Source organism: Malus sylvestris, chromosome 12 (genome assembly GCF_916048215.2).
Source record: "Malus sylvestris chromosome 12, drMalSylv7.2, whole genome shotgun sequence".
In the NCBI taxonomy this organism is placed as follows: Eukaryota; Viridiplantae; Streptophyta; class Magnoliopsida; order Rosales; family Rosaceae; genus Malus; species Malus sylvestris.
Window position 1 is genome coordinate 3,914,365 of NC_062271.1, and position 144,179 is coordinate 4,058,543.

Sequence of the window (144,179 nt, forward strand, 5' to 3'; positions counted from 1 at the left end):
TTTGAGGGACCAAATGATTTTCCAAACTTGAGAATCAATTTGATGAGATGTCTGTGCCGCAGTGGAGGGGATCAGACTACATTGATGAAAAGCCCATCGATAACCACTCTTTACATAGTACATTCCATCACGATTCCATGGCCAGACTAACCTGTCCTCCTCTTCCAAATTATAGAGCGAAATCGATGCAATAGTGTGAAGGTCACGTTAAGTCGTGATGTGGGATATTTCATCAAGTTTCCAATGTCCCATATTGATGTCAATAAGAGAACTGACCATAGTCGGCAAAGGCCCTGGTATGATTCTTTTCGGTTTGATACAAGACGACGTCAATGGTGGCAGCCAATTATCCTTCCATATCCGAATTCGAGAACCGTCCCCAACTTGCCATTTGCATCATTCAGACAAAATCCTTCTGCCTTCTAAAAGGCTAGTCCATGCCTATAAAGGACGGGCACCACGAGTAGCTTCCAATATGTTTCCTCTAGGAAAGTAGCGAGATTTCATAACACGAACCCAAAAAGAATCAGGATTGATCCACAACCTCCAACACTATTTTGGAAGAAGAGCAAGGTTGAAGTTTTCCAAATCTCTGAAACCCATCCCTCATTTGTCTTTAGATTCACATAAGTCACTACATGCATTCCACTGAATTTTATTGCCCGTTTCAGTATTACCCCACCAAAAATTGCTCAAAACGGTGTTCAATTCAGTGCAAGTCGACTTGGGAAATTTGAAACATGACATGGGATAAGCTGGAATAGCCAGCGCTACCGATTTCAATAAGCTTTCTCTCCCAGCCATAGTTAATTCCTTGGCTTTCCACCCTTGGATGCGATTTTAGATACGTTATTTGGCATAGCTAAGAGCGTCACGCTTTGACCTGCCCCAAATGGAAGGGAGACCAAGGTATTTTCCGGGGTTATTGGTGTTCGGAATCTTCAAAATTGAGCATAGAATATATCGACAAGAGGTGGGAGTGTTGAGGCTGAAGTATATAGCTGACTTGGAATAGTTAATACGATGCTGGGATGCATGACAATATTCCTCAAGGATCTCCATCAAATACTTGCAATTTCCTTCACTTGCCCGAATGAAAAAGAGAGAATCATCGGCGAAAATGAGACGTGAAATTAACGGACCACAACTGCAAATTTTTATACCCCGCAAAGACAAATTGTTAGTGGCAAAAGCAACACTTCTAGATAAAACCTCACTCACTAGTAGGAAAAGATAAGGGGATAAATGGTCTCCTTGTCTTAACCCTCTAGTAGGATGAAAGTATTTTCCCCGCTTCTCATTGATTACCACCAAAAAGAAATGGTGGTAACACACCCCATGACCAAACCAATCCAACCCTCATTAAAACCCATCATCCGCATTGTCTCCTCCAAGAAATCCCACTCCACCCTATCATATGCTTTGTTCATATCTAATTTAAGCGCTAGCTCATGTCGCCCTCCACTACTCTTCAACTTTAGGTAATGAAAGACTTCGTGGGCTACCAAAAGATTATCTTGTATTTGTCTACGAGGGACAAAAGCATTTTGGTGGCATGATATGATATTTGGAAGGATGGTATTCAACCTATTGGCGAGGATTTTGGAAAAGATTTTATAGGACTTGCAGCAGAGGCTTATTGGATGGTATTGGCTAGCGTTTTCCGAGTTAGGTACTTTTGGAATCAAGGCAATATGGGTTTTGTTGATTTGTGACAAGAGGATATTTTCTTTCGAGAAATCATTGGCAGTGCAAACAATGGTCTCATTCAAGATATGCCAGAACCTATTGTAGAAAAATCCTGGAAATCCATCAGGACCATGGGCCTTTAGGGATCCCAAGTGAAAGGCTGCATCTTTCACTTCATCATTGGTAAAAGGAGAGCATAACAAAGCATTCATCTCCAGGGTAATGGACGCTTGCAACCCAGTTAAAGCTTTCCCCCAATCTCTTGCCATCTGACTTGTATAAATTCATAAAGAACGTTTCAAAGGTATCTCTTATATCACCATTTTCTTCAGCCCATACTCCATCCTCATTTGCAACTCTCGTGATTTTGTTTTTACAACGCCTCTGCATCGTTGTAAGGTGGAAGAAGCGAGTATTGGAGAGCCAGCTAATCCTGGAACGTTGTTGCCAAAATTTCTCTTCTCTAGCCCAAATACTAGATAGTTGAGCACTGATCTCTAATTCTCTAGCATTATTCAAGATAAAACTGCTTTGAATCTGCTCAAGCTCCCCTAATAACTGGCCAGCAAGTTCGTGATCTTTTGAAAATTTCTCCTTACTCCAGGCAATGAGTCTTCGCCTGCAACAGCTAGCCCAAAGAAGAAGACCATTTGTGTAACTCACTCCTTCCAAGACCTTCATTCCACCCTGTCTCGACAATTTCCCTGCAGTCAGGGTCATCAGCCCAGAAAGCTTCCAACTTAAAAAGCTTGCGGGATTTAGGAACATCGGAGATAGTCTGGGACAGAATAAAACAATGGTCTGATCCAATCCGCTATCCATGAGTTACAGAAGAACTAGGCCATTTGTCAATCCATGCTTCATTCACTAAAAACCGATCCAACCTTTCTTGTAGGATAACAACTTCATCTTCTTTCCTAACCCAAGTGAACAGCGGGCCACAAAATCCAATATCCAGGAGATAGTTATTATCTATAAAATCTCTTAGAAATCTGGCTCTGATAGGATTCCATTGACTCCCACCAAGCTTTTCATGTTGCCATAGAAGCTCAATAAGATCCCCCACCACCATCCATCGCTTATTAATATCACTCCCCGAGTGTATAATTGATGCCCAAAGCTCTGTTTTTCCACATGATATGGGGGGCCATAAATGAAGGAGCAACGAATATCCAAATTACCGAAGAAGAGTACACACGAATATCATGTAGGACATATTCTGAAATCACAACAATAAGACATTAGGATCACGAATAAATCAAATCAATACGAAATAGAGATCGATTAATTATATTGAACTTATCTGTAGAATTCGGAAGACATGGTTATGAAGGTGAAGTCATTGATGAACATTAAGTTGTCTTCTACTTCCAATACTTCAAAATATCTCTCTACCATGAATAGGGTTTGGCGTGAATGAGAGAACAAGCGTATGGAAGCAAAGACTTAACCGTGGTATTTATATCATTAGGGTTTTCATCACATTCGACCTATCATTGGCTGTTAAGATCTACCCTATCTCTCTAGTATTTAAGTCCCACCATGATACGATATCTTTATAATAAATCTATCAGATTTCCTCTAGGTTAATTGCAAGGGATAAGACTCCATAATCCTTATTAGGTTGGGACTATCGAATCACTTGGTTGCTAACCACTCGATAGACAATTGGCTTACAACAAAATGATCCAATACAACATTCATTGTCATTCACAATCTTACATTCTCCCACTTGAATGTCAATTATTCATCCTAACAAAATAAGAACTCATGGTGATCACTGAGTCTTCATAAGTATGCAATAACCTTTCCTAGTAACCTGTCACTTTGAATCGAATGCAGAACCAAAGAAAACAAAGAACAACTTGGTCTGTTCTTTGCACTCCAGGATTACATACACATTCAACTCAAAGTACTTTGTTACTAACGAAGTCATGGTGTCAAGAGCTAATAGTCAAAACATTAGCTCACAATAGTCGAACTAAAAATATGAAAATATATTTTAGTACAAAAGTAGTTCACAAAAGAACTCAATAACGTTGGTAACAACATCCAACTTTGCTGTCAATTTAGAATATAATAAGAGAACAAGTAAAATACGATATACTGTTTACAAAATTAGGACCTCTTATTAAAACTTATGAACAAAATTTAAACCAAATTTACTCTTAAAGTATCAGCCACTAACACTTCAAATTTTAAACACAAAAGGTAATCTCTTACTCCCACTGATTAACAGAGGCAAAATTATATATAGATAAATTATTATTACTCCCACTGATTAAGAGAGTAAAACAAAACTTAGTAAATGTCTACAAAATGAAACAGATACCTTACAAATGTTGGAAATGTGCCCTAAAACCAATCATATGATGATACTTTACGGACATTTCACATGTTAAACTAATCTAGTTTAATATCAAGGGCAAACATTATTGTTTGAGCCGTCTCATATAAATGTTATATGCTTAAACGATAAGTCCAAGGAATATGTGATTCGGAGAATGCGATCTAAAGAAGTTAGATTCATGAGACCATTCTTTCGTAGACACATCCTAAACGTTCCTGATCATAGGATTGCCAATTGGGCATTGACAGTCCGTTAAGATCAGTACGTCCTGTGTCTTCTCTCATGGAGAGAGACTAGTCTCGAGTCATTGGTGTGTGTGACATCAAGACAAGTACGTAGGTGCTCAGTAGAGAATGAGTTCACTGAACACGATCAACGAAGAGTTCTCATATTCATGTCACATGAGAACTCATGGTTGGGATAATGCAAAGTAGTCCTTTGACCTGAGGCATCACGTTTGTCTTGTGGTTAAGTCCTTGATCTTTGATTATATCAAAGTCACCCCATCCGCGGGTGTCCATGGCATCGTTGGGGTTAAGCCACTTAGCTATGGAGGCAAGTGAATGCGCAACAAGGGATCTCTAACCTTCAAACCGTTTGAGAGAGAATACTCTATGATATGATTTAGAACCTCTTGCCAGAGTATGAATGAGATTGAGGAAGTCGTTCCAAATCACATTCAAGGTAATCATATAAGCACACGAATCACATTGGATAGTATACATGAATAAATAAACTATCAAACCAAACAATGTGATCAAGAGTATTGTATTAGAGAAAGACCTTATTGCATTTGTAATCCTAAACTGAATAGGTTCTCTACCTCTTCTGATTAGCTTGGGTAACCATGATATGCTGCTAGGTGTCACTCATGGTTTGTGGAAGCCCTAAACGTGTGTAATCACTAAAGGGAGAATTGAAAGTAAGTTTCAATTCACAATCTATTTGAAAGAGTTCTAATCGCCCACTGCCTCGCTAAAATGAACCTAATGGATCGTACACCGTGTAAGGTGGAGATTGAAGAAACAATGGAAATGAGTAAGAATAATTAAATGGTTTAATTATTTATGGCAAGGATTAATTAATATGTTAATTAATCAAACGAATAAGTTCGTTAAAGACCTCGGGATAGTTTTGGACCTTAAGGCCCAATGGGCTTCGAACGTCAAGCCCATTGACTTAAGTTGTATGACAATTTAATGAATAAAGATTCACAAAGGCCCAAAAGCCCAAATCCCTTATGCGGCCGGCCATGTGTGTTGAATTAGGGTTTTTGGTTCTTAAGTCATTTAAAGAAGTGACTATATAAAGAACTTTATAGCCTAAAATTCATTATGGGTTTCTTTTAGAGAAAATTGGTGAGAACTTGTCTCTCCTTTTCTCTCTAGGAGGCCGGCCCCCTTGGAGGGTGTATCTAGCAATCCCACTACTCCAAGGTCACTCATTCCTTTTCCAATCTCTCCTTGGTGTGGAGACTTAGAGGTTCTCAATTTTGGGAACTTGGAGAAACCTATTCTTCCATCCAAATCCATAGATTTTAGATGCAAGGAATGAAAGCCCTCTCTTTGGGTGATTAGCCTTTGCTTATGCAAAGAGGAATCTACAAAGGTATATATTTCTCAACTCACTTTGATTTGAGTTGAGTCTTGGTTCACCAATCTACTAGGCTTTGAATTTCATGGGTAATGTTTTGTTTTTGAATGCATGCAAGCATGATTCCGCCTTTTAATTGTTAAATGCATGCTATAGATGTTATTCAAATGAACATGTTTTCACAAAATAATCATTCAACAAATACTCCCATTAGCAAACCATTAGTCATGGGATCTAAAACATAAAATTTGTGAGCTCAACATCTTTATTCTAGATATCTGTAAGGAAGTGACTCTTGTGACTACAAAACTATACAAAATCATTTGGTCAGTTTTGTTCATCTAACATTTGACAGAAATAGAAAACTTTAACTAAATGTTTTCTTATTGCATCAAAAGCATATAATTCTAGAATCATCTTTGGACAGAAACTAATTATATTGGGTTTGCATAGCTAAAACATGAAATACAAGGGTAAACGTATATAGCTTCAACACTTTTGAGCAGATGAAGTATATGCAATCTTATCAATTTCACGTTTCACTATACATTGATTTATAGTTGTACTGAATAAGAAAACACTTTTAAGTAGATTAATTATTCATCAATAACATATAAATCACAAGTCCAATTTCTTGAACATACAAGAATTAATAAGCAAAACACTTTTGAGCAGAATATACTCATTAACCCTTCTTAAATTTCCTACAAGATTAGTTGCATATATAACAAATAAAATATAAACAAGTATGATAATGTACGTTTTATCTACCAAAACTATGACCATTAAAAGCATGCAAAATTGATGAGTGTGAAGCCCATATTACATTATTTCTCCCACTTGGGCAAACACTCAAAATTGCAAGGTTAAACACCAGAGAAAGTGGTTTTCATATAACAAAATATAGGGTAGTTGAATCAATAAAGATACTGTAATCTCTACCAAAATGTCAAATTTAATCATAATTTAAATAAAACCAATTTACAATCTTTAATATGCTCAAAACACGAAAATTTCTTAAATAAATTAAAGGTTCATTTCATTAGATAAATAACTTTTAATATGCCCAAAACGTTAAAATTTCTTAAACAAATTTGTTGTGTCACAAAATAGTTGGTTTGGACATAATAAACCATCTATATGTATCAAAATTAGGCTTATATAAGGAACAATATCTAAACATTATTAATCAATCTAAAAGGGACAAGTGATTAGATAAACCAATGGTTACAAAATTTATTTTAGTGTATGAGAGAAGACTCACATATGTTTTAAAGATTAGGTCATAAATTAAAATGAAACCTAATAAGAGAATCCAAACTCAAAATTTATGTTTTAATTCTAAAACAAAGTCAATTAAAGTAAACACATAGATATCTCAACAACATCAATTTTTCAACAATAATTTTAATCCAATTTAGAATTCACAGAAAATTAAGGCAAAAGATTGGCAAATTTACCTACTCATTCTCGATTCTAGAAGATTCATCATAGAAGTAGTCGAGTTGTGGAGGATCGAACAAACTCCAAATTGCATGATTGTTACATCTTTGGGCAAAAACTAATCATGCAAAGAAAATACCTGTATAGCTAGCCAAAACACAAAATACATATAGCTTCAACAGCTTTGGCCAGATGAACATATGTTAAAAGTATTTTATGATTTGCTATAATACTAATTTATAATTGGTGAATGATTTCCTGAATTTCCCAGTGGGACAAAAGTATTCACCATATAAATTAGAATTCTGATTTTTCAAAATAATCTTTTAGAATAGTATTAAATAACCGTTTTGTTGGATATTCAATGATTCTCAAAAGATTCAATCAGACACAAAAAGTATGTCATTGTTGACATTGAACAATAGAGTTTTCGAAAGAGGAAACTTGGTTATTCAGTTATTCGATAGCGACCAAAATGATCAATTAGTAAACTGATGCCACTTTCCAATTTCTCTCAAAAGAAAATTATCATCATAATTAGAATTGATGACCAAACAAAACATTGGTTTAAGCAAAACAAACCAATACATCTTTAAATCAAAATTTAATCAGCGTTGTCTATAAAATTCATTAGTATTGAGAATTTGCATAAAATAAAGACATATCAAAACCATAACCTTGTATAATAATTGGTACCAATAGATGTGCACATATCAGTGAAACAATATCACATAACAAAACTAGTTTTGAAGTACCAAAAATAAAATTCAGCAGTACTACTTTAGTTTGCAAATTCACTAAAAACTCAATTCTCTTTAGATTGTCATGAAAATTTTTTTAGGTATGCACCAAACATATATGGCTACTATTTCGCAAAATTTCATGATTTTTAAAATTTTATAAGCGAGCCAAAAAATGAATTCGAAAAGAGAGGTGCTGCAGAAACAACAGAATTTCTGCAAAACATATCCGAGACTAAATAATTCACCAAAACTTCAATCTTCCTCCAATGTGCATGAAATGTTTTAGAAATGAAGTAAACATATAAATCTGTTAATTCCCAAAATTTCATAATTTTTAAGACTTTACAATTGTACAAAAAAAATTAGAATTGGGATGTGCTGCAGAAACGACAAAAAATTCTGCAGTACATACTGGAGACTTAATAATTCACCAAAATTTCAATTTTTCTCCAATATGCATGAAGATTTTCAGAAATGAATTAGACATGTAAATATATTGTCACCCAAAATTCCATGATTATTGAGATTTTAAAAGTGGGCTAAAAAATAAAATCGAAATGGAATTTGCTGCAGAAACTGCATAAATTCTGCAGGACAGTCCCGAGATTAAAAATTCACCAATAATTCATTTTCAAACCAATGCTCATAAAAATTTCCAAATTTGAAATAAATATCTCAATGTATGTCATACTAAAAGTTCATGAATTTATGAGTTACATAGATATATCAAAATAATATCACAAACAGACTATTCTGCAGAAGTCTGCAGAATTCCAACAACATGGCATCACGCTTAAAAATTTACCATAAATCCATTTATGGTCCAAAAAACTTGAAAAAATACCAACGTCTAAAATCCATTTAATATTACGACATGAAAAAATTTCATAAAATTTGAAGTTAGGGAAGTCTATCAAAAACTAGAGTGTCTATCATGCCCAGGTTATAGTGACGACATGAATGGTTTTCCTTTTTATCTGAGTTTCTTACCCTTTTCTACATATCACATTTTTAAATGTAAAGTCCTTTAATTGATTCCTCACTCCAAAACATATTAACACAGAGAATACTTATGTGGAGCAACAATATTAAGCCTAAATTGAATCATAAGTTGTCCAGACTTATAGGTAATCAACCATATGAAATATGCACTTATACCAAACAAGAGTCTGCAGAAGATTTACGACACCATTGAAGAAACTCCCGAAAATTTCATTTAAGAATTGATAGTTCAGAACTACTCATATAAATAAGGTACATGAATTTCAAATTTGTCAAAATAACTAAAGTCCATTAGAATTGCAAGATTTATGGTTCGAAAATAATCTAATTCATTGAAAGCCCCAATAAAAGTTTCCTTCTAACAGATTTAATTAATCATGAAATCAATGCAGCAATATAATTAACAAATACAATAAACCTAAAGCCGTGTTGTAATCCTTCTCTACAGCACAACAATAATTATTCTGGAAAAAGAAGACAACCCTATATACTCAAGAAAACTCCAGATTCTACCAAAAGGAAGGAAAAAGGCAATTAGCCGGCGACAAATTATGAACTCCAAATTCACCGTGTAATTAAATTATTTCCCTTTTAATTTTCTATGCCCAATTTCAACCAAAATTGCAATTTTCAGGGATCATGAAGTCAGTAAAAAAAAATTATAAAAAATACTCTAAAAATTAAGCGGAAGCCTCAAAACAAATTTTCATGAGATGGAACCGTAGAAGGCATCCATCCAAAACAATAAGCAAATTTTCTTTAGTATGTGAATCATCTTCAATAAACAAATTTGCTTATACCTTTAAAACGGACCCTAAGCTTGTTGTGCGGCTCTGATACCACATGTAAGACATATTCTGAAATCACAACAACAAGACATTAGGATCACGAATAAATCAAATCAATATGAAATAGAGATCGATTAATTATATTAAACTTATCTGTAGAATTCGGAAGACATGGTTATGAAAGTGAAGTCATTGATGAACACTAGGTTGTCTTCTACTTCCAATACTTCAAAATATCTCTCTACCGTGAATAGAGTTTGGCGTGAATGAGAGAACAAGCGTATGGAAGCAGGGACTTAACCGTGGTATTTATATCATTAGGGTTTTCATCACATCCGACCTATCATTGGCTGTTAAGATCTACCCTATCTCTCTAGTATTTAAGTCCCACCATGATACGATATCTTTATAATAAATCTATCAGATTTCCTCTAGATTAATTGCAAGGGATAAGACTTCATAATCCTTATTAGGTTAGGACTATCGGATCACTTTGGTTGCTAACCACTCGATAGACAATTGGCTTACAACAAAATGATCCAATACAACATTCATTGTCATTCACAATCTTACATATCAATGATAAACTTGGAAGAAAAAAGCAGATCCACTCTAAAATCATGTTTCCACCAGAGGCTTAAACCTCCTGCCAAACCAAGAGGATCCACATTGAAACCTCTTTGGTAACCACACTGTATTCGTAATTGGTTACAAAAAGAATAATTATATATATACTTCTTGTCTACGAAAAGTTACCAACGACCTTCTCCAACGTACAAGTCCTTCAGAAGGAATTCAAGGAACGTTCGAATTTATTCATACCAAAAACATCCCTATTATTAAGGAGGCGTCCATATTACAGTAGAAAAGAAACTAATTAGGGAAAATAAAAGCAAAGAAATACATGCATGTATATGACATACATATTTTACAGGGCAGACAAAATATATTTAGTAGAGCTATGAACCCTAATCAGTTCTTCATCCGCATTCAACATGGCATCTAGTTCCTTGATAAATTTCTCCATCGCCACGGCCGGTAAACAAACGGGAACCACAATCCCATCTTCCTCTATTGTCTCTAAACGGTATGTAATAGCTAGCGACGACCCTGCCCTTCGCTGGCCCACCATAAGCCGCTTTCCCCCACCCAAAATCCACCTCTCGGAACCCAGCACGGGTTAAATCCGACATAACGTAAGAATTCACCACCGTGAAGTGGGGCCTACCCTTAATAACCATGAGGGCAGCCAACGACCGCATGTGCTCCTCCGTCACGTCCGCCTTGGCCTTCCTCACCAGCTCCAACGCGTACCCCAATGGATTGTTGCATAGCCTCCCTGCCGTCGTCACCGCCACCGGGTACGCAAGCGCGTTGCCGTAGTAACCCACCGGCAACGGAGGGTTGAACTTGGACCGCGCGTTCACAACGCACAACACGCGCACCTCCTCATTTGGGTCTTTCTGGAGCGCGATGGTACGGCAGCGCCAGAGGCAGGCCGTGAGGACCTCGAACGTGGAGCTTTTGCTAAGGTACTGCGGGACAAATCTTCGGATGGCGGACACCTCGGTGGGGCGGAAGAAAAAGGACCGGAGGACCATGTCATCAGGTGGGATTATGGTGCCTTTGGTGTTTTCCACTTCTTCGTACTCGCGGTGCGGGCATGTCACGCGGAGTGGGTCACGCGCATTGAGCAGCTCCCGCTGCCACACGGGCTGGACGGTAGGGAAAGTTGCGCCGCGCGCTATCTCTCCTACGGCAGTCATGAATTGGACGAGCCCCGCCGCGTCGCTCATGGTGTGGTTAAGACGGAGGGCGAAGATGAAACCACCGCACTGGAGGCGCGTCACCTGTTTATGAATTACGACAAATATTGTTTAGTTGGAGAAATTTTTCTTTTGACTAGTGATACACCACATGTTTTTATGTAAATGATAAAAAATTTTATTTTTAAGTTATTAACTTTTTAATACAAAAATTCCACTATTTATATAATGACACATGATGTATCACCTCATATGACGGTTACATTGAAAAATCTCTCGTTTAGATTAAGGCTACACTGCAAACAGGACAATAATTGTCCTGAGTTGCCTAACTTTATGTACTATCATGAAAAAAAAAGACAAGGACAAGGATTGTCTGCCCTCCCACTTCCGGTGCCCTTCTGTGCTCTTCTGTTTTGTCCGGTTAAGCCACGTCAACATTTTATATTATTTTTTATAGAGATAATAAGACAAAATGAATAGTAATATAAAATGTTGACGTGACTTAACCGTGACCACATAAACATAAGAGCACGGGAGGGCACCGAAAATAGGAGGGCAGACAATCATTGTCCAAAAGACAATAATGTCTCTTGATAGCTGATATAAACATGTGATAAACATTAATGTCACTTGTTATTCTAAGCACCTGTTGTTTGTTTAGACAGTCAAGATACTCTTTTGGAGCTTACATTAAAAATGCCATGTACTCTTTTGGATCATCTAGTTTACTGTAAGTACTTAAACCATTGCCGAAAGAATCATGCATGTGATGAACATTGACACTCAAAATTTCTCCATAGATTTTCATCGTGAATGATAGATTGCAACTTTGAAACTTTCTCAAAAAACCATCAAGAATTTAATCATGGATGCATCATGCATGATAGATGACAACGTTGAAAACAAAGAGGGATGGATACTTAAATATTATTCCACTTAGCTATACAATGAAGAGCAATATAGATATTAAGATCATCTTTAAAGGAAATATCAAATTATAAGAGTCATATTATAATTGGTGACTGACGTGACAATCTAAAGTCTTATGTCAAATTTTCTTCTTCTGCAACCGAATTGTCAAATATTATTTTTCTTATTAAAATAGATCTTTAAATGGTTGTAATTATTAAGAAAATGTTAAGACAAAATTTTTATTAGTTGAACTATTACTAGAATAAGGGACCCACCATTAAAATTAATTAAAAATAAATTTGACATTGATGTCAAATTTGACTCCTAATCACAAAGCTTTCAAATCCAGTCAACAAATAACACTTTGGTTGGAAAAACTTTTGATGTCAAATATGCATTGTCGCATCCCGCTTAGAATTTTGATATCTCATTTGGAGATGCTCTAAAGTAAAAATTTATTAGCCTAGCACATCAATCGAACCCACAGAAGAAATTAACATATCTAAGGCAATGTGAAGCGAATTTTGAATTTTATAGAGATGACCTTCAAGTTTCAGGAGGTAAAATGGGATTAAAGTCGAGTTTCAGGGGGCAAAGTGGAGCGACTTTGAGTCTTAGGGAGTAAAGTGACAATTTTGAGTTACAATGAATAAAGTGAGATTAAAATCGAGTTCCAAGACGTGTATTAAAAATAAGCCTAAATATTTTTTTTTTTAAGTCATACTTAAGTTGTCATAAAATAGTCAACTTGTTACGTATAAGTCAATATCTAATTTGTATGAATCCATTTGTACCTTTTATTGTTTTTGGATAAGAAATACTAGCCTTCATTGCTCACACACGTGCAGAAGGCATTTTTTGAATCACGGTGTGCTACGTGCGACTTACACATTTTAAATGTATTTATATGCATAAATTGACAAAATGAAAGTCAAATATTTGAAGTAAATGAATAATCTTAGATCATGCTAGAAGAAACCCCTTATAAACCAATTAAAGCAACTTAATTCATATAATAAAATCGGTCTCTATAGAATTTACATTAAGAATAGATAAAATAATATTTAATAAACAATTGATTGAATCACATTATTGCTAGCCCATTGTGAGGCTCCCCCTCTTTCTTAGTGTAGATAATATCGTTTGTTAAAAAAAATATCATTTGACAACTAATTTAATGACATTAGTATCCGCGTGCGAAACACTTTTTTATAACAGACATTACATGCCTCTTAAAATGTTTTGAACGTATTTAAAAATAGAGAAAATAATATTTAATAAATAACTGATTGAATTACATTATTGCTAGCTTATTATGAGGTACTAATTAAAAAAACACAAAAAAACATTAATTCGAAAGGAAAGTTAAATATTGGAAGTAAATGAATAATTTTATTTCATGCTAAAAGAAACCCCTTATAAACCAGTTAAAGCAGCTGAATTCAAATAATAAAATCGATTTCTATATAATTTACATTAAGAATAGAGAAAATAATATTTAATAAACAATTGATTGAATCACATTATTTCTAGCTAATTGTTAGGCTAAGCCCACCCCCTCCCCCTTAATGTAGGTAATATCATTTGTTAAAAAAATCATTTTGAAAATTAATTTAGTACCCCTTATAAACCATTTAAAGTAGCTGAATTCACATAATAAAATCAGTCTCTATATAATTTACATTAAGAATAAAGAAAATAATATTTAATAAACAGTTGATTGAATAACATTATTGTTAGCCCATTGTGAGGCTAAGCCTGCCCCCTTCCCCTTAGTGTAAATAACATCATTTGTTAAAAAAAAAAAAATTGACAACTAATTTAATCACATTATTATCTGCCTGTGAAAGACCTATGTTATAACTGATATTACACGCCTCTTAAGATGTTTTGAACGCGTTTAAAATAGAGAAAATAATATTGAATGAACAACTTATTGAATCACATTATTGATAGCCCATTGTAAGGCTAACCCAACCCCCTCCTCCTTAGTGTAGATAATATCATTTGTTTAAAAAAAAATCATTTGGCAACTAATTTAATGTAATTTAATCACATTATGATCAACATGTGAAAGTTTTTTTTATAACAGACATTACAAACCTCTTAAGATGTTTTGAACGGCTTGGTGACACCAAAATCACTATTCACAACATCTGATTGAATCACATTATTACTAGCCTATTGTAAGGTACTAATTTTTTTTTTTTTAAAAAAAACTTTACTGATTTATCACCAACACTACGTGTCTCTTAAAATATTTTGAACACAATATTCATGATTTTTCTTATTTTTTATTATATTTTTCTTTCTCCTTCACGTGAGCACCATTAACTTTTACTTGTCCTTTCATTTTATTTTTTTTATTCTTTTCTCTCTTCCCACTTATATTTATATTATATTTTATGATGACCAAATTACCAAATTACCCCTGTATTATTTGATATATTATATTGGGTTGCTTTTGGATTTTTTTGGTTGAGGGGCAATTTTGTCCTAATATTTTTGTTGAATGGGGTCACCCCAAAATTTTGTCCCCATCCGTGACATGCACTATTCATACACTGTTCATCTCACCATTGGCTTTATATATAATAGACTTACAAACTAACCAACTTGCAGTTAAAAACTGAAAGTGTCAAAATAAGGTAATAAAGACATTAGCTTTTTTGCTGAAATAATAGGAAGGAGAGTAAATTATTGATTTGGTCCCTTAATTAATATAGAGTGAAGATTAAGTCTTAAATTTTGAGTCCTAACTTTTTATAAAGTATATACGTAAATGTACCTGAATTAGTAAGAGTGGGCAATTAAGGACCCCATCGGAACCAGGAACATTATAAAGAAGCTCTTCCAAGCAGGGAAACGGCGGCTGAAGGTTGTCACCAAACTGCTTTAGGGTAATGTCAGCGTCAGCCTCAATGAACATGATACCCTCAGCCGTGCATTCCACTGCAAGCTTCCGGTTAGGCCCTTCCCTGAGCCTACCTGCAAAAGGGTAGTAAAACACTAGAGTTTGTGCAATTGCCTCTCTAATGACATGTACGGGGTCCCTCCCTTGCATAGAAGGATCGTACCGATAAAACTGTAGCCCGGGCATCTGAAACCGAAGACCTTCTTGGTCATCGATATCAGAAAGTTGCCGAAACTCATACGGCGTGGCCTTCGCCGGCGCTACCAGTTCTGGTTGGCACCTCCGCACTGTGAACACCAAAGAACTAGGAAGGGATGCCATGGCCTGAGTGAGAGAGAATTTTGGTGGTTATCACACTAGAATCTTGACAGGGTTGTAGTCGGGGGTTATGTATTATCGTAGTTCGTAGTTCTACTTGGAGAGTTTATTTATAATGCAACAGAGGGCTTTGGGAAATGTGAAAGCATGGCCTACACGTTCACCAAAAATTAAAAAAAAAACATGGCCTACACCTTTTTTTGTGCGACCCGACTTCTCTGCCCTCCCAGTTCGCATACACTCTCATCCCCTCCTATTTTGTGCAGTCACGGTTAAGCTACATCAAGATTTTATATTGATTTTTTTTAAGATAATAAGACAAAAAGAATAGTAATATAAAATGTTAACGTGGCTTAATCGTAATCGCACAAATAGGAGAGGATGGAAGTTTATGGGAACTGGGAGGGCAGCGAAGCCAGGTCCTTTTTGTGAGTGTAATATTTGGGGATTAGAATTCTCTCCCCTTCTCTTTCTATCCTCTTCTATCCCCTTCTCTCACATTTTTTATTTTGTCTTTCTCTTTCTATAAAAAAAATTAATATAAGATGTTGACGTGGTTTAACCGTGACCGTTTAAATAGGAGGAGAGGAAAAAAAAGAGGGGAGAAAATCCTACTCCTAATTTGGGTGGGTGTGCGAAAGCATGGCCTACACCTTTTTTTGTGAGTGTATTATTTGAGGGACATGGATCCTCTTCTGATCCATTGGTTCTAATCCATCAAATCCAGTAATTCGGGCTATTGAAATTTAATCCAACGGCTGAAGTTATTATAACTTTTAAAGTGGGCTCCTGTTTGTAACCGTTAAATCAAATTTCAATTGCCCGGATTACGGGATTTGGTGGATTAGGACCAATGGATCCAGAGGGGATCCATGTCCTTATTTGAGTGGGTGGGTGTGAAGTTGCATTGTTAACTGTATGGATGTTTTTCTTAGTTTTCAAAAAAAAAAAAAAAGACTGCATTGTGAATTGCATGGGTGTTTTTTTTTATAGTTTTTTATTTGCATTAAGAAAAAGACTGTAATGTGTATTTCATGGCAATGACAATCTAGAATTTTAACATAGGATGGTCCAAATATAAAAGAACAAAAAAAAGACGAAAATACCATTGAACAAATAAATGGTAAACTATTAAATTTGCATTCCTCATGTAGAGTAGTTGTTCTTTACATTACATAGATAATGAAAAGAACTATTGTTATACTTAGATTTCTCAAAAGTAAGAAGGAAATTAAGATCAAATCTCATCATTGAATTGAGAAGTAGCTACAAACAACAACAAAAAATATGCATGAAAAAGGATTTTTTTTATAAAAACAAAAAAAAAATTATGTACAGCAGCCATGGGTGCTGCACGTTGTGCAAAACAAGAGCAGGAAGAAGAAAGCCTTTTTTTTTAAATTGACTTGATTAAAACGACATCATTTTGAACCAAGTCATTAAAAATTTTGGAAACAAAAGTCACCATCTCTTTTTTTTTTTTTGGATCAAAAGTCAAAATCCTAACAAATTAACCATAAATCTGTATCAACTAACATTAAAATAAGTAAGAAATAACACTAAAACTTACAAAAATTCTAAAGTTAATGTTGATGGGCTTCGGCAGTTCGGCTAGCTTGGGTAGGAAGAGGAACGGAGCAGCAGACAATTAGGTGGGTAAAGTGAATTTGAATCTGACTATTCTAGAAAAGATGATGACTTTTGACCCCCCACAAAAAAAAAAAAACAAAACAAAACAAAAAAGGGTGACCAAGTGAATTTGAATCACGTGAAGGTGAGTTTTTAAATTTTTTTAATGATTTTATTCAAAACGACGTTGTTTTGATCAAGTCATAAAAAGTTAAAAAAAAGGGCTTTCTTCTTCCTCCTCCTGTTTGTTTTGCACAGCATGCAACAGTCATGCATGCTGTTCTTCTCCACTAAGGATGGGCAACAGTTATGACGGGCGAGTAACCGTGGTTATTTATCCATAACCATTTATTCTCATACCCACATAACCGTTTATAAATGGTTAACCATACCCATAACTGTGTACCCATTTAACCGTAACCGTTTAATACACGTTTACCCATTTATCATTTTTTAACCTGTTTATCCTTTCTTTTTTACCATTTATTCATTTTTCACCCGTCTACGTGTTTTTTTAACAACTTGAAAATTAAAAAAGAAATATTTGTCATAATTTTCTTTTTCCAACAATTAAACACCGTTATAGGTATATTCATCATACATTTCCTCATTTTAATTTTTTAAATCCTTATACCATTCTAATAATTGAAATAATAGTTTACAGACGATATTTTAACTGTTAACAATGAAGGTAATATAAAATTTGCTAAGTATTCTTGCGTTACGAAAACTGTTAAAAAACAGTATTCTTGTGTTATTATAACAATTGGTGTACTAGCTTGGAAAATATCTCTTTAGGAATGTAAACATCCATTTCCTACTCAATTTCAAGGGAGTTTTGATCGGACTGACATGAACCTTTATAATGGACTTGGACTAAAAGAAATAGAAAAAAAGAAAGTGTTTGGACTGAAAACATGTGTCCGGCCTGTTCAAGGCCCAACTCACTGGATTTTAACTAATATCTTGATGGGTATTTCATTTTGTTGCAAATGAGTGTTTTTGTTGCAAATGAACAATGTGCAACCCAAGTTTACAAAAGTGCTTTATGACGTGGCATAAGGAGTGTGTAAGCGACTGCTGCAAGTGGACTGAGAAGTAGTGCATTCATTCCCTCCCTTAGAGTCGGGGAGCATCAGGTTAGTCATAAGCCTGGACAATGAGAAGCACATGCCTTAGCTTATCGGTAAAATAAAGAAGTGTGCTTCTTCCCCTTTTGGCCACTAATGTGTGTGGTGCCCCTCTATTCACGTAATAGACTGGTGGCAAAGAAACCCTCTTTCACATTAAAGAAGGTAATTCAATCCATTTTTTACAGAAGACAATTGCTTGCTAATGGCAATTTAGTAGTTACAGAGGAATAAAAGCTCAAGTTGCAAGATGAAAACTCATCCTCTGGCAGCAATCAAATCAACAACCTTGATCAGAAAGGGAATGAACTAAGAGAAAAAGGCTTACATTGGGCGTGAGGGCTTAACCAACCAACTTCGACTGGGTTCCAACAGTTTTTAAATATTCATTTTAATATCTTTTCGTGTATTGAAAAGAGGCATATTTGTAGTCGTTAATCATGTACATACTGACTGATGAGTCAATATTATATTATATATTTTATCCTATTCTTAGTATAATTTGGTAATTATTTTGGTAGAATTTTGATATTTTGCTTTATATTTTAAATGTATGACATTCGACTTCCTCTGAGGCAAAATGTGACCAAATAGATGAATTTTTGAGTGATTCAAATTGGAGGACGTTCATGTGTCCCTTGGCTTACTCATATCAAAATTTGGGATTTTTCTACCAAGCGGTTATTTTTCTAGCGATTAAATAAACGAGCAATGTGCGTTGTTGGAAAATGACGTTTTTTTTGCTGAAACTGCATTTTTGGAGCCCAAGATAACTTCAGATGGGTTCGTGGCCTTCTTGAAAAGTGTTCAGAATAGTTCAAGCTTTAAATCTAGCTATTTTGGGCCAGTTTTGGAGTTGATTTAGGTCCAAAACGTGGCTGTGAGGTATTTTGGGCGAATTTACCAAGTTAATTTAGGATGTATGTTTCCTATTTTATTTCAATTTATTAGGTTTCCTAGTTTTATTCTAAGATCTTTTACCAGGAGGATTTTAATTAGAGTAGTATAAATAAGCCTTTGTGGCATTCGTTTTCTCTTACGCAACATTGGAGAGAAGAATTTGGCTAAAGCTTAGAGATTTTCATATGTTGATTTTAATTATGAATATGCGTAGCTAATTTTCTTTTGTTAGTGCGATACTTTGAGTCTTAGTATGAATATATAGTTTTTATTTAATTGCTTATGATATTATGTGTGCATGCTTTGAATTATTAATCACTGTGTTTTAAACTGTCTTTGTGTCTTAATGATTCGCGACCATTAGGATGTTTAGATAAGTAATTAGATGCAATTCGGTTGGAATGCCACCCGGGAATTGATTGTTGCTTCTTGTGATTGATAGTTGTAATTTCACCTATGGCGAATGTCACGTCGTAGGGGTTGCAAGGTTGTTCAAAGGTTTTTCACAAAGCGTAATGAGTCATGCATGTTTATATTTGATTTGAATGCCACAGACAAATTGCATGTTTGATATATGTTCTAGCTTGAATGCCACAAATAGAATATGCATAAGGAAAACCTAACCTTCAAAGTTGCATGGATAATTCATAAGTAATTAGTAAATATACATAGGATTTGTTAAGGAATGATGGAACCCTAGTGCTTTTCCAAATTTATTTCTCAAAACTTTTTCTCTTTGATTTGTTTTCTTCTTAATTGGTTAGTAGTTGTCTTTCCTACTTTATGTTTTTATTAAATTTCGTTTTTATTATTTTTAAATTCAAAATCAACCTTTTCCAATCTTTATTTTCATATAATTAACTAGGATTAGGGTTTCTCATAAATTGTTTTAAATAATCCCTTTAGAAAATGACTTTGTTTGAGCCGTTTATACTACAACAACATTGTTCTCTTACAAGTATTTTTAATGTTTTTATCCCTACTTTTATAAGTGGTAAAATCCTTATCAAGAAATTTTATCACTGACCATTCCACGAAATGAAGATTTTTCTCTACAAACATTAATTGTGCATATTGCATATTTCCTCTTCATACATAACACATGTGGTGTAGATGCATCATACACATGTATGTACATACATTAATTAAGAAAAAATACTGGTAAAGACAAATTTTATACTCGAACAATAACCACACTATTCTCATTTTAAAAAGTACGAGATAATTATTTAAAAGTGCTAATAGCAATTATCTCTTATTATGTTTTCTTTCAACATTTGCACAGAAACGAATATTTCCTACATATTTCTCATTTGGAAGCTGAAAATCAAAACGTAAAAAGAACTTGAATGATTAATTGAAAGCTTTACATGGGGCATATAACATCGCTTATTATTTAACCTCATCTTAAGTTGTACAAAGACCACCACTGGAAGCTAAGTCCCTACTTCTCATTTCTCAAAACAGGCATGTCAACTACCTATCGCTTCTGTTCTCCCCACGTCTTACTCTCAAAAAATTCATTCAGCATTGATTCAATATTCTCCGGACGTAGCTTTATATACTTCCCCGGGTTTTTTCCGTTCTCGACCATAGGCCTGCAACACGATGCGCGTCAACGTTGATGCCAGAAATGCAGAAATTATGGATCTTTTTCAAAGGAAATGTTCAAAAATAGGAGAAAACTTACCCGAAACGTTTGATGAATGATCTGTAAGCAGGCAAGAGGATTTCAGCAACAGCTAGCCTTAAAGACTCTCGCAATTCGCTGTCAGGAACTGTCCACTGAGATTGCCTTTGATGAAGCTCCTCAAACTGCGTGTTGAAGGTCTTGAACCGATCTTTCACCATTGCTCTTGAAAGTGAACTGCTATCACCACCTGATGGATTTCCACCCTGAACGGTAAGACACTGCAGAATCTGCATCACAAAAATCAAATAAAGACACCAGAGCATGTGAGAACGATTTTCAAATAACAGGTATTCGAGCATTGTAACTTTTAGAGTAAAATTTTGACAATAGTTGAGCCCATTTACTACTGTTATAGCGGATAAAGATGTTGCCATACTTCAACACCTTCTAATGGTTTATTCGAAACATATGAATACCATAATCATCTATAATGTATTAAGAATACACAGATTAAAAAATAGTCAAGACCAGGAGGCCAGGGGAGTGGATCAAGGCCACATGATCAAGTGTCCCACGGAAAATATCGAAATGAATGGATATACTGTGAAATTTTCGAATAAAGGGTAAATTCAGGCTATTGATAAAAGGAAAACATGACCAACACAAACAAATCCCTTATACTCAATATCTAACAAGAATTCAAAACCAAGGAACAAGGCAGCATCAAAAGAAAACAGAAAGAATATGGTGGAGGACTAGTACAAGCAAAGAATCAAAACCTTTGCCCAAGAAACCCTCTTATACTGATTTGCATGCTGCTGCACGATCCTTCGGTGTATCTGCACCCAGTCATCCCCCAACAAATCCTTTGCTTCTGACCTGTATATAATTACTTATCAGTTAATACAGTAGTAGCATGCAGATAGGATCAGTATCTTTTAAAGAGCAGAATAACTATAGAACAAACCTCCGCACGGATCTCACTATATAGTGAATGTTGTTCATGAGAAATAACTGAGTGAGTGCAGGATCTTTATACTGCTTAGATTTTCCATCCAGGTTGTTCTGAAGAGCCTGCATAATCCTTGTAGTAACCTTTGATAACTGAGACTCTGGCTCACCTTCATCAAACTCTTGAAAAAGTTGCTTCAGTGTAGACTGATAACTGTGAACATTTTAAACAGTCATGCGGTGATGTTTGCACAGTTACTGTGAAAAAGTACCAGAAAACTAGAAAGAGAACCGAACTTGGGATTGGGAGAAAAGGAAGATACAAAAAAGGCAAATGGCGTAGCTGATAGATATTTTAATTGATGTGGAAATTATTGCAATGATCTTGATAAATTAAGGGCATTCACATATAAGCCCTAGATAACATCACACTTTAGACAACACACACTTCAAACTCAACACTTTAGAGAAAAACCCAACTTAGTTTGTAATACCAAAATAACTTCGCAACTAAAAATCAATTACGCATGACAAGGGGATGGATGAAGGGCTTTTGTCTCCAATTGAGCTCTTAAAAAGTGTTTTTCTCTAAAACTTATAGTTGTAGGGGCGTTTTTTCCAGTTTACTAATAAATTAAACATTACCATCATAACCAGCCAACGTGGAGACAAACAATCCAAGTAACTAACAATTCAACAAAGCAGAGAATTTACCAAAAGCAAGGTCAAACAAATTATACAGAGCAGATCGCCTTCAAAGACATTAGCAATCATGAATGCTTCAAAGTTACTATATTTGCAATCTCCTCAGAGAAGGAACAAAATAGCAAGAATTAGAAAGCACAGGAATAACTACTTACTCGAAGAGAAACTTTACATAGTTTATCACGTAGCTTGTCAAAGGATGGACGGTTCCATCAAGAACAGCAGTTTTCGTGGCATCCTTTTCAACAGCTTCTTCAAAATCACCAAAAGTTTCCTGGGCTGTTTGAGCTAGACGCTTTGTCAAACTTAATGCAGATTCCCGCATTTCCATGCAAGCTTTACTTCCAAAAAGTAACTCAATCTGAAAAATAAGATCTAAGAATTATATTTTAAGCCATCGATCGTTTCCTTAGAAGTATTAAACCAACATTTGATGTAACATATATAGATAAAGACGAGAACGAAACTAATATTTTGACCTTCTACTTTCGTTAAGAGTTATAGTTTCCTTGCAATATAAATTTCTGTAAGAACTCAGCTTGACATTATTACACTTACCCCCATGTTAATACTTTTCAACCTTTTGGCCTTCAATATACTCCAGCGATCATCTTATATAAGTAAACATATGATTTTGTGAATTCAAATGCTGTTTATTGATGAGTTCTAAGGTGTTGTCAGGCCTCATTCAAACTTACACAAGCTCTGCCATGATTTAAGAAACCAATACTAAGGTCTTAACAAGGATTTATATCAGCAACATAGCATCATTTTCATCATTTTCACATTCACATCGAAGCCAGCACTACAGTGAAGAGTGAGAAACTGCATGTTCTATCCCAAATTAGCAGCAATGGATGGACTTCAGAAACATCTTATGCATGTTGGTAAAGTGCTTTAACCAAAACGATCTTGTACATAAACTAATGACTGAGTGTGTGAGTATGTGTTTGTTATCCATCCAAAAAATTAATTGCCATGTCCATATCTAACAGGATTTAAGTTTCTGCCATGAATCCCTACACAATATGTAGCAAGAAACCCTCAAACTGTTTAATCAATCAAGCGACTAACAATTTCAGAAATTTGTAATCATGGTCTAATTTTTATGCAATTACTAAAATTTCATTACCTCTGACTGAAGGTCCCTCATTATCTCATACATGTCTAAAAGAACAAATAACTTTTCAGGTGACCTCTTGCTTCTGGCAATAGCCTCCCCAAAACTGAGGAGCATAGCCACACTGTTTGCAGTAACTTCAGCAAAACATGGATCCTTAAGTGTCTCAGCACCTTCAAATATTTGATCACAGATTTTCTTTTCCCCGGAAAACAGCAGCTTCACCTGTTTTGAACAGTACAGCGGTACTGAAATAAATAAGGATAACAGCCGTAGATAAAAAGCAACAGCAACCAACAAACAAGCCATTTACAACCAATTGAGCTAAAACTCATGAATCCTTACAGCAATTCGCATGTAATGTATCCAATTCCCAATCTTAGCCTCTAAAACCTCCCACTGCATTTTCTGGACATCATCTTTAGTAAGTCTCTCCACGCCTAGTTTTCTCAAGCTCTGCTCCAAAACAGAAGCACGAGTGTCCCTATAAGAACATCTTTGTCAGTCTATGAATAATATGTAAAACGAAGATCAGAAAGATTCGAATTGATTCACTTACTCAACCAAGCCTTAAGTTCAAATAAGTGGGGTTGGCTACTGGAATCCTTTCTCTCCAGTTTTCCCTATCTATAGTCATATCCTTCGTTCCCTCTTTGGTATCTTATGTAGAAAGGAAAATGACCAAACAAAAATATATCTCAAACCTATTTAGAGAATAAATGTAAAAAGTGCAAAATCTCCACCATCATTTTTTTCTTTTTCTAGTATTCTTTTCTCAAAGAAAAATGATTTAAATCATAATATCTGAAAACCAATAATCTGTATGCTGCTAGGAAGTACAATGGACTATTTCCATCTCATCAAGGTCAAAGCATGACCAGGCAAATGAATTCATGGCTTAGATGTAATTTAGGCCTGCATTATTTGGAAATTATAAGTACATCATTTTGTTACCTATTCATTTTAATTCGTAAAAAATAACTCAACATCGGTCAGGAATTTGGTCAGCATCAAGCGGTCAGAAACCAATCTATAAAAATGCAACTATTTTGTAACTCTTTTAGATGAAAAGGGAGAAAAGGTGAGAGCAAGAGGAGCATTATGAAGAAACCTTTTGAGTATATTCCTCTTCCTAATGAATACACCTATTATTTAAAGATCTACTTTAACTAAGAACAGAAATGATCACACATGACTGACAATGCAAGCAATGGTGCAACATAACATTAAACCACGCAAAGGAAATAAAGAATTCACCTGTAGGTCCTAAATAGCTGTTGTTGATGGCCAGCTAGAACCATTTGTTGGGCTAAATCATGCAGTAATGGCAGAACCCTTGGGGGAATAAGCGTTAGTGGTGTGTAAATGACAGGTTTTAAACTTTTGTTTGGGTGTTCAGAACCCTTTCCACCAGCATCATTTTTCTGTCCAGCTGGATCTGGTCGTAGAGAGTCAGGGAGACAATCAAATAGACGATCAGGCTCCACAGGCTTGCTGAAATACGAAAGAAAAAAACTTACTTGAGGGGCTATGACCTAGAGTTCATCAATTGTCAGTCCTGATATTGTATTGTAGGATTGGCATGGTACAACAGGAAATATGGCATAACAAGAGAAACAGGAAACGACAAAAAAAAAGAAACATTGAGGTTTATTAACTAAAAGGTTGAATTTAACCAAACCAAATCTGTAACACTTGAACTCTAGGACAAGTAAAACGTCAAGATTTATCAACAAAAATAGAGCACCAAGAATCTTACATAATCATAGTTCTTATCATGTCTGTTGGCTTGACAAAGCTGTAGTAAAGTTAAAATCTTCTTAGTGATTTCAACTTCCTAACTACCATCATCATTTTTTCTTAATTACTTTCTATTTTTTCATGTATTTGAGACAATGTTTCTGTACAAAATTCAAACTTCCAGATCAAAAATTACAGAGTGTCTTCCTCAACCGAGATGGAAAAAGAAAAATAAAAGAACAAAAATATAAAAGGCTTAATTAAATAAAGTGGAAATAGTAAACAAAAGTTCAATGCTTGCATGTCATGTTTAAAAGTTGACTGATAATAAGTTGAAAGCAGGAAATGGTAACTGAAATTCCAAAAAGATGTTTTCTTGTAATTAAAGTGAACCTGTAATTTGTGAGCAGCTGTCTAAACTCATCTTCGAGCTTCGAGATGGCTTTCGAAAGCAAGTTATTGGCATGGTGAAGCACCCCATCACTGCTCTTAACATTTTTATGGCTACTAAAGAAATGAATGATGCTTCTCAGCTGATCAATTGCTTCCAAATAGCTTTCCAAATCCTCATGTGGCCCTCTCAGTATTTTAGCCTCTGCCTAAACCAACACCGCCACATTTTCCAATCAAATTATCCGCAGACGTCAACAAACAAGAACAAATTACAAAGTACATTGCATCAACAAATCGAAAAAGAGCTAATTAACCTTTCGTGTGAGGTCGAATTGCCCCAATATAACCTCTACAGCCTTCAATGTCTTATCAATGTTCTCATGCGCCCTCCGAATCGAATGAGTCCTAATCTACCATCCACAATTTTCACCAATTCGCAAAGAAACCCAAATCAAAATCCTGAATTTATGTCAATTAAATCTAAACATCTCATCAGCTCCATCTACATATACTTACATTATATGGAAAACAAAAATATCAAACCAAAAGAGACATAAATTACACCAGACGAACGAAAGGCAGCGTTTGTAAACAAGTACATTTCCGAACCACGATGAAGAAGGTGACATTTTCCTCAGGTTTCTCGGGAAACAAGCGGAGAAATAAACAGAGAGAGAGAAAGCGAGGTGACTGACCTGAGTGGGACGCATGGCGGTTTCGAGGGCGGAGAGGCGGTGGTCGAAGGAGCCGAGAATGGCGACCATGTTGTCGGTGATGGTCTGGCTCTTGTGCAGCGCGTCTCTTATAGACGAAGCTCTCGCTTCGAGGGCCTCCATTGCCTGCGGAACCCCCATCTTTCCAAATTTTCTCGCCGGATTTTCCCTCACTTTCTCAGTGACTGTTTGGCAAGCGAGAAAATGCGAAAAGTGCGATTAAATTTCAGAGCACGGGTTTGTTGTGACGGAGACATCCGATGAGAAAGACGTTGCGTAATAAGTTGTTCATTTTCTTTTCGTCCGTCGTCGAAATGCGGAGGGAAACGAACGAACGCGGTTATATGAGAACGAAACAGGATCGTCGTGTCAGTGGAGGGCTCTATATATGTGGGACCCAATTCGTTCGGCCGTGGCTTTCTGGATAATAGGAAAGGATCCCCTCCATCGAATCTATCAATCTGGATCCTTGAAATTTAATCCAACGGTTAAATTTATTATAACTTTAAAGGAACCCATATTTTTAGTCATTGATTTAAATTTTAAAAGCCCAGAATGGTGGATTTGGTAAATTTGATGGAAGAGATCCGAAGAGGATTCCTTTCCTTTCTAATAAATTGTGCGGGTACTTTGGCAGCTAGTTTAGTAGTATATATCTTTACTTGTAGGTGTGAAAAGATATGTTTGAATTTCGTTGGTACCAAATTAATATGACAAAATCTTTGTGTGGTTTATCCTAATCTCTTCACGACTTAGTGTAAATACTTGTTGTATTAAAACAAAGGGGTGTGATATCCACACACCCCTTTTTACTTCTCTCATATCTTTTTAATTTTCAACCGTCGGATCAGAATAACTAAAGAAAATCAAATGACAGAAATTAACAAGGGATGTAGGAGAAATAAAAAAATGTGTGGATAGCACACCCCTAAAACAAATAGTGTGGCTTTCTTTTCTTTTAATAAATATATTTGTGTACCAACCAGCTATATGTTTTGAATTCTCACAACTTAGATGCACATGTTGATGTTGGATGGTGCTGAAGTGGTGATTGGCATAAATTTGGCGTTTTTGTTGAAGAATGTAAAGTCCAACAACGAAAACTTGTTACAGTTCATTTTGCATAATTTCACCACTAATTGTATGGAGACATTTCTGTATAAAACTCCAATACTCTGAGCATCTTCAGCTGGCTCGTAGCTGAAATTTTAAGAGGATTTAAAAATAAAAAAAAACCTTAACGAAAAGTCTAAAAAAAATTTTAGTTTTAATGAAAAATAACGTGCAGTGAATAGTACCAAAGAAAGATAAAAATGTAATTTTTTATTAAAAATAAACAGTACCGAAAATATTTTGTTAAAACTTCCTATTAAATTTATTTTCGATCACACTCCCCATTTCACGCCTAGGATAACAAATCCTCTGGTAACGGATAACATCGATATGATATGATTTAGCAACTTTCGATACCAAGTGAATAAAGTCAATAGACCAACAAAAAGCCTTAGCATCGTGCTTTCAAAAGTCACTTTTTCTAGCCTCTCACATGGGTTGGGTTTATTGATGCCACTTATCAATTTTAAGAATAAAAGGGTTGTATTAGGGAAAATCGAACTCTTAACCTTTCTTGTTGAGTTACTCTTAACCCATTACAGAACACACAATTTACGATTAGAATAAATTTTTGTGCACAATCTTATGTGTGCTCCTACCTATGCATGTGTTTGGGTGTTGAGCGATTAAATCTTCTGAACTCATTTTATATGTCCATTTTTGTGAGCTTTATCATTGATTAATATTATGTGAGGTCTATCATTGATTAACATATGTTAAGTTATGTCGCAAAGTCAAAGAAAAGTAACTAAGTTTTTATTTAGGTTTTTTATATTAGTACCCCACAAAATGTTGAATGCACCCCATATTAAAATTTAATATTAAATAACTTATTTATTCTATTATGCAATGGCAATTTTGACCTTATTAGGTTAAAAAACATTAAAAAGTTCTATATACACCCCAAATCATTTTTAACGTATTATTTATCTTCTTCAACTATCAAAACCCCTCCAACCCTCTATTGTTGAACAAAATCCTAACCAATAAAACTACAAATATGTTGATTGAGAAAAATTATTTTTGACGAATGAAACACAAAATCGATATTTCGAAAGCTTCACATGAGGTAAAGCTTCATATTATTTATTGTTTTAGTGACTTTGACGATATCGATAATTATTTAATCTTGTTTTTGATGCATTATTCAAGCTTCTATGTTCGTATTCATCTTTTAGGGATCACAGAGATTACATGAAGAATTAAACATCTAAAATTACCACCAAATATTAAAAACAGACAACATGGGTTTTAATGATGGAATTGAAAACAACCCACTTATGCTTTAAATCTCAGGCGGCATCTTTTGTCAAAATTTTAGTCAGCGTTATTTGTCCAAATTAAAAGCTTTACAAGATTTGAGAAACGTTGGTGTCTAGAAAATATGGGGTGCATATAGAAAATGTAAGGTGTATATTAAGAATATGGGGTATAAAGGTATTATGGGGAAGAATGTGGGGTGTATTAAGATAATTTTTAATTGAAAAAATAAATGTGAGGTGTATTAAATTTGTGGGATTTATTGAACAATTTGTGGGGAGTTAATATAATAAGCCTTTATTTATTCAGCAAAATCAAACCTTACAAAGTGAAGGGAAAAAAAAAACACACAAGTTATTGGTATCTTACATTTCTTCTGCACAAAACTCAAGTTAATTAAACTTCCATTCTTCTTCGATGAACAAGACAAAATACCACAGTTTGAGAAAGGTCACAAAAGCTCAATAAGTCCAGTCTCGAGGCAAACCAGCATTGGAACAAACGCTTTTGATGGCTTTAATCTCCTCCCTATTTCTTAAACCTACAACAAAACATATAATCAATAACTGAATCATGATATTTGGATGAAGAGAAATGCTAAGGGGGCCTCTAAAAAGTAGAACACTTTATGAACTTTCTTTAACGTCAGTTTTTACGTTAGCAATATAAAATATTGAGCTAAAAACATAAGATGACAGAGAATTCATGAAGACTCGGACTTTTGAGAGAATCCCTTAGCATTTCGCTTGAAAGGATAAAATTCTTGTTTGCAAACATGACAACGTGCATGCTACCATTAACTGCCTTGAATGTATAGACGACTGATAGTCGTATTCTATGGTAAGTGATTTTCACACCGTCTCTTTTTAAACATGTTTCTTCTTCCTTCTTATTATTTTAATTTTCTTTGATTTATTCAATATATTTAACGTCAATCTTTCTCAACTAAAAACAAATTGCTAAAAAACTTAATTGAAAACACGTAGCTCAAAGAAGGCATATGTCTTCTTCTTACAATTTGTGTAAAATGCACGCACTGTTTCATATATCGACACAAAACACTTTGCAGACAGCAATGAAGTAACATATTTAGACGTGATACCAGAAGTTAAACAAAAGTTACACGAAACAGAAACTAACAAATGGATCAACACACAAACAAATATCATGTCTTCAAACACAGAAAAGATGCAGGCCAGAACATGAAACGGGAACGCTAAGATGGTTGTGCACAAACCTATTAGACATTGTAAAGTGTTTTAATTTTTTAACATAACATTGCGTACTTGGTTTAATACCACTAATCACTAGACGCCCCGTTTCATCTAACATATAAAACAAAACAAAACAAAACCATACTTTGCCTAGGACAAAAAAAGACTTGGAAGGAATTAATTACTGACCCTGCTTCCCTTTGACCTCCGGATTACTGGCGGTGGCGGTGGCGGTGGCGGTGGCAGTGGTTGTGGTTGTGGAATGCAAAACCCTGGGATGAAACACGCCTGTGCCTCCACAAATCCTCCCAAAACGACCCATTGATCCATTCCCTCTACCCTGGAATGGCAAAACACGGTTTTGCTGTCTCTTCTGAATCCCATTTCTGGTTTCCAAAAAGCTACCAACCTGCCCAAATATTACAAGTATATTTACACTAATGTGGAAATAAATTTAGGGAACTTTAACGAAATGCTCTCGGTATTATTTATTTTATTGAAAAATCACATTTTTACAATAAAAAGTCAATCCTGGTACTATTCACTTTACCTTTTATTTTGTCTTCATCGTTAAAACTCAAAGTTTTCAAATCATTTTCATTAGTTTTACTATAAATTTAATTGCAATCTCACCATTTTCGATGTTCAAACTTAGAGATCGCTCTAAATCGTAGTATTAAATAACAATACTTTTATTTATTAAAGTAAGCAAAACATTTGAATACAGACTTAAGGGCAAAAAAATCCGGTTCAGTTTTATGGTCCTGTATTTACCTGAAGTTGAGCCGGGTTCATAAACTGATAGTGGTAATGGAGGTGTTGAGTCCCGTACCCATGAAAAATAGGACCTTTTTGTACAAAACCATGGCTGTCTGTCGCTGAGATTAAAGTACCTCTGGGTCAAATAATCAAGCTGGGTGGACCGGACCGCCGGTCTGACCCGGTGCAAACTCTGTAAAAATACAAAACACCCCATGTTAGACATTCATGCAAAGCAAAGGGTGTAATGGAAATCAAGCTGTGTGTGTGAGTCAGGAGAGAGAGAGAGAGAGAGAGAGACCTGAAGATTTGAAAGGCTTGGACTTTGGTATTGTTTGAGGAGAGAGAGAGAAGCCAACTGCCGAGCGAGGTTGTCCGTGGTATTAGAGAAATGGTGACGGCTAAGTGTGGAGGTTGAAGAAGCTGCTTCGTTGAAAAAAATATCAGATGGAAGCCACAGTTCACCGTCGTCGGGATTTGGTGGAAACCCAGCCATTTTTAGCATAAACCCAGCAAACTTCACACACCCAACAAACAAAAAATGAAAATTTCTCCTTGCAAATATGCAAACACTGAAGAAAAAATCCAACAAAAACAGAGAGAAAAAAACATAGAAATATCAAGAGGGTGGATTTTAAAGGTCTAAAAGCGGCACTGCGATATGGACAAAAGTTAATTTTAAAACGACGTTACATCTCTCTCTCTCTCTCTCTCTCTCTCTCTCTCTAAAGAAGAAAGAAAATGAGTCTGTGTGTTAAGGCCTGTATGGTTCCCAAGAAAAACGAGTTTTTGGAAACTAATTAATGAGGCACTGAGCAATTTTCAGTTCCAACTTCCAAGGCTTCAATGGAACTAAGAAAATTTTGAAAACACCCCAGCCCAGAATTTATTTACAATGTCGTGAAAACACGCGAGTTTCCAAAATTTCCTTACAAAATTAATTTAAAACCTTACATAGGAAATTAAAGTGGTACCAAACAAGCCCTAGTTGTATCACCTTGAAAATGAATGACATGGAACGGGTTTACCATCACTATTCACCACTACTCATTGATATTCTGTAGTATTTTCTTACGTATTAATACATTATTACGGTTGCAATAAAGATTGCATATGGATTTGCAACGGTAGAAATCCAACATCTGTCTTATGGACACGTGGCGGTTAAATGAGGATCAGGGTGATGAAAGATGTACGCGGGTGGTGTGGGAGAGGTAACGCGGGAACGTCTGATACGTTTTGCAGGCACCAAATCAACGGAACGGATTTTATCGGCCACCACTTTGATGAGACTCGTCCTTTTTGCACACAAAGGATGGGCTACGGTGTGGGTGTATTCAAATAAGTAAACATGCACCTCTTCTTTTTGTTTTGGGTTATTGGTCGGGCTCAAAACTCACTCGTTTGGGCCCATTGTTAAGGAGCGGGTACTCCCTCGTCAGAAGGCTAGGTTCGAGGGACAACAAGCTGGATGGGTCCGTGGTCCGTGGCCGCACGCCAAGGTGCACCTATGTAGGTCTTGGCTCTAAGAACTTGTTTGGCAGCTCGTATAAAGATTGCATATGATTAATTATGCTGACTTGGTTGTTTGGTGCAGTTATGTATTAATCATGCCTAACCATTTGTGTGCGATTCACATCCGCTTAGTTATACTTCTCAAATTAAATGTATAATTCAATACAGTTTGATGTACCAAGTTCTTGTCCGTTATTTTGATGGTCCCCTTGCTCAAGGTGGCCAATTCTATATCAGTTTCAAGTTTGACATCATTCAATTATAATGAAAGTTTGAAGTAACACCTCTTTGTTTGAAAGCCAAGAATGAATTTTTACCTTTATCATGTTAATTGAGAATTCGAGGTTATGCGATGAAAGTGCATGTCACGAAGAATTTGCAACGAGTTTTGGTGAACTTTTGGGTATTAAGATGAATTTTGGGCATCAAAGTCCCCATGATCGCCTTAGTGTCTCAACATCTCGACTGCGTTTGCTGTCAAATGCAAGAGTCGAGCGTTCAGTTCAAGTATGAATGTCCTAAATGTTGAATTTTAAGACTAAAATGTTATGTATATTTTACGAAGTAAATTTAATGAATGAGAAAGGAAAAAATAAAAATGTAAATAAATTGAGATTTGATAATAACACTCTGTTGATAACACACATATTTGGATAACTCTCCATTCAAGTGCTAATAATTATTTTTAATTGCGTTGATGGATAGTTTTTTGAGTTCAAATTGCGATATTCATCATTATTTTTAATTGCATTGAAAATAACACTCACACTTTACATCATAATTTTCAAAAACTCGTAACAAGCTCCAAGCTCCAAATAACAATCTTTTAACTTGAAGATCCAAAATTTTCTTTTATTTACTTTTGAGACAATTTTTTTAATTGGACTTTTGAATTTATTTTATTTTTATATTAAATTTTATTAAATGCTTTTTTTTTATTTTTTTTACTAAACGCTTTCAAAGTATTTTTCATACTCATAACGCTTTTAAAATACAGTTTATTAATGCGCTTTATTTTATTGTCAACAATTCTCGGATCACATAATCCGTTTTTTAATAAAGCACATCTCAAACAACGAAGCAAATGATAAAAACCCATAATTATACAAGCCCTAGAAAGTTTCTAGTAGAAACTGAGGAGCCCCTCCATTACTACTAATAACCTAATTCTAATTGGGATGGGAAACTAATCCAATCCATGGAATTACAAAAAACCCAAACCCAGTTCCTCTTCCCAAACACCAAATAGGAAACATCTTTCCTATCCAGGCAGCTACATATCAGTTTCAATTCCACCTTCCAAAACCCTAAATTGCACATTCACCCCCAAAATCTCACCTCCAATTTCCTAAAACGACATCGTTCTCAAACACTTTCGTAACCCCATACGACCATATCCACAAAATATTCACACCTTAAATTATGTCATAGTCAGGTATACCTTCCTTATCGTATACCAAACCGCATACTATCAATCTCGCTATCACCAACCAATTAAAAACCCCAGAAGGAAGTGACCTTTCTAGTCGGACCCTTTAACGGGTCGGGAAATCGGACCTGCCGGCGACCTGAACCCGAAAGTCACAGGGTCGTAAGCGCACCAGTGGAACCCGACTTCGCTCCCCATCTCGTTCGCCCTCGAACACTCCTCGCATACCGTCGCTCCACTCCGGCGGCCCAGCCCGAGTCCGAGCCCATCGGCTCTTCCCAGGCCCATCTTCATCAAGTACCTCTCATTCTCAATCTGCAGCTCTCTGACCCGATTCTCGTACTCGACCCGACCCGCAAAAGGCATGGCCAATCCGGCGACGTTTTCGATCTCCATGCCGCGCTTTAATAGCATAACATTCTCGAGATGGAGATTCTTGTTGATTGGATTTTGAGCTCCAAGCGACGCCGTGTTACGGTACTCATCTTCTCGGAAGTCCTGGTGGTGGTGGGGGACCTGGTAGTTGTGATTCTTCCGCCGCCGCTCGCGCCTCGACCGCTTGAGCTCCACGAGGAAGAAGCAGTTCTTCTCGCGAGAAATCGCGCTGAAGTTGACCTTGCCGGTGATGGGGATTCGCTGGCGGGTCTCCGGCGAGGAGAGGAAGACGGTGAACTGCCCCGGCAGGATTCCGATCTTTTGACTCAGAGCCGACAGGAACCGCGAGAAATCAAGCTTCGGATAGACGACGAGGTCGCCGATATCGGTCTCGGTCTCGCCGTCGGAGAAGACGACCGGGAACGAGACGCCTCTTTCGGCCTCCATCATCTTTACTATATCCCGTCTCCGGCGAGGTGACGTCAGATTTCCGGTGATAAATTCGTCGGAGTTTTGAAATCGGATGGTAAATAAGGGGATTTTTGGTGGAGGGGGAGAAATGAACAGAGGAAAGGGGGGTTTATATAGAGAGGTGTGGGGGTTTAGGACTGACGTTGTAAATATGGTAAGGCGGTAGTGGTATTTAGGGAATTATGTTTTTGATGTTTTCGTGAGGAGCCAGGTTAGGGGAAGCTCGATCGTATCTGCCAGATCACACATTCTTTTTATGTGATATTTGGATGCTTGGGGCCCAAGCAACCGAAAACGGCGGCGTTCCGGTTTGTTTGGCCAGTCTCGGAAATTCATTGTTTTTTTTTACGTTGTATTTATTATTTTTTGTTGAGGCAATATATTTGTTTTGTTCTGGTTATTAGGAAATATGGGGATTTAAAAATTTTTTTTTTCTTGAAAAAACATTACTTTCTCTTACAATATTGTTCTAAATTAGAATCGAAAACAGATATATAAAAATAAAATGAGTCTAAATCGTTATTTTTTAGTTTTATTAAATAAAGTCATTGGTTTTTAAGGTAGGAACTTAAATTAAACGCAAAAGCCCCTTGGGCAACTAATACAACAATTATCAAAGTGTAAGGAAAGCCTTACACTACTAGGGATAAAATCAAGCCAGTACAATGACAATCTGATGAAATAGAGTGTTCTAAAGCGGTTAATTTATCATTTACGAAGTTGATCTCCCGACAAACATGAACAAAACTAATACCCTCAAAATCATGGAAAAGTTTATGGATGTCCCCAAGCAGCAAACAAATTTTCCAAGGAATTGAGCAAGCACCATTCACATAACCAATCAAAACCTTCAAGTCCCCTTCTTACAATTTTCTTGTGACCAACCCTAATTGCTTGAGAAAATCCTAGACAGAGCGCTGAAGCTTCGATTAAAAACACGTTTGTATAATGAAACTTTCATTTAAAACAGATCCATCAAAGTTTAATTTAACAAACTCTCGGGGGAGGAGGAAACCAACTAATGATCTCTACAAAGGTATGAGAGGTTTGACAATGTATGTGGCGGAGAAATGAGCTTGAAATCATCCAGAACTTCATATCTAGAGAGGAAACCAAGGGGTTTAGCTCCAACAATTAAAGGAGAACCTACTTGAGAATGAATAACGAAACTTTCATTTAAAATAGATCCATCAAAGTTTAATTTAACAAACTCTCGGGGGAGGAGGAAACCAACTAATAATCTCTAGAAAGGTATGAGAGGTTTGACAAATTTATGTGGCGGAGAAATGAGCTTGAAATCATTCCTGAATTTTGTATCCACTATAATTACTTTAGGATAATGCTATTCACATATCTATTTTTACCTTATATACATCTTTATTAATTTTTTACGTTAATCTTCAATTTATTCGATCTAAGGACCGAAAATTGAAAAATGTACGTGATAAGTTTCTGAAAAATAAGGTGATTTCTTTTCTTGATTCCCAAATTTGCCAACAGACAATAAGCAAATAAAAATAGATTAAAGAGAAGAAAGTAAGGAAAAGAAAATAAAATAAAATGTTTTGAGTCTCTTCTCTCAGTTCAACACGTCACGTCAACCTCTTTCTTCTTTGCTGCCAACCATGATACACGTCATCATCCTACTGGCCATTGGTCTGTCTGATCAGAGTAGCTTTCTTCTCTCGACCAAATAGCCAAACATATTTTATAAGTTTTAAAAAATTACAACAATTATAAATGCATTGGAAATAAAATCGCCACATATTCCGTTTGCACCCTCTGGAGTGTGTTTCACAGTAAATACATTTGGGTGCCGCAGCGGTTAGTACTATGATTTAGAAGTATTCTTATTTATTTTATTTATAAGTTATTTGCTTCTAGTCACGCTCCCGTAGGCCTCATGGTCTAAAAAAAATTATGATTATCCCATCGTCAGATCTTAAATTTAACTATGTCGAAGATAGTAAAACAACAAAAGTTAAACGACCATAATTTTCTTGAATCATAGACTAGAGTTTGAGAGAAGGGTACTCTTATTTTAGAGAGGATCCTCACTAGATCCTCTAATCACATCCGTTCATTATATATCGTGCGGTCAGTTTTTGTTAGTGTTGACCCTAAAAACTACCAAGCCTACGTGGTGCGCATGCCGAGTAATCTATAAGCTAACTACGTCATTTGGTGAATGTGGGGCGTGCCAACTCGTCGGCCGAGTTTGGCCGAGGAGTAAATTTGTTGATGTTGCGTTGAGTGCGCGGCTGACTTCTGCGTCTCGCGATGGCGGTTGAGAAAGGAACACGTCTCGGCCTCTTGGGTTCTTGAACCTGAAGACAAGGTTACTATTCTTACGAAGTTCACAAATCGCCGTCGTCGGATTCGGTTACAGTGATGTTATTCGTCAGAGTAAACTCACGCCGAATCGACACCAAAGTGTAAGAGCACAAATACTCAAAGCGAATATAAGTCTTAATAGTGAACGTGGTTCGGGCGTCTGAATGCCGAACTCTAAATCCCACTTGAGAGTATCCAATCATAAAATAACTCGGCGTGCAATGCGCCGAGCTTAATAAACTGTAACACCTCATTTCGCCGAGAAGGCTAATGAGATGACCTCAACCAATAAGGATTCGGAAATCCTTCTCGACTGAGACTCGGATAGGTAACCAACCGTCCTCGCCGCAATGTTGTCGATGCCAACGGAAGATGCTGCGAGATCGGCTGATTCTACAGTAACAGAGCTATATATGCCGACTTAAGATATCACCGGTTGCTTTCACAGTGTTGTTGATGCCAACAGAAGATGTGTCAGTGAAAAGAGAAAATAAAAATCTCAAAAGTTGTTTGAGAGAATTTGCGCAGGGCAGTTGTGTGTTGAATTGGAGGGGCCTGTATGATGGACAGCCTCCTTTATTTATAGCACTGGATACCTTTAAGGTCGAGTTAAAACCCTATTCGGACTAGGTCTTCTTCTCCTGATCAAACACCAACTCGACCAATCCTATTTTCACTATAATTGTGAACCTAGTCCTTTATTAAGCCGGATTCACTTCTGGGTTATTAATCCTGCCGAGACTCCTTATTGCGCCAGGACTCGACTTGTCTTGCAGCATGACCTAGCCGACCTAGGTTTGGAGGCCCACGCACTAAATGATCCATGGTACCCTTGTCGTAAGGCCTTCTGGGTCGAGAATGATTCTATACTCGGCCCAAACTAATATTTTGGGCCCAAACAGTTAGGTACTGTTTATATTCAATTTTAAATAAAAAATTTACAATAATTAATGAAAACATAATATACGATGAACGGATATAATTTGAGAAAGATCTGGCAAGGATCCTCTGGCTCTTATTTGCCCTCCTAGTGCAAAAAAAAAGTACAGATCTGTCATTCATGTACTTCTTTTCTAGATAATATTGTATTTTAAATTATTTTAATATACATAATGGTTTGGGAGGACGTTGTAGTTATGGGAAAGGAATCATCTCCGGATCCCTTCCACTTGAGCCAACTGAGCAAAAAATCTGGAACCTTAAAATTTAATCCAACGGCTAAAACCAAGAGGGTTCCATTAAAATTATAATAATTTTAACCGTTTTATTAAATTTCAAAGATCCAAATTTTATGCTCAGTTGGCTCAGGTGGAAGGAATCCGGAGATGATCCATTTCCGTAGTTATGAAGGTTTAAAGCGTTCAACCTATACCTATAATCTACCTTCCTATCCGTAACATTGTATCAATGAAAAATACAATAAAGAGTTATTTAAACTTAAGTGCAGAGAAACAAACACGCACATTTTGGCAACAAAGTTGTTTGAAGTTTTAACATCTCTTTCTGTAGACGTCATCCTAATAGATAATGAAAAGGTCCAATTAGTTGATTTTTGGGTTTCTATATATGTCTGGCTGTGTTTGATTAAAAGGCTGAAGGTTTGAAGCCTCCAGGCATGGGGTCTCTAAAACATACATTATTAAACAAATTCCTCAAATATAATTAATTACTCTAGTGTTTTACTAAAAAATATTATTTAACATTATTAAACATCTATTCTTTGTGTTTTGAACTGTTCAATAAGGAAGAATAAGATCTCATATACTACACCAAATTTCAAATAATTTTTTTTTTTACTGAATTACTGATACACATGTTTTTTTATAATTAAGACACAAACTCACTTTGCACCGGAGTTTGAATCCCTTCCTCGTAAACAAGAGTACGTGATTTACAATATCGTCTAGTAAATAGACGATACTGTAAACTACATACATGGAGACGAGACGGATACCAAAAGGAGAGCGTAATTGGAGACAAGTGCATGAGAATCACTTCAAAAAATCAGATTGAAGAACTGAAAATAAGTTTTGTTTCTAGCTTTTAGAATTTAGCAAACATGTCAAAATTGTTTCTAAAGAAATTAAACTCAAGGCACAGATGGACACAAATATCTGTGTTTTATGGGACAATATGGTTGGTTTTGTACACCAGAAAATATCCACCACCACCAGTATAATTGGATGCCAATGCCTTTCCGGCTGATGTTGGTTGAGAGAATGCCAGTTGAGAGCGTTGGAGGACAAATCCCATGCAGAAACTTTTCCTGTGATGGAGAAATAATAAGTATATAGCCAAATGCTAATCGGAGCAGACATCGAAAAGAAGCAAGCGATTCAGTCTTCTGCGATAAAGTTAGCTGAAGTAATTTGGCTAGCAGTTTGTGATCCAAATCGCGGAGTTACAATATCATACATTTGATTGCAATTTGATGAAAATATAACAAAATCTACACGAAAAGAAAATCCATAGGAGATGATAGCAAGGGCTTGGACATGAAAATACCTCAGGGCATCTAATAACTGGGTGGCTATGTGTTTTCTTCTGTTAGATGGAGTGACCCAAATGGCTCTAACGCCGCAAACAGAAGCCACTGCTTCCCTGTCGCAGAAGATAGCACCGTTGAGATTCTCATTCAATGCTTCGGGAACAGAAGGGGCTTTTCTCATGACTTCCCTCTGAAACCTGATATCCCCAAATTGGAGAGTAGATAATTTTGCTTCATGTGTATTTGTACCACCGGAACTTCCATCAACTGCAAATGAAGAAACTTTGTGTGCTTCTTTTATTGGTTCTGCAACTAGACAGCCTGCAACCCTTTGGGACAAAATGAACAGATATACCTGAAAACACAACAGTCAGGTACTGGAAATGGAGGTCATAGTTGAATTACAGTATCCACACAATAAAATTAAAAAATTAAAAAAAACAAGAAAAACGCTTTGTTGTACTTGTAAAACTGTCAAAAGATTGGAGTTACATGGCGCCGAAGTATTCATAAAGGTCTAAGAGAAAGTGTATCCAGAAGTTAATGGTAGTTGAATAAAAGACATTTGATGCACCAAAAGTTCTGGTGGCATTTTTCTAAATGACCAAGTTAATTGTCATTCACCTTACACAACTTGTGCAAAATCCATCCATTTCCAAGCTCACTCTCCATTCTCTTCACAACTTCCCCAACCTGCCATACAACATAGTAGCCCAATTAAGCGCATCTTCGAGTTTTGAAACAGTGCCACTTATATAGGGCTCGTTTGGTGCTTGATTATATAAAGGTCGTACCCAGTGCACAAGGCTCCCGCTTTACGCAGGGTCTGGGAGAGGTGAATGTCGGCTAGCCTTACCCCCATTTATGGAGAGGCTGCTCCCAAGTCTCGAACCCGAGACCTACCGCTCATGGGCGAAGGCACTTGCCATCGCACCAAGTGCGACCTCTATGGTGCTTGATTATATAACCCATTTAATTTAAGGCATGTTCGAAGCAAGAAATGAAAATTGTGTTTAACTTGAGCTAGAAACCAGAAGGGGTAAGTTTCCTCCACTCTAATCATTCACCTCTACCTTTATAATACCTTGAATTTTATGAGTTATCCTATCCAATCCAATTCAATCCTATGATAAAGTATCAAATTCAAGAAAACATATTTTGTGTTCGAACCTTGTTTCTCTGCGCCGGAGGATCAGAATCTAACACCAAAACAATCCGACCTCCTTCCACAGAAGGCAAATGAACAACCCTCTCATTGCACCATCCCTGCAAAGTTTGGTCAGCAATTTGAGTAAACAAGCACCCATTTCTAACAATCTCATTGTTTTATCAATGGACCTAACAAAGGAGACACAAAACCTATAACGAAATTGCACCTTGAATGGAATTCCATTGGTATAGTCCTTGTGAAATGCCCTGTGAGCCTTCTCATCGTCTTCGTCTCCGGCGGTATACTTGACCCCGCACGTGGAGCACGTGTGCAGATTGAAATCAGACTGTCCAAAGTCCAGATAGAACTGAGCATAGCTTCTCTTCTTGTTCTTGGTCACTATTCTTCCCAATGTGGTCGATTCCGGCTTCCTGGAATTACCATCAGAAAAGGGTTTCTCCGGCAATTGGTTCACTGGATTTTTGTCCCTTCCTCTACACAAAGAAAAGATTGGAAGGGAAACAAAAGCAAATAAATTTAAATTTAAATTTAAACAGTCAGTAAATCAATATATTCATAAATAAACTAAATCTCAGATTTTCTGTAAGGAAAATCCCAGAATTTTAAATCCAGGCTAACCCCACTTCCTAATTGTCTTAACAGAAGCTACCCAGAAACAACTTTTAATAAAAAAAATAAAAATTGAAACGTTTTTTCTCGGCATCCAAACAGCAGAAAGCCCAGAACAAAAAACAAATACCTTTGCGGGTTTGGAGCTCTTCGCTTGTAGGTGTTACAGTACTGGTGCTGCGTATTCTCCCAGACGGTCAATTCGTCGTCGTTTTCGTTGGAAAGAAGCGGAGGCGCGGCTGCTGGGTTGGGGCAAGGGGAAGAAGAAGAGGAGGGTTTGAAGAAGGCACTGATCTTTGATTGCATTGCATGAATTCGTCGGAGTTGATTTGAACTGGATCTGATTTCATTGCGCTTACCTCATCATTTACTTTGATTTTGGCGCCAAGAAATTGGGGAAATTTTGGGATTGAGTCATTTTTCCCGCCTAATTTATTTCTTTGGGCCTTCTGTCCCTTTCGAACTAACCCTAGCTATGTTCTATTGAATTTGATCACTTTTTATTTTGTTACTTTTTATATGTATTTAATACAATTATCATCTCAATGGTCAGACATGATCTCTTAATTTACGTATATTTACATATATTACATATGATCATCAGATGACGATTCTATTAAATACATTTAAGTATTGTTGTCAATCACTTAATTAATTAGATGAATAATGAGTTACATTTCATACAAACACAAATTTCCGAGTCAATGAAAACTAAAGAGTTTAAGTGTTAAACATTTAACAAGCCAGTTCAGGGTCTCGGCATCTTTGTAATCCTAGCCAAAGGTTGCAAGCTTCCCTTGGTTCCACCTTGAAACACAAATCATAAAGTCCGACATAATAACAAGCAATTAAACCCGTAAGGCGTAAGAAAGCTGACTAGGAGAATCTTTTAGAGTAGTGCACCGTCGACTGACCCTTGATCTTCTAAGAACGATTCAGGAGATGGCGAGAGAGAGCATGCTTGTCGGGACACAAAAGATGTGAAGTATGAGAAGTTCAGTTGATTAACCATACTCATCTTCTATTTTGATTTTGAGATAGTTTATAAATCATACTCTATCTTTCTACAACAAAATTGGACACCCAACATAGCCAGATATATGATGGAGACACTACTTTAGCTTCATACCCCCAAAACCCGAAAAATATGCTGCATGTTTGAGACTCTTTTCTTCTTTTGCTTTTCCGACGGCCATGGGAGATGTTCACTCAGTCCGGGCCTTCGAGTACCTAAGCTGAACCAAGTCAAGGATTGACGACCAACATCAAGCTACAAGCCGTACTCTAGCTACTGGATCTGGACCGTATGTTCTACTTAAACTCCTTGTACTTCCACCATAGTTGCGTATTCCTGCAACAAACGGAATCAGATGCAGCGGATACTTATAGCTGTCCCGAAAAGAAGTGGTTAAACTGTTTCTCTAAAATTGGTCATTCGCTAATCGTTATCCCAAATGTCTTCCGAGTGTGATTTTAAAGCTACAAGGGCTAACGCACAGTCCAGAGCCATATACTTTCGTCTCCCCCCTCCCACTAGATTGTGTACACAAGATATCAACTTCTGAATAGTCCTACACACTTTCATCTCTTTATTTATTTATTTGAGAGAGAGAGAGGGGAGGAGGAGAAGAGGAGGGAAGTGGGGGCCAGGGGAGGGGGGGGGGTGTGGGTGGTTTAAAAACAAAGCGGATTATTAGGGCCCTACACAAATGAATCCTAAAGATGGTTATGAAGAAGAAGACTCACAACGTAGGTTACCTCAGGTTGCAACGTTCTTCTAGACTGACTGCATCTCACCGTGCAGTGTATTTATTACATTCTGTAGTCTACCACGTGCACATTGCACCTTGTGCTTTTCTTCAATCGTCATGCTGATTTCCTCTGATGACTGCATAAATAAAGTAGAACTAAATTAAAGATCGCCCTTTGTTTTCTGAAAAAACAAAACAAAGATCTCAACATGAAGCGCACATGTAAGAGTTGAGTGCGTGGAAAAAAACCAAATCAAACCAACAAATTACACCTGGGACGAAAATTTCCAGTTGTAAAGTAGTTACATCTGGAGTGACAGATCAATTAGAATATCAAAGACTTTTCAATCCATAACGCTCTTCAAATTGCAATTTATATATTTTTGGCCATTGCCCCATACATCACTACGTATATCAATCCTTTCATCCACTGCATGCAGTACATACCATATGTGTACATGTACATGTTGACTAGACATTGCACTGCAGTTACTCTCTTTTTAAACATTTATATTTTATAATAATTGGAATTATCACGGGAATGGATCAAATGATCAAATTCAAATGAGGACGAGCTTCAGGTATGCTGTAAGGGGAAAAAAAATTCAAGATTCTCTGAATATGCAGGGTTATGCCTGAGGGTGCAAATGAAAATACCTCTAATAACCTGATGCCTTCCATGATATAGTCAATCTCCGCCTTGAACAAAGATTTGATTTGGCAGATTTTGTCATCCATATGCATCAATTGAAGCAGGAAAACGACTGCATCTACCATACTTGAAATGTCAGCTGCGTAGTGGGTATGATCACCAGTTACATGCGGCAAACTACTTTCAGTTATCCATGACCCCAACGTATTCAATACAAGATTCAGAAGTTCGTGACTTTTATCAAACAAGACAAAGCAAGGGATGAGATAATAACGACATGAACTTGAAGAAATGGAAACGGTGGTCTTCTTGTCATCTTCAACAATGCACTGCATCAGAAGGCAGAAACTTGAGAAACGGTAAAACTGAAACAAGGCCGAAGGACCTTCATTGTTTGAAATAGAATACCATGCACTAGAGTGTCATGCAACAATTTAAAAGTTCATGAAGAGGGGGCACAAAAAATTTAAAACAATACTACACGTCTACAAAAACACATAGAAAGTATTAGACCAAGATATCTGCGAAATGTTCCCTATATTGATAATTATTAAAAAGACATATATAGACATCCCTTCCAAAGCCCCATCCTCCAGACCAGCAGTAGTATGAGATTGCAAACAAAATTATATTTTGTTGGCTTTTTATTAGAGGACATGATATTTAAAGATTCCAATCCATCGATTCTTGTGTCACAACGTGCAACTACGGAAGTATGACACAGTAACTAGCAACTTACCACACATAGATGCATTTATACTTCATAGAGGTTCCTATTGGAAAACACAACAATTTAAAATGAGCCTGTAAAGCAAAATGTCTTTGTTGATGCCTTTTCTCTTTGCCAGGGATAATGAGTCAATTATTATACATGCATGAATTACTCTCTCTCTTTGTTAGAAAGATATTAAACGTACCGAGGCCAGCCTAAACCTAATCCATTATCCTCATTTTGGTTACATTTGCAGGCAGCATACCGTGGCCAGCCTAATCCCAATCCCACCCTTGACAACTAGTTGCATGATATTAATGCTGCCTTGCATCTTCATTAATACTAAAAATCTAATTAATAAAGGAAACATAAACAAAATCCTGATTAACTAGTGAAAAAAAAAAGAAACCAAATCCTTGTGGGACAAGGAAAGATAAAGTTATCCAAAACTAAAACTTTACTTAAAATCTTAAAACTCAAGCCTCTTTTCTTTGAAATGTAATCGAGCCACTAACAATGACTTGTTACTTTTTCCTACTTCCAGATATTATTCTTGAATGCATAAGCATTATTCTTTCTTAATTTGTAGCACCCTCATTTCTTTGATTTTCTCCACTTTAATTGACCCCTATCTTGTCCTACATCAATAACAGATATCAAATCTGAGCATCCCGTGAAAAAACTTATTTTCATGGAAAAGACAAATTTACATATGAGCAGCAGAGAATAACAGAATCAATACAACAACAACAACAACAAAGCCTTTTCCCACTAAGTGGGGTCGGCTATTGAATAACAGAATCAATAAATATTGAATTTCAGAAACGAAAAACACTGGAATCCTCTCAGTGGAACATATTCCAAACTAAGTTAGAAGACACAAGCAAGTAAAAAAATGGTGTTTTGGGGGGGGGGGGGGGGGGGGGGGGGTAGGGGGTTAAGGCAGATGCTCTCCAAACAAGAAATGAAAGTTACCTGCACAACGTCAATCAGATACCGTGGAAGGATATTGCCTAGGCTTATAAAAGCTCTTTGGGAAATTATTGTGGTATTAGAGTCCAGTGTAATAAGCGTCCTAAGCATAGCACAAACGTTGTCTAGAGGAGGATTTTGAGACTGAAATATGTACAAAAATCAGAATCAGGAAAAATAGAAAACCTGTAACTTTCAGAAAAAAAACGTAGCAACGCACAGTAAGTTGACAAAGTTAAGAAGATGAAGTTATAAAATAATAAGTTAAGAAGATATTAATGTAAAGAAAAGTAGAAAAACACAATAAGATGAAGTTATCTAGTCAACTCACCATCTGATCGAGTATAATTTTCTCTAGCATCTGCAAAACAAGAGTATTATCACCCATCTGTGACAGGCATGAGCAGACAATTCGGCTGAGTGACTTAAAAGTCCCTCGATTCGAGATATTCACATCACTCTCTCTAACAGGAACGATATTTTCTGCCATGATGAAGCCATTTTAGGTTTGGAACCCAACAAATTGCAATAGAAATTATGCATTTAATTAATAAATTGGTTCTCTAGTAATAATAATATGAAGGCATCAGATCTTTTGGCAGCAAAAATAATAAATACCTATAAATAGTCAAGGGCAGGAACTTTCTATCCCAAAATCTCAGAGTAAGATAATATGCTAGATAATTTTTGTTCTGAAGCAGCCCTTTAAAACATAAGTTGACAAAGTCTTACACTTGCAATGTAGTTACCTTATTAAGATAAAGCATGAAAAACGATAAATCATTTGAAAGTCATCATATTAGTAGAAAATTAGAAATTTGAAAGTCATCATAAGATGTCAACCGTTACAAATAGAAATTACACATACTAATACAAACCATGAAGAGGAGAAGAAATTCTGTCAGACATACCTGGGAAAACTCTGAAACGGGAGAGCAAAGTGATCAAGCAACTAATGTGATCAACAATCTGAATATGCCCAGATTTATAAGCTGAATTCAGGACCTCTATGGTTCGAAATAATACATATTGTTCCAGATCAGGACCTGCAATGAACAGCAAAGAGATAGAAATGTCACTTAAACAATCCCAATTTGCAAATAACTTGTCACACTTCAACGATGTTCACACATCACTGGAAAGCAGAAGAGAGAACATTCATCATTACTTCATATTGTTACCATATAACATCAATCAGAATCACCCTTTGATGTTTAATGGCACGTCTAACCCCCTATATATTTGGATTTAATCACTTAACAAATGACAGTTACATTAAGACATGAATGGCAAGCATCTATGTTCCAGTTGAAGGAAAATTACTATCATTCAACCACAAAATGATGCAACAAAATGTTTCTGCATCAGATTTTAAAATGACATATTCTTTCTAATGAAGAAACTGATGAAGATAGGAATTTTTTCCCGATTCTTGTAGTAAAAGATAACTCTACCAACAAAACTACTGTGCAGAAAGGAACATATCTGGTACCCATGTGACTTTAACCCAGAATACTTTTGGAATCCCAAGGTTCCTTTATAATTGATATAACAGAAACAAGAATAGCTTGCATATTAATGGCACGCATGAGACATTAAAAAAGTCAAAATAACATCTATAGGGAACTTTGTACAGCATGCCAAACCTAAGCTGTCAAATCCATACAGAATCTAACCAAGGCAGACATGAATAACTTACATAGGCAACAGTAAGCTATTGACTTCAGCAAAAGTGGACCCAAATTAGAGATATAACAGAGGCAGGAAAGAGAAAGTTCTTGAGAATCTCTGGGAAGCCTTACAAAGGGACCATATGATACATTTCCTGCAAGAACAAGAGGCAGAATCATAAGAAACCAAGTTTTCTGCTGATGGATGATTGATCCACAAAAAAAAATACTAGTGTCTATTGAATGGGCTCTTACCATCATCTTGACTAATGCCAAAAAATTCTTCAAGTGACAATTGCATGTTGTCATATTCCCATGCAAAGGAAGAGTTCACTAAAGCACGTTGTCCCAGGCGAAGTAGAAGGTGCAGCACAACCTGAAGAAACATGCAATAAAAATCAGAACTAATGGGGTGAAAAAGCATAGCCCTATGGGCTTCAGTCTCAAATGATTTTAATAATTACTCTCTTTCTCAATTACTGTGGGATTTGTTAGCAGCAGTAAAGTGAGTTAGGTCTAACTATTGTTGCTGTAGCCAAATCCTATTGAGAGTTTTTCTTGTTTCTTGTAAATGGTGGATTTCTTATCCACTTCAGTGTATTTCTCTTTTCTTTTATAAAATGTTTGTTTCTTCTCAAAAAAAAAAAAATGATAAAGACTGCCTATGGAGAAAAACAAAGACGATAAATAATGACAATAATATTGAATAACGTCCTAACACAGAGATACAAGATGCAAAACCTACTGTCTAGATTCTTCTGTGTCAATACTACTGTCTGTCTTACGAGGTTAAAAAAATCTTACCTGGGAATAGTATGGGTTTTTATCACCCAGCAGGATAACCAACACAGGAAGCTCTCTTATCCAGGTAATCTGAAAGTCTAATATCTCGGGAATACTCGGATCCAGGTACAGCATATCTTGTCTCTACGATGTGTAGAAAATATATCAAAATTCAATTTGAGAGAGAGAGAGAGAGAGAGAGAGAGAGAGAGATGAGTCTAATTTCTTGCTACCACAGGTATACTAAAAGGAAAGAAAAAACTTGGAGAAATTGCAAGCAGGAGGTATAGAGTCAAGCTTACGGGAACTAGCAGCTCCTCTAGTACGGAAAGACAAGCCAACTTTAAAGGGGATACAGGATTGCAGTCCTTGAATGCCTCACTAAAAGCCTGCATTTAATGATATATATAGGTAACATCATTTTCAGAAGTTAAAAGACATAAATCATTTAATACCCCACTACAATGGTTTGTGTAAATTGGGAACCTCTAATTGTTTTAGAACCAAATCTAGAGTTACACAACCATTGAAGTACTTAAAGAAAAGAGTCAAGACAATCTTGTAAGGAAAAAGGAATTCGGTTGACATAACTCTGCTGATGATAAACTCTTGGAATGTAAAATAGTTTTAAGCACAGCTCATACCTGAAGAAGGCGAGACTTCCAGTCATCTGCCACTTGAGAAACAAGTTTTGGAACAAAAGGAAGAAGTGAAATTAAATGCTTCTCCCAGACTTCCTTACCAGAAAGCGTGTCATTGCATACCTGTAAAGTAACAAGTTTCCAACATTTTAAAAGAAGCTTTACAGAAAGTATTAGAAATGTAACCTAAAACATACAGTAAAAAACTATTAAATACAGTAACTAAAATTGAATGAAATTTTCTTTTATAAATAACCACCATGGCAAGTTCTAGAGCATAAATATTTTCTTCAAAATTTGATGCTGCAAGTAACAACCTATCAATTACATTATTCTATTGAACATAATATGTCTTAATTTCTAGGAAAACTACATCAAGCACCCACCAGTATTTGAGCCCCAAACTATCATGGCAAAATGTAGATCATAAACTTCTTTTTACTTTCAAAAGGTGATGGCTGTGGAACAACAATCCATCGTTTACATTATTATATTGAAGACATTATTTTAATACACTTTGTTCAAGGCAAATTACATCAAGCACCAACCAGTATTTGCACCCCAAATTAACCCCCATCTTTGTGATTAAGGGGAAGATGTGCCATGAGCCCTGAAGGCCATCATCGACGTTATTAATACACATAAGCAGAATGCAAATCAATTTTTTTTGTCAATATATGAGATTATTTTATATTTCAATTCATTGAATAGAAACAATCAAATTACTATGCTATTATACTTATAACTGCTTATCACACCTAAATCAGTACTTTTAAGAAATACAGAGCATATGATGCAGAAATTTGAACAGCATGAATGCAACTTCATACTAAAACATTATGGTAGACGAACCAACCTTTCCAAGCAGAGAATCTTCCAGAAATGCTAAAACTTTCTCAAATAAAGCAGGAGGAGGGCAGATCCATTTGCTTAAGTGCAAAAATATTTCTGTCATCACAGTGTTCAATACAAAATATTTAACATCATCCTGTCAAACAGAAATAGAAAAGGACCGATTCAAGTTAAAAAGAGAACTTGTAATACTGGCAACAAAAGACCCTCATAAAATGTGAAATGAGTTACTACACACACACACACACACACACATCTACAGCTAAGAATGTGCTTCGCATAGTAGACATCCCTTTCTAAGATATTTGGTGCCCATATAGCACCTGCCCAGATCCTAAAGTTTGAAATTTCCCCCCAAGAAAAAACTCTAGTATAGAATTCTTACTATACACTCGGGTTTCAAGAATGTAAGAGCTGCCAAGGGGTTGGCCTGATATAATCCATAGAACAGGACAGACTAATGGAAACATGACCTTCTATGAAAATGTCAAGATGTTCAGATACCATTAGATAGTAATGAAAACTCCAAAATACTGAATCGAAATTGCAAGACATACAAGAAATATCTTAGGTGAACAAAACAGAACAGAAATTGAAAGAAATGCAAGAAATATCTAAGATGGACAAAAAATAAAATGTGAAGGTCAAATACACATTATTCATTGCATTCGTACATAACTTTATACCAATTTTATTCAAAGTATAATATATCATTATCAATGAAATAACAAGGGTCCAAAAAAATGGAATATATCAATGAAAATATTGACAAAAATAATAATGGAAATTTTGACACAAAAATATAAATATAAAATATCAAGCAACACTGTAGGCTTCCATGCTTACTAGAGTATTAAAACAGAAAGACCATAGAAAGGATGCAAAATAAAGTGAGACCAATCAAGAGACTCTTAAAGAAGTCATTTTGCAGAAACAATGATGAGTTTAAAAGTTATATTAAGGTTATAACTTATACCTTTTCTGAAAGTTGATTTCTCATGTTCAGGGGAAACAAAACTTGCAAAAACTTCTTCACTAGCGTCACAGAGATAGTATCACACATAGTCACACCATGCCCCCCTTGAGAAGGTTGTGATTCTAGTTTACCCTCATCAGTCATATACAAGAAGAATTTGACTGCAAGGTTTATGCTGTTAAGTATGGACATCATACAATCAAATGATTGTGTATTAAGAAGAGAGCCAGTCTGAACTTCCGGAATAAAATCTTGGAAACAATTTACTAGAACTGGGACAAGGTCTTTTAGTTTCGGGATGATGATTGAACATCCTACAAAAGAAAGCAAGATGATGATAGGTCAATATGAAAATGAAAAAGGGTATTAAATAATTGGAAGTTCTTGAATTGCGGAATGCTTGTCCCACTAAACCGCAACTTATAAACACAATCTAAGTAACAAGCAAATATTATCAGAGTGAATTTTGATTTCTCCTGCTGTGAGAACGCTGCCAACTGCAAGGCATTTGAAACTAAGAAGTACAGACTAATAAAATTACATAACCAAAATAAGTATTATCATTCCAAAGTTCAGGAACTTCAACTATCAAACTCATATTGATCTATGTCGTGATATGAGCCATGACTAGACACATGGTGCCTGCCATCAGTAGAACATAATTGATAATGATGTATAAACACATGCTCCAATGTATCACATACCAGCAGATTTTGCAGGTACATCAGGCTCAAAAGCATGCAGTCTCCCTTGTCCAGCACCATTCTATTAAGTAAAAGGAAAGGTATTACAAAACTATTTCATCAATAAGGCAAGAGACTAAAAGCAGTAACTCAGAACAGTGTCTTCCTGATGCAATTATATGCCTAGATAGTTTTTTTTTCCTTTCATTTGGCCTCTGATCACCACTATAACCCAAAAAAAAAAAAACTCTCCCATTCAAAAATTGTTCGTCCAGCTTCAGAAGTCAGATATCCGAGTATGAATAAAAACAAATTTATTTTCAAAACTTTCACATGTGTAGTCGAGGCTACTTTTCATGGCTTTCTGACTGACACATGCTTTGCACCCCTCGTCTAAACTAACTAAGTATAGGAAAATGATGATTATAATAACAACAATAACAAAATTTAACAGCAAAGTTTCAACAATAATGTGCAATGAAAGAATACAGCTGGAAGGTACAAGATAACAAGCAGGCTCATGCTGCACGATACAAACAATGAAAGAAAACATGCAAACCCTCCGGATTTTAAGAAAACTTAAAAAAACCTTTTCACATGAGCCAGCTTCTCTCGTGTTACATGGCAAAAGCGACAAGCATGGTTCCAGGCCAGCAAGAGCAGTCTTGAGCTTGCCCTTGTCCTCTAAAAAAAACTGGTTCCTCTGCAGAATATCCTCAAAGCTTTGAAGAATCTGTCAATGAAGCAACTGTTAAAACAACCTTAAAAGTTATCTTTAAACACAAAAGAGAGTGGTAACACTGAAAATTCGAGTTCATCTAATATTTAGATTCATTAACCACACAGACAGACTAAACCATAAGCAATTGATAGGAAATAACACAGTGGAAAATATAAAGGCAACCATACAAACAGGCTCACACACCCGCCAGGGTTAAAGATTCGATCAAGAATATCTGAGTACAGGAATAACATGTCTAGTGGGATAAAGAAAGAAGATGACAAGTAACCTAAAGCTCAACATCTACACTGCATACAACCTTTTACAGCACAATCTTAGGATACCTTTTCAGCATTCAAGAAGAAGGAAGGTGGATGGTATTGGATAGCAAGCTCCAAAAATTTGAAAGCCATCAACCGAACATCGATTGCTAAATGTGTCATTGCATTAAATATATAGGCCATCATCAAGGAAATCAACAGCTCTTGATTATCCTGGACAAGAAAAGAAGGGAAAAAATGTCACATTAAACTCATTGGCAAAAGAAAATTCAAAGAACTTAGCGAAGAAGGCTTTGGTGTATTTAACACAATACGTTGAAATGAAGGAAAGCTTATTTATTGATATCCCCGATAAGCTACAAATATGTACATATACATGAGTCAAAATAAACACACAAGAGGGAGCCTTCACAAAGGTTGCTTAGGAGAAGTCTCAGCAGTCGGTAGAGCCCCAGAAAGAGAAGGCACCGGAGGGGAATCATTTGGAGCCTCAGTACTGGACAGAACCCTAGAAGGAGGAGGCATCAGAGGTTGATCATTTGGAGCTTCATTACGCGGTACAGCCCCAGAAGACGAAGGCAATAAATGCCTTTGGAACAAACCCACAAATCTCTGATGATCAAGTAAAACCTGACCATCAGTTTCCTTCATCTGGTCAAGCTTCCTCTTCATGTTTGTAGCATAGTCATGTGCGAGCCGGTGCAACTGTTTATTCTCCTGTTTGAGACCTCTAATCTCCTGTTTGAGACTCATCACTTCAGCCGCCAATGATTCAACTTGGCGGGTTCGAGCAAATAGGCGTTGGGCCATATTAGACACAGAACCTGCACACTGAACACTGAGAGCCAGCGAATCCTTAACAGCTAACTCATCAGACCGTTTGGAAAGTAGTCTGTTATCTTTGGGAGTGAGAAGGTTCCTAGCCACCACAGCAGCGGTCATATCATTCTTCATCACGGAATCCCCAACGGTAAGAGGACCAGTAGTGGAGACGAAGGATGGGCGCCATATGTTGTCTGGAGAAGGCGGGGCTGCCTCTTCAACAAGGTTCAAGTCAAAACGACGGTCGGAGGGGCCAGACATTTTCAAAGGTGTTGAAGAGAGAAGAGGTCGGACAAATCAAGATCTTAGAAGTGCAAGAATGAAGCTTCTACTGGTGGAGATTCAAGTGTGCTTTGGAACTTAATGCCAGCCCCTATAAAAATCTGCACTCGACGGAGCTTCAGAAATCGAAGAGGCGCCTGCTCAGAAATCGAAGAGGCGTTTGCTTTCTCAAAAGCTGGGCTGCTTAGAGATCACGAGGGTTGATCTCAGAAATCGAAGAGGGGTTTGCTTTCTCAAAAGTTGGGCTGCTCAAAGACCACGAAGGCTGATCTCAGAAATCGAAGAAATGCTCGCTTTCTCAAAAGCTGGGTTCCCCAGAGACCACGAGGGCCGATCTCAGAAATCGAAGAGGCACCTACTTTTCCAGCCTTGTCAGCACCTGTCACACGCACACTCAGCTTTGCGGAAATTATGGGCATTCTGTCGAAGACTTCTGGGGAAGTAGAAAACACATGAATCTTACTGTTCAATCACCCACTTCCCACACGCAACAATAGCTCATGGGTACCACAGAAAACTTTGCCAAAGTTCTCTGCCAAAGTTGAGCACGTGAAGCTTGTAGCTCCCACTACATCGCTCTGACCAAGAAGGGTAAAAGAATAGCAAAGAAACAGCACTAACAAAGTTTAGACCCATAAATTTTGAAGGTCTAGCTACCATATTATTACCCACAAGGGTAAAGGAACAGTACCACTGCTGGATAATTGGAAAGTCCCTGTGTGTCAACCTCTGTGCTTCGTGGCAAGGTAGACTAGCAAACATGCCCAACCTTTACTCACATTCGAGAAAACACTCCCAATAAGATTGCTTGCTCCAAAAGCCAGACTCCCAACATGACTACTTTCTTAAAAATCGAAGAGAGGGTAAAGGAACAGCACCATTGCTGGATAATTGGAAAGTCCCTGTGTGTCAACCTCTGTGCTTCGTGGCAAGGTAGACTAGCAAACATGCCCAACCTTTACTCACATTCGAGAAAACACTCCCAACAAGATTGCTTGCTCCAAAATCGAAGAGGCACCGCCCTCCGAATCTCGAGAGCTAGACTCCCAACATGATTACTTTCTCAAAAATCGAAGAGACACTGCTCCCCGAATCTTCGAGAGCCAGACCCCCAGCATGATTGCTTTCTCAAAAATCGATGAGGCATCGTTCTTCGAATCAATCGAAGAGGCGCTCACTTTCTCAAAAGTTGGGCTGCTCAGAGACCACGAGGGCCGATCTCAGAAATTGAAGTGGCACCTACTTTTCTAGCCTTGTCAGCACCTGTCACACGCACACTCAGCTTTGCAGAAATTATGGGCATTCTGTCGAAGACTTCTGGTGAAGTAGAAAGCACATGAATCTTACTGTTCAAGCACCCACTTCCCACACGCAACAATAGCTCATGGGTACCACAGATAACTTTGCCAAAGTTCTCTGCCAAAGTTGAGCACGTGAAGCTTGCAGCTCCCACTACATCGCTCTGACCAAGAAAGGGAAAAGAATAGCAAAGAAACAGCACTAACAAAGTTTAGACACATAAATTTTGAAGCTCTAGCTACCATATTATTACCCACAAGGGTAAAGGAACAGTACCACTGCTGGATAATTGGAATGTCCCTGTGTGTCAACCTCTGTGCTTCGTGGCAAGGTAGACTAGCAAACATGCCCAACCTTTACTCACATTCGAGAAAACACTCCCAACAAGATTGCTTGCTCCAAAATCGAAGAGGCACCGTCCTCCGAATCTCGAGAGCCAGACTCCCAACATGACTACTTTCTCAAAATCGATGAGAGGGTAAAGGAACAGTACCATTGCTGGATAATTGGAAAGTCCCTGTGTGTCAACCTTTGTGCTTCGTGGCAAGGTAGACTAGCAAACATGCCCAACCTTTACTCACATTCGAGACAACACTCCCAACAAGATTGCTTGCTCCAAAATCGAAGAGACACCGCCCTCCGAATCTCGAGAGCCAGACTCCCAACATGATTACTTCCTCAAAAATCGAAGAGACACTGCTCTCCGAATCTCGAGAGCCAGACCCCCAACATGATTGCTTTCTCAAAAATCGAAGAGGCATCGTTCTCCGAATCTCGAGAGCCAGATACCACAGACCACTTTTTCAAAGTGCTCTGACAGAGTTAAAACATGTGAAACTGGCAGCTCCCACTACCGTGCTATGACCAAGCAGGGTAAAGGAATAGCATTACTAATTGTTAGGGAGACTCCTATATATGTCAACCTCCATCCCCAACGAACAGGCAGACCTACAAAAATGCTCAACCCTTCATCATATCTGAGAGGGCACTCCCAACGAAACCTTTCGAAATATTCAGCTTTCTTTCCCCCCGATAATACCTCTGCAAACAAGCTATACTAGAGCAAGAATATCTCATATCATCAGGGTTAAAAGCAAGAGTATCCCATATCATGCTTTTTCCCTGTCTTTTCCTTTGGCCTTGTTTTTACCTGCAAGACAAGAAGAAAGAGAGCAATCAGTCAGCACTTGGAATCAAGCTTCCAGCCAGGAACTGACTGCCTGGAACCGCTTACCTGATTACTTACCTGGCATTGCTCTCGAGTACTCATCTTCAACATCTTATGTTTCCAGGGAAGATTCCGCATCTGCTTGAGGAACAGATAGGGCAAGTGCGAAGGATACAAGGAAGCATGTGGAGACAAGCGTAACAGCACACGTGCCGATACATCCATTACTCTGTCAAAAGCAAAAGTATCCCATATCAGCAGGGTGGAACGTACTCTAGATTTGATGGACTTGTTTTGACCCTCAAATTCTTCAGTCGGCCTTATACTCTGGAGGAAACCAGAAAACCCTCCAGCTCAGTTCAAGAATAAGCCTGTGGAAAGTTACTTCTTCAAAAGCAAAAGTATCTCATATCATCTCTTCTCATTTTTCTTCTCTTTATCCTTCATGATGCTGCAAGATGGGGAGAAGGTGAACAATCAGTCGGAGCTTTGATTGCTTACCTTGTCTGTCACCTCTTTCAGCAGACCCCCTAGCTCGGCGACTTGGGGGACTCCTACTACATGGTTTGTATCGCGCTTGACCAAGCCTGAAACTACAAGTAAGCTTCAAGTGAAATTGATACATTACCTTGTGCATCTCCACCAGTTAAAGATACCACCCCTGGATGGAGGAAGAGTACTTCCAGAGAAGATGCCACATCTACCTATGAGACAGATAAGGCAAGTCAAGACGACACCACACTCCGATACTTAGAAGTTTTGTATTACGAGATCATTCTCCCACAATATTTCCTAATGTCATTTGTACTAAATCATTCACTTGTACTCACTAAAGGAGAGCTTGAACCTATGTACTTGTGTAAACCCTTCACAATTAATGAGAACTCTTCTATTCCGTGGACGTAGCTAATCTGGGTGAACCACGTACATCTTGTGTTTGCTTTCCTATCTCTATCCATTTATATACTTATCCACACTAATGACCGGAGCAATCTAGCGAAGATCACAAAAAGCGACCGTTTTTGCTACCTAGGATCTATCTTGCAAGAGAACGGAGAATTAGATGGAGATCTCAACCATAGAATACGAGCTGGATGGATGAAGTGTAAGAATGCATCCGGCGTGTTGTGTGACCGTCGTAGGCCACTGAAGCTCAAGGGAAAATTTTATAGGACGACAATAAGGCCAGCGATGTTGTATGGCACAGAATGTTGGGCGGTGAAGCATCAACACGTACACAAAATGGGTGTAGCGGAGATGAGGATGCTTCGTGGGATGTGTGGGCACACGAGAAAGGATAAGATTGGGAATGAGGATATCCGAGGTAAAGTAGGAGTAGCCGAAATTGTAGGAAAGATGAGAGAAAATCGGCTCCGGTGATTTGGACATGTGCAAAGAAGGCCGAATGACGCTCCGGTTCGAAGATGTGACTACGGGACAGAGGTTCAGGGCCGAAGGGGTAGAGGAAGACCTAGGAAAACTTTGGAAGAGACTCTAAGAAAAGACTTAGAGTACTTGGATCTAACGGAGGACATGACACAAAACCGAGCGCAATGGCGTTCTAGGATTCATATAGCCGACCCCACTTAGTGGGAAAAGGCTTTGTTGTTGTTGTTGTTGTTGTAAACTCATTGGCTATAATCACCACCAAACTTAATGATAATAATAGAGAGATAATGACAACAAAATCTCAAAACAATGTTACACTTAGATGAATCCATAAATACAATAAAAGCAGTGTAGATGTGAAACTACAAAATTGTTCTATTGTACGGAAGATGCATAACATTAAGAAAAAGTGAAAACTAGGAAGGAAAAAAGAATAAGCCCTTCAAAGATAATTTATGTCAATTTCTATGAAAGAGACAGAATTAATTCCATTTCCCCCCCACCCCCCCAGCTAGGAATGGCTTTGCACATCCAGAAGTATGGCCTGGCAGTTTAATTTAGTGCAATGCATGTCAACAATTGAATAAAATTTGGCATATAAGACACATGTATCGTGAAACAATTAAGAGAAAACTAGTGTAATTAACAACCCAAAAGTTTCTTGAACTGCAAATAATAAAAAATAATCGTCCTTGTTTCGCATTAATACATATAATTCACAACAGGTTTTTACCTTGCTGCATTCAGACAAGAATAAAAAATTACCTCCTTACAGCCAGGTAAAATTACTGACTTAAAAAGTTGATATAGCGTATCTCGAACCAGCCTATCGTCATCGCCAATGCGTTCACGCAGCTTTTCAACAACAGCGTACTTGTGCAACCTCAACTCTTCTGGATACCTAAGGAGTAAATCCTTCATACCCAATAATGCATCTTCAGAGAGAAATAACGGTAAGATTATTTGATATATACTATACGGTACAAAATATCAATAATGGGAAACAACTTCCTAGACAACATAATTATTGAGAAGGTCGTAACTTCTTCAAATTTAACACATTAAAACCCAAATCAATGTGCAGAAATACATGATCAACGCTCAAGGTAATCTATTTCAGGTTAAAAATAGATTAATTCTCATATTTTGGAAGATACTATAAGGCTATAAGCATTTTCATTAAGAAAATATTTTAAAATAACATTAAAATACCTTTACGAACTTTCGGGTTGTAATGAGATGTTTGCTGAAGAAGTTCTTTCAATGTTAAACCTTTCTTGTTCACTGCTAATCCTGCCTTCTCCGATGCCACACTCTGCTCGGGAAGAACAATTGCTGCTCATAGCAATCATTATTTAGTACTCATTAAGAAACTAGTTCACTATGACATTTGACATCAAAATGGAAGCACATAGGCTACAAAAAGTATTTCAAACAATCAAGAGAATACAAACTCTCATCCTCAATTATTCTTGTCACCCCCAAACAAACTTATTTTAAAACGATGACAGAATTTTCCTTTCAATGAATTAACGAAAAACGACACAGAGAGTACAAAAAGTAATATCAACTCATGAATTTAAGAACAGATTAAAGTCAAAACCTTTGGACTTAATTTCAGTATTCGTAGCGTTCTTTGGTGGCGGCAACTTTCTGCCAATCTTTCGCTTTATTTTCTGCAAAAATTACAAAAGAAAATAAACATCAAATGCAAACAAAGTTTTCAGATGTTGAACTTCCCAAAGCAAAATGCATTCAAAACCGGAAATATCGATTACTTTGAAGTCGATGCCGCGCTTTTGCTGCTTCTTTGCCGGAGCCTTGGAGCGTGCCATTTATATCTACAGCATACACACGATAAAACGATCTTATTAAGTTTCTGAACAGACTAATTACTTTGTTTATTGTATGAAATACAATTCAATTGACGAAATTAAAGGCTCTGCGATCATATCAGTTATTATCAAATGGCAATGCGGCGCCGTTTTCAGGCCTTAGCCAGCTATTAAGAACAAAAACTCCAGAAGCAGTAAACTAAACCAGCTCTCCGTTTGACAGCTGAGAAAATTTGGGGAAGTAAAAGGAAAATATCAACTCTAAAAAATTAAAGAGAACTAATTGTTTCTCTCTTCCTTTGCGTACCTTTTTCTCGGCAACCAAACAGCGGAATGGTAACAGTAAACTGTAGTCTTCGAAGTGCCAAGCAATGAAGTTGAAGGAGGAGGAGAAGGAAAGAGAAGGTCAAGGAACGAGAAAGTGACAGTCACGGCGGCCAGGAATAATTGCAGACCGTATTGAGAGGGAAGGGGGAGTTTTGAGGAGCGGCGTCTATTTTATTATTTGCTCATTTCAATTGTAAATAACTTATTTTTATCCTAAAAATTTTATAATCGAAATTTTTTTAAATTCTTAAAATTACTCAAATATTATTTTTATAATCAAATTTTGATTCAAATAAAGTTTTGTACGAATATGTTTTTTACATTGATATTTTAGTATAAAAAAATCGACTAAATCATAAAATAAAGAACGTAATTTAATATTAAATTTGTTATTTAAGATATTCGAATTTAAATCTTTTTATTTTTCGGTTTTTGCATTTCATATGTCACGGTCCCTCTTTTGAACCAGTTGGGTTTCGGTTTTCATCTTAAAAAATTCCCTTCCGATTTCGGTTTCTACCTTGAGAAATCTGTCCGGTTCGGTTTTTCCTTGTAAGAACCAATGTGGATTCGGTTGTTTTTTTTCGGTTTTTACCCTGAATCTGTCTCAGTCCTCCTCTTGTACACATTTTTTTCGGTTTTACCTCGAAAAGAATCGGTTCTGTTTCGGTTTTTATATTAATTAACCGCTCAGGTTTCGGTTTTTACCCTTTCATTTTCTCAGTGTCAGTCTCTCTAATCGACCAGTTGAGGTCCGGCCTCCAAAACCCAGATCACACGGACGACTTCATTTGACGCCGGAAACTTGTCGGATTCCGTCGTATGCGGTGGTCTTGCGGAAGAGAGCTAGAGAGGACTGCGGGTAAAACACGTTATTTTCGAAAGTAAGTGAGGGCAATACTGAAAGTTTCATTGAAACGGGGCTCTGGGTACGCAGACGACAAAATGATCCAGAACACCGCCTAGTGCCATAGACGACGATGCAGCAGCAGCAACAACCGCAAACAACGACCCAGAACTCCACGCCGGCGCAGCCTCCCTCTGCGGGGTCTACCACGGCGGATGCGCCACCAACACCGACCCTCCTCTCATTTTCATTCTCTCACATCCTCAACCTCTCTCTATTCTCTCTTTATGCGGGGTCTTCATGCACTGATCTTACCGGTCCACCACCATGAAAATTCAAATAGAGAGATAGATGGGGTGGCCGCAGAAGGGTTTTCGTGGCGGAAGTGTCTGGCGTGAGGTTTTGGAGAAGAAGAGTTCTTTTTCTATAAAAATTCGATCTCGTTTCGGATTTATTTTCGGTATTTACCCTTTATCTGTCTCAATTCCTTCCCTTAAATTGCTTTGGTTTCGGTTTTTACCTTCAATGGACACGCTCGGTTTCGGTTTTTACCTAAGAAAACCAGTTCGGTAACGCTCGATTTCGGTTTTTACCTTCAACGAACGCGCTCGGTTTCGGTTTTTACCTAAGAAAACCGGTTCGGTTTCGGTTTTTACCTTCAATGGACACGCTCGATTTCGGTTTTTACCCTAAGAAACCGGTTCGGTTTTGGTTTTTACCTTCAGTGAGCAGGTACGATTTCGGTTTTTACCTTAAATTATTTTGTATGAGAAGTGTGAACAGAAAAGTCAGAGTCGGCTACTCGGCATGTTCAGTTTTAAACGCGTTCTGTGGATGAATGAACTTTCGTGGTCCAAACTCTGCCTTTTACTCGGAACTCGGTTTCTTTGTTTTACAACACCTTCAGATCAAAGCACTACATTATAATATTATGTTTATATATATATATGTGTGTGTGTGTGTGTGTGTGTGTGCATGCATGTATACATATGTTTATATATTCTTGCTGGATATATATGGTGCTGGCCACGAGTGAGTGAATTTAGAGCTGCAGCTGCTTGTGCAAAAATTGCAATCTCAGTGAATTTAATCGAAACCCACTACCGAGTCCATGGCGGAGAGCAATGGCGAAAGAGTATATACGAAAACAAAAACTTAAAATTGTTTTTAGTTTTCATCTTGTGTTATTCTATATACATTTCTTAAATCAGCCCCTTTCATTCTTCTTTTATTCGTCACTTTCGCTCCCGAAAGATATCCCTCTAGTTTATTACAGAAGCATTTAGAACTTGATTTATGAGAAGAAAAGCTTAAAAATAGAAAAATTTAGTAACAAGCTCCAACCCAGATATCCAAATGACAAATGGATAGCATGTGCTGGCCGCCACTCGAAAGTGACGAAAGCCATGAATATATAAATTTGCAGGAACATGAAGGAACCGGTAATCCAAAAATCATGCAAAAAACAATAATCACAAGGAATATACAAACACTAAGAGGCAATAATAATAATCCTAATTAAACATGAACAAAATAGAATGTCCAACTGTCACAAAATCCAAAATAAAAGATGTACGAATATATCCAGAGCATACCACTAAACTGAAATACTAGTGAAAGGTAAGACATCAAGTTACAATGATTCATAAAAGAAAGCTGTTTGTACCATACTTAGGGCTTCCGTATTTAGATCTCGTATAAATACTCGGGGGACTTAAATGTACTTATGTAATAAAGGAAGAGGCAAATATGTAATAAGTGAGGAGCCCTTATTCTATAAAAGGACTCCTCACTCTCCTCATTAGGGGAGGCCAACTCTTAGGCCTAAAGCCCCCTCACCCTCTCACATCCCCTCTCACATTACAGAGGTTCTCTCCCTCACAATCCTCTCAGAGAAATACAATATCAGTGTGGACGTAACCCAAACATTGGGGTGAACCACGATACATCTTGTGTTATTTACTTTCTTGCAGATTCACGGTCGGATTTACGTTGTTCCAAGACCCCTCCGGTTTTGTGCATCAACATTTGACCCCTTCGGAAAGTGAGGGAAACCATGATACATTATGTACCATATATTGGGCCTCAATTGGGCCTCATGAAAAATAATTGGGGGACTCTAGCCCATTATTTATGTATTGAGGAGCGAGCCCTTATTCTATAAAATGAACCCCCTCACTTTCATTAGAGAGCACCCATTATTCATGTACTAAGGAGCAAGTCCTTATTTTATAAAAGGGATTCCCTCACCTTCATTAGAGAGCATCGCCGCCTGCTGAGCAACCGCCTCGCCGCGAGCATCAACTCTAACCCATTATTTATGTATTGAAGAGCGAGCCCTTATTTTATAAAAGGGAATCCATCACTTTCATTATAGAACACCCATTATTGTACTGAGGAGCGAACCCTTATTTTATAAAAGGGACTCCCTCACTTCCATTAGAGAGTATTGTCGCCAGCTGAGCAACCGCCTCGCCACGAGCGTCAACTCTGACCCATTATTCATGTATTGAGGAGCGAGCTCTTATTCTATAAAAGGGACTCCCTCACCATCATTACAGAGCATCGCCGCCTACTGAGCAACCGCCTCGCCGCGAGCATCAACTCTAGCCCATATTTATGTATTAAGGAGCGAGCCCTTATTCTATAAAAGGGACTCCCTCACCTTCATAGCCACAAGCCGAGCCAACCAAAGCAACATAAGCTACAAGCCGAGCAGCATCGCAACATGTGCTACTTCTAGTTGAGCATCATTTCAAATTGAGCACCGCCTCATATCGAGTATCAGTCCTAGACGACATCTAGTTACTTCGGCCCACACATGGACTGAATTTCAAGTCTTTAGCCAAAAGACTCTCTTGACTGAAGACTTGGGGAACTACTGTTTGTACCATACTTATGGTCTCCGTATTTAGATTTCGTATAAATACTCGGGGGACTTAAATGTACTTATGTAATAAAGGAAGGGGCAAATATGTAATAACTAATAATAAGAAAACCATTTTCTTTCTGAACATATTAACCCCCTGTTTTGAAAACGTATATAATACTACATATAGGTTTTTCTAAAACTCTAACATGCCAAAAATGTTCGTAGCAATAAAATCATCTTTAAAAGTGGTATTGAAATGCCCAAGGGAAAAACCCAAGAATCTCATAAATCCAAAACAATGGTATACTTAACTAGGGGTATCATAGTCGTTCAAAGGTGAAGCTGTACGATACTGGGTTATGCCAGTGAAGAAACATGGTAGGCCTCATCACCTGAAGTTGTACGACTCTGGGTTACGCCATAGAAGAAATATAAAACACACCGACACTAGCCGTGGCTAATAAAGCTGTCTGACACTGGTTTCGCCAATGAAGCTAAGGGCATGTCATAAACGAACAGGTCCGATTTTGGTTATATCTTTTCGATTTTTGCCCTTAATCTGTCTATCCTTCCTTGAACTTATGCAGTTTCAGCTTTTCCCTTATAAAAAAGGGTCCGATTTCGGTTTTGTGTTTTCCTTTTCGTACCTTTTCGCGGCAACCAAACAAAGTAATGAAAACAGTAAACCAATGTAGCTTTTCGCCGACCATAATTAAAAGAGTAATTTTAACTAAAAAAATGCCGAAAATAAAGAATAATTAAAAACAAAAGAAAATTGGGGGTTTTGGCAAAACCTAGGGTTTCTAAATCTCATTTTCGTCTTCATTTGTCATTTCGATTTTAGAGCCCAATTAATAAAATTAAGGTTTTTGCTTATCTCAATAAAGGACATAAAATGAGTACTTCTTTGGGGGAGTTTAGTAACTCAGAAGAGTGTAGAAATTACTTCTTTTACCGTCGAATTAGGAAGGAAGAAATGGTTGTAGATTTAAAAAAGATGAAGCATAGAAAAGCAATGGGCCTAGATGATATACCGATCGAAATGTGGAAAGTCTTGGGAAAGACGGGTATAGCATGGCTCACAAACGTTTTCAATAGGATTTTGAAAATGAAGAATATGCCAAATGAATGGCGAAAGAGCACTTTGGTGCCTATCTACAAGAATAAGGGCGACATACAAAATTGCATGAATTATAAGGGTATTAAGCTAATGAGTCATACAATGAAGCTCTGGGAGAGAGTTATTGAGCATAGACTGAGGCAAGAAACACGGGTCTCGGACAACCAATTCGGGTTCATGCCAGGGTGCTCAACCATGGATGCAATATATCTCTTACGAAGATTAATGGAAATATTTAGAGATATGAAAAAGGTTTTACACATGGTCTTTATAGATTTGGAAAAAGCGTATAATAGGATCCCAAGAGACATTATTTGGAGGATTTTAGAGAAGAAATGAGTACGAGTAGCATATATCCAAGCTATAAAGGATATGTATGATGGAGCAAATACTAGTGTAAGGACTCATGAAGGACAAACCGAAAGCTTCCCCATAACTGTAGAGTTACATCAAGGCTCATCTTTAAGTCTTTACCTTTTTGTATTGGTAGTGGATGAGTTAACGTGACATATTAAAGATGATATTTCTTGGTGTATGCTTTTCCCAGATGATATAGTGTTGATAGATGAAACTCAGGAATGGGTAAATGCGAAGCTTAACATGTGGAGAGAAGTGTTGGAATCTAAAAGTCTTCGCCTAAATTAGTCAAAGATAGAATATATGGAGTGCAAGTTTAGTGCAAATAAAGGTCAAATGAGTTAAGGGTGAGGATCGAGGACCAGGAAGTACCAAAGAGCAACCGTTTTCGCTACCTAGGATCTATCTTGCAAAAGAACGAAAAATTAGATGGAGACCTCAACCATAGAATACAAGCTGGATGGATGGAGTTAAAGAGTGCAACGAAGACTTACTGACGCTCCGATTAGAAAATGCGACTACATGACAGATGTCCAGGCTCGAAGAGGTAGAGGAAGACTTAGGAAGACTTTGGATGAGACTTTAAGAAAAGACTTAGAGTACTTGGATCTAATGGAAGACATGACACAGAACTGAGAGTAATGACGTTCTATGATTCATATAGCCGACACCACTTAATGGGAAAATACTTTGTTGTTGTTGTTGTTGTAGGGTTTTGCCTATCAATTTATAGTTTGATTAACAACAAATTTGAAAATTTTGAAGGTGCAGATTCTGTTAATGGATAACAATGAATTGAAGATGAAACCTTTCAATTCTGGTTACTGAATTTTTACCATGCAGAATCGGAACGGTTTTGGGTTTTTGCCCTTCGAATGTTTGTCTGAACCGGTTCGATTTTGGTTCTCATCTTAAAAATTCCCCTCCAATTTCAGTTTCTACCTTAAGAAATCTGTCCAATTTTGGTGTTACCTTAGGCCATCTCCAATCGAGAGCTGGTCAGATGGCTCGTTTTAGCCCTCTGGCTCTCCAAGATATTAATATTTTAATGAACAGTACATGACTATATTTGTCTCCGTCTCCAACCGAGGGCCAAAGGGTCATAGGGCTCGTTTTAGCCCTGTCACAAAAAACCGTCTCCAACCGAGGGTCAAGGGACCAAACATAATTTATTATTTAAATTTAAAAACTACAACAACTTAAATTTAAAAACTACAACTTAAATTTAAAAACTACAACTTAAATTTAAAAACGACAAGTTTAATTTAAAACTACAAATTAAATTTAAAAACAACATTAACTTAAATTTAAAAACTATAACAACTTAAATTTAATATCCATAATCAACATCATCTTCATCATCCGCCATTGTAGGAGTATAGACAGAGGTAAACAACTGCTGCCGAGTCATAAATTTTTTTCCTATCAAAATAGGCCTTACTCATTGGAGTGTAATTCGAAGTGTTCCTTTCCATATTCTTATCATCCATCTCTTCTTGTATTTGTTTGGCCCATACTTCATGCCTACACTTCATTTCTTCAACCTCAAGGGCATTTTGCTCAGTCATTAATCGCAATGAGGCTGCCACTTCATGTTGAGCAGCGTAATCATCATTTGGCTTGCCATTTTCCTTCAACTTTCACTCTTTGTTTCGTCACATAGCCCTAGGTATGGAACCTTGACCCGAAGACGGATTTTCTACCCTTGTTTGTTGAATGGTAGGACATCCATCTTCATCCATATCTGCAGTTGATGATGCAGTTCCGAACACCAACGTAGGAGCTCTATGTGGTGGATCTTCAAATAACACCCACCGTTTACAAATTTCCCAACAACTGTGAAAACTGAAAGGGTTTCGAGCTGCTATCCATATACAATTCCTTCGTTTGGTGTACCTAGAAAAAAATTAAAAGAAATTAATTTATGAAATTAAATGTAATATAATTAAATATTTAAAATAAATTGTGAAAACACTTACTTTATCGTAGTAATTAGCGCCGCTTTCATGTCTACTTGGCGCTGCTAACAATGCTTGATGTCATTTGTTCAAACTTGGCTGAAGATGTTTCTTCCATCTTGAAGAACAACTCTTGTGGTTTTGGATATTCAGCGGAGTGGTGTCTTCACAAAACACTAAGTATTTTTTGGACACACGAGTCCAAACACCGTCATTTGTTTGACAATTCCCCCTCACACTATCTTCTGACACCCATCTATAGACCTTGCAAAGAGCTTCATCTTCTTTTTGGCTCCAAGCCCTACCTTTCATTGTAGACGAAGCCATTTGAAAATTATTGAAAAAATTGAAGGATAGATTTTTGAAGGGGAAAGAAATATGAGAATTGAAATGGTGAAAATTTTGTGAAGAATGGTGAATGAATGGTTTATGTATTTATAGGAAAAAAATTCTATTTAAAAAAATAAAATTGGTCCAAAAAAAAAAATTTGAATCCAACGGTAACTAACGGCTAGCTGACATCAGTTAGTCGTTGGATTCAAATTTTCTTTAAGCAATCTTGTCGGTTATAACCGACAGGATTGTTGTGAATTTCTGGCCAGCCCTTTGGCCCTTTCAGATTTCATGTGGCCCAAGAGATCTCTGGCCTAGCTCTCGGTTGGAGACGATTTTCAAGCTATTTTTGACCCTGTGGTCCTCTGACTCTTCGGTTGGAGATGACCTTATGGGAGCCAATCTGGTTTGCGTTTTATCCTTCGGTTTTTACCCTCAATCTGTTTCAGTTCTCCTCTTATGCTCCTTTTTTTTTTCGGTTTTACCTCAAAAGAATCGGTTCCGTAACTACTGTTTCGGCTTCTACATTAATTAACCGCTCAGGTTTCGGTTTTTATCTTTTCGGTTTTATCTTTCGGTTTTTATCTTTCCTGGTGGAAGTGGCTGGTTGAGGTTTTAGAGGAGAAGAGTTTTTATTCAGAAACAAGGGCAAATTCGGAATATTGAAGAATATAAAATGGAAAGACTTTGGCGCTTCAATTGACTTTATGCAGACAAGTTAATCTGTATGAGAAGTGTGAACAGAAAAATCATAGTCGGCAACTCGGCATTTTCAATTTTAACCGGGTTCTGTGGAAGAATGAACTTTCCAGTTATAAACTCTGCCTTTTACTCGGAACTCGGTTTCTTTATTTTACAACACCTTCAGATCAAAGCACTGCAGCCTTTGACTTGGGACTTGGTTTCTATATATATACGTATAGTTGCTGAATATATATGTTGCAGGCCACGAGTGAGTGAATTGTAGAGCTGCTGCTGCTTATGCAAAAATTGCAGTCACAGTGAATTTAATCGAAACTCACTACCGAGTCCATGGCGGAGAGCAATCGCGATCTTCATCAACCAGGTAAGTTTGATATGTTGGATTAAAATTTGACTTTTTTCAATTCATTGCAACGTGAGATGTAACCGTTATTATTTTTTTTTCTTTTTTTTTTTGTTAGTTTTAATTTCAAATCATCATAAGAAAAAGGAATTTATTTGCTCAAAGATCTTTTTTTTCCCTTCTCTCCCATCTCTCACCACCAACAATCTTTTTGTTTGAGATTTTCATATGGTATTTGAAGATATCATCTCGCATATCGCAACGGAAGTCGTCTGTCATAAACTAGCACTACTTTCACTTGACCACTCCTATCAATACGTTATTTATTTTACTGTTGCCGGGGTTGTTTATTTTGTCAAATTTGAGGTCTGAATTTGATTGATGGAGTGAGTTGGCGGTGCCAGTGAGGTGGCCGGTGGGAGGGAGCAGCGGCTGAGGGTCGCAAAGAGGAAGCAGACAGAAGACTTGCCTTAGCTTCTGGGGTTTTATTTATTTATTTATTTTTGTTTTAGGGCTCATTTTGTAACCATTATGTTTTTAAATTTGTGCTGTGATGGAAGGAAGGTATATGGGAGTGGGTGAAATGAGAAATGGAGGTTGTTGGTGGGAGTAGGAGAAACGAAGCAGTGTATATGAAAACAAAAACTTAAAATTGATTTTTGTTTTCATTTTATGTTATTCTATGTACATTTCTTCAGCTACCCCCTTCATTATTATTTCATTCGCCACTTTCGTACCACAAAATATTAGAAATTAATAACTAAAAAACAAAATAGTTGTCAAATGGTAATGCACTTCGATTGGTATGCACGTGTCAGCAAGGCCATTTCGAGTCTGATTAGCATTCTCATTCCTTTTTTTTTTCTTAAAAAAAAAAAAAGAGATTTACTTGTAATCGTAAAAATATTGGAAACTTTAACGAAAAGTTCTCAGTACTGTTTACTTTAACTAAAAATCATATTTTTACACTAAAAAAATCAATTCTGGTACTATTCACTTAACCCTTTATTTTATCCTTATCGTTAAAACTCAAAATTTTCAAATCTTTTCCATTAGTTTTCTTTAAAATATTTGATCCAAGTTCATTTGTGGTTCTTATGTTTCCTTGAAAGTTGTCAATATATACATATATATATATATATATATCACAAGTTTTAGCTTAAATATTTTATTATTTATTGATTATGATATGATTGAATGCAGAAAGTAGAATTCTTCAATTGAATACAAGTAGAATACTTTCTGAAGGGAAACATCGATGGCTACGTCCGCATGAAATATGTGAAGTTCTTCGGAATCCTAACGGAATTACAATTTCTAAGAAGCCTACAACCATGCCACCGAGTATGACTTTCTGCTGCATTGCATTTGTTAAGAAATATTGTATTGGCTGATTAAAAGTATTTGTAACAATTGATGTTTACCCCTGCAATTTTAAATCTACTATTTATCCTTGAAGGCTTAAAGAAAACTGAAAATACTATTGTTTTTGTCTTTTTTTTTTTTTGAACTCCCTTACCTTCCCCTTCTCTCCTTCACTAGCTCGATAGTGCTGGCCATGTTAGACCAGTTTTGCTTTATGTGGAGGTGACAGTAATTTTCGACATCCCAAGTTTAGGAATGAGAAACCTGTACCTGTTTACATTATTAATCTTTCTATTGCGCTATTTTTATTTTTTGTCACTCGAATTTTCTTTAGAATTTTAGGAATTTGATTTTGCTTTCTGCATCGTTCTTCGAAGATTCATTTGGATGTGTATTGAAAATTCACTTGATAAGTTTTGAACTGTTATCATTTGGATAAGAGGAAAGTTTATGTCAACCGGTGTTTGTGTAAAGTATTGTTCGAGTTGGTTAATCACTTTCTTTGGATTTTTCTGTATAAATTTAATTGGGCTATTCTTTATCGAAATTATTATTTGCACTCCAAAATTCTATATTCCAAATTTTTTGTATTTAGAAAAAAAAATACATTTGTGAGAAATGCATTGGAGTGCCACTAACAGTTTTTATTTTTATTTTTTTATTATAAGAAATTAATTGGGATATAGTGGCATTGGCTTTCAAGAAAATAGGAATTGACATTTGCATTGGATGTTAAGACATCTTTATTTTTATTAATTATTTTGGGATGCCTGTGAACATTGCATTGCTTTATTTGGAAACATATGAAACCTATTTTTGCTTGGCACGCATCGTTTGTTTTAGGTGGATCCATATTTCTTTTTGATAAGAAGGTGCAGAGATATTTTCGAAAAGATGGCTATAGATGGAAGAAGGCAAAAGATGGAAAGAGTACTAAGGAAGCCCATGAGAGGCTCAAGGTAAGTATTCGCCAACGCTAAGGTTGATGTTATAAGAAACGTGATCATCATATTTGATGTATTAACATGACACTTAACCATACAACTATATTTACGTAACTTAATCAGTTAATCTTGTAGCTGTTGATTTATTTTATGGAACAAATGGCATGTTGAATATCGCCATCTATACTTTTATGTGGTGTAGTTGGAAGAACTTTGGTATAAATTTGATATGGAGCAATGCGGTATGGTATAATTTTGATGTGTAGCATTTGTCAGGTTGGAGGTGTTGATACATTACATTGCTACTATGCTCATGGAGAAGAAGATAAAAATTTTCAACGACGCAGTTACTGGATGATTGATAAGTGTGTTTCTAGAAGAATTTATTCACTTTTTTGGCCTTAATGCAGTGATCTCTCTTTTCTATCAACTTGCTTTAAATGCAGTAAACATTTAGTCTTACGTGCTTACAATTTGATTAATTGCAAACCCTAAACTCTAATATGCCACTGCTGCAGGTATCTCTCGCATATAGTTCTTGTCCACTATCTAGACGTAAAGGTTATGACTTACATTGTCATTCATATTTCAGTAGCATTTCAAAATCTGTGCAGTTAGTCCTTGATATTCTTACACACCCTTTCTTTCAGTAATTGGTTGTATGGAGAGAACAAACTCTTGTAAGTAAACGCAAAAGGGTTTTAGATATAGACTTCTAAAGTGAAGGAAGTTGTGGTTCCACCGTACAACCAATTAGCAATATGGAGAATAACCAAACTCCTTATAAGCACGTGCAAGGTCCATTCTTTCTCCAATGTTGCGATTCAGTCTCAATATAAAGGAAAACTACTCTATTGGATCAGTTATACAACAATCTAGATATGACGTTAGATGAGATCTAGGCCCTTATGACCTTACAATTTGTCCGTCATATCCATGTTCTACCTATTGACATTTATGATATATAACATGATCAGGGAGATACAATGGGGGTTGGATACATTAAAGAGACTCAGACTGCGGAAGTTGTTCAGCATTCCCGTAAAACTAACAAAATTACACCCAATTCTGAGATGGACTGTTCTGCTGCCTTGTCTTGTTCAAATAACGGTGTCTCTTGTACGTGCAATGCAATCCTTTGTCTTATTCAAGTAACTTGTTCCAGTGTATCTTTCAAATCTATATTGTCTTTGTCAATACATGAAAATAGCTATTATTTGTTGAATTGGTCAACAAAAAAAAGACTGAAGAAGCTGTTTCATATTTGCACGAAGCTCAAGAAACTGGACTCTGGATTAGGATGGTAGAGGATGCCATGATAACTTTGTTTAGTTCAAATTCATCAAACCTTGGAGATGATGAAACAGGTACGTGTTGTACATTGGAAAATCTTTGTCCATAGTTTGTCATGGCTACCTTTTCTTTTATAATTATTTTGGTGATTTTGTTAAACTAAACTTGTTTGTTCCATTAGTGTGTACTACCTCTGTTAGTTTTGTAAAAAACTCTGTCGAAACACATAATGTGGAGCACATGTTGCCATTTTTTTCATTTAAGGAAAGTCCAAGGCCAAAAATGAAGAGGAAGGGGGAAACGATATAAACCAAGTCCGGAAGCGACCCAGAGTCACTTGTGGCCAGCAGGTAGACTCAGCCACCCAAAGTCACTCATGGCTAGAGTGGATATACCCCATGGCAATTGATACAGCCATTACTGATGGTGCGACGAATGATGCAACTGCATTGAGCCAGGTAGAATCTACAACTCTTCTTCTGCACTTCTTTGACTCGTACCAAACCCAAATGAAATAGTCATGTTTGATGCATCGAAAATCACATGAAGAAATTAGGACGGGCTGCAAGTGTAGAAAAATGAGTTTGAAGGGAAAAATCTCAATTTTCTTTCGAATTTAACGCATATTGGTTTTTTAAATCCCTTTTAATCTGTGAACATTAGGATCCGCCTAATTATCTAAATTTTATTTTTTAATACATGCCTCCTTTGATAGTTTGGGTTATGACTTTCAGTTTAATATTCAAGATTCTCAATCCATTATTTAGGCACAAGAGGACGATGAAACCACCAGATTGGCTGCATTTCATATTGCAGACCCCTACTGTGGCTGCAATTTCAGCCATAGGGCCAACACATCTAAATCCATATACCACAGCCAATGTAGCTGATCAGGTAAAACAGATTTCTTTGGTCGACCTTCCTTTTATTTCATGTTCCAAAACAAAATATGTTGAATGGTAATCTTGTCTTGGCCCAAGAGAGTAGTAAGAGAGTAGTAAGAAGTGTGAGGAGTGAAAACTAAGAAGAAGTAACAAAGCTTCTAAGAGTGTTTGAGTGTTTGAGTGTTTCCTCTTGTATTAGTTTGTGTGAGAGTAAAAAGTTTTTGTGTATTATCTTGAGTGTTCCTTATTCTCTTGTCTATCAATTTCTGCTGCGTTACATTCTTTTTTGTGAGATAAACATCTCTGAAGTAGTGAAGTCCTTTTAAGCCCCAACAAAATATTCCTTGTTTCTCCTTTCAGAATGTGACTCAAATTTCTTCTCGTACTACTTTCATCGTTTCCAACCAAGGACTTGATAATCAACAGGCTGATCATGTACTTGAAAACCTTGTTCTATCCATGTAGATCTTCCTTCATTTCTTAACTTCTGATAATATTTCGATTTGTAGGCTCAAGACTTGCTGCCACCAGTTCTACAGCCAACTGCAACCACTGGGGTTGTTATTTCGGCCACAACCAATGAGACTGCTGCTTCCAAGTCCAGCAATGCTGCCTTGGTGCAATCGGAGCCAAACTCAAATGCCAACCAAGATTTAGCCCAAGACATAATTGAGGTAAACAATATTTCATCTTTGATTTGCGCGCCTGTGTGTGCTCACGCATTTGTTTTAATCTTCTAAGACAGTTTTATTTAAACCTTCTTTCATTAACAAATCTGTTTAAACATAGAGTCAAGAGAAGGAAAGGTATGTTCACAACTTTCTTCAATTCGACGACCCTTGGGTCTTGTCAAGTTTGAAGGTAAAACATGGATTAGAAAATAGTAGAGTTTGGAGGGATAAGTTACCTTCAAAACTAATCTATCTTCTAGCTTCGACTTGGACATAATTTGGAAGTTGGCATTCATGTCTTCGTTTGACTTGCATCGTATATATCTATTCCATTCCAGTCCTTGACACTAGCTTAACGAGACCTCAATAGTTTTCTCCAACGTCTTTCTATTGTAGAGTCATGAGTTTGCTGAAGTTCGGGTTATTAGCTCCCTTAAAAGACTCCATGAACTTTTAGGCCAAGCGTCTGCACCCAATCCAGTGGCCAGCTCCTCCATTTCTACTCCTACCATAGACTCGCAAGCCATGGCAAAAACCAGAGCTACTTTAGAAATGGACTTTATTACTATGGCTGGTGAGGTTCAACGAGCTCACATGATTTCAGGCATCCAGAGCTTGGTAGATTCTAATTGCTTTCCCACCGGCACTGGACCAATGATTATGGCTATGTTGAAGCAGCTAGAGCAATCTGTTCCAGTCTACTCCAAAGCCTATTCTGAGTATGATATGGGCAAAAACTTGACTGTCCGAGTCGAAGCTATGAAACAGCTTCTTCAACCTAAGGTTCAGTCTTGTGATAGCAAGGAGAGAGAATTTCAAGACCTTGCGAAATGGAAAATGAAGATTGAAGCCAAGCAGGCTGCAATACTTGCTGAAATTGATGGCATCGTCAAAGAGACTGAAACGATGCAGGCACAACTCAAGAAATTGCTTTTACAGCAAGATCAATTTAAAGAAGATGAAGGTTATCTCAAGGCCATTTTGGACAATGGAGATGGCCTCTGGACAAAGTTTAAGAACATAATTCACCAGCACCTCCCCATGTGACTTCCTTCGGGTTGCATTTGGGCTGCGGTCCTTTTTCCTTTTCTTTTTGGTGTTGCATCTGCTCGCATTAGCCAGCAGACTTTTTTTAAGGAGAAAACTTTCAAGTGTATTGAGAATACGGTCGGGTATATCAAGGCTAGTTATTTGCATTGAAAAATCCTGATTATAGTTGCATTTTGGTATGTTGTACTTTATAAATGGAAAAATTGGTTTTGATAACCTAGTTTTCTTTATAATAATTTATTTAAGATTTGGTTTAGATTTCAATCATGGTTAATGTTTAGGAAAGTTGGATAAACTGTAGGTTCGACTCTGAGAAATTTATTGTTGAAGTTTTCCAGGCTAGTCTCTAATTTTTAATGTCTAATATTAGAAAGTCAAAAACACATTTTGTTACATAAAAAAAAAAAAACTTTAATGAAAAGGGTTTGGATTAAGTTTATTTTAATAAAAAATCATGCTATAACTTTATTTAATGAAAAAGAATCAAAATTTAATGAAAAACCCTTAAATTTTAATAAAAAGGACAAAAAACTTAATTTTTAATGAAAATGACACAATTAAAAAAAAATTTAAAAATCTGACGCGCGCATGACGTGTACACTGTTTATGAAACTAAACATTATTTATGAAACTAAACACTATTTATAAAATTGAAACTATTTATGAAATTGCACTATTTATGAAACTAAACAGTATTATACTATTTATTTGTCTAATTTCATAAATAGTGCCTAGTTTTTTGTCCACTTTCATGAATAGTGTCTAGTTATTGATCATGTTTCATAAATAATGTATAGTAATTGATACAATTTCATAAATAGTATCTCTTTCTTGTTTCGGTTTAATAAATAGTGTCTAATTATTGGTCCACTTTCATAAATAGTGTATAGTCCAGTTTCATAAATAGTGTCTACTTATTGGTCATGTTTTATAAATAGAGTCTACTTATTGGTCTAGTTTCATGAATAGTGTCTACTTATTGATGAAATTTTATAAATAGTGTTTAATTCTTGGTTCAGTTTCATAAGGTTTGAAACTTAAACCCTTTTTGGTCCTATTAAAGCACTCATTGTGCCGAAAACGATGAACCCAGAAGTGACTCTTTAGATCAAAACCTTGAGAAGATTATGTTCTCAGTAATTATATTTAAAAAGCTGTTTTCAATTACAAAATTAAAATTTCCTCACTTTTTTTTTTCATATACCTACAATAATAAATGTAGCTCATCTTGGAGAATTTTTTTTTTGTGTCCGTAACACAAATGGTATACCACGTGTTATTATCTAAGTGATGGAAATTTTTATTTTTTATGTTATTAATTTTTTAACATAAGAAATGAGTGGCTTTATTTTTTAGGTCTTTTTTTTATTTTTTTATTTTTTATTTTTATCTTTCTTATTAGTCTTTTGTCCTTATTATTAAAATAAAGTTAGTGAGTGGCTTTTTATTAAAACTAGCTTGGATGAGGCTAAAGGTTGTTGGCCAAAATTTGTACCCCAAGTTCTTTGGTCATACCGCACTTCGTATCGGACATCAACTGGAGAAACCCCATTCTCACTTACCTTTGGTACAGAGGCAGTTATCCCAGTTGAGCTTGAGTAAGCAACATTTCGAGTCCAGAATTACGTGTAAAGTGAAAATGACAAACAACTTACCCTCAACTTAGATTTAGTCGAGGAACACAGAAACCAGGCTCACTTGAGGAATGTCGCCTACAAGCAGCGCATCTCCAACTATTATGACTCAAGGGTCAAACCTCGTTCTTTCAAACTGGGGGACTAGGTATTGAAGAAAAGATAACTCTGCGACAGAGTCCCGAGTGAAGGAACACTTAGTCCAAACTGGGATGGACAGTTTGAAGTTGTTGGCATCAGTCGCCCTGGCTCCTACAAGCTTAGAAGCTTCGATGGCAAGACCCTTGGCCATCCATGAAACGTTGCTCACTTGAAGTACTATTACAAGTAAACTCACATTGTACAAGTGTTAAGCTTTAGCCGTTCGGCATCCTATGTAACGAAGACTATTTGGCATGAATTCAATAAATAGGTGATTTAGACAACTCGGTCCTAATCTTCTTACATTCCTAGCAATGAAACACTCGGGTTCAAAGCTTCAACATGAATGCTTCCAACATGAAACAAAGTCTAAGTATATGTCAACAAGACTATACAAATAAACAAACATCTTCACAGTATATTCGTTCAATCATACATTCCAACACATTCATACATAAGCCAATTGTGCTTTGAAAGGGTTCAACATACTTTGTGTCATTCGACACTTGCTACAATATGTATAGACACATTGCCCTTATACTCACCAACCAAGTGATGAAATGTGAAGAAGGAACTCATCTTCATGCCACCAACCAGGTGATGAAATGTACAACCTGTACTCTCCTTCATGCCACCAACCAAGTGATGAAATGTACAACCCGTACTCTAATATCATTTGGCAACTTGCCACTCATGCCACCAACTAGGTGAAGAATGAACTTATCTTCATGCTACCGACCAGGTGATGAAATGTACAACCCGTACTTTCCTTCATGCCACCAACCAGGTGATGAAATGTACAACCCGTACTCTCCTTCATGCCACCAACCAGATGATGAAATGTACAACCCGTACTCTAATATCATTTGGCAACTTGCCATTCATGCTACCAACCAGGTGAAGAAGGAACTCATCTTCATGCCATCAACCAGGTGATGAAATGTACAACCCGTACTCTCCTTTATGCCACCAACCAGGTGATGAAATGTACAACCCGTACTCTAATATCATTTGACAACTTGCCATTCATGCCACCAACCAGGTGAAGAAGGAACTCATCATCGTGCCACCAACCAGGTGATGAAATGTAATGAAAGGTGATGAAGGAACTCACATTCGTACCACCAACCAAGTGATGAAAGCAACTCACAATTCATTCCACCTACCAGAAGACGAGTGGTACAACTTGTACATGTGAACTCCTAGCATTCACAAATAATCAAAAACCCTCAAGCTTGACAACTCAACTAGGGGAACACTTATGCCCAACAAGAGCTTTATCAAAGGAGTTCAACCACAATTCTCAAAAGCTTCACACACTCTTGATCAAGACAGTGTGAAGCAAAACCAATTTATGGTGCCAACAAGAGCTTCATCAAAGGAGTTCAACCACAATTCTCAAAAGCTTCACACACTTTCGATCAAGACAGTGTGAAGCAAAACTAATTTATGGTGCCAACAAGAGCTTCATCAATGGAGGGTAACCACAATTCTCAAAAGCTTCACACACTCTTGATCAAGACAGAGTGAAGCAAAATCAATTTATGGTGCCAACAAAAGCTTCATCAATAGAAGGCAACTACAATTCTCAAACCTTCGAAGCAAATTCAAGACTATTCGAAGCAAATTCAATTTATATGGTTCATCCAAACATTCGACTACTACAAGGTGTGGCTTGCATCACAATCTCTTGCTCAACAGTGTGGAAGCAAAATTTGTATATGTTGTCTCTCCCACATTTTCAAATTTCTAGTCCCCCACATCTTCAACAAAGCTTCATCAATAGAGGACAACTACAAATTCTCAAAAGTTTCACAATATCTTGATCAAGATAGTGCGAAGCAAAATCAATTCGTGGTACCCAACAAAGCTTCACCACAAAAGCTTCACCAACAAAAGCTTCATCAATGAAGGACAACTACAAATTCTCAAAAGCTTCACACTATCTTGATCAAGATAGTGTGAAGCAAAATCAATTCATGGTACCCAACAAAAGCTTCAACTACAAAGCTTCACCCCATAAAAGCTTCAACTCCAAAGCTTCACCCACAAAAGCTTCACCCATCACAAAAGCTTCACCCATAAAAGCTTCACCAATAAAAGCTTCACCCACCACAACTTCACCCACAAAAGCTTCACCCACCACAAAAGCTTCACCCACAAAAGGTTCCCCCACCACAAAAGGTTCCCTCACCACAAAAGCTTCACCCACCACAAAAGTTTCCCTCACCACAAAAGCTTCACCAACAAAAGTTTCACCCATCACAAAAGCTTCACCTACAAAAGCTTCACCTACAAAGCTTCAACACAAAAGCTTCACCTATTTTGATCAAGATAGTGTGAAGCAAAATCAATTCATGGTACCCAACAAAGTTTTACCTACAAAGCTTAATATATATATATATTTCGGAAGTCTCACCTACCATATGCTTTGTAGGTAAAAATTCGAAAATTCAAAAATTCAAAAATTTGAAAAGCTTCACCTACCATATGCTACTGCACCTTGATACTCGAAAGTCTCACGGCCTCTCAATGACTTGGATTTTTTCAAGTCTCCAACCTAGAAGTTTTCTTCACTCAGGAAATTAAGGGAGCACTACCTCAACCTACATGCTTCACTCACAAAGCTTCAACATACAAGCTTCAACAAAAGGAAAAATTCAAAGAACTTAGTGAAGAATGCCTTGGTGTATTTAACACAATACGTTGAAATGAAGCAAAACTTGTTTATTGATATCTCTGATAAGTTACAAATATGTACATATACATGAATCAAAATAAACAAACAAGAGGGAGCTTTCACAAAGGTTGCTCGGGAAAAGTCTCAGCAGTCGGTAGAGCCCCAGAAAGAGCAGGCACCAGAAGGTGATTATTCGAAGCCTCAGTACTAAGCAGAACCCCAGAAGGAGGAGGCACCGAAGGTTGATCATTTGGAGCTTCATTGGGCGGTACAGCACCAAAAGACGAAGGCAATAAATGCCTTTGGAACAAACCCACAAACCTCTGATGATTAAGTAAAATCTGACTATCAGATTCCTGCAGCTGGTTGAGCTTCCTCTTCATGTTTGTAGCATAGTCATGTGCGAGTCTGTGCAACTATTTATTCTTATGCTTGGGCCATCTGATCTCCTGTTTGAGACTTATCACTTCAGCCGCCAATGATTCAACTTGGCGGGTTCGAGCAAATAGGCGTTGGGCCATATTAGACACAGAACCTGCACACTGAACACTGAGAGCCAGAGAATCCTTAACAGCCAACTCATCAGACTATTTGGAAAGTAGTATGTTATCTTTGGGAGTGAGAAGGTTCCTGGCCACCACCGCAGCAGTCATATCATTCTTCATCACAGAGTCCCTAACGGTAAGAGGACCAGTAGGGGATAAGAAGGATGGGCGCCATATGTTGTCTTGAGAAGGCATGGCTGCCTCTTCACCAAAATTCAAGTCAAAACGACGGTTGAATGGGCCAGACATTCTCAGAAATGATGAAGGAGAAATGAGGTGTAATAAATCTCTAAAGTAAGGGGAAAATTCCTACAAGAAATAACTCTCTGAATGTACTTCTTGCACACAATTGGTGCCCTTATAAAAGAAAGGGCAACATGGTCGTTGATTCAAAAATCGAAGAGGCACCACTCTCCAAATTCTGAAGAAGCACCACTTTCCACACGCAACATCAGCTTCTCGGATACCACAGATAACTTTGTCAAAGATCTCTGACAAAGTTTAGACACATAAATTTTGAAGGTCCAGTTACCCTACTATTACCCACAAGGGTAAAGGAACAGCACCACTGCTTAATAACTAGAAAGTCCTTATGTGTGTCAACCTCCGTGCTCCGTGGTAAGGCAGACTGGCAAAAATGCCCAACCTTTACTCACATTCGAGAAAACACTCCCAACAAGATTGCTTGCTTAAAAATCGAAGAGGCACTACTCTCCGAATCTCAAGAGCCAGACTCCCAACAGGATTACTTGCTCAAAAATTGAAGAGGCACCGCCCTCTGAATCTTGAGAGCCAGACTCCCAACATGATTGCTTTCTCAAAAATTGAAGAGACATCGTTCTCCAAATCTCGAGAACCAGATCCCCGACATGATTGCTTGTTCGAAAACCGAAGAGGCACCGCTCTCCGAACTTCGAGAGCTAGATTTTCTTGGATAAAGCTTGTCTGCAATCTTCACACACAACATCAGCTTTCCAGATAACACAGACCACTTTTTCAAAGTGCTCTGACAAAGTTAAAACACGTGAATATTGCAGCTCCCATTACATTGCTATGATTGAGAAGGGTAAAGGAACAGCGTTACCACTTGCTGTTGGGATAATTCTTATATATGTTGACCTTCATCCTCTACAGCTAGGCAAACCTGCAAATAAAAAAAATGCTCAACTTTTCTTCACATCCGAGAGGGCACTCTCAGTAAAGTCTCTCGAAATACTCAGCTTCTTTTCCCCCCAATAATATCTCTGCAAACAAGCCACAATAGAGCAAGAGTATCTCATATCATTAGGGTTAAAAGCAAGAGTATCCCATATCATGCTTTTTCCCTGTCTTTTCCTTTGGCTTTGTTCTTACCTGCAAGACAAGGAGAAATAGAGCAATCAGTCAGCACTTGGAATCAAGCTTCCAGTCATGAACTGACTGCCTGGAACCCCTTGCCTAATTACTTACCTGGCATTGCTCTCGAGTACTCATCTTCAACATCTTATGCTTTCAGATAAGATACCACATCTGCCTGAGGAGCAGATAGAGCAAATAAGAAGGATACAAGGAAACATGTGGAGACAAGCATAACAGAACATGTGTCGATGCATCCACTACTTTGTCAACAACAAAAGTATCCCATATCATCAGGGTCGAACGTACTTTAGATTTAATGGACTTGTTTTGACCCTCAAATTCTTGAGTCAGCCTTATACTCTTGAGGAAACAAGAAAACCCTCCAGCCCAGTTCAAGAATAAGCCTGTGGAAAGTTACTTCTTCAAAAGCAAAAGTATCTCATATCATCTTTTCTCCATTTGCTTCTCCTTATCCTTGTTGCTGTTTACGACACAAAGAGAAGGAGAACAATCAACCGGAAGCCGAAGTCGAACCTTCGATCCAGGTTGCTTGCTTGGTAGTATGATTGCTTACCTTGTCTGTTACCTCATTCAGCAAATCTCCTAACTCGACGACTTAAGGGACTCCTACTATAGGGTTTGTATCACACTTGACCAAGCCCGAAACTACAAGTAAGCTTCAAGTGAAATTGATACATTACCTTGTGCATCTTCATCGGTTAAAGATACCACCCATAGATGGAGGAAAAGTACTTCCAGAAAAGATGTCACATCTATATATGAGATAGATAAGGCAAGTGAAAATGATATCACACTTCGGTACTTAGAAGTTTCGTGATTACTCAATGGCTTGGATCTTGCAAGTCCCCAACCGAGGAGCTTCATTCACTCGGGAACTTAGGGGAGTACTGTTTGTACCATACTTGACCAAACCCGAAACTACTAAGCATCGGTCAACATTATACCGCCAATGACCCACAAAAGTCTCCCTCCAACTAGGAGGCCAATCACAACGCAACACATGTCAACATCAAAGGTCAATCATAATGCGACATGTGTCGACATCAGAGGCCAATCACAGCACAACATGTGTCAATGTCAGAATGAAACTAGAAACTCTCTTCTATAAATAGAGATTATTCTCTCACAATATCTCCTAATGTCATTTGTACTAAATTATTCACTTGTACTCACTAAAGGAGAGCTTGAACCTATGTACTTGTGTAAACCCTTCAAAATTAATGAGAATTCCTCTACTCTGTGGACGTAGCCAATCTGGGTGAACCACGTACATCTTGTGTTTGCTTTCCTGTCTCTATCCATTTACATACTTATCCACACTAGTGACCGGAGCAATCTAGCGAGGGTCACAAACTTAACATTTTCTATTGTACCAAAGTCCCCACTGATTTTGTGTATCAACAGTTCCAGATGCTACTTAGGTTGTATGCTATTAGAGTTTGTAGTATTATCAAATTGTACAGTGGAGCTGTCAGGCTGTAACCACCCGTACGGTTGAACATCCTGAAGTAACTAATACTTGCATTCGGGTTCAATAGACGATATATCATAAACTCTGGTTTCGATGAACTTAAATCATTTGTTGTAATCATTGCTTGTTCAACCTAAAAGCTAAAACACATATCCCAGTTTCATGCTTTGTTAAAGTATCATGTATCCTGTGTTCCTTTAGATTTTCACTGGCTTTCAGATTATATAAAGGTCGTACCCAGTGCACAAGGCTCCCGCTTTACGCAGGGTCTGGGAGAGGTGAATGTCGGCTAGCCTTACCCCCATTTATGGAGAGGCTGCTCCCAAGTCTCGAACCCGAGACCTACCGCTCATGGGCGAAAGCATTTGCCATCGCACCGGAGCATAATTGCATTTTCATTCTATAACAGGGAGGCAGCTACATGCATTCAAGAGGTTTTTCAATTTATCATGTCTATAAACATCACGGTAAAAGCTTCAATTGTCTATTCATGTTTATTTTTGTCAAGTAATGGTCCTTTCTATTAAATTGCGTATCATTTCGTATTTCAGGAACATGCTGCTATTGCTTTGCAGTATTTCATTGGAGTTCGGGCTGAAACAGCTCTCCATTGTCTTTTGGTATCATCTCTAGCATGTTCCACTGAACTGACTGGTTTATTAAATTATATGCGTGCATCAGCTTATACGCATTAAGTTCTAACTTTCTGTATTCATTCTAGCATTGGATCTGCAGCTATCAAACTCTCTTTACAAAAGTTTGCAGGTACGACCTTCTCACTTTATACCCCTGAAATCTTTACTGGCTTCGTAGTTATTGACGTTACATTTTTTTATGCAGCAAGTGTGGACGGCTGCTAGCAATGGACCAGAAATCAGCTCTACTGTTACCTCCAGCTTATCGTCCTTACCGGCAGTTCAACACATCGAATGTATCATTGAGTTTGAATGTTTCCGGAGCTTACCATGTAGGCTGTTTCTCAGAGGAATTATGATCTTGACTATGACAGGTAAAAACTATCCATTGTCTCAGATATCAAATTGGCAAGATAAAGAAATTATAACACATCATTCAAAGAACTCGCACTAGAATGTTGAATTTTACGTCTTTTCTTAATTTTCTTGATAGCTAATGGGACATGAACTTTTCTTTTATGTTATGTTTGTATTATTTAAGGGAGATGGTTATAATCAAATTATCTGCACCATAATCTAAAATAATTTGCTAGATCATAAGTTTTCAAATTTTTAGTGCTATCCGAGTGCACAAATCATCTTATATATATGCGTTGTTTGCAAACTATGAAATCACTTTAAATGGATTTTGTAGTGATATGCAAACTGTTTCTGGTGATCCCAAAGCAAACATAGAGCGTGACAAATTGGTGATGTAGGAAAAAAAGCGAAGGTAAAACCGTATAAGAGATAAGAGAGAAGGAAAAGGAACTAGAATTGGGAAAGGTTTTTTTTTTTTTTTTTTGGTAAAAGGATAGATTCAAAGAACATAGAGGCACAAGGCCAAACAACACGCAGAGAAACAACTTCCGCAACCCCAGAAGATACAGACACAGATAAATAGGATCAAGAAAGACACCACCTCAACAGGTACCATCGTCGCCCTATTACCAGTGCAACCCATCCCCAATTACAAAGGAGGACAGGGAAGACCATCTTTGTTCAAAATGCCAACTAGCGAAGATGGAGGTTGAACAACCCAGCCAAAGCTGCACATCTCTGGTGAAATATTCCTTGCGACAAAATCCGCCGCCATATTTGTCCATCATGGAATCCACGACCAGGAGCATGAATGAAAACTCCTCCCAACATCCAAGATACGGCTAAGAATTGGGAGAAGGTCCGAATTGGGAAAGGTTAGGAAAACTGAAATCAACCATGTCAATCATTTATTAGAAATATGGCGCATCCTTTAAGCAATTGCAAACAATCTACTCCATAAACTAATTAATACTTTCTCGAAAGTTTAAGTAAATAAAGAGTTAATTCAAATTAGTTAGCAATATTAAATTACATATATCTAATTTCGAGTCGTGTGAAAATGCAAAAATTGAACAAAAGTTTTCTTGTTGGTTCCGTCATCTGTATTGGCACCTATGATGAATATTAATGCTATGGTCACGTGCAGTGGACTCGTACTGACAGTTTGTGTTACGTTGAATACTAATGATATGGTCGCATAATGTAATTTACTTTGAGGCTGCCTTATTCTCTTTCATTGGTGTATTTAATCAAGAAAATTATAATAAGAAATATATTGGTCAGAAATTGTACTCACTTTTCTTTCAAACTGAATGTCCAATGCTGCCTTTCTTCCTTTTCCTTGTTATGGTTTGATTGTTTTGTTATCCATACTAATGTCTTATGGTTTCCTGAATATTGTGTTTTCGTAAAATTTTACTAGCATGCCCCGTTCCTTTGGTTCAGGTGCTATTCTCTTTTGTCGGCACAAGTCTAAGCTGTGCTATGACTAAAATTATTTTAACTTATGGCCCGGATCCTCGGACTTGGTGGATTTGGCGGCAGGGATCTGGAGAGGATCCCTTTCCCAGGAGCTTTTTCGAGAAGAAAAACAAAATCTTTGTTGTAATTCCATATTAGGTTAAAAGGAAATTTGATGTAGCAGTTGTGGGATTCATTGTTCGGCTCATAGCATGTAAACCTTATACACGGTGGAGTTGCCGGTACTTGCGCTGTTTTATGATCGTTTTGAGTGCAATGCATGAAGCGCCCATGGCTCTAGCGTGATTGCGGTTTGACACTGCGATGAGATTGAATGATTTCTGTTTTTAAGCAGGTAGCATCCGAAAACTGGATAGCAGGGTAAAGGGAATAAGGCTAATGGGCATCCTTAATGCATTGCTAATCAACTTCTCTTTGCCAGTAACCCATGTTTGATGTCATGATAGACTCGTTTAATTGGGTCTATGTAGTCACCGTGTTTTTTTTTAAACGGTTTGTTAAGTCGTCTTGTGTACCGACGAGTGTAAGTACTTAGCTAAATAACGATTTCCTTAGTAACAGCGGCGGATCCATCAAGAGGTCAACACGGTTAGTTAGTTATCATCAACAAAATACCCGAGCTAGAATCGGTAGGACCTTTGTCTGCTATCGACAACCGCGCATCATGGCTTTTGTAGATGATTATAACTCATTAAAATGTTCGATCAAATGTCATTAAATATTTTATGTGATATTTCCATTAAAACATTTATGCGTTATTCCCGACAACCAATCCAAGCCTGCCAAGGTGCACAAAAGTTGATTTTTGTGATGTCAAACTTATTAGTTATATTCGTCGTTGAAGCATTGTAAAATTTATATGGCCCAAATTTCGCACGCGCGTGAGCGGCTGAAATGATTAAACCAAATGAGGCATTGCCACCTGTGGAAAATGATAAGAGTGAGCAGGTGTCATGCAGCAACGATCGTGTCAGGAACTCACCTGCGTTGATTGGTCTTATTAGCACCAATCATGCTCACCACGACCCACCTCTTTGGCTCTTTCGGTCGATAATGGCCTCCACAGAGAGGGGCCGACGAGACAATGTGATCATCTTCCTAAATCTTCGGGACTGATTGAATTCCCTAAAGTTAGCAAACTGATTGAATTCCCTAAAGTTTGCAAACTGATTGATTCAAACACATACTAGCAAGAGCGATCAACTTGCACATAGTACTGCTATTCACACTCATTTTATTTGGGAAGGGGACCTCTTCGGATTTCTTCCATCAAATTCACCAAATCAAGGGATTTGAGTTTTTAAAATTTGATCTAACGGTTAAAGTTATTATAACTATTAAAGAAATTCCTTGTTTGTAACCATTGGATCAAATTTCAAGGGTCCATATCCCTTGATTTGGTGAATTTGATGGGAGAGATCCGGGATCCCTTTCCTTTTATTTGGATAATACTTATGTAATGAGTATTTTTTAAACTCACATTTTGAATTGACCTCATTTTAAAATGTCACATGTTCGTTATTTTTTAAAGTTCAAAAAAAAAAAAAAAACTAATAACATGTACATTATTTTCTAAACAACAAAATATATGTTAAAATGACATTAGACAAAATCAAAATATGAGAACTTGAGTACCCCGAGTATTATTATTTTTACCTCTAACACACTCTTGTTAATTTTTGTTCACTAATCTTTTTCATTTCATTCGATTCGATTGAAAATTAAGAGAGAAATGTGAGAGGTAAAAATAAGTGTGTATAACACTACCTATTGGGTATACCAATGTGCAATTTCACTTAATAAAAAAATTCTTAAACATTCCAAACATTTTAAAATAAAGGTCAAACGATTAAAATACTCAAAAAAAAAACCCAATATTCAAGTAGCCAAGAAAGTCCCCCACTTGATGAACGGGAATTGTCTGCCATCTCCCATCCCATACCCTTCTATTTATGTGGTTACGGTTAAACCACGTCAACATTTTATATTTTTATTGTTTTTTGTCTTATTATTTTTATAAAAAAAATCAATATAAAATATTGACGTGGCTTAACCGTGAATCCGTGATTACAAAAATAGAAGAAGATGAAAAAGTTATGAGATGAGGAAGACAGACAATCTAGGTATGCACTTGACATCCCATGAGCAAATCTATAAATTTTCATAAGGGCCCCACAAACATGAACGGCTTGGTAGGCCCCATATGTAGTTACATTGATCCAGGGAGTTAATTTTATGATTGATGAGTTTGTTTTGGCTTTTAATTTTTTTGGGAAGATGAAGTTAATTGGTGTAAATTAGTCGATGTATGGGGTGTAATACTCTTTTTCTCATGTACGTGCTTCGCGTGTGGCTTTATTGTTACGTATTATTTAATATTACGTGTATTTTAACTATTATCTTTTTAATCTCCGTATCATTCAATGTTACGTAATTTTAAGAAAAATCCAAGTTTTTACTGATCGAGATTTTTTCGAGCAAGATTTTAACAAGGCCACTTTGAGATCCTAATTCGAAAATAAGTTCTCCACTATGAGAAATGTGGATTAAAATTCAGCTGAGCAACTTTCACATCTGACCAAAACATGTAGAATCAAGAACAATCAATTTCCTTCCTTCTTTTTCTTTCCATTTTACTACTAATGATCAGTGAGTAGCTGTTTTTAGTGGTTTAATAACTTTAATTAAAAGCAGATTCCACTAACCAGATTTTTTTTTTTGGCAAATGATTGCGTTAGCGAGGAGGGATAGCGGTGAGATCAAATCTGCACTATAGTGTATAGGCATTATTACTGTTTGTTACAGGTAGCCTTACTCTGCATTTATTGGTTATCACCCTAAATTGAATTAGATCTTGGACCCCATCTCAGCTATGTGGATCTATTTCTGAATTCTAAACTCTTATTGCTTCTACCTAACCTTCCCCATCCAAGTTAGATCAAAGCGAAAATGATTTTCGCACACTTATTTTTTCTATCTTCACAATTATTTATTTCCGTCTCTTAATTCTTTTGATATATTCAATTCAAAGACCAAAAATAAGCAAAGTTATAAATCTTAAAAGCGGAATATATCATAGCTTACACTCGAGATCTCTACCGAAATCTCCAACACAAAACCAACAACAGAAAACATATTGACATTCAATTCCCAAGCAGAGAGAACACAACATACTATCTACACCTAACAGAGGATGGAAAAACAACCTCTAGAGAGGAAAATGAAGCGAAACATGAAGGTGACAAAGTACCTCCCTTACCGACCATCAGCGGAAGTAAAAGACTCTGCAAAGCCAGTTGGCCTTGCCGGTATACTCCCCTTGCTGTCTTCCAGGTTCAGATAACTGGAGTCCTTTCCTTCTGCGTCCTGCCAGCCCTTCACCATCTGGTTAAGCGGCAGGCTATAATCAATCCCAGAATACTCCTCGTTCTCATCATCGATAGGTTTCCATTTTTCAACAAGCGGGGACAAAACATTCACGGCATGGCTCATATCCGGTCTTTGGCTGGGTTCCCTTGCAGTGCAGTGCCCGGCGAGTTCTGCAATTATGGCGATGCTCTCAAATGTTTCTTCATTTCTGTCAAGAGTTGGGTCGATAGCAGCCATGAGTTTCTCCTTATTCGATTTTATGTGCCAGAACCATGCAGCCAAGTATTGACTTTCTTCAGGTCTATCCTCATCTAGTGCCATCATTCCAGTTAACAGCTCCATTAACACAACTCCGAAACTGAAGACATCTGCTTTCGTTGTAATTTTTCCCGTCACTGAACCCATCAACAAGTGAGGTGGCGTTAGCAGGATTCGTCACAAGCATCAAAGGAAGATAACAGAAATTAAAAAATTTGAACTTTAAAAATCCTAGCAACGGTATTATCAATCCAAAATCCGAAACATGCTGTGTGCAATGCTGTCAGCTTATAATCGGTTACAAACTTTACTAATTATATGAACATGAAACATTAATATTCAGTAATAGTTTGAAAGGTCTCAGACGGCTTACCAGCATACTCCGGTGCTAAGTACCCAAAAGTCCCGGCAAGCCTGGTCACAACGGATCTTTCACCATCAGGAGCCAGTTTCACCAATCCAAAATCTGAAACTTTTGCTTTAAAATCATCACCCAGTAAGATATTTGATGATTTAAGATCTCTGTGTATGAAGCTTTTGTGAGCTAGATTGTGAAGATAATCCATCCCTCTAGCAACATCCAAGGCAATGTTTAGCCTCCTCTTCCAAGAGAGCGGCTCTAATTCGAAGGTCTTCCAACGGAAAAGATGCCTGCTTAGAGCCCCCTGAGGCATATACTCATAGACAAGAATTCTCTCGTTTCCTTCAACGGAATACCCCAGAAGCGATACCAAATGACGGTGTCTGACCTTTGACAGAACTGCAATTTCGGCCTGGAATTCATCCAAGGCTTTGTTGCTAATCACACCAGCCTCCATTCTTTTTACTGCTATTTTTGTACCGTCATCCAGTTCTCCCTTATAAACCACCCCAAAGCCACCACGGCCTAGCTCATTTTCTGGGGCAAAATTGTTTGTCACGTTTCGAAGAACTTGAACTGATATGATGAGATTCCCCGCTTCAATGACATGGGACTCACCTATTCCACTACTGTTTCTGCTTGCAGAGCTCCCTGTAACGGTAGAAGCGCTTCCATTGGTATTGCTGGCAACAACAACCTTAACCATACTATCCGAATCAGATGCATCTCTCGGGTGAATTACATGGGAAGTTGAATTCTTGAATGCATCTCTTCTCTTCTTACAGTACATAGATAAAGGAATTACAAGCAAAAACGCAATAACAGCAACACTTGCAACCGGAGCTACAATAGAAACAGTGCTAGACCTTTTCAATGCTTTATGTTGGTTCAGTTGAGAAGTACCATTGACATGAGAACCTGAATCTGTGGATGAGGAAGGGCTATCTTCTGGTGCTGCCCCTGCCGCAGATGGATTACCATTAAACAAACGATTCCCATCAACGGCAACTTTGACAATGCTACTGAATTTCGGCAATGGAGGGGAAATATTGTTCCCACTAAGATCCAACTCAGTCAAGGATTTCAAGCTAGTCCAATTTTCAGGAACTGAACCCCACAAATTGTTGTTCTGAAGCCTAATTTGAACAAGAGATTCTAACTTCGCAACCGAATGACTCAATGTACCATTCAGATTATACTTGGGCAGATTTATAACAGACACCTTCCCATCGTTCCCACAACTCACTCCCAACCACGACCGGCACGGATCATTACCAGACCATTTAGAAACAAGCGTTGAAGGGTAATTCAACCCGCCAAGGAACTCGATAAGCGCCATAACCTCCGCGGAGCAAGGAACCCCGGGAGTGGACTGACAAAACGCATTCGAATCAAAACTCGCATTGCGAGCTTTGAATTTCGGGATTGGACCCATCAAATGATTATTGTTCAAGGTCAAACTATCAAGTGCTAAATTAGCCAAACCATCAGGAACTAAACCAACAAACTGGTTTTGATTAAGATTAAGATCTTTCAAAGATGTTAAATTACCAATGCTGTTCGGAATCACGCCGGAAAACTGATTCCCGTGGAGCCACACGCTGTTGAGCTGCACCATTGTGGTCAGAACATCAATCGAACCACTCAATCCGCCGCCGGTCGGATTGTTCAGCCAAAGTATCTGCAAATTAAGGCCGTTAAAGCTGGGCGGAATCCCGCCGGACAGTCCGTTACCCGAGAGTTGCAAAACCGTTAGGGACGACAAGTTCCCGAGAAAATGGGGCAATGGACCGACCAGATTACAACTCATGCAACTAAGATTCTGCAACTGCGCCGAGTTCCCCAGCTGAGGAGGGAAACTCCAGCCTGTCGTGGCATTCAAATTGTTGTCGTCCAAAGCCAAAACCTCCAGAGAATCGAGACCTTCGAAGAAGTCGACAGGAATCGAAGTGAAGTCGTTGAAATCCAAGTAAGCAAACCGGAGCTTCGACAGCCCCTTGAGGGAAGGGAGGGGCCCACTGAAGTGGTTCCTCTGGAGGCCAATGTTTGTGAGCTCAGTGAGCTGGTTGAAGTTCTGGGGCAGAGGACCCTTCAGGCCAAGGTTCTGGACCTGAATCTGGGACACTCTCGAACCGGCGCAGAAGACGTGGGCCCACCTGGCCCCACATGGGTCGTCGCCATTTTCCGGCCACTTCAAGAGCTCTGGGTTTTCTAGATTTTTTCTCAGCTGGTTGAGGATTGCAAGGTCGTTCGGGTCTGTGGCGCTCAGAGCAAGTGAAGCTAGTGAGAGAAGCAGGAGGAGGAGTGAGAGAGCATGTTCTGCAGCAGCACTATGGTGTTTTTCCATGGCGGATCTGCAGCTTCAGAAGAAGCATTGAAGAAAACCTGGAAAGCTGTGGAGAAGAAGCTTCATGCGAGCATCAATGGCGGTTTTGTGGACTGCCCTTGCGAAATCTCGGAACCCAATTGACAAAAAAAGCGAAATAAATCGGATATTTAGTGAAAACCATGACCAACAAAACAAAAGATGATTTGTACAGTCACAGACTCCAAGTTATTGGAAAATATTGATTTAAACAGTAATTAAAAACCATAAAGTTATAAGCTTTATTTTAATTTTTTTTGCTTTTTCGAACAAAAACAAAAGCAGCTTTGAGAGCAAGTTACAACCACCAAAAGCGGATCTTTATAAGAAATATTCGACACCCAGAATCAAATATGAAAGATTGGAAATGTTGGATGCATGTCTTAATTAGGATTAATGTTTCGTTATTATGCATGTCTCATCCGTACTGTTTATGGACGTTTGGTGCGCACCACACCTTCCTTTTCAACTACCAAGGGCGTCATTGTCCTTCAAACATGTGCTCAATGCTCATAGTTTCACGCAAACGATGTATTCACGCTACTTTTCTCTTCATGCACGTTTATGTTTATTTTTTATGTTTAAAATGAATAATTAATAGAAAATTAAGATGCAGAAATAAACAAGAGTTGTGTAAAAGAAGAAAAATGGTGTGTGAATATCATTTTTTCGGTTCATGATTGATGCTATTTGTTAGATTGTAAAACAAGTTATATATTTTACAAAAACCTTTCACATAGTATATAATGCCTGCATTTGATGCTATTTGTTGATTTTTATTGATGACAAGTTCGATACTTAATTATAGCTAACTTATTCGATGCCAAAATCTTATATTTAGAAAAAAAGAACTCAACCACAACATGCCACGTCAGATCTGCCCCAATAAATAATATTGAACTCAAACAACAACGTCACAAATTGAAAAACTCAAGAATTTACTAAACAAAACACTTATATATTAATCCATACGGTTTTTCTACAACATGCTACAATACCCCTCAATGCATTTTCATGTTTTGAAATCGTTTCATGGAAATTATTACCAATACCATCAAACATCTCTTTATATAAAGATAACCATATTATCATTCATCTATTATTTTTCTATCCAATTTCTCAAATATTTCATAGCCGAAAATACTCTTATCACATGGGATTGCTATACATTATGTGCATTTTTTTCACAAAGAAAACTAAGTGGGTCATCCGCCCCTGGGCCCAAGGTGGCTCCCCATCCATGGACGTTAACGAGTTAAAAAAAAAAGAAAAGAAAAGAAAAGAACTATTTCATTCATTGAAAGTACAAAATGTCATTACAAGTGTATATATCACGACTCGGTCTCAAAAGATTCTTTGTAAATTAGATCTAAAAATAATATTATAAAGTACCGCTAATGGTAAAAGAATGAGTAGATTTCAAACATTTGTTAAAAGACGAGCTCATCGAAAATCGTAAAATTATATAAATCAATAAATCTTTTAAACTTCATATTACATGAAGATTATGCCGGGAAAAAAAAAATCTCAAATCATATTATGAAATGGAGTACGATGAGATGGGAACGGAATTTATGGTTGGTTGAGGCCGTTAGGGCATAATTACACTTTAATATATGAAATTAATAATCAAACCTATCAAACAAAATATTAAGATAAATAGTTTTATTCATGCTTAATGAATTTTGTCGCGAATATTTTGTGGTGGACTTGGACTGAGACCGATCCCATATGCATGCATGGCTGCTTCTCATTCCGTGACCTGGATTTTGTATGATAGAAAATTAGAAATGGTTAAAGATTAGAAGCTTCTCCACAGCTTCTGTCTCGTACAAGCAACCTTTTTAGCTTTTAATTTTTAATTTCATTTTCTGTAGGAGATTTTAATTTTAGTGTCATTGCAAATGCCAAATGGATAAAGTCATTGCAAAAACTTGCTTATTGTGCTCAAAGTAATTGATGGTTTTGTGAACACGGAAAATTCCTGAAACGAAAGAGACAAGAACGAACGTGCACAAACAAATATTTGTATTTGATGATTTTGGGTTACAATCTCTCTCTAATTTGATCCTCTGATTCGATCTCCGTAAGGTGTTGATTTATGGATGTTTCGTTGATCCAAGGGGGCGTCGAGGCTTGATCTTGGATGAACAGTTGGAAGTTTCTTCAAAGGGCCGTGGGCTTGATCTTTGAAGGTGGATTTGAGCGGATCTTCAAGAGCTTTTGGGCTTGATCTTGAAGAACAATGATGAACGGATCTTCAAGGGCTTTTGGGCTTGATCTTGAAGAACGGTTGGATGTGTGGATTTGTTGATGTTTGTTGATCCAAGGGTTGTCGGGGCTTGATATTGGATGAACTGATGATGAACGATGGTGCTTTCTTCAAGGGCCGTCGGGGCTTGATCTTGAAAGAGCGATGGACGAAGAACGAAGAACGAAAAGAGCTTTCTTGATTCTTCGGGAACCTGGATGCTTGAGAGCTTCGGAGTTTCAGAGCTTCAGAGCTTCAAGGTGTAATATGAATTTGTTCCCTCAAATGAATGAAATAGGCTTGTATTTATAGAATTTTCCAAGGCCTAATTTTGAATATAATATCCCATATGAAATAAGTCGTTTCTGCCAGGTGTTGACACGTGTCCTATTTGATGACTTTTCCGACTCATTTCAATTTTCGTTGAGTCGCATGCTACGTGTAAAATTTATGTAATACATGAGCATTGACACTTTGATTTATTGGTCAACATTTATTTACCAAAATTTCGATGTCTACAAATGCCCCCACTTCAAGACACGTCGTATACATGTGCTTGTCACGTGTAGGAGATGTGTTTTGAAGTCCCTTACTGTAGATGTCGATCCAAGGGCCGTCGAGGCTTGATCTTGAATTGGGCTGGAGATTTCTTCAAGGGCCGTTGAGGCTTGATCTTGAATTTGGCTGAAAACTTCTTCAAGGGCCGTTGAGGCTTGATCTTGAATTGGGCTTGAGATTTCTTCAAGGGCTTTTGAGGCTTGTTTCTTGAACTTTTGTTTGAAATTTCTTCAAGGGCTGTCGAGGCTTGATCTTGAAGTTTGAAATTGGGCCACAAGGAGCTTCATGTGGTAGATGATCTTTGGCTTTGGTAGTGGATGAATCGGCACGTATTTTGTTGCGCTTGTTGACTTTCCACAGCTTTGATCTTGAACTGGGTTGGAGGATTTTCTGGATTTCTCCAATTGTTGATTTTCCACAGCTTATTCTTGAACTAGGTTTTGATTCAAGGGTGGTAGACACTTAATCTTGAATCGGACTTGTGATTTCCTCAAGAGCCGTCGAGGCTTGATCTTGAATTTGGCTGGAAACTTCTTCAAGGGTCGTTGAGGCTTGATTCTTGAAGGTTGACTCGAACACATGGCAAGCAGGCATGAGGTAAATGTGACAACCTGTTTCTTTGTTCAATCTTTCTAATTCACACCTGAGCAGTTTGGTCAACGGTATGATCTTCAAGATTGATGGGCTTTTCTTCCAGTTGGTGACTTGATCTTTAAGGATTTGATTCAAGGGTGGTCAATCGGCACGTGCAGCCCACAACGCCTAGTAAGTCGACCCAAGAATTTGAGGGTCAAAACGAGTTCACCGTCCTCAGGCAAATGCGGCATCTTCTCGAGTTCTTCATCTCAGACTCTTTCTGCTGAGTTAACTGTGCATGCTGCATTCTTCTCTGCTTGTTTTTTCAGGCAGATGTGGCAGCTTCTCGAGTTCTTCAGCTCGGACTCCTGCTGAGTTGACTGTGCAGACCGCATTCTTTTCTGCTTGTTCCTTCTGCATGTTGTCTCCACATGCTGCAAGGTATCATTTTCACTTGCCTTATCTATTCTTCAGGCAGATGTGGTAGCTTCTTTGGAAGTACAGCAGCAGTGGGAGACGAGTACTCGAGAGCAGTGCTAGGTAGGCAATCAGGGAAGGGTTCCAAGCAGTCGGTTCCTTACCCGAGTTTGAGTGGAAGTTCCGGCATATTGTTTTCTTTATCCTTGTCTTTGTAGGTAAGAACAAGGACAAAGGAAAGGACAGGGAGAACGCATGATATGAGATACTCTTGCTTTCTACCCTAGTGATATGAGATACTTTTGCTTTGGAGTCATTGGCTTGCAGAGGTACCCCAAGGAATAAGGAACATTGAATGACTCGAGAGGCTTCGTTGGGAAAGCATTTTTGGAGATGAAGAAAGGCTCTGTATATCTGCCTTGCTATGGAAGGTGAAGGTGGACAGTTATAGGAAGTTCTTTGATACCTGTAGAGGTACTATTCTTTCACTCGTGTCGGCAACTAACGCGTGATTGAACAGTAAAGTTTCACGTGCTTTCTCCTTCACCGAAAATCTTCGACAAATTGCCCGTGATTTGCGCAAAGTTGAGTGTGCATATGACAGGTGATGACACGGCTGAAAAAGACTGGCGCCTCTTCGATATCTGGGATCGGCGCTTCGACAAATTACCCGTGATTTCCGTAAAGCTGAGTTTGCGTGTGATGGGTGCCGACGCGTCTGGAAAAGCAAGATGCTTCTCCGATTTCTGAGCTTGCCTCTTCGATTTTTGAATGGCCTCTTCGAATTCTGAGCTCGCCTCTTCGATCTCTGAAATCCCGTCGAGTGCTGATTTTTTATAGAGGCATGCAGTTCGTTTCAAAGCACACTTGAATTTTCGCTTGTGAAAACTCCCTTCTTGCACTTCTAAGATCTTGATTTGTCCGATTTCTTCTTCCTTCAACACTTTGAAAATGTCTGGACCCTCCGACCGTCGTTTTGACTTAAATCTTGGTGAAGAGGCAGTCCCGCCTTCTCCAGACAACATATGGCGCCCATCCTTCATATCCCCTACTGGTCCTCTTACCGTTGGGGATTCGGTGGTGAAGAATGATATGACCGCTGCGGTGGTGGCCCGAAACCTTGTCACTCCCAGAGATAACAGACTACTTTCCAAACGGTCTGATGAGTTAGCTGTTAAGGATTCTCTGGCTCTCAGTGTGCAGTGTGCAGGTTCTGTGTCTAATATGGCCCAACGCCTATTTGCTCGAACCCGTCAAGTTGAATCATTGGCGGCGGAAGTGATGAGTCTCAAACAGGATATTAGAGGGCTCAAGCAGGAGAATAAACAGTTGCATAAGCTCGCACATAGCTATGCGACAAACATGAAGAGGAAGATTGACCAGATGCAAGAATCTGATGGTCAGATTTTACTTGATCATCAGAGGTTTGTGGGTTTGTTCCAGCAGCATTTGCCTTCGTCTTCTGGGGCTGTACCGCGTAATGAAGCTCTAAATGATCAACCTTTGGCTCCTCTTCTTCCTGGAGTTCCGCCGAGTGGTGAGGCTTCAAACAGTCAACCTCCAGCGCCTCTCATTTCTGGCGCTCTGCCGAGTGGTGAGGCGGTACCTGATCGTCCTTGAAGATCCTCTCTTGTAAATTTGATTTGATTTGATTTTTTTTTTGTATGTACAATGCAAATTTATGTAAAAATTTCCAGAAATAAAATGGATTTTTATTTCTCTTAATACATTTGTTTTTGTTTTTTTTTTTTTTTTTTTCACATGGTGCCAGATGCACCATAACTCTTTATATATATATATATATTTTCCTTTTCACGTGGTGCCAGATGCACCATCACTCTTTAAATATATTATTATTTTATTATATATATATATATATATATATATATATTGCCTTTAATTATGGTGACAGCTGCACCCCTCCCCTTTTTTTCATATGGTGCCAGACGCACCATGTTCCTTCATCATCTTTTTATTATTTTATTATATTTTATTTTTTTTCTTTAATCATGGTGCTGTGTTCCACCAAAATTTTTTTTGCATAAATTTGGATGACGGGTTGAGGAATTTGCAGGGAAGGACGGAGACGGACGGAGAGCTGCAGTCGAGGCTTCATGATCGGCTAGTCGTTTGACGGCGATTATTGAAGTTTTTCGCCGTTGCTGTTTGCCACTGCCACTACACAACCATTGCACCGCCACTACATTCTTGTTGCCTTGCACCGCCGCCATTGCACAGCCACTGCATTTTTTTTTTTTTTTTTTTGCAGAGCAAAAGACGGAGCAGCGGAGTTTGAAGCCCGAGGACGCAAGAGACGGAGGAGCTTGGAGCTGCTCGTTGGGGCAGAAGCCGAACTGCTGCTGCTGTCGTCCTTGTTGCTTGAAGACGGTGAGGACCTGGGAGAGCCGGAGTTGAGCTTGGAGGGAGGCGCAAAGCAGTGCAGGTGTTGTTTGTCGTCGAGGTGGTAGACTTCCATGATGGCAGAGTTTTGTGGAAGTTTGTTTACTTGAGGTTTCGCTGGAATAATGTTTCAGGAGGTGAAGAGGAGTGGAGGACTGTAAAAGCCTCAATTGAGGGCAAGGACATCGATGAAGGTCCTGGTGCTGGAAGAAGTTGCTGCTGTCGCTGTTTGTGAAGAGAGATATTGGAGAGGAAACGCACGTGACCAGGGAGGAAGATGACTTGCTTGCTGCCTGCAGCAGATCCCAGATGGACAGCGGCGACTGAGTGTTTGGGCTTCCGTGGCTCGAGCGGATGATGCAGAGCTGGTGGCGATCGAGACTAATGACTCGTGATGCTGGCCCAGGAGCTCTTAGATGTCGGCTTCCCTATGTTGGAGAGGATGATCCAATATGTTGCTGTGCCATGCAGAGGAAAAGATGACGAAATGGCTCTGTACCATGCGACGCCGATCCAGCAGATCCCGCCTTCTCATCACCATCACCACAATATGGTGCTCGAGAGCACTATGGACTCCTCTAACACTATAAATTTCTCGTATTCGGCTGCGACGTCGTTTATGTCGTCGTTGACCGGCGACTCCGATAGCAAGCAACCAATGTCGTCTTCGGCTTTTCAAATTACCAATTTATCCCAGGTTTCCTCAGCCGGAAAGCCGCCGCTTTCCTCCACCTCGCTGAAGCGGAAGTGCAGCTCCGAGAACTTGGGCTCTGGGAAGTACGGTGCTGGATCCTCCGGCCGCTGCCATTGCTCCAAGAAGAGAAAGCTGAGACAGAAGAGGGTTGTAAGAGTTCCAGCTATAAGCTTGAAGATGGCAGATGAGGCTGCTGAACACGCAGTGGCTTGTAGAACGACAGGTTGCTGTATTTCCATGCTGCATTGCTCCTGCTGCAGACGTGATATGCTGCAAAGACAACGCTCACCATCAGATACGTTGCTCGCTGCACGGAATGATCTTCGTTGCGATGGTGGAGGAGCAGCAGGCATGCTTAGATGGTGTTCTCCAGCGTCGTCGGAAAGAAGAGTTCTGGCAATGGCATGGCAGAGCTGAAGCTGCTGTTCGTTGACCAGAGGATGCGAGGTTTATGCCATTTGAGGCATATCTAGCATTTGGGTGGGAGAAGGCCTCGAGAAGCTCTGGGACACATCAAACATTTGCCTCTACTGGTCCTGGAGTTGGACTAGTTGACCAGGCGGTTGAGACTGTTATCTTCGTTCAAGATAGCACTCAAGTCACGCTGCCCTGCAAGAGTCTGGAGACGACGGAGCTGCTGAAGTAGGAAGTTCATGCATGTATCAAAATCAGGGGCAGGCAACCGAGACATGTTTGATGTCGTAAACTTATCCTTGGTCACGAGCACTTTTATTGAGACTGGGGGCTCTTCCACTCTCCCTCTGGATATTAGGTCACGGTTTAAGAATAAAACAATGACAGTTATATCATAGTGAAAATGGCGTCGGACCTTCTTGTCAATTTTCTGAAGATCTGAATATCGCATCTCTCTTTTTCTTGCAGCTTCTTGGAGAGCCGTCTTAACAAGCCGTTTGGCGCTTCCCGCATGTGGATGATTGTGGACAATTTCAATAGCTTGTTCATTACTCAAGTGTTCCCATAGACCATCAGAAGCAAATATAAGAAAATAATCATTTGGATGGAGAGGATGAGAAAGAATGGTTGGTTCGGCAGACAAGGTAGGCATGGTCATTGGTTCGGGAAGTCTGAATTTTGCACTAACCGGTTCCCTGTTAAACCTTGCATGTTTCATATATGCGTCACCTATAGATTTAGATACCTGGATAATGCCTTTTACTCTCCAAACTCCATGCTTTAAAACGACAATTCGAGGATCATGTGGGTGCAAATCTTTCAGTTCATGCCTAACCTCCTCGAGATTTGCATTGTGTTCAGTGGATAACTAGATCGCAGCAACTTCCCCAGTGTTGCCCACTTTCTTTCCCAACACACAATGGGAATCTCCCAGGTTTGCCACAAATAGGGTCCCCAGAGATATAACTCCAACCAGACAGCATGACCCAACAGTTGCTACTTGGGGTCTAGTACCCCACAGCTTCGAAACAAGGGCGGTAAACCCTTCCTCCGTTCGGAGAAAAGCATTTTGAATGGTCTCCGCTATCACAACACCTTTGGACTCCGCTGATATTGCTTGGAAATGTTTGAATAAATTGTCGCAAACGTATCGAGCGGTCTCTGGTCCGCCGTGTCCGTCGTATACGCCGACGAAGGTCCCAAAGGGTCCCGACTCAATCTGGCTCTGATCCTCGAGCACCTGATTGGCCTGGACCACCGCCATAGAGAAATCGCCCCACGCGTACTTTCCAAAATCTCGGAACCAAAGCAAGTTATCTTTGCCATCTCGCCCTTCTCCGCCGTCTCCGTTATTCGCAGCGCCGACGATTCCAACAGAGCTGAGTCCCTCACCGTCGCCGCACCCAAATGGCCTCCAGCAAAGAGAGAGCAGATTCATCAATGCCTGAAGCATCCCACATCTCTCAAAAACCCTAACCCCAAAACCCAAAGACCCTTAAGGACTCCGAATTTGGGGGAAGAGGCTGGGAGAAGAAGCCTAGGAGGAAGAGCAAGAGTTCTGCCTGGAGATAGCTATGGGGTTTGTGAAGGGGGAAGAAGAAGAAGGAGTGGAAGGAGTGAAGTAGGAGGCGAGTGATTGGAAGGATGAAGATTTGGATTGGAGCTTTGAGAGCCGGGCCTGAGCTTGTTGGGCTCACGGTTTGGGTCTGAGGAGACGGGCCTGATTTTGTGGCTGGGCTCAGACATGTATATATATATATATATATTTTTTTTTAGATAACATAAGTTTTTTTTTTCTTTCAAAGAAACTGTAATTTAATTTTGTACAAAGAAAACTGCCAAGTAATTTTGTAATAAAATTGACCTTCACCAATGAGACTTTAATCAAATCCCTTTTTTTTTTTTTTGATGTGATGTGACTGAACTCGAAAAATTGAACATTCGAGCTGCCTACGTACCCCTCCAAAGAAGAGATCAAGTCGTAACGTAGTTCAAATACATACATATTTTTGGTATTTTCTTTTTGTGCTGTTTGCAGTTTCAACTCGTGCAGGCAAGGAGCGTTGGTGTCGTTTGCAGTTTCAACTCGTGCAGACAAGGAGTGTTGGTGTCGTTTGCAGTTTCAACTCGTGCAGACAATGAGCATTTGGTGCCGTGTTGTAGTTTCAGGTCGTGCAGGCAAGGAGCGTTAGCGTTACCTTTTATGCTCGTGCAGAACAGGAGCTTAGTGCCATGCAGTTTAGGCTCGTGCGGGCGAGGAGCCTTGTGTCTTGCAGTTTAGGCTCTTGTAGACAAGGAGCTTGTTTCATGCAGTTTAGGCTCGTGCGAACAAGGAGCATTTGGTGCCGTGTTTCAGTTTCAGCTCGTGCAGGTGAGGAGTCTCGTGTCCTACAGTTTAGGCTCGTGCGGACAATGAGCTTTTGGTTCGTGCAGTTTAGGCTCGTGCGAACAAGGAGCATTGTGTCTTGCAGTTTAGGCTCTTACAGACAATGAGCTTTGGTGAATTTGTCAAGCAATTTTGGAGAGGCGTTCCTTATAATCTTCATAGCAAGGAGCCTTGACCGAGTGATTGAAGAAGTCTTCAGGAAAGAAATCACGCATTGTGATAGGGATGGACGATCTATGTGTCGAAATTTCATCATCTTCAACACGTTCATGTTGCTTTGAAGGTTGACAAGAGCTGCTTTGCCCCCTTTCCAATTGGCGGACATGTGGATGAGACGTATGCTTCTTGTGCAATTTCTTAGGAGTGACTTGAGTCCATCCTTCAATTTTGCTTGTCTTGGAGGATGCCCCCAGCGGTTGAGGTGAAAACTTTGAGTCGGAAGAGCCAAAAGTGGAGGTGGTATAGTTTGACTCCACCATATCGTCAAGATCTAGCTCTATGATTCCTTTCTGAGCCAGCTTCATGATGAGATCTTTTAGCACGAAACATTTTTCTGTCGGATGACTGATGAAGCGGTGGAATTTACAGTATCTTGGACTGTCGGTACGATTCATCTCTTCCGGCCGTCTGCACTCAGGCAAACTGATCACCTTCTTGTCCAACAGGTCATCTAACATGGCAACCACATCAGAGTCGGGGAATGGATAAGTCTTCTCCTCAAGCTCCTTCAAAGTGCGTCTACGCATCTCTTGATCACGAAAAGCTTCGGTTTGAATCGCCTTGCCTCGTGTGGATATTTTGACGGGAGATGTGTTGACCGTCATCGCTTCCTTGGTGGGTTTCCATGCAACATTTTCCACCTTTGTCCCAAGAACTTTGTCGTTCTTGTAGTCGGCGATCGGTTCTTTCTTCCCATGATGGGCGATGCTCAACTCCATGTCATGGGCGCGAGTGGCCAATTCCTCGAAGGTCCACGGTTTAATGCCTTGAAGGATGTATTGCAAACCCCATTGCATGCCTTGGATGCACATCTCGATTGAAGAGGTTTCCGAGAGCCTGTCTTTACAGTCGAGGCTTAGAGTGCGCCATCTGTTGATGTAGTCAATGACTGGCTCGTCCTTCCACTGCTTTGTGCTCGTTAGCTCTAGCATGCTCACAGTGCGGCGGGTACTATAGAAGCGGTTGAGGAATTCCCGCTCTAATTGCTCCCAACTGTTGATGGACTCAGGCTCCAGATCCGTGTACCACTCAAAGGCGTTTCCTTTCAGCGAGCGCACAAACTGCTTGGCGAGGTAATCCCCTTCGATTCCTGCGTTGTTGCAAGTTTCAACGAAGTGGGCAACGTGCTGTTTCGGGTTTCCCTTTCCATCAAATTGCATGAACTTTGGTGGTTGATAACCCCTCGGCATCCTTAAGGCGTCGATCTTCTTTGAATACGGCTTTGAGTACAACCCGGAGGTATTTGAACTCCCTTCGTACTGTGCCTTGATGGTGTTGGTGATCATCTTTTGCAGCTGCTGGATAGAAAGAGATCCCATGAGTGCCGCTGCTTGGTCTGGCTCGGGCTTCGCATCGTTTTTCTCCACCTGAGGCTCATCTTCTGGGTTAGGGTTCTCGTCGTCCTGTGGCTCCAGTCGGTTGACGAGTGCAGCGATTTGCAAGTCTTTTTCTTCCACAGTTCGGGTTAACCTTGCAATTGCTTCATTCATCTGAGCCAGTTGTTCTTCAACGGAGGTAACGCCGATAGTCATGACTTGTGCGACCAATAGACGTGACTTTCTTTTAGACATCCAGGATGCTGATGAAGAACTTCGTTGGCTGCTTTGAGATGTCATCTTATGTGCCTCAGCATCATGCTTTGGTGCCCCCAGCGAGGTCAGGTTGATGACAGACTCGCACCTTGGATGCTCCCCTTGCTCTTTTAGCGGCACCAATTTTGAAGTGGCATGTTGAGGAGCGGTTGTGGCGCCAATGGATTGTCCGTTTGCGGCAGAAGTGCTTAGGATCCTTCCCTCAGTGGTTGCAAGAACAGCTTGTCCCTTGCTTGATGCCATTGACTTTGAGGTGTGCTTGGATTCCTTGAACGGAGAAAGAGATGAGAGGTAGAGATTGTCCCACTGGGCGTGCCAATTTGTGAACACGGAAAATTCCTGAAACGAAAGAGACAAGAACGAACGTGCACAAACAAATATTTGTATTTGATGATTTTGGGTTACAATCTCTCTCTAATTTGATCCTCTGATTCGATCTCCGTAAGGTGTTGATTTGTGGATGTTTCGTTGATCCAAGGGGGCGTCGAGGCTTGATCTTGGATGAACAGTTGGAAGTTTCTTCAAAGGGCCGTGGGCTTGATCTTTGAAGGTGGATTTGAGCGGATCTTCAAGGGCTTTTGGGCTTGATCTTGAAGAACAGTGATGAACGGATCTTCAAGGGCTTTTGGGCTTGATCTTGAAGAACGGTTGGATGTGTGGATTTGTTGATGTTTGTTGATCCAAGGGCTGTCGGGGCTTGATATTGGATGAACGGATGATGAACGATGGTGCTTTCTTCAAGGGCCGTCGGGGCTTGATCTTGAAAGAGCGATGGACGAAGAACGAAGAACGAAGAGAGCTTTCTTGATTCTTCGGGAACCTGGATGCTTGAGAGCTTCGGAGTTTCAGAGCTTCAGAGCTTCAAGGTGTAATATGAATTTGTTCCCTCAAATGAATGAAATAGGCTTGTATTTATAGAATTTTCCAAAGCCTAATTTTGAATATAATATCCCATATGAAATAAGTCGTTTCTGCCAGGTGTTGACACGTGTCCTATTTGATGACTTTTTCGACTCATTTCAATTTTCGTTGAGTCGCATGCTACGTGTAAAATTTATGTAATACATGAGCGTTGGCACTTTGATTTATTGGTCAACATTTATTTACCAAAATTTCGATGTCTACAGGTTTATTGACACGTATAGTGTTATGACTGATTTACCGTGTAGTTCAACTTAAATCTCTACCTCACAATGTCATTGTGTCAAAAAAAAAGTTCTTGTACATTTGCTCCTCCCAAATTCCTGGATACCAGAAAAAAAAAGGGCGACAGTATATAAGAAATCGTCGAAATGGGGGTAACTATTAAATGAAGCAATTAAATGGGATAATAGCTAGTCAAATTCACAAACAAAACTGAAAGATTAAGGTATGAGGTGGAAAACTTGATAACTATATGCAATTATATTATTAGGCACTTGTAGCCATGTGGGATTAGTAATAGTGTTCAATGAGGGTGCGTTTGGTACGCAGACGGAACGGAACGGGACGGGACGGGACGGAACGGGACGGGACGGGACGGGACGGGACGGGACGGAACGAAGGTGTAATTTTTGAAAAAGACATGGGGTATATTTGTCTTAAAATGGTAAAACAGTGTGTTCCACAGACGTGGAACAAACCCGTTCCAGGGGGGGAGGTGGGACGCAAAAACACCCAAAATCTGTCCCGTGGAACAACCCGTTCCACCCATTTTTGGCGCACCAAACGCGGGACGGAACGCCTCGTCCCGTTCCGTCCCGTCCCGTCCCACGTACCAAACGCACCCTCATGAGTGACTCTTCTGAATGCATGTGGATGATCGGGATTTGGAAGTTCTCATATATGTGTGATATAGGTGTTGATTTTTTTTTCCTTTGAAAAAGTTGTCCTATTAAATTGTAAATTTGACCATAAATAAAATTGAATTCCAGTATCCCAAATTATATAATACAAGTATTAACGGCAATATTATATTTAAGGAAAACTAATGAAAAAGGCTTGAAAACTTTAAGTTTTAACGATAAGGACAAAATAAAGGGTAAAGTGAATAGTACCAGGTTTGACTTTTTAGTATAAAAATGTGGTTTTTCTGAACAGTACCGAGGGCTTTTCGTTAAAACTCCATATTATGTAATGTCTCCCCTATTATTATTATTTTTTTATTAAAACAATACATATGATATCTACATGGAGAGAGATTCGAGCACAATACCTCAGGTGCAAGTGCGAAAAGTAATTAACTGAGTTACAAGCCACTTGCCACTTGCAAGATGTCTCCCCAGTATTTGATGCTCAATCTAGTTCACTGGCAGAGCCACATTACGGGCTACCCTGGGCTATAGCCCATGTAGCTTTTGGTGAAAAATAAAATTTTACATGTAATTTTTATAGATTTTCAAATGTAACCCACTATATATTTAGTCACTGGTCCAATTTCTCTCAATTTAAAATTTTAAAATTATATAATACAGTTTACAAACCATCTCTTGTTCTTACATCTCTTTTCTTAGCGCTTGTACATGTACAAGTTTCAATTTAAACACATATTTGTTTAATAATGAAAACTCTTGGCTCATCTTGTGAAAAATTTCTTAAGCTAGCTGATACTGTGAAAAATACAGTATCAAATTTCTTTGTTTATAAAAATTTAAATCTTTAAGCTAGCCCACCCCAGTGAAAAATTCCTAACTCCGCCAAAATATTGACAAGTTTATTTGTTTGTTTAATCACATTAAGAAATCTGAGGTCTGAGACGAACTGTCAAAATATTGACAAGTTTAATAATAGTGTGTAAACCACCAAATTAATTCTGTTAATTTTCTTATGAAATTAATTAATGAACACGAATGTATATGTGAATGGCAAAAGTAAAAATTGGAAGAAGAATGAATTAAAGTTGGAAAAGTGGTAGATTGCTATGTTAGTTTGAGCATTCATCTTCAACCCACTCTGTTCCGAGTTCAGTCTCTCTTGCCTCTCCTTAATATAGTTGAGAGCAGAAATACCGTTTGTATTCAAAATTAGGGAAATGTCAAAAGCAAATTAAAGAAGATTAGTTAAAATGTCAATAAAAACTGTGGTAACCCTGGAATTAGGGTTTAGAGACGGGGCCACGTATTTAACGATAATTGTGGTGAGAACCTTACGACGGTGGCTAAGGTACCACGCACGCACCTCAGTGTTTGATCAGAACAGTATAGTATGGAATCAGAACAGTATAGTATGTAACCAGAGAAGAAGAACCACTACATACTGCTGGACACGACTTGTCCCCCACATTTTTCTTTTGGCTGCCGGTGTCTCCTCTGAGGATGTATAGGAATGGTGGCCACGTTCAACTACTTGATTAGTCTTAATCTTTGACTTTGCCGCGTAAATCCCGTGATCTTAAACAAATTAATAATAAAGCTTCTAATTAACTAAATGATATGATGGCTTAAACAACCAAAGAAACGGAAAAGCAATGAACAAAATGACGGCTTGTATCCTCGGAGGAGGATTCTCTACCCTCCTAATCTCTCTACCCTTTCATTCCTTCCTATTTAAACGGTCACGGTTAAATCACGTCAACATCTTATATTAATTTTTTTATACAGATAATAAGACAAAAAGCAATGTGTGAGAGGAGGGATGGAAGGAGATGAGAATAGGAGGGTAGAGAATTCTCCTCCAGTATCCTCATGCAATAATACATACGCAGATTTCATGCCTTTCATATTTCTTGGAAGAAGTGCGCAAATCATAATTATGATGTTTTCCCACAAATTCAGTTCAAGTTCACGTAGATCTGTTTGAAATGTCCGTTCAAATTAAGATGTTATCAGTTTCATTTTTTCTTTTCATTCGTTTCGGGTTAATTGGTCATCATGCAAAAATTCATGTGGTTAGTTATGCTCCCCTTGCTTTATTTGATTGGCAAACAATGGACATTCTGCAATCAAAACTATAATTTTTCCAAATAGTTGTGATTATGTTCAATTTGTAGGTTTCTCCGGTTCAGTTCCATCTTTATCTCAAGCCAAATTAAATCACTCTTTTCTTGCTCTGCGTTTTCTTACTACTTGTTCTGCTTGTATGTCTTATACTTACCAGGGAGAAGTTGAACTCAATGAATTTGCTGCTGTACACTTCTTTTGTTTAATTCAGTAATGGCACAATCTGCTAATTTGTCAAATTTTTTGGTGACCAAACATACAAGTGCATTAACGCTTCAGGTTTGTACTTCTTTCACCTTGATTTTCCTAATTCATATTGCCTTATCTAATTATTTCTCGAATTAATATGTTGATTGTTAGTGTACAGAAACCAACACACACCACACTATCAGGTTGGTTTTTCGTTTCTCTTGAATGCATGGTCTCAATTGACAGTCTAGCAGCATAAGAACATTGCTCGATTTATGAATTAGGACCAGATTCCTCGTTTTTGAAAAGAATGCAAGCATTCGCCCTAGAAGCTACTCCTTCATGGGACATCGTCACAAAAAATCCACTAAATTAGAAATTCTATACTTAATATTGTAGAAAAACACTGTCTACCCCAAAACCCAGTAATCAAAACCCAAAATCCAACTCGTAGTGTGATCGTACACCGCTAAACTATCAACTCTACTGGGCATAGGATCAAAACATTGATTAAACTGCTGCGGGTCGAAGCTAGCTATGACTGTAAGTGTAAGCCTAAAGTATAAAGGCCACTCGAGTGGCAACTGTATCTGTACATAATCATTGAACTATTCAAGCTTTTTTTGTAGGTGAACGTGTTTTTTAATTTTAGCTCTTGTTCTCGAACTCTCATATAATTTCTTTGATGGAAATTATGTTACGATCAGGTATTAGGCAATGCAAAAGGCGCTGTCGCTGTTGTTTTATCTCAATTCTTTTATTGAAGAACCCTGTGACTGTTACCGGCATTGGCGGATACATGGTAGCTGTTATGGGGGTAGTTGCCTATGGAGAAGCAAAACGAAAGGTTCAGATAAGTGATCCTTGACATTTGCCAAATTCTTGGTTTTTGAAGGCTTAAGTATTTTGTTAGTGATTAGGTAGATTCTTAGTGAATATTGTTTTAGCAGAGAGAGAGAGAGAATACATTGTGGTGTTGGTTATAACCAGTTTAGTCCAAAAATCGTCGCTTGAAAGTGAAGTTTATTTGAGGTTTGATGACATCAGGGTTAGGTTACTGTAGTTTGGAAAGTGCTTTGCCAGATTTGCATTTTATACAACTTCTCAGTGACATAGCATGTGAAATTTGATAAACCAGAAATGCCTACCTTAACCCTTTTACTTTTTATTTTATTTTTGTTATAATTAGATGACTAAACGACTTTTAGTTTCACGTTTAATTTTTTGCATGAATGATCATGGAAGAGAGCTTTGAAAGGTTGATACAAATTATGGAATGATGTTGCTGGTCCGCGTGTTTTTCACAATGTTACTAATTCACGTGTTATAATATGAGTATGCACGTTTATGCTTTTAGATGTGATATTAATAAAAATATACGTTTTATAAGTATCCTTGACAAAAAAATAAAGGTTTAAGTTTCTATTTAAGATTATTAAGAGCATTTGGTTCTCGTTAAGAGCATCTTCAATGCAAAGTACTTTGAAATGGATATTTTACAATTTTGTTTTTTACATTTCGAAGTTGTATATCTTATGCTACAAGATAGTGTCAGATATTCAGAGAGATGAGACATTGGCCCACTTCTAACCACACAAATAAACTGCTATTGCTGTTGGGGTAGTCAACTCCACGGACATTGAAACAACAGTTGCAAGAACATGATACAACTCAAAGTGTAGAAGTCATTACATCTTTATAATTGAGTTCAAGATCATGAATTCCTTCCGCATTAGCCAAGTCATGACATATGGTTTTCCAACATGATACAGCCTTGGAATTCAGTATGTCCATATTCTACTTCTGTATTACAAGCTTGAATTCTGCTCATGACACCCGAACAACGTTGAATCAAAGCTGTAACTACTATCTCAATCGCTTCCATCTTTAAACGCAGATGATTGCAAGCCAACATTCTAGTAATCGCATAATATCTGATGCTGGTGGTTATTTCTCAGGCATATCGTAATCAATAAGCCTGCTAGCTGCTTGGAGGTATACAGACTTAACCCTTTCTCATTACTTTTCTGGAAAATGGCGTTGGAAGTGGCTTAGCTAGACCTTGACCTTCTCGAATCTGTTCTTACAACATGAATTCACCCACCAAACATTATCATGCAGTAAAAGGTCAGAAACAATCAATTTGGGGACTATGTCATGTTCAGTGATTAACCCCCAAGAGAACGGTATAGTGCTAATTCATTCGTGAGGCTGTTCGAATTGGCAACGAGATGGTCATTCCTGAAGCTAAGGTTCTTGTCATTGGAGTTGAGAGCTCAGTGCAATTCCCTGACAACATTGAGATGTCCCGTCGAAAAAGATTGTGAAGCCTGGAATGTTTGGCCCCCGCCTTTGTCACGATGCTCCCATTGTTGTCAGTTCGAAGAGGATAGTTCATGTGGTCAATGATCTTAGGTCTCTTGGAAAATGCAAACATCCAAAATTCCAAGGTCACACTCTCATTGGATATTGCCAACTGAAAATTCAAAAGAGTAATGTTCGATTGAGGGTGTAAACGTCGTGGTTGCTGGGATGAAGATTGAACTCGTATAGGAGGAACAAGCTCATTCACATAACACGGTGTAATGTTGGGGATAATAATTGAAATTGGAGGGAGTGTATGTTGGATATCGGTTTATTGGGGTAGAAGGTGGAGAGTGCAATAGCTGCAATAGAAATCGATTAGGTAGGTCCAGAAGGACAAGTCAGTGTCGCTGGTTGCACAGACACGCCAGCGTCGCAAGATGCGGTCCGCAGGTGTCGTAACATGTTACGTTCGTCTCTCAAAAAGCATATAGACAATGACATACACGGTGAATAACAAGGTCAAGATTTACAAGGGAGAACTTGTATGTATAGCATGGGTTTACTGTTACAATAACGTTTCGTATCACTAATACAATAATATGTAGAAAATTAATACATGCATGCTTCTATATTATTAGCATAAGACGTCACGTAGCGATGAATCCGTATTATGCAAAGCCTTCTCGTTTCTGAGCATGCCACGCAACACATTTGAAATTGTCAAAGCCACTTGGATTAAAAGGACGAAATATATCGTAGCTTTCAATTGAACAATCAACTGACATTTTCTTTTCTTTTGACAAGCAACGATGCAGAACAGAGACGGAAACGGCGGGACAGGAAATTAGGCCACCGAGCCAATGTTCTCTGTTCTCCCCCCTCCCCCCCAATCACGTCCAGCCACGTTTACCTAATCACGTTAAAGACGAATCACGGTGCGCGAAAATCTCAACCGTCAATCACCAGCGTCCAGCGCATTCTTTCCCTCCAGAATATTCTTATCAGGAACCCAATCCGCCATCGCACGGTTCACAGCTCGCCACCTCATCCTATCACGTGCCTTCTGTCCACGTCATCATCCCATAACAGTATCATCACGTGAAAAATCCGACTTGGAAAGTACACGTGTACCAGCAAGGTTCCGGAAAAAGAAAGCCCCGAAAATTCCAACCGTTAAATTCTCAACCCACCCACAGCTCGTCTCTGTTTGTTTCTTTATATCTGCAAGCTTCCCGAAATCCGAAATCCGATACGGAAGATTCCCGAAATCCGATTCGGAACCCTGGAAAATTCAATTCGTTTGCTCTCAGTCAAAACCCTAGCTCCTCCGCCATGGGAAGCGAAGGCCAAGCTTCGACCTCCTCCAACGCCTTCTCCTTCATATCGAAAGGGTGGAGGGAAGTGAAGGACTCGGCCGACGCGGATCTCCAATTGATGAAGCACCGGGCCAACGAGTTCAAGAACCTAGCGACGTCGTTCGACCGCGAGCTCGAGAACCTGTTCAAGTTTAACTCCGCGTCCTCGGCGGGGATTCGGTCGTCGGCGTCGCCGCCGGCAGAGATTGACTTCGTCAAGAAGCTGAAGCCGAAGCTGTCGGAGTTTCGGAGGGTGTACTCGTCGCCGGACTTCAGCAAGAAGGTTCTGGAGAAGTGGAGCCCCAGGTCGAGGATCCGGATCAATTTGTCGGCGATAAAGAATGCGCTGGTGTCGGAGGTGGAGGACAGGGATGGGGTTATGGAATTTAATAGGGGTATTAGGGGAAGGCCATTGAAGTTCAGTGAGTTTTGGGGCGAGTGGAAGGGAGAGGGTGAGGGGGAGGATGAGGAGAGACAATCCATTAAGGACTGGGAACCAATTCGGGCGTTGAAGACGCGATTGAAAGAGTTCGAAAAGCGGGAATTTCTCGGTGGATTTAAGAACAGTGAGTTTGTGGAGAAATTCAAGTCCAGCTTGGTATGTTCTCTCTACCTTCATCTCATAATTTGTTGCTTTCGGCTTTGAGTTTTCATAGCAATTGAATTTGTTAACTTTGCATTTTGATTGGCTACATGTACCAAAAACAAAAATTGAATCTTGCCTGTGGTTAAATTGGAATGACTTGTTAGATTTCATGTGGAAGTAGGTATTAGTGATAGATATTGGTGGCTGTTGTGTTTTTGGCATGTGAAATGAAAACAGAAGTAAAAGAAACTATGAGGCTCTAAACTTGATAGTTGTGTTCTTATTTTCCTTGTCGATATCTTTGTGAGTTTATCGGGTAGCCTAATTTAAATCAGGGTAAAGGACATTGAGACACTACGGCGTTACTAAGGTCTCCTGCACTAAATATGAATAAACAAGTTAGAGTTGAAAATACAAAAGGTTTCTTAATTTTTGTGATCCTTTGGTCATAAGAAGGTATAGAACAAAATCCTTCAGCTAAGGTTCTGAAATCATTGGAGAGAGTTTTGCAGTTAACAGTAAGCGGGTTTTTGATCAACTACTTTGAGCTATGCGATGCTAATCAATATTAGGCTTATGGTAGTTCTGCGTTATGCATAGATGTTGGGAGCCCAATATCATTCGAAACCACAACCTGTGCACCAAATGGAATACTAGATTAGTTAAAACTTGATATGTGCCTATGACTATATCGTTGGGTGTAAAAGCTAAAGTCTGAGCGTCTAGTGTGAGGCAATCCTTCCTTTTAACAAGAAAATTGTTATTTTATTCAATGATGAGGTGCATAGTGATGCCAACCAAATCATATGATGTTTGTTTTCTGAAAGGAGCATTCTTTTTGGTGAATAAAACATTATATATTTACCCATAAATATCACTATATCACAGTTGTTTTTACTGCAGTTTACATTTTTAATTTCCCAGTTTTTGCTATCCTTGATCAATGTTTGTTTCATGAGGAGTGGTAATAACAAGTGCATGCATATTTTTACAACTAATTTTGTTTCCTGCTGTTTTCAGAAGTCAATTTACAAGGAGCGTGAGGAGTCAAAGGTTGGTATACATTCGGCATATTTTGCTTCTGTTGTCCTGTGTTTTCTGTTGATTGGAAACCTGTGTATCATGTGTCTTTTTTTGTTGGAATCTTTTGTTGTAATGTGTTACCGTACAGAACTCATTTTTGGCATAATTAGGCACACTATTTAATCCATCACTGTCATGAGCCTCCAGAGGAATTTTTGTTCTTTGATTTGTTCAAAGGTGGTTGTATAAGTTGGGTAAATAAAAGAAACATTTGGTGACATCTGTAAATTTTGTGTATATTTGTTTATTCAACACTTAGTTTTTGCAAAAAATTCTTTACATGTATAAAAGAAATCATATATAGCCTTGATGCCCAAGCCTTCCTAGTCCTCTCCTTTCTCTTGGAGCTGTCCTTTTTCTTCCATTGAACTCACGACAAAGCTTGTTAATTTCTGTAACACGGTTCTAAGTGTAACCAAATAAGAGAAATGATGGGTTAGTACAGTTCCAACAAAGAATGTTAAGTTTCCAAAACTTAACCAAGAAAGATGAGATGCTAAGATTTGTTGTTCTTGCAAACTGTGGAGTCCGTATTCCAGAAACTCTACATATTGGGCAAGGGTGTCTAGACATGTTAGCAAGAGAATACTAGACTTAGATTGGGTGTCATTTATTATAAGACTCTCCGAGGAAAACCAGTGGCCTGGATTTTGATGATGCTCCTTGTGAACTAGTTTGGCTGTGCCTGTTTCATTTCAGAATATATGAATTATTATATAGACATAACATAAAACCAATTTAACTGGAATTAAGTACGTAATGTGGTATTCTAATTTTCTCTTCTGTATACATGATATAGGCAGTACCTCCATTGGATGTGACAGAACTTTTGGCATGTTTGGTTAGGCAATCTGAGCCTTTTCTCGATCAACTTGGCGTTAGGAGAAGTAAGTGATTCTTTAATTTCTGTTTAAAGCTGTTCCTGTATATGTTCTTAGGTGTATTTTGTGTCTTTTCTTCTGCTAGGGAAACTTTCATGCTTGTATGAAGTAATTAGATGAGTAGTGAGACTTCAAGGGTGTATATATATATATATATATATTTTTTTTTTCTTTTTTTAGTTTTTTTTATTTTTTATTTTTTTATATTAAATTTGATGATATATGTTTTATTTTATTTTAAACATTTTGGGTAAGTTATGGAATTTACAATTCGAAAGTTGTTGGACTATTTCCAAGTGTAAAACATATGATATCAATCATGGTATAAACGATGTTCTAAACTCATAGCGTCGGCATCCCTATCATGAACACAAATTTATCTTGAAAAAGGGATTCACTTGGGTATGTTAACTTATTGAGTAATCTCAGGATCATTTCACTCTCTAACAACAGTACACACAAAAGGAAAATAAAAGTAAAGGAATATAATTTCATATATCCTTATCTTTGATTTCATCTTACAAGACTGCTGAACATGTACAGTATTGTAAATGACTGCAGATGTGTGTGAGAAACTAGTGGAAAGCTTGTGCAGCAAATACAAGAACCAAGTTCTGCACTCACATTCTTCTGGAGACTCATCTCTTATAGACAGTGAAAACATGAATGATGAATTAGATTTAAGGATAGCCAGCGTCATCCAAAGCACAGGGCATTCTTATGATGGTGGGTTTTGGACAGACCATGCAAAACATGACCAGTCAGATGAGAAAAGACATGTTGCTATTGTCACAACTGCTAGTCTTCCTTGGATGACAGGAACAGCAGTGAATCCACTGTTTCGTGCTGCATATCTTGCAGAGTCTGCGAAACAGAATGTTACATTATTAGTTCCATGGCTTTGTAAATCAGATCAAGAACTTGTATATCCTAGCAACATTACTTTTACTTCACCAGAAGAGAAGGAAATTTATATCCGTAACTGGCTTGAGGAAAGGATTGGCTTTAAAGCGGACTTTAAGATATCATTTTATCCAGGAAAGGTAATTATCTGGTGAATCTGACCATACAAATGACTTTTTATTTGTATCATATTATGGTTGCTAATTGATATTTGGTCTTGCTATATATTAGTTTTCAAAAGCAAGGCGAAGCATTTTACCAGCTGGGGACACTACTCGGTTTATTCAGTCCAAGGATGCTGACATTGCTATCCTGGAAGAACCGGAACACTTGAATTGGTATCATCATGGTAAGCGTTGGACCGATAAATTTAACCATGTTGTTGGTGTTGTTCACACAAATTACTTGGAATATATCAAGAGGGAGAAGAATGGTGCTCTCCAAGCCTTCTTTGTGAAGCACATAAACAATTGGGTCACAAGAGCATACTGCGACAAAGTAAGTTAATTCATTGAATATCTGATGATCACGTGCAATTCTTTTTAGCATGGTTTCTGCTAATTTTATTAGGGACTAGTGGTTCAGATAGATATTTTAGACCTACGTATGCTTTTCTTGATCTGACAACTAAATTGTTAATGATTTCTCCAGGTTCTTCGCCTTTCCTCTGCCACACAGGATTTACCTAAGTCTCTGATTTGCAATGTCCATGGCGTGAATCCCAAGTTCTTGAGAATTGGAGAAAAGGTCGCTGCAGAAAGGGAACTTGGACAGGAAGCATTCTCAAAAGGAGCATACTTCTTAGGGAAGATGGTCTGGGCAAAGGGATACCGTGAGCTTATAGATGTGTTGGCAAAGCACAAGTGTGACCTTGATGGCTTCAAGTTGGACGTGTATGGAAATGGAGAGGACGCCAATGAAGTTCAGAGTACGGCTAAAAGCTTGGATTTAAATCTCAACTTTCTGAAAGGAAGAGACCATGCAGATCATTCTCTTCACGGGTAAGGATCTTTTAGGAATTCACTGTACAAAAGCACATTCGCTTCTGTGCCGACCGTTGATTAGAAATATCATGCCATGAGTGATTAAACTGTTCAATTATACATTTTTTTTTGTTGCTTCCGCCTCTATTCATTTCTCCTGCTAATGATATTCTCTCCTTTGCTTGAAGGTACAAAGTCTTCATAAATCCCAGCGTTAGTGATGTGCTGTGCACGGCTACTGCTGAGGCTCTTGCTATGGGAAAATTTGTAATTTGTGCGGATCATCCATCAAATGAGTTTTTCAGATCATTTCCTAATTGCTTGACCTACAAAACATCCGAGGAATTTGTTGCCAAAGTGAAGGAAGCAATGGCATTTAATCCTCAGCCCCTTACTCCCGAGCAAAGATATCATCTTTCGTGGGAAGCTGCTACCCAGAGGTTTATGGAGTATTCTGAGCTTGACAGAGTCTTGAACAAAGACAACGATGGTGCAAAATCAAGCACGGGAAATCGAAAGAGGATCCCAAAATCCGCATCAATGCCTAGCTTGACAGGTATGGTTGACGGAGGATTGGCATTTGCCCACTACTGTCTCACCGGCAATGAATTCCTTAGACTATGCACCGGAGCAATTCCCGGAAGCCGAGACTATGACAAGCAACACTGCAAAGACCTTCATCTCTTGCCTCCCCAGGTAGAGAATCCAATATATGGGTGGTAAGTAGATTACCAGTCCAACTGTGTATAATACTAACACGCGGTATTTTAGGATCCTGCAAGCAATGATTTAGGTAGAAAAAATTTGTTGCTGCAAATGTATTCATTAATGGAGCATATATTTTGGTAGATATCCAGATCCAAGTTTTTCTTTGTTCTCTCGTATTTATTTGTAGAAAATAATTGCCAGTATATAGTCAAGCCATGAAATTGTACTACGTTTTGCTGAACTGATGAGACAAGTGAGCATATATTATGAAATAGGAATCTCAGTTTACTATCTTCAAATTTCGTGGTTTTCAACATTTAGTATATGAAGTTTTTTTCGTCTTAGAGTCATATCTAAAGTGTTAATTTTGGAACAGTTTTATACATCTGTCAAGTTTTCTGTTAAAACTTTTGTTAACCGATGATCTGGTGTCTACGTGGATAATTATTGAGTGCCACGTGTCAATATGAGCCCACTTCAATATTATTTTTTTTTTTAAAATACGAAAAGAAAAAAAAACATCCATACCCTCCTCCCCCGCATCCTCTCCCACCCTTCTCCCTTCTGCAACCCGCACCCTCTCCCTCCCTTCTCTCTTTCTCTCCCTACATTCTTCAAGCTTGCAAGCCTAAACCTTTGCCCTTAAACTGATTAAACTTTTTCGATGCATTTAATTTTGTTGGTAACAAATTTCCAACATAAACAATCTTAATGGAGTCGAAGTGCACCTAATCCAAAAAAACCCACTTCCTTGAACCTCAAATTCCATAAAATATTTCTTCAATTTAGTATTAGAAAAACCCCAAAGCTCCAAACTTTAATGTCTGAATGCTCTGTTCTTTACCTTCCGGCAGAGTTTCAGCTTCTGGGTTTTTGAAATTTTAACCTCCGAAATGTCCCAAGTCGATTTAGAGCAGGGAGTGGAGGTGAAGAGGATGGAGGAGAAAGAAGGGAGGGAGTGGGGGTGAGGTGAGGTAGGAGAGGTGGGTGCAGGTTGCAGAGGAGATGAGGGAGGGTGAGTGGTGCGGATTGCAGAGGAGAGAAGGGAGGCGCAGAGGAAAGGAGGGTGGTGTAGGTGCAGAGGAGAGAAGGGAGGGAAGGGGTGCGGGTTGCAGAGAGAAGGGAGGGAGAGGGTGCGGGGGAGAAGGTGGGAACGGATGTTAGTTTGTTTGTTTTTTTTTTTTTTTTTCGTATTTTTCTTTTTAATATTGAAGTGGGTCTATATTGACACGTGACGTCCAATAATTGTCCACGTGAGTGCCACGTCATCGGCTAACAGAAATTCTAACGGAAAACTTAACAGATATATAAGACTGTTCCAAAATTAACACTTTTAAGTATGACTCTGGGACGAAAAAAACTTCATGTACTAAATGTTGAAGCCCACGAAACTTGAGGGTGGTAAACTGAGATTAATCCTATGAAATAAGATGATTTGTTTCTTCAAATATTTCTTTCATAAATGTAAATTTACTTACTTTTTTTGTTCAACAATTGCGGCATGTCGGATTCAAACTTAGAATCTTCTCTAATACATTGGAGCCTGAGTGTTACTAAACCAAATAACGGTGCTTTAAATTTACTTTGATAGACGTTATTAACATCCCATCGTACTCTTCCACATTCATTTGTATTCGGATTATTGAATGAATTATCAGACTGCCCTTCTAAATTCTTATCGTGTTAATTATATCAAATCTAATAGGATCCAGATTAAAATTCGATCCCCGTTGGAGATGCAGATTGAGTTTGCCTTCCTATTTTCTGAGGTGGCTAGACAAATTGGAATTGCCTCTTGTTTGCCGTTAGCATCTGGAAGGAGTGATATAATGTTTATCCATTTATCTTATCAAACTTTAGCCTACTCCAAAGGATGAGGTTGGATACTTTACAGACCATTATCATAAAAGTGGTGTGATCCTAATTTATGAGATTTTAGATGCGATCCTTAGCTATTAATATTCTTTGATTGAATTCTTGTTGATTTTTAATTTTTGGTCAAGGTTCCTGAAATTGATGTGATAATTTATTTCTATGTACGTTACTATATTTTTTAAATTAAAAATTAGAAATTTTAGTTGTTTATATAACTGAGATTTTAAATAAAAAAACCATAATTTGTGGGATTAAAAATATTAAAATTGTTGATGCACAAAACCGGAGGGGTTTTGGAACAACATAAATCCGACCGTGAATCTGCAAGAAAGTAAATAACATAAGATGTATTGTGGTTCACCCTAATGTTTAGGCTACGTCTACACCGATATTGTATTTCTCTGAGAGGATTGTGAGGAAGAGAGAGTGAGAGCCTCTGTAATGAGAGTGAGGCTTTTCTCTGAATATTGGAGGCCTAAGAGCTTTGAGAGGATGATGGGGTTTAAGAAATGGCCTCCCCTAATGAGGAGAGTGAGGAGTCCTTTTATAGAATAAGGGCTCCTCACTTATTACATATTTGCCCCTTCATTTATTACATAATTACATTTGAGTCCCCCGAGTATTTACACGAGATCTAAATATGGAGGCTCTAAGTATGGTACAAACAGTTGTCCCCCAAGTCTTCAGTCAAGAGAGTCTTTTGGCTGGAGACTTGAAATTCAATCCATGTGTGGGCCGAAGTAACTAGATGTCGTCTAGAACTAATACTCGATATGAGGCGGTGCCCAATCTGAAATGATGCTCAACTAGAAGTATCACATGTTGCGAGGTTGCTCTGCTTGTGGTTTATGTTGCCTTGATTGGCTCGGCTTGTGGTGTTGAAGGTGAGGAAGTCCTTTTTATAGAATAAGGGCTCGCTCCTTAATACATAAATGATGGGCTAGAGTCGATGCTCGAGGCGAAGCGGTTGCTCAGCAGGCGGCGATGTTCTCTAATGACGGTGAGGGACTCCCTTTTATAGAATAATGGCTCGCTCCTCAATACATAAGTGATGGGTTAGGAGTGATGCTCGCAGCGAGTCGGTTGCTCAGCAGACGGCGATGCTCTCTAATGATGGTGATGGATTCCCTTTTATAGAATAAGGGCTCGCTTCTCAATACATAAGTGATGGGTGCTCTCTAATGAAAGTGAGAGAGTCCATTTTATAAAATAAGGGTCTGCTCCTCAATACATAAATAATGGGCTAAGTCCCCCAAGTATTTTTTTATGAGGCCCAATATATGGTACATAGTGTAGTTCCCCAAGTTTTCAGCCAATAGAGGCTATTGGCTGGAGACTTCAAATTCAATCCATGTATGGGCCGAAGTGGCGGTTGTTCGGATGAGGTATTTGTATACTCTGCACTGAAGCTTTGTAAGTGAAGATTTGCAAGTGAAGCTTTGAAGCTGGAGCTTTTGTAAATGAAGCTTTTGAAGCTGAAGCTCTGTAAATGAAGCTTTTGACATGAGTGATGCTCATGGATGTTGACATGAGTGATGCTCATGAATGTTGACATGAGTGATGCTCATGAATGTTGACATGAATGATGCTCATGAATGTTTATGTATGACTGTCATGAGTGATACTCATGAATGTTTATGTATAAATGACATGAGTGATGCTCATGTATAATTTTGGAGTACTGGATGTACTTTTGATCACCCAGTGGGTGATAATAGCGGCAGGTTGCCGAATAATTTTGGAGTATTGGGCGTACTTTTGATCACCTGGTTGGTGATAATAACGGCAGGTTGCCGAATAATTTTGGAGTACTGGGCTACGTCCACACTGATTATTGTATTTCTTTGAGATGATTGTGAGGGAGAGGGTGAGAGCTTCTGAGGATGAGAGAGCTCTTCCCATGGCTTAAAAATTGGCCTCCCCTAATGAAGAGAGTGAGGAGTCCTTTTATAGAATAAGGGCTCATCACTTATTACATATTTGCCCATTCCTTTACTACATAATTACATTTGAGTTCTCTGAGTATTTATACGAGATCTAAATACGGAGGTCCTAAGTATGGTACAAACACAACTAAAGAAGAAGGCTTTGGCGGACAATGGAATGGAGACGTTACCGATCTTTCTCTCTCTCTCTCCGTCGCTTCGAGTATCGCTTGGTTCGCCATTTAAATGGGCAAACTTGGAATACGGGCATACGTCGTTTAGGGCCTTGTACGACAGCGTGAAGTCCTCGCAAGGAGTGTCGTACACAATCGTAAAGCTCTTCTCTGATTGCAAAAACAATACTCTATTTTGCAGCGTTTCTGCGAAGTAAAAGACGACTCTTTCAGTTGGATCTCCATGGTCCGAGACCGATTCCCTGAGTCGAACCAGAGACTTGACAGTGGAGAACAGGGATTGCTGAGTCGACTCGGGCAGTGGGGTCGAAACAGATTGGCGTCGTAGAGATCGAAATCAGAATTGCTCCCCTGCCACGTGTCGCAAGCAAAAGGCAGGTTGGAACTATCCGTTGAATCCCCATCGCCTATTATGATATCCACTGCCTATTGTGAGAGGGAGAATAGTAAACTACAAAGTGTGAAGCGAGTGAGGAATTGGTGGGGGAATTTGTCTTGTAGTTGCAGGGAAAGACTGAGTGAGAGAGGAGGTGGCTCCGTGGGTTTTCTAGGAAAGCTTTGGGTTCTTGGGTTTTTGCAGATTCACGATGGTGAGATGAAAAATTGAGAGAGAACCGACATAGATTTTTGTGTCGATTCCCACAGACGGCGCCAAATGTTGATGCACAAAACCGGATGGGTCTTGGAACAACGTAAATCCGACCGTGAATCTGCAAGAAAGTAAATAACACAAGATGTATCGTGGTTCACCCCAATGTTTGGGCTACGTCCACACTGATATTGTATTTCTATGAGATGATTGTGAGGAAGAGAGAGTGAGAGCCTCTGTAATGAGAGTGAGGCTTTTCTCTGAATATGGGAGGCTTGAGAGCTTTGAGAGGATGATGGGGCTTAAGAAATGGCATCCCCTAATGAGGAGAGTGAGGAGTCATTTTATAGAATAAGGGCTCCTCACTTATTACATATTTGCCCCTTCATTTATTACATAATTACATTTGAGTCCTCCGAGTATTTACACGAGATCTAAATACGGAGGCCCTAAGTATGGTACAAACAAAAATATAAATATACTATTGTGTGTGTGTGTATGTGTGTAAACATGGGTACATTCATCAAAATTAACCAAAAAAATTATTGTATCAAAACATGGGTACAATCTTCAAAATCACAAAAAAAATAGAAAAAAAAAGATATTATGCTTAATAACATTAGTAAATTTCTTCGATTAAACTTGACATGGATTCATTTTAAAATCAAAGAAAAAAGAATGTACTCATATAAGTTTAAAAATGGATTAGAAAAAAATTGAATAGATTTTATATATAAAAAAAAGGTACATTTTACATATAACAAATTGGTATATTTAAGAATGAGTACATTTTAAGATTAAAAAGTTTTACATGAATGGGTACATATAATTAGCATGGGTACATTTAGCAAAATAAAAAGTACAAATAAAAAAATATATATGGGTACAAATACAAATAAACTTTAAAAAATATGGGCACAAAAAGAAATTAATATATGGGTACAAATTAAAATTGAAAAGAAAATTGGTACAAATTAAAAATGGGTACAAACTAAAAATAAAAATATATGATAAAAAATTTAGTCATAAATATAAATATACTAATTGTAACATTTTTAACATTAAATGAATATATTTAGAAATAAAAAATATTTTATTATTTTAGAAATAAAAAATATTTTATTATTAAAATAATTAATGATGTTATTAATACCAAGGACCTTGATCAAAAATTGAAAATGAATATGATTTTAATCAATGGAGTAACAAAAGAAAGGATGAGAACCTAATTTATCCTCCTAATTTATACAAATGATGAGGAAAGTACACCAATACTTCTGAGATTTTTCGTGTTTTCACAAAGCTCTGCATGGTTTTGAATTGTTTTTACTAAACTCTTTCGGTTAGAAGAATTGTTGATGTCATTAAAAAGTTTCCCCAATAAAAAATTTACTCTCAAAGATTGAAATACAAATACACAGAATTTAGAGAATGAAGGTAGGAGAGGGATGCCAAAAGAGAGAAAAGAGATCTCATAGGTTGTAATTTCACTTATGCTCTTTGGTGGCATTATGCCTTTATTTATACTAGTGAGGTGGTCTTTTCTTGCCTCACAACTAATACACATCATAATGAGATTAGAAAACACCAAATTCTATTGGACTCTACTTCTAGATTTAGGCAATCATATCTAAACAATATTGACTCCAACATTCCCCTTAAATGTGTAAAGCTTAAGAAGTAATTGAATCATGTCTTCTCAAATGATTGTTGAAGTATTCGATCGGCATCGGCAGTTTACATGCAAATCAAAATTAAGGGTGCATTAAAGAATTATAAACTCACAAAAACCTGACAATGGTAAAATCAAAGTCGGACCAAACCCAAAGTCTTGGAGAAAAATGTGAGAAGTGCAAAGTCGAAACTCAAGGAGATCAAGCAGCAATGAATGCTCATATAAGGATATAACCAACCTAGGATAAATGTCTCGTTAAATCTTGTCAGGTTACCAAACATTTTTTTAGTGCTTAACTTTAAAGTGAAACAATCTCTAGTGAAAAAGGCAATATCAAACGGGGCTTAGGTATCCCCAATCCTATTGGAATCAACTTCTAAATTTGTACAATCATATCCCTAAACAAAATTAACTGCAAGAATCACTTCATTTTGTGTTTAGAGGTTATATAAAGCATGTTAGCGGGTCCTGTTGTAAGGTTTAAAATCTTAGGGTTATGTGAAGAAAAAAAACCTAAAGGGATTGTGTAAAATCTCTGTAGCCATGTAACTATATATCTAGAAGATTAAATTTATCATTTATGTTGTAAGCCTATTTAACTGAGTTATTCTAAGGGAGTAGAGAGAGGGAGGCCGACGATAGTGAGAGAGAGAATAGAGAGATTTAATTGTGAGGTGTGTGTTATATCACCTTATTGTGCCTTTATTTATAGTAGTACGATACAACTCTAATAGGAATTAGACTACTAAACAGAATATAAAAGATATCCCTTGATACACTAGGATTTACACAATCACATTCATATTCCAAATATGACTGTGTTGATGCACAAAATCAGCGAAGACTTTGGTACAACAGAAAGTGTCAGGTTTTGTGACCTTCGCTTGGTTGCTTCGGTCACTAGTGAGGATAAGTACGTAAATGAATAGAGACAGAGAAGCAAACACAGGATGTACGTGGTTCACCCAGATTGGCTACGTCCACGGAGTAGAGGAGTTCTTATTAGTAGTGAAGGGCTTACACAAGTACAAAGGATCAAGCTCTCAATTTAGTGAGTTCTTGTGAATGATTTAACCCAAATGGCATTAGGCCATATTGTGGGGGAATGACCCCTATTTATAGAAAAACTTGTAGCTTTGTCACATTGACATGTGTCATGTTGTGATTGGTTCTTGATGTCGACACGTGCTGCGCTCTGATTGGCTTCTAATCTTGACACGTGTCGAGTAGTGATTGGCCTCCTGGTCGGAGGGGAACTCTTCTGGGTCCTTGACAGTATAGCGTTGGCCGGTGCTCGGTAGTTTCGGGATTGGTCAAGTATGGTACAAACAGTGCTCCCCTAAGTTCCCGAGTGAGGGAAACTCCTCGGTTGGGGACTTGCAAGATCCAATCCCTTGAGTAATCACGAAACTTCTAAGTACCGAAGTGTGGTTTGATCTTCATCTGCCCTTCTCTGGAAGTACCTTTCCTCCATCCGGGAATGGTGTATTTAGCTGATGTTGACGCACAAGGTAATGTATCAATTTCACTTGAAGCTTAGTTGTAGTTTCGGGCTTAGTCAAGTGTGATACAAACCCTATAGTAGGAGTCCCCCAAGTCGCCGAGCTAGGAGATCTGCCGAAAGAGGTGACAGACAAGGTAAGCAGTCAAACTTCCAAAGAAGCAACCCAGGATCAGAGGTTTGACTTCGGCTTCCGGTTGATTGTTCTCATTCTCCTTGTCTCTCATTCAACTGCCAGGATAAGGAGAAGCAAATGGATAAGAGATGATATGAGATACTTTTGCTTTTGAAGAAGTAACTTTCCACAGGCTTATTCTTGAACTGTGCTGGAGGGTTTTCTGGTGCCCTTCAGAGTATAAGGCCGACTCAAAAATTTGAGGGTCAAAACAAGTCCATCAAATCTAGAGTACGTTCGACCTTGATGATATGGGATACTTTTGCTGTTGACGGAATAATGAATGTGGTATGGAAAGGTGTCGTGCTGTAGTGATCTGTTTCAGCTCACCGTTGAACCTTCTGCTTCAATCTTTTGCATGGCAGAAGTGGTGTGCAACCTTTGCATTTAAATGGTCCTTCAGAACATTCCTTCATAGTGACTCATCCACGCTTGGCAGCTTCAGTGTAAAGAGCCAATATCTGATCAACTGTCATGAGGTATTTGCCGGTGGAATTCGTGACCTTGACAGCAGTTGAGGATGAGTACTCGAGAGCAATGCTAAGTAAGCAACCAGGCAAAGGCTCCAGGCAGTCAGTTCCAAATTGGAGGTTTGATTTCAGGTTCCGACTGACTGCTCTCTTTCTCCTTGTCCTGCAGGTGTGGACAAGGACAAAGACAAAGACAGGGAGAAAGCATGATATGGGATACTCTTGCTTTCGACCCTGATGATATGAGATACTCTTGTTCTTGGTGTGGCTTATTTGCTGAGGTATTATCGGGGGGAAATAAAGCTGAGTATTTCGAGAGGTTATGTTGAGGGTGCCTTTTCGAATGCGAGAAAGGGTTGAGCATTTTTGCAGGTTTGCCTGTCCGTTGAGGAGGGAGGTCAATGTATATAGGGATTTCCCAATAACAAGTAGTAATGCTATTCCTTTACCCTTCTTGGTCACAGCAATGCAGTGGGAGCTGCCAGCTTCACGTGTTTTAATTTTGTCAGAGCACTTTGAAAAAGTGGTATGTGGTATCTGGAAAGCTGATATTACGTGTGAAGATTACAGACAAGCTTTATCTAAGGAAATCTGGCTCTCGAAGTTCTGAGAGTTGTGCCTCTTCGGTTTTCGAACAAGCAATCCCGTCGAGGATCTGACTCTCGAGATTCGGAAAGCGGTGCTACTCCGGTTTTTGAGAAAGTAATTATGTTGGGAGTCTTTTCTCGAATGTGAGTAAAGGTTGGACGTTCTTGCCAACCTGTCTTGCCGCAAAACACGGAGGTCAACACACATAGGGACTTTCCAGTTGTCAAGCAGTGGTGCTGTTCCTTTACCCTTATGGGTAATAGTAGGGTAGCTGGAACTTCGAAATTCTCGTGCCTAAACTTTGTCAGAGATATTTGACAAAGTTATATGTGGTACCCGAGGAGTTGATGGTGCATATGGAGAGCGGTGATTGAACAGTAAGATTCACGTGCTTTCTACTTCACCAGAAATCTTCGACAGAGTGCCCGTAATTTCCGCAAAGCTGATTGTGCATGTGACAGGTGCTGACGAGGCTGAAAAAGCAGGTGCTTCTTCGATTTCTGAGATCGGCCCTCGTGGTCTCTGAGCAGCCCAGCTTTTGAGAAAGCAAACGCCTCTTCGATTTCTGAGATCGGCCCTCGTGGTCTCTGAGCAGCCCAGCTTTTAAGAAAACAAACGCCTCTTCGATTTCTGAAGCTCCGTCGAGTGCAGATTTTTATAGAGGCTGGCATTAAGTTCCACAGCACACTTGAATCTCTACCAGTAGAAGCTCATTTCTTGCACTTCTAAGATCTTGATTTGTCTGACCTCTTCCTTCTTCAACACATTTGAAAATGTCTGGACCCTCCGACCGTCGTTTTGACTTGAACCTTGGAGAAGAGACAGCCACGCCTTCTCCAGACAACATATGGCGCCCATCCTTCATATCCCCTACTGGTCCTCTTACCGTTGGGGATTCTGTGATGAAGAATGATATGACCGCTGCAGTGGTGGCCAGGAACCTTCTCACTCCCAAAGATAATAGACTACTTTCCAAACGGTCTGATGAGTTGGCTGTTAAGGACTCTCTGGCTCTTAGTGTTCAGTGTGCAGGTTCTGTGTCTAATATGGCCCAACGCCTATTTGCTAGAACCCGCCAAGTTGAATCATTGGCTGCTGAAGTGATGAGTCTCAAACAGGAGATTAGAGGGCTCAAGCATGAGAATAAGCAGTTGCACCGGCTCGCCCATGACTATGCTACAAACATGAAGAGGAAGCTTGACCAGATGAAGGAATCTGATGGTAAGGCTTTACTTGATCATCAGCGGTTTGTGGGTTTGTTCCAAAGGCATTTATTGCCTTCGTCCTCTAGGGTTGTACCTGGTAATGAAGCTTCAAATGATGAACCTCCAATGCCTCCTCCTTCTGGGGTTTTGTCAAGTACTGAGGCTCCGGATAACCACCCTCCGGTGCTTTCTCTTTCTGGGGCTCTACCGACTGCTGAGACTTCCCCTAAGCAACCTTTGTGAAGGCTCCCTTTTGTTTGTTTATTTTGACTCATGTATATGTACATATTTGTGGCTTATCGAAAATATTAATAAATAAGCTTTGCTTCATTTCAACATATTGTGTTAAATACACCAAAGCCTTCTTCATAAAGTTCTTTGAATTTTTGCTTTTGTTGAAACCTGTATTGTTGAAGCTTTGTGAGTGAAGCATGTAGTTTGAGGTAGTGTTCCCTTAATTTCCCGAGTGAGGAAAACTTCTCGGTTGGAGACTTGAAAAATCCAAGTCACTGAGTGGTTGTGAGACTGCCGAGTATCAAGGTGCAGTAGCATATGGTGGGAGTCCCCCAAGTCTTCAGGCGAAGAGAGTTGCCGAATGAGGTGTCTCGCGTGTTACTAATTTGTCAAAGTAACGAATCCTTGTTTCGATGTCACACATTCGTATATGCTTTATCTAAAAATATTTCCAACTTTTGTGTGTTTGATGCTGCATGCTATTGACTAGACAAGATCAAGTGCAATTAGTAGCTTTTCTCTCTTTTTCATCTTTTCTTTGGTGGAATTGCTTTTCGTTTCCACTAATCAGCCTGAGTGGATGCAAGATAACACCATTCTCTATAGCTCAGATTGCAAAGTCGTCTTCATGAAAGTTTTTCCTTATCTTGTGAACTACAACATATCCAAATTTGAGATCCATCGGAGTAGTACAACTTCAGAAATTCAAGTATGATGAGTAACTGTTCATCAATGTTCTGTTAATCCGTCAGACTTGTTGTGAGCTTCGAAACTCCATTTTCTCTTGTTCAGATCAACATACTTTCTTCATCGAAGTTGTTCCTTAACTTGTGAACTACAACATATCCAAATTTGAGGTCCCTCGGAGCAGTATAACTCCAGAAATCCAGGTATGATGAGTGACTGTTTATCATTTGTCTGTCAACCCGTCAGAGTTGTTGTGAGCTTTGAAACTCTATTTTCTCTTGCTCAGATCAGCATGCTTTCTTCATTGAAGTTGTTCCTCAGCTTGTGAACTACAACATATCCAAATTTGAGATCCCTCGGAGCAGTATAACTCCAGAAATCCAGGTATGATGAATGACTGGTTATTATTTTTCTGTCAACCCGTCAGATTTGTTGTGAGCTTCAAAAACTCCATTTTCTCTTGCTCAGATCAACATACTTTCTTCATTGAAGTTGTTCCTCATCGTCTCTTTCATAACATATCAAAAATTCAGAATGAACTAATGGTTAAATATTTCCAGATCTTCGAAACATCACAGCAGCTTCGAAATCTGCAAGAATCCGACTGTCATGCTTGGAGCTTCAACACTTTAATTTCCGTCGCTCAAACAGAAATGGTTCCTTCTTGAAAGTTGTTCATATGCTCAAGAACTATAGGGTGTCCAAAATTCAGCTCCATTGGAGAAGAGCAGAGGTTGCAGAAATTTGATAGATGAAAGGAGGCGGAAGAGGGAGAGAGAGAAAAAGTCTCTTGGGTTGGATTTCTATTTTGGGGCAGATTCCAATTTTTGTAGCACCTTCATTATTGATGAATTGCTTGTACTTTTGTCCATTATGAAACTTGGGACTTTGGCTTGTTGTTGGATCTATTATAATATGTTTGGGAACATATATAAGTGAATAAATAAGAAGGAAAATTTTGGGCCCTTGTGGGTGTAAAACAAAAAATGTTTATGTTTACCCAAGTGTTTTTGTACAAGTTCAAGGGCATCTTGGGTTTTGTGAACAAAATTTGTTTATTTGGAGCAAGGTTTTGTGTTGAAGCTTTGTAGGTGAAGCTTTGTAGATGAAGCTTTCGAGGTGAAGCTTTGATGGTGAAGCTTTGATGGTGAAGCTTTGTAGATGAAGCTTTCTGGGTGAAGCTTTGATGGTGAAGCTTTGTAGATGAAGCTTTCTGGGTGAAGCTTTGATGGTGAAGCTTTGTAGATGAAGCTTTCTGGGTGAAGCTTTGTAGATGAAGCTTTCTAGGTGAAGCTTTGATGGTGAAGCTTTCTGGGTGAAGCTACGTAGGTGAAGCTTTGTAGATGAAACTTTCTGGGTGAAACTTTTTGGATGAAGCTTTTTTTTTTTTTTTTTTTTGGGTGAAGCTGTTTTAAGTGAAGTTTTTTGGCTGTGTATGAATAGATCTATTGTTTGGATATAAGCCATTGTTTGGTTGTTCCTTTCTTTGTATAGTCTTGTCGACACATACTTAGATTTTGTTTCGTGTTGGATATATCTGCTTTGAGGTTTCAACACTTGAGTGTTCCATTGCTAGGAATGTAAAAGAGTGAGGGCTGAGTTGGCTAAATTACCTCTTTATTGAATTCATTGCCAAATGGCCTTCATTACATAGGATGCCGAACGGCTATAGCTCAACACTTGTACATCGTGAGTCTATTTGTAGTAGTACTTCAAGTGATCAGCGTTCCATGGATGGCCAAGGGTCTTGCCATCGGAGCTTCTAAGTGTGTAAGAGCTAGGGCGACTGATGCCAATGACTTCATACGGTCCATCCCAGTTTGGACTAAGTGTGCCTTCACTCGGGACTCTGTCGCAGAGTAATCTTTTCTTTAAGACCCAATATCCTATTTTGAAAGAACGAGGCTTGACCCTAGAGTCATAATAGTTGGAGATGCGCTGCTTGTAGGCGACATTCCTCAAGTGAGCTTGGTTTCTGTGTTCCTCGACTAAATCCAAGTTGAGGGTGAGTTGTTTGTCATTTTCACTTTGAATGTAGTTCTGGACTCGGAATGTTGCTTGCTCGAGCTCAACAGGGACAACTGCCTCTGTGCCAAAGGCAAGTGAGAATGGAGTTTCTCCTGTTGAAGTCCGATATGAAGTGCGATATGACCAAAGAACTTGGGGTACAAATTCTGGCCAACAGCCTTTAGCTTTGTCCAAGCTGGTTTTCAAAGTGCGCTTGATTATTTTGTTGATGGCCTCAACTTGTCCATTAGACTGGGGATGAGCTGGAGAGGCAAAGCATAAGTTGATGTTGAACTTAGAGCAGAACAACCTGAACTTCTTGTTGTCAAACTGTCGCCCATTGTCAGTGACTATCGCATTGGGAATGCCGAATCTACAAAGGATGTTCTTCCACACGAAGTTTTCTATCTTTGCCTCAGTAATGGTTGCCAAGGGTTCTACTTCGGCCCACTTTGTGAAGTAGTCCACTGCATCGACTGCGTAACAGACTTTGCCCTTCCCTGCCGGCATTGGGCCGATCAAATCAAGTCCCCACTGGGCGAAGGGCCAAGGGCTGATCATAGGAGTAAGAGGCTCTGGAGGGGAATGAGGAATAGTCGCATATCGTTGACATTTGTCACATGAGCGGGATACTTTGATGGCATCCTGGTGGAGTGTTGGCCAGTAATATCCTTGGCGAAAAGTCTTGTGTGCTAGGGACCGAGATCCAGCATGATCTCCACAGACTCCCTCATGTATTTCCCGAAGGACGATTTCCGCCTCGGCAGGCGTAAGACACCTTAAGTATGGCAGGCTAAAACCTCGCTTATAGAGTTGATCATTGATGATCAGGTAGCGGGTAGACTTGTATCGAATTTGCTTAGCCTGGACTTTATCATTTGGGAGGGTGCCATGAGCAAGGTAATTATAGATCGGGGTGATCCAACTATCCCCCTGTTGTAAGTTGCATACTTCTGCGGCCATGGTGCTTGGTGTTGCCAACAGTTCGACATGAATTTTTCTTCCAATCTTGTCTTCCACAGCCGAGGCGAGGCGAGCCAGGGCGTCTGCATGACTGTTTGCCGCTCGAGGAACTTGGGTGATCTGGTAGTGGAAGTGCTTGAGCAAAAGTTGTGTTTGCGCAAGATATGCTGCCATGGAGCTATCCTTAGCATCAAAGTTGTTGGTAACCTGGTTGACCACCAATTGGGAGTCACTGAAAATATCAATTTGTTTAACCCCGAGGTGTTTGGCCAAACATAATCCTGCTAGAAGGGCTTCATACTCGGCCTCATTATTTGATGCCTTGAATTTGAAACGAAGAGCATACTCCATTGCTACTTTGTCGGGTGTAGTCAAGACTAGTCCCGCTCCACAGCCCTGTTGGTTGGATGAGCCATCAACATACAGACTCCATGCTGGGGTTGTTGGTTCTATCTTCTGAGCTTCCGGGGGTAATGAAGCCACTGCTTCAGGTGTAGAAGCAATGTCAACTGGATATGTGAAGTCGGCAATTAAGTCTGCCACTGCTTGGCCCTTCTCAGCTGGCTTTGGTTGGTAGGAGATGTCAAACTCACCCAACGATATTGCCCATTTGATCATTCGCCCTGAAGTGTCAGGACTTTGGAGTATCTGTCGAAGAGGATAATTGGTAAGCACGATGATGGAGTGCGCTTGGAAGTAAGGGCGGAGTTTTCGAGCAGACATGACCAATGCCAGAGCCAATTTCTCAATGTTAGAGTACCGTGTCTCCGCATCTTGTAAGGCTTTGCTAGCGTAGTAGACAGGTCGCTCAATATTCCCATCCTTTCGAATGAGAACGGAACTTACGGCTGAAGCTGATACCGATAGGTAGATAATGAGAATGTCTCCTACCTCGGGCTTGGAGAGTAGAGGGGCTTTACTTATGTACTCCTTGAGGTTTTTGAATGCCTCGGCACATTCATCAGTCCATGTAATGTACTTCCTACTTCCTTTAAGTGCTTTAAAAAAGGGAGCACATTTGTCTGTGGCCTTAGAAATGAACCTGGTTAAGGCTGCCACCTTGCCAGTAAGGCTCTGGATGTCCTTTGAAGTTACCGGTTCCTTCATGTCGAGGATTGCTTTGATCTTCTCGGGATTAGCTTCAATGCCTCGTTGGCTAATCATGAAACCTAAGAATTTGCCAGAGCCTACGCCGAAGGCACATTTGTTGGGGTTTAACCTCATTCGATACCTCTTCAAAATAGTGAAAGTTTCAGATAGGTTGGTGATGTGTTGGTCAGCATGTTTGCTCTTGACTAACATATCATCAACGTAAACTTCCATGCTCTTCCCAATCTGCTCGGCGAACATTGAGTTGACTAGTCTCTGATAAGTCGCTCCTGCATTCTTTAGGCCGAAAGGCATGACTTTATAGCAGTATAGTCCTCTGTCGGTAGTGAAGGCTGTGTGTTATTGATCCGAAGGGTTCATGAGGATTTGGTTGTATCCTGAGTAAGCATCCATGAAGCTCAGGAGTTCACACCCGGCCGTAGAGTCTATAAGTCTGTCAATAAGAGGAAGAGGGAAGCTATCTTTCGGACACCCTTTGTTTAGGTCGGTGTAGTCAACACACATTCTCCACAAGACCTTTTGAAGCAAAAGACTTTCTTTGGTCGGATTTTTCTTAACAAGGACCACATTTGCTACCCATGTCGGGTAATTGACTTCGCGGACAAAGCCTATGCCTTTGAGTTTTTCAACTTCTGCTTTCATTGCCTCGTATCGTTCAGCGTCATAAGATCTTCGCTTCTGTCTCACCGGCTTGATCTTGGGGTCAATACTCAAACGATGACAGATGACATCGGGAGAGATGCCTGGCATGTCCTCGTATGACCAGGCGAAGACTTTAGTGTTCTCTTTCAAAAAAGATATCAATGCTAACCGAAGGGGTGGTGACAATGTGGTGCCAATCTTCACCATGCGATCTGGATAATCTCTTGAGATAGGTACCTTCTCCAACTCTTCAGCAGGTTGGGCTTGCTGGGTGAAAGAGTCATCTCGAGGATCATCGGGTTGATTGTTGCTATCAGGAAGATCCAAGTTCGCTTCATCTAGGCTGGTCTTTGTGACTTGGTCATGTACAGACAGGGTTTCCTTGGGTCCGGGCAAGTGTTGTTGCTTAACTGAAGTGTTGTAACATGATCGTGCACTAAGCTGATCTCCTCTGATGTAGCCGTTGCCATGGGGGGTTGGAAATTTCATCAACAGCATATGCGTGGATACCATAGCCTTGAGATCATTGATGCCTGTGCGCCCAAAGATGACATTGTATGCCGTTGGGCAGTCAACCATTAGGAAGTTAGTGGTAATGGTAGCCGTGTAAGGGCCTGTACCAATAGTAAAGGGTAAATGTATGCTCCCTAAGGGTTGCACGATATCACCGGAGAAGCTTATCAGAGGAGAAATCGAGCGATCGAGCAAGTGTTCAGCTACACTGAGTGCCCTGAAAGCTTCGGCAAACATGATATTGACCGAAGCCCCTGTGTCTACGAGGATTCGTCGAACATCAAAGTTGGCTATGTGAGCCTCCACGATCAATGGGTCGTTATGAGGGTAGATGATGCCTCTTTCTTCCTCAGGGTAGAAACATATCGGATCCCAGTTAGGCTTTTGATACTTCCCTCCCCTGATGTCTTCCACGTGAAACACTTGATGACCAGGCCTCAGAATTCGTTCACTGTTTTTCATGGCCCTATTGGAAGATTCAGATATGGGTGTGCCGCCGCTTATGGAATATATGACATTCACCTGGCGTTGGTTACGGTTATCCCTTTGAGGGTGAAGGAGGAATTGATCAATTTTTCCTTCTCGTGCCAAAGCTTCAATACGATCACGGAGGATGATACATTTCTCGCTATCATGGCCGTTATGCTCATGGTAGCAACAAAACATGCCCGCGTTATTCGGGGGCGTGTAATCTGGGTGCCTCGGCTTTGGCTTTGGTATCAGGTGAGCTATGCTGGGGTAAATGGCCGCGCATGTGGCATTCAAGGGCGTGTATGTCTCATACCTTGGGGTAGGGGGTATCTTGACGCGGGTTTGACCCACTGCATTGACTGCCTGGGGGCGAGCGTTATTGTGGCGATACCCTTGGTTATCGGGATAGTGTCCCTTACTCTTTTTACTGGAAGGAGAGTGGTGAGGATGGAAATCTTTCCTCTTGCCTTGAAATTGATATGTCTGTTGATTCGGTGAAGCATTATGCAAGGCATGGGGAGGTGCCACTGCTGTTTGGAAAGTCGAGGTCTTCTCATTTAGGTGAGTCTGGCTTCCACCTCCCACTTGTTGATAAAGGATGGTTGTAGGGGGTTTCTCCTGATATGTCTTTGCCTCGGCGGAGGCATGGTTATAAGCCTGCGCCATCACCTCAGAGTAAGTCTTCCAAGTATTGGCATTGATCATGTATTTAAAGAAACAATCACGTAGGCCTGCCGTGAAGGCTTTGAGGGCAGTCTTGTCGTCTGCCTCGGCACACCGGGAGTATTCATGGCTGAAGCGGCCAGCATACATACGTAATGACTCGTCTGGCTTCTGGCGGATAGTGTACAAGTCATCTGCAGAGTGCAAGCGATCGGTTTGGAAAATGTGTTGGGAAACAAATAGTTTTCGCAATTCCTCAAATGAGTCTACCGTCTCAGGTGTAAGACGACAATACCAATTTAGAGCTCCACCAGAGAGGGTGGAGGGGAAGAGAAGACATCGCTCTTCGTCGGTGTGCATCCGGTATGCCATGGTGGACTCAAAGAGGTTAAGGTGCTCAATCGGGTCATCTTTTCCAGTATAAAGTTGCAAGCCAAGCTTTTGCTTTGTCTTTGCTTGAAGGGGGTGTTGAGGATCCTCCTTGTAAGAGGGCCAGGCCTGGGTTGGTTCCAGTCAGGTATTTCAGCCTGACGTTCAGCCTTCAACTTGTTTACTTCCTCAAGAAGTTGTAGGACAAGGGGGTCCTGAGCGGAGTTATGTGTCACTGGAGCTTTCTTTCGTAAATCTCCATCTCCTCTTGGAATTAGGAAGGTTTGATCAAGGGCATGTGATTTTTCCCTGGACTCGCTGTACTGGCTTCCAGGGTATGTCTGTCGGAACACCTCTGAGTCCCCTGTACCCTCATGTCTCTCTGGGACTTGTTGCCCCTTCCCCAAATTGGTGGCCGGCTTGGGCCGTGGCAGGGGACCGAGTCTCTCAGAAATCCTTGGGTCATTAATCTTTGAGCTTATATGGATGGAATTCTCTCGACGTTGCTTCAGGAAATCCCGACAATCGCGAAAGACGGCTTTCGATCCTTCTGCCCCTTCAGCAAAGAGGTGTCTCCCTCCACTTCTCATGGTTCAGGTCGAAGCAACTGGGTTAAGAGAAGCCTCATGTTGATTATCAAGTCGAGGGGTAATCTGTTCCCTATCAGGGATATCTATGTCGAATGCATGTGACCCTCCATGTTGGAGGGCACCCAGTTGATGGTTGACTTCCACGGGGGCAACAAGCTCGCGTGTCTGAGCTTGCCTAGCTTCGTGGAGTGTCTCGAAGAGCTTCTCATATTGCTCCTGGAGGACCTCATTCCTCATTGCTATCTTGTTGTTCTGAGCTTCCAACTCATCGACTTTAGCTTGAAGAAGAACTCGTTTTCCTTCCTTCTTTCGTTGTTTCGCACTATGTGCAAGGGGGGTGTCATTCTGTGTGCTGTGGCTTCCTTCGCTTCCCATGTTGGAGAGGGATGCCTGATCAAAAGAAAGTGTACGAATGATAGAAACCAGCTTGACACAGCTGAAGAGAGTAGGAATAAGTGTCGTTTCCCACAGACGGCGCCAAATGTTGATGCACAAAATCAGCGAAGACTTTGGTACAACAGAAAGTGTCAGGTTTTGTGACCTTCGCTTGGTTGCTTCGGTCACTAGTGAGGATAAGTACGTAAATGAATAGAGACAGAGAAGCAAACACAGGATGTACGTGGTTCACCCAGATTGGCTACGTCCACGGAGTAGAGGAGTTCTTATTAGTAGTGAAGGGCTTACACAAGTACAAAGGATCAAGCTCTCAATTTAGTGAGTTCTTGTGAATGATTTAACCCAAATGGCATTAGGCCATATTGTGGGGGAATGACCCCTATTTATAGAAAAACTTGTAGCTTTGTCACATTGACATGTGTCATGTTGACATGTGTCATGTTGTGATTGGTTCTTGATGTCGACACGTGCTGCGCTCTGATTGGCTTCTAATCTTGACACGTGTCGAGTAGTGATTGGCCTCCTGGTCGGAGGGGAACTCTTCTGGGTCCTTGACAGTATAGCGTTGGCCGGTGCTCGGTAGTTTCGGGATTGGTCAAGTATGGTACAAACAGACTGCAACACTCCTTCTTATGTGTGTAAATACTCAAACAAATATCGCATCAGATCTTTAGCAGATAAGGTAGAACAATTGATGAAGTCAGCAGCACAATGGGCGAATGCGAGTCTCAAATTTAAGAAAGTATGCATTGGTAGTAAAACTCACAAAACCTCGCTATGGTAAAACCCAAGGTGGGAGAAAAACCCATAGACTAAGGAGAAAAGTGAGAAGTATGCATAATGTCTAAAACAAACGCCAAACATGAGGAAAGTAGTGAACTCAACGAAGTATGATCATCCCAGGATGGGTGCCTCATCAAAACCTCGTTAGGTAGCAAAGACCCAGTGGGAAAAATACTCCTAATCGTAGGAAAAAGAGTACATTAAGATCAAGTAAGTATTCTTCAGGATACTCCCCTTGAGTTAGACATAACTTTCAAATAAGAGAACTATAAGCAATTCAATTCAGATAATTTACATATATCGATTCCTTGGACGAGCTTCTGAAAAGTAAACTTGGGTAATGACTTGGTGAAGAGATCGGCCAGGTTGTCCTAGGAACATATTTGCTTGACTTCAATGTTCTGATGCTGTTGTTACTGGTGAGAGTAAAAAAACTTCGTTGCTATGTGCTTAGTGTTGTCTCCCTTGATGTATCCCTTCTTTAGCTGTTCGATACATGCTGCGTTGTCTTTGAAGATCATCGTAGAAAGGTCAACGACTGAAGTAAGACCACTAGTGCTTCGAATATGTTCCATAACTGCTCTCAGCCAAAAGCACTTATGCGATGCTTTATGTAAGGCGAGAATCTCAGCATGGTTCAAAGAAGTCACAACTAGCGTTTGCTTGGTAGACCTCCAAGATATAGTGGTGTTTCCAACTGTAAAGACATAGCTCGTTTGAGAACGTGCCCTATGTGGGTCAAACAGATATTTAGCATCTGTGTAACCAACAAAGTAGGAATCAATCCAAGAACCGATGGGGGCGACAACTCTTGAAGATTGGCGGGTATAGAACAAGCCTAAATTTGTCGTACCCTTGAGGTAGCAGAAAATGTCTTTAACACCATTCCAGTGCGTACTTGTGGGCACATTGTTGTATCTAGCCAACAGATTAATAACAAAAGAGATGTCGGGTTTAGTGCATTGAGCCAAATACAATAAAGCCCCAATTGCACTTAGGTATGGAACTTTGGGTTCCAAAATCTCTTCCTTATCCTCATTTGGACGGAAGGGATCTCGTTTAGCATCTAGAATCCAAACGACCATATGTGTACTCAAATGTTTCGCTTTATCCTCATTAAAACGTTGCAACACCTTTTGGGTGTAGTTCGATTGATGTACTAGGATTCCATCCGAACAATGCTCGATCACCAGGCCAAGACAATATCAAGTTTTCCTAAGATTTTTCATCTCAAATTCCGATTTCAAGTGCGCGATAATTTCCTCAAGCTCTACGGGAGTTCCGATGAGGTTCATGTTGTCGACATAAACTGCAATGATTGTAAATCCGGAATGTGACTTCTTTATGAACACGCAGGGGCATAATTCGTTGTTCACATAACCCTGACTTATCAAATATTCACTTAGATGGTTATACCACATCCATCCGGATTGTTTCAATATGTAGAGTGATCTCTTCAATCTAATAAAGAGAGTGTTCTGTGGTCTAAAACTATTTCAACAAGTCAATGGAAGTCCTTTTAGAACTTTCATGTAGATTTCCATATCTAGATCCCTATAAAGATACGCGGTTACCACGTCTATAAGCTGCATATTTAGTTTTTCGGAAACTACTAAACTGATTAGGTAGCGGAATGTTATGACGTCCATTACATGGGAATACGTCTCCTCATAATCAATCTCAGGGCGCTGAGAGAAGCCTTGTGCTATGAGGCGTGCTTTGTACCACACTATTTCATTCTTCTCATTACGCTTCTTCATGAAAACCCACTTGTAGCCAACAGGCTTTACATGTGGTGATGTAGGAACAATAGGTCAAAACACCTTACATTTAGCAAACGAATCAAGTTCGACCTAGATTGCTTGTTTCTAGTTTAACCAATCCGTTCTACGTTGACAATCATCAATGGAACGTGGTTTAATATCAGTAACTACTATGTACACAAATGAACCATCGACGATCATCTCCTTCTGATTTTAAACATTATCTAAAACTGTGTAGTGGATTGAAATCTTGTGATTCTCGGGAGGTCGGGTTGTCTTATGTAGGACATCACTGTAATCTAGAATAACCTTATGTGTTGGAATAGATGAGTAAGTGATGGTCGGATTCAAACTAGGGTCACTAGTTGGTGTCGATTTCCATTTCCAGGGTTGTGAATCCTTTGAACCAAGGGGTTTGCCAAGGTTTAGGGTCAGAGCAGATGATTGGCTAGCTGCTAATATACTGGGCCGCGTGGAAGATGCGGCCTCTCCACATTCGGGGACGGTCCAGCCTTCCCATACGGGATTGTGACATACGCGGGGTACATATATCCTTGCAGATGCATTTGCAGCAGGTATATGTGATCTTGTCACCTTAGCTAGATCATTAAAAGCGCCTGGCATGCTCTGAGCAATGCTCTAAAGATCTCTAGTTCATCGCACCTCAGTTTCAGACTAGGTAGTGTAGAGATCTAAATGAGACATAGTGGGAGCATACCACGACAATTTACGACGTTCTCCAGGAACGTTAGCATGTTTATCTCCCCTAACGACGGGAAGACTGTCTCATCAAAGTGACAATCTGCAAAAAGTGCGGTAAAATTGATGGTGAATCATAACTGACATAATTCCCATTTTTCTTTGAGGACCCATTTTCGTACGTAGTGGCAGCATTATTGGCACATAAACTGCGCACCCAAACACACGTAAATGTGAGACGTCAGGCTCGTATCTAGTAATCAATTGTAACGGTGAATGAGGTTGGGTAGCGGTAGGCCTCAGGCGGACCAGCTTAGCTGCGTGCAATATTGCATAGCCCCAGGTAGATAACGACAGTTTGGTTCACATAACCAAAGTCCGAGTTATCAATTGAAGGCGCTCTATGAAAGCTTCTGCCAGGCCGTTTTAGGTGTGACCATGTGCCACATGATGTTCCACATCAATCCCTACAGACATGCAATAATTGTCAAAAGTCTGTAATGTAAACTTTCCAGCGTTATCCAGTTTAATCAACTTGATAGGATAATCATGGTGGTGAACCCTTAGCTTAGTGATTTGTGCTAGGAGTTTCGCAAATGCAGCATTGTGTGTGGACAACAGGCAAGCATGTGACCATTATGTCGATGCATCAACCAAAACCATAAAGTATCTAAATGGTCCACATGTTGGTTGGATAGGTCCACAAATATCCCCTTAAATCCCTTGAAGAAACTTCGGAGGATTGTGAATGATCTTTGTAATCGAAGGTTGAGTATTCAACTTCCCTAAAGAACATGTTTTGCATGGCAGGAATCCAGCATAAGAAGGTAAATGACGCCTATGTGATGATTTGAGGATACGGTGCATCATGTCACGTTCGGAATGTCTCATACAGTCATGCCAAAACAACAAAGTTCTATGGAACTCAGGCACAGGGCTGGCCATATGGTGAACTTATATACCGCGAATGGTTGTGATGTATAACCCACTCGAGAAACGTTCCAATGAATACACTGCTGGCCATATTCGTATGAACTGATACAAAGAAATTCAGAACCATTATCTTCAGTGGTTTCAATATGATATTGATTATCTTGAATATCTTTAAAACTTAGCAAATTTCTTCTAGAATGTTGAGAATAAAGGGCCTATTTAATGGTTAAGATAGTACCAGTGGACAACATGATATAGGCCTTTCCGTATCCTTAAATCAGGTTGGATGACCTGAGAAAGTTGTCAGAGGGCGTTCTTAGGTACAAAGTTAGTAAAATAATGTCACTCACGAAATATTGTGTGTGTGGTAGCACTATCAACTAGACAACTAACTTCCGCATTAGACATATACCAAGAAATATATTGATTGAATTGGTCACATGCATAAATATAATTCCATTCATTCAATTAATCAATTCGAGAAATAATATCCATAAAACAATTATCCATAATTCAAAACAAATCAAATCAAAACCAAACAAATTATTCCAAATACTTAGAAAAATTGTCCAAAATTAAACCATAAACCTAGAAAAATAGGGGGAGGGGTCCGGCCACTAGGGGTAAAACACCCTAAAACATGTCTAGAAGAATAAAAACTTATTCATCCATAGGAGTTGATGCCTCCTGAAAATCTGATATCTCCATAAATGTAGTAGCATCTTAGGGATGATCCACTTGTGCAAAGTTAAACTCACGACGGAAATGATACTTAGCAATAGCCTTGGGGGTAGCTTGGCATACACATGACCAATGATCATTTGATCCATAACGGTAGCACATGTCCATTTAAGTGGAAATCGATTGAACGATAGCTATTCCCTTGTTTTTGAAGTTTGGGGCTTTAGGGGCAAAGGATTGGCGGTTATGGGTCACATTTCCCCCCTTGGGTGGGCATTGATTCTGTTGACCTTGGGCCCATGGTGGGACTTGTCGCTTATTGCCATGGCCACTACGATTCTTGCGTTGTTTGTGGTTGCTATAATTGGTCGCATGCTCTTCAGGCACAACGTTCAAGCCAGGGGGTCGAGCTTGATGATTCTTCATCAAAAGCTAGTTCTACTTTTTAGCGAGAAGTAAAATAGAGATCAAATCTGAAAATTTGGTGAATTTTTTTGCCCTATATTGTTGCTGGAGGACAATATTGATGGCATGGAAGGTCGAATAGGTATTCTCTAAGAGAACTGATTTGATTAGTTTTACTTTATAGAACTTTAGCAGTGATTGAATTCTACAAACTTCAGAGTTGTATTCATTCATGGACTTAAAGTCTTGGAAGCGAAGATGCTGCCAATCGTGTCTTGCTTTAGGCAAGTAGATGTCTTTCTGGTGATCGAAACGGGTCAGCTAGAACAAGCCAGAGGGTGCTCGCGTCCTCCTCAGCGAGGTACTCGATTTGCAGAGATTATGGATGTGTCTTCGAATGAAGATCATTGCAGTAGCTTTCTAAGCTTCGTCGATAGGTTTGTCGTCGGTAGGTGCCTCGATGGCAGCTCTAATACCCTTTGCAGTAAGATGAAGCTTCACGTCTTGAACCCACTTCAAGTAGTTTCTTCCAGATACTTCCAAAACGGTGAAATTGAGCTTGTTCAAGTTCGACATGTCCCTAAAACGGAGGGTACAAAAACGTGGTTAGTCATATGGTAATCCATAGACATACATTGTAAAACATTTGGGTTCTATAGGCGTGTATTGTTTTAATTTATGAATGAAAGCTATAGGTTTCAAGTGGTAAGTTTTGAGTGAAAACTTTGGACTTCAAAGGCACTAAATATGAAACTGCAGGTTCATTTTAGTTTTATGAACGATTAATTCATAAAGGAGAGGTTCCTGCAAGAAACACAAAATGCTATATACTGATTTAAGTGTAATGGATTTGGGTTGCTTCGAGAACTCAAGTGTGAGAGCTTCGGGGCTACGAAAGGATGTCAACGGTTCAAGGTATAAAAATAAATTATTGAATCGATAGTGTCTAAAAGTGATCTTCAGGTCAATAATTTTGGATTAATTATCAGATTAATGGACTACAGGTCACTTTTAATTAATTAATAGATCGGGACCAAACGGGATCGATCTTGGAAGCAAAAATAATAATAACATTCAGGTTAAAATTATTTAAAATGCAAAAAAATTAGCATTAGATTAAAAAAACCATAGCCCAATATCATTTTGGCTTGGGTGCTGTGAGTAAGGCAAAGCCCTAGAGGCTTTTGGCCGAGGGACTAGGTAGCCCACATATGGTTGCAGGCCACTGGCCGAGGGACTAGGTAGCCCAACAGCAAGCTGCTTGCGTTTTTGGGCCAAAGAGTGCACGGGAGGAAGCCCAGCCGAAGCTAGCTTGTGGGTTAACACATGCGAGGCCTAGTCGAAATTGGGGTTGGGTTTTTGGACTGTGGATAAGCCTAGCCTGCAGGGCTAGCTAAGTTACATACGGGCCGGTGCGGTAGCAAGCCTAACAAGCCAAATGCTTGTGGGTTATGGGCTCGGGTTGGACCGGGGCTTCAGGCCCTTAGGTTATGCAACCTAAGTCGAAGCTTGGTTGGTTTCCAATAGGGTAGCGAGCCTAAAGGGCTGTGTGCCTTATCCAGGTGTCAATAGGACACCGTTTCCCCCCACGGCAGGGCTTCAAGGCAATGCGGTGGTCCGACATGGTGTCACAGTGGTGCGGCAGTGCTGCAAAAAAAAATCCCAGTTTTGCTCTTATTTTTAATTTTTTTTTTCGAATTTTCTAGGGTTTGAAAAACCCAAATTGCTTCTAATTTATTTATATGCTTTGACTCACAAATTCCACATAGCAATATAATTGCGTAATGCATGAAACATATATATATATATAGGAAGAAAAATATAAACATAGAGGGGTTCATGCATCATGGGGAATGTTTTCATGCTTCGTGGACGTTTCAAATATCTTCTTTTATTTTAACGTACCTGATTAGCAGAAAACAAATAAAAGCCTTTGAATTTTGTAGAAGAGAGCCTCCTTCTACGATCCTTCAGTTCCTTAGCTTCTGGCAAGAGCGTGCTGATAACATGTTGTAGGCCTATTTAATTGAGCTATTCTAAGGGAATAAAGAGAGGGAGACCAGCAGTGGTGAGAGAGAAGAGAGAGATTTAATTGTGAGGTGTGTGTTGTATCACCCCATTGTGCCTTTATTTATAGTAGTAGGATATGTTAAATCCTTACCCTTTTAGGATTACAACTCTAATAGGAATTAGACTACTAAAGGGAATATAAAAGATATCCCTAAATACACTAGGATTTATACAATTATATTCCTATTCCTAATATGACTGCAACAATTTAGAAATTTTTTAATGACATCAACAAACCTTCGATTTCGTTGAATTATTAACCAAGGGGTTTCGTGAAAACATTTAGAACCCTAACTAGGTATGTGTGTAATTTTCGAAACCTTGTGGGATTTCTGGAAACATGAAAAACCTCAATAGATGTTAGGATGAATAAATTTAAGTAAAAACATGTCCAATCACTAAATTCATTTCTATGCAAAAGTTGTGTGGTTCCTAACTCACCTCATGTTTTACAAACAAGGTGTAGTTGTTGTTGGAAGTTTGAGTAGAAATTTCATTGTCCCACATTGGCCATTCCCAAAAGAGTTTATCACTTTATAAGGCTTTGTCCTTTAAAGAAAGTAATTGGAGTAATAGGCCTGGAGACTAAAATTGGGCTCACCCTTGGGGCTCTTGGGCTTTAATAATTAAATTAATTATTTATTTTCAGAATTAATTAATTATTTTTAATTTCGAATTTAAATTAATTATTTATTTATTTTTTCCAACAGACTCATCTTTTCAGATGAAGTCTGAAGTGTGAAAACGCAGAAACAAAAACACCCATTTCAGCAGATGTCTCCCAACAGTTGCATCCCTTCCTTATACCTGTTGCGAATAGGTACAATCACATTATATATACATCCATCTGCATGGCATTTACAATATATAGAAAAATCATAAATCTCCTCCTGCAATCTTAAACATCCTTACTGAGAGAACCACATTAATATTTGCCAGAAGTCTATTTTCCGGTGCTGGAATTTCTGACTTAGATCGTTGAATCCTGGTGGAACAGACGTCCGTAGAACTACAAGCACAGAGTAGGGACAAAATTTCTGTTTCAAGGACATTGCGGTACGCAAGCCTCGATCTTCAAGTTGTCTGTTTTATAATTCATATTCTAGTTTATATTCTGTTAGTTTCTATTGAATTCAATTATTTATTAGCATATATAAATTATCACAGATTGTTGACTTAAATCCAACAGTTGTCTGGTGTGATCGATGATGTAAGTATACTTTGTTAAATAATTTTTTTCCGAACCGCCGAGATTTTCTAAAAAAAATATATACTTTGTTAGATTTACATTTTTTATTCTCCTCTTAAAAAGCAATATTGATAAGATGAGCTGATGAGGCAAACTTATTGGATACCTATTTATTTGGAGATGCTGTTAATGTGCCATGTTTAACATTTGATTTCATGTAATCAACAATCTTTTATTTAGAGTCTATCAGGATATAATATGATCAGTTAATAGTGGTTGCATATACTTTTTAGTGTTTTAACTTCTACATGGGTTCCATGTGCAGCTTAACTATTAAAATGTACACTCAAGTGAATTGGACATGAGATTGGAATGACCAAATTAAACAAAAGTGACTCCTCCATCATGTGATCCCCATTTCGTTACACTGTAAATAGTGAATCTTGGGCAGGAGGAACAGCTTAAAATTTATTCGAATATTAGGGATGAAACTACTAGAATATTCTAGGAAATTTTGTGACCTCTCTTCTGTTAATAATTAAGAATATATATATATACACACACACACACGTACGTAAACTATAGCCTAAACTATACTTGATATTGAATTAATCGTTCATGCTTTCAATGATCACAAGTTATTTCAATCTCTGGTTTTTATTAGGATTCCGAACCTTGAATCTCTAACCTACTCTTATTCATCATTCTATGCATCATCAATCTATATTGCTAGTGTTTATCCTTTCACATTTAATTTATAATATCGTATGAGGATATGATGAATTTCGAACCAAACTCAGACATGATATTTTTTCCAAACAACAAGAGGATTTTTCATGATCAAATCGTTTTCATGTCCGCAACACATGGCGGAAGCATATAGTGAAAAAGGTCTCCACATCAGGGATTTGGATCCCATCCGGATCTAAATTGTGGGGATCTTAAGAATACTCACATCTTAACCATTCATCGTGCATCGTGCGATCAGAAATCATTTTATATTTTTTATTAAAATTAAACATAAATAATATCTGATGAAAACTGATCGCACGATATACGATGAACGATTAAAATGTAAAGATCTTTAAGATTCCGCAAAATGAATTCAGAGAGGATTCTCTTCCCCACATCAGCACCACGTTATTCGTTTTTATATTAGTTTACTCTCTTCTCGAGAAGGGTCTTAGTGATATTACTTTATATTTCCTACCCTTTTTACTAAGAATTTTATTTAATCTGATGACACTAACGAAGTATGTCATGTTTCCAAACTCCGATGTGGGTTCGAGGCTTCGAGCTATGGGATTGCAGTCGGTCGGTCCGTCAGTCAGTGCTTTTATTCTACTAAATAATTAATGAAGTTATATGTACATGGGACAAAGAAGAAGAACCATTTGATTACATATTTTACTCTAGATTGTTTTTTAAGTGTTTCGAAGTATTTTGGTCGGAGCACCCAAGAAATTTTGTTTAACTCTCTCTCCGTGCGCGCACTTATGCAGCCTCCCAACATTGAACTGATTATTCCTCTGTCACAAACCGTGATCCGCGTGGAATGATCAGCTTTCTTAATGTGACCTTTTAGCTTCGGGATTGCAGCCACTTTAGCACTGCCTCCACTGTTCAACTTTCTACTGCTCTTAATAAATATATATATATATATATATATATATACACACACACCCACACATATGAAGTCAATCACATGCTGGAAATGAGAACCGAATCCCTTCATACCCAAAGGAACTGAGTCTACTCATCAAATGACTCAAATCATTAAAATTTGATCAAACGACTATAAATATGAGACTCTCTAAAAATTATAATAATTGTAGCCGTTCAATGAAATTTCAATGGCCCGGAATATTTGATTCTTGAGCTCAATTCCTTTGGGTCTGGAGGGGATCCGGTTCCCTAGAAATGTACCTTTTTATATATTTTACTACGGGATAAATATTTTAATCGATATATGCATCATTAGGGTTTAGGTGTATATATCTACTCATT

General features: G+C 38.7%; 7 protein-coding genes, 1 long non-coding RNA gene and 5 pseudogenes across 15 annotated transcripts; 5 read left to right on the top strand and 8 right to left on the bottom strand.

Moving 5' to 3' along the window:
• Positions 1 to 10,402: 10,402 nt before the first annotated feature.
• Positions 10,403 to 15,581, bottom strand: LOC126594268 (benzyl alcohol O-benzoyltransferase-like; annotated as a pseudogene).
• A 4,824-nt stretch (positions 15,582 to 20,405) lies between these two features.
• Positions 20,406 to 26,773, bottom strand: LOC126591766 (exocyst complex component EXO70A1-like). Its single transcript, XM_050257444.1, has 11 exons — positions 26,418 to 26,773; positions 26,037 to 26,132; positions 25,723 to 25,928; positions 24,847 to 25,083; positions 23,935 to 24,073; positions 23,602 to 23,814; positions 22,625 to 22,830; positions 21,781 to 21,978; positions 21,593 to 21,692; positions 20,871 to 21,100; positions 20,406 to 20,778 (listed from the first exon to the last, which is right to left on the bottom strand). The coding sequence occupies exons 1-11, from the start codon at positions 26,574 to 26,576 to the stop codon at positions 20,661 to 20,663; spliced, it is 1,902 nt and encodes a 633-aa protein (XP_050113401.1). The 5' UTR covers positions 26,577 to 26,773; the 3' UTR covers positions 20,406 to 20,660.
• Positions 26,774 to 29,088: 2,315 nt separating this feature from the next.
• On the bottom strand, positions 29,089 to 31,805 carry LOC126593891 (uncharacterized; annotated as a pseudogene).
• Positions 31,806 to 33,288: 1,483 nt separating this feature from the next.
• Positions 33,289 to 34,787, bottom strand: LOC126594525 (uncharacterized). Its single transcript, XM_050260879.1, has one exon. It carries the CDS (start codon positions 34,548 to 34,550, stop codon positions 33,819 to 33,821), a length of 732 nt encoding a protein of 243 aa, XP_050116836.1. The 5' UTR covers positions 34,551 to 34,787; the 3' UTR covers positions 33,289 to 33,818.
• A 4,127-nt stretch (positions 34,788 to 38,914) lies between these two features.
• On the bottom strand, positions 38,915 to 41,667 carry LOC126593359 (protein CHROMOSOME TRANSMISSION FIDELITY 7-like). Its single transcript, XM_050259406.1, has 6 exons — positions 41,304 to 41,667; positions 40,770 to 41,037; positions 40,564 to 40,659; positions 40,018 to 40,086; positions 39,411 to 39,748; positions 38,915 to 39,171 (listed from the first exon to the last, which is right to left on the bottom strand). The coding sequence occupies exons 1-6, from the start codon at positions 41,477 to 41,479 to the stop codon at positions 39,027 to 39,029; spliced, it is 1,092 nt and encodes a 363-aa protein (XP_050115363.1). The 5' UTR covers positions 41,480 to 41,667; the 3' UTR covers positions 38,915 to 39,026.
• A 506-nt stretch (positions 41,668 to 42,173) lies between these two features.
• LOC126593357 (uncharacterized) lies at positions 42,174 to 59,237 on the bottom strand. 6 transcript variants are annotated; one of them, XM_050259401.1, is made up of 21 exons: positions 58,970 to 59,220; positions 58,606 to 58,668; positions 58,431 to 58,503; positions 58,040 to 58,162; positions 57,593 to 57,762; positions 51,931 to 52,080; positions 51,455 to 51,598; positions 50,887 to 50,947; positions 50,183 to 50,496; positions 49,211 to 49,342; positions 48,358 to 48,477; positions 48,016 to 48,102; positions 47,735 to 47,857; positions 47,186 to 47,306; positions 46,960 to 47,085; positions 46,172 to 46,306; positions 45,592 to 45,743; positions 45,264 to 45,404; positions 43,582 to 43,905; positions 42,920 to 43,061; positions 42,174 to 42,524 (listed from the first exon to the last, which is right to left on the bottom strand). In XM_050259401.1, the coding sequence occupies exons 2-20, from the start codon at positions 58,660 to 58,662 to the stop codon at positions 42,951 to 42,953; spliced, it is 2,664 nt and encodes an 887-aa protein (XP_050115358.1). In that variant the 5' UTR covers positions 58,663 to 58,668; positions 58,970 to 59,220; the 3' UTR covers positions 42,174 to 42,524; positions 42,920 to 42,950. The 6 variants fall into 6 exon arrangements, 5 of the variants coding, with proteins under 5 accessions (XP_050115358.1, XP_050115357.1, XP_050115360.1 ...); XM_050259400.1 differs by having other exon boundaries at positions 42,932 to 43,061; positions 58,970 to 59,218; XM_050259403.1 differs by lacking the exon at positions 43,582 to 43,905 and having other exon boundaries at positions 42,932 to 43,061; positions 58,970 to 59,237.
• A 7,992-nt stretch (positions 59,238 to 67,229) lies between these two features.
• LOC126593358 (uncharacterized) lies at positions 67,230 to 73,944 on the top strand (annotated as a pseudogene).
• Positions 73,945 to 81,928: 7,984 nt separating this feature from the next.
• On the top strand, positions 81,929 to 84,333 carry LOC126594334 (mediator of RNA polymerase II transcription subunit 27-like). 3 transcript variants are annotated; one of them, XR_007613214.1, is made up of 5 exons: positions 81,929 to 82,025; positions 82,110 to 82,178; positions 82,280 to 82,323; positions 82,399 to 83,428; positions 84,000 to 84,333. XR_007613214.1 is itself a non-coding variant. In XM_050260581.1 (5 exons), exons 1-4 carry the CDS (start codon positions 82,008 to 82,010, stop codon positions 82,550 to 82,552), a joined length of 285 nt encoding a protein of 94 aa, XP_050116538.1. In that variant the 5' UTR covers positions 81,929 to 82,007; the 3' UTR covers positions 82,553 to 82,567; positions 84,000 to 84,333. The 3 variants fall into 3 exon arrangements, 2 of the variants coding, with proteins under 2 accessions (XP_050116538.1, XP_050116537.1); XM_050260581.1 differs by having other exon boundaries at positions 82,399 to 82,567; XM_050260580.1 differs by lacking the exon at positions 84,000 to 84,333 and having other exon boundaries at positions 82,399 to 82,567; positions 82,888 to 83,974.
• Positions 84,334 to 87,074: 2,741 nt separating this feature from the next.
• Positions 87,075 to 90,710, bottom strand: LOC126594327 (receptor protein kinase TMK1-like). The gene is made up of 2 exons (XM_050260572.1): positions 88,036 to 90,710; positions 87,075 to 87,799 (listed from the first exon to the last, which is right to left on the bottom strand). Exons 1-2 carry the CDS (start codon positions 90,368 to 90,370, stop codon positions 87,291 to 87,293), a joined length of 2,844 nt encoding a protein of 947 aa, XP_050116529.1. The 5' UTR covers positions 90,371 to 90,710; the 3' UTR covers positions 87,075 to 87,290.
• A 7,121-nt stretch (positions 90,711 to 97,831) lies between these two features.
• Positions 97,832 to 99,235, bottom strand: LOC126593629 (probable protein phosphatase 2C 42; annotated as a pseudogene).
• A 6,427-nt stretch (positions 99,236 to 105,662) lies between these two features.
• On the top strand, positions 105,663 to 107,105 carry LOC126594335 (UDP-URONIC ACID TRANSPORTER 1-like; annotated as a pseudogene).
• Positions 107,106 to 109,491: 2,386 nt separating this feature from the next.
• On the top strand, positions 109,492 to 115,106 carry LOC126594328 (digalactosyldiacylglycerol synthase 1, chloroplastic-like). Its single transcript, XM_050260573.1, has 7 exons — positions 109,492 to 110,261; positions 111,270 to 111,302; positions 112,132 to 112,219; positions 112,775 to 113,256; positions 113,348 to 113,614; positions 113,768 to 114,117; positions 114,288 to 115,106. The coding sequence occupies exons 1-7, from the start codon at positions 109,641 to 109,643 to the stop codon at positions 114,820 to 114,822; spliced, it is 2,376 nt and encodes a 791-aa protein (XP_050116530.1). The 5' UTR covers positions 109,492 to 109,640; the 3' UTR covers positions 114,823 to 115,106.
• Positions 115,107 to 125,680: 10,574 nt separating this feature from the next.
• Positions 125,681 to 126,819, top strand: LOC126594336 (uncharacterized). The gene is made up of 3 exons (XR_007613215.1): positions 125,681 to 126,128; positions 126,212 to 126,309; positions 126,486 to 126,819. It is a non-coding gene; the product is annotated as an uncharacterized LOC126594336 (long non-coding RNA).
• Positions 126,820 to 144,179: the final 17,360 nt, after the last annotated feature.

Coding starts and splice junctions, on each gene's coding strand:
- LOC126591766 (XM_050257444.1), bottom strand. CDS start 26,576: ATGGGGGTTCCGCAGGCAATGGAGGCCCTCGAAGCGAGAGCTTCGTCT. Junction 25,929..26,036: donor AATTCGACCTCACACGAAAG/GTTAATTAGCTC, acceptor GTGTTGGTTTAG/GCAGAGGCTAAAATACTGAG. Junction 21,979..22,624: donor TATGTAAAGTTTCTCTTCGA/GTAAGTAGTTAT, acceptor AAATGTTCACAG/TTATCAGTCTACACTGAAGC.
- LOC126594525 (XM_050260879.1), bottom strand. CDS start 34,550: ATGATGGAGGCCGAAAGAGGCGTCTCGTTCCCGGTCGTCTTCTCCGAC.
- LOC126593359 (XM_050259406.1), bottom strand. CDS start 41,479: ATGCAATCAAAGATCAGTGCCTTCTTCAAACCCTCCTCTTCTTCTTCC. Junction 40,660..40,769: donor CCAATGGAATTCCATTCAAG/GTGCAATTTCGT, acceptor CAAACTTTGCAG/GGATGGTGCAATGAGAGGGT. Junction 39,172..39,410: donor CAGTTATTAGATGCCCTGAG/GTATTTTCATGT, acceptor TCTCCATCACAG/GAAAAGTTTCTGCATGGGAT.
- LOC126593357 (XM_050259401.1), bottom strand. CDS start 58,662: ATGGCACGCTCCAAGGCTCCGGCAAAGAAGCAGCAAAAGCGCGGCATC. Junction 50,948..51,454: donor AAGCTGGCTCATGTGAAAAG/GTTTTTTTAAGT, acceptor TTTACTTAATAG/AATGGTGCTGGACAAGGGAG. Junction 47,858..48,015: donor TAGAGGAGCTGCTAGTTCCC/GTAAGCTTGACT, acceptor TACACATCGTAG/AGACAAGATATGCTGTACCT.
- LOC126594334 (XM_050260581.1), top strand. Junction 82,179..82,279: donor CAGCTCTCCATTGTCTTTTG/GTATCATCTCTA, acceptor TATTCATTCTAG/CATTGGATCTGCAGCTATCA. Junction 82,324..82,398: donor CTCTTTACAAAAGTTTGCAG/GTACGACCTTCT, acceptor TTTTTTATGCAG/CAAGTGTGGACGGCTGCTAG.
- LOC126594327 (XM_050260572.1), bottom strand. CDS start 90,370: ATGGAAAAACACCATAGTGCTGCTGCAGAACATGCTCTCTCACTCCTC. Junction 87,800..88,035: donor CTTAGCACCGGAGTATGCTG/GTAAGCCGTCTG, acceptor TGATGGGTTCAG/TGACGGGAAAAATTACAACG.
- LOC126594328 (XM_050260573.1), top strand. CDS start 109,641: ATGGGAAGCGAAGGCCAAGCTTCGACCTCCTCCAACGCCTTCTCCTTC. Junction 112,220..112,774: donor TCAACTTGGCGTTAGGAGAA/GTAAGTGATTCT, acceptor AAATGACTGCAG/ATGTGTGTGAGAAACTAGTG. Junction 114,118..114,287: donor GCAGATCATTCTCTTCACGG/GTAAGGATCTTT, acceptor CTTTGCTTGAAG/GTACAAAGTCTTCATAAATC.